The sequence below is a fragment of the Myxine glutinosa genome, chromosome 1, assembly GCF_964187855.1.
Source record: "Myxine glutinosa chromosome 1, kmMyxGlut1.1, whole genome shotgun sequence".
NCBI lineage: Eukaryota > Metazoa > Chordata > Myxini > Myxiniformes > Myxinidae > Myxine > Myxine glutinosa.
In genome coordinates, this window is record NC_136261.1 from 419,712,801 (window position 1) to 419,856,979 (window position 144,179).

Genomic DNA, 144,179 nt, shown 5'->3' on the forward strand with positions numbered 1-144,179 from the left:
GTCATCGGCTTTTTTTTCATGCTTTTCATCACCCTTTCAACACGTTGGGAGTCTGTAAAGCGTGTAACATGGCTGATGGAATCCTCCGTGAAGTGGTATTGCTGGCGACAGCGCTGTGTTGGAATCTGCACTGAATCCTGCCGAGTGTTGAGCAACGTAATCTCTCGCAATTTTTGGTTGAGGACCATCCAAAGACTTCCATTTGTTGACATATTCTAAGAAACGGGACCATGTTTTGTCTGAAAATTGGACAATTTTGCACTTTTTGGATGGGAAGATGCACATAAAACACTCTTTTTCTTGAGTATTTTCGTCACTCGAAGACAACACGTCCTCATCACTGGAGGCCGCCATGTTGTCTCAAGGCGTGACCGCACCGTTCCGGTACGGCGGTTGTCATTGGCCAATTGCCGATGATATATTGAACACGTCTTCTGATTGGTTATTTTCTGGGATTTTCCATTCAAGGATACGCGCACATTTTAAACATGTAAATAATTAATTAAAATCTAAATTACTCATTGACGTACCAAAATCGTTTGTGTGAAAAGTGACAATGTTTCCTATAATATTCTCTATAAATTCATACCAAAATCGTGTCCATCCGTTTTGTAGGTCATGCAAGAAAGCAATATATTACTACGGCTGTTTGCCAACTATAGTTTACTCTGGGTTTATTTTTGTCTCTGCATATAAAAACTCATTCATTCTATGCTGATTGAGAAGAAAACTTACAAAATGGGACAGCGGTGAACAAACTGGATGTAAAAGCCCACATTTTTGGATAATAATTGATTGGATTGGCAATGGAAATAACTAAAAAAATTCCAGAGTGAAGAAAATAACATGTATAATTTTTCTGTGATTAACATAAGCATTGTATCCATGGCAGATCATTGATGAAATGGAGAACTTCTTGGAATGGCTCAAATTCCAAGGCCTGAGAGCAGAAACAGCCCAAGCAGTGATCGATAAGCTTGGAATTGAGAATCAGAAGGTTTTTCGGGCTTGTACCGAGTCGGATGTATTGCGGACCGAGCTCCTCTCTCTCTCCAAAGAGAAATTACAATTTTCATTGTATGCTGACTTCTCTAAATTTATGAATTCTTTTTCGAAGCCGCAAGATGTCCAGATTGCAGGTTCTTCTCTTTTGGGAAGTATTTTCGTCAACTTGGAGAATGTTATTCCGGAACTTTCCAGTTCATGTGAAAAGATTTTCAGATCCCAAAATGTGCAGCTGGAAAATGTTCCTGGTTTATCTGAATTCGGGTTCAGTGATTTCTGCAATCTCCGCTCTCAGGATGATTGATCAAGAGTATTCCGAAACTGTATTTATCGTTCGGTGTGTGAAGTTATAGTGTCCCCCTTGGAAGTTTCTCGGTGTTTATCTTTCATCAATTAATCGTTTGTTTGCCGCGTCACGAGCAAGGCCTTGCAGCCTCAGGCTTCCCCCGTCGAAGGTTGTTCCTTCCTTCGCTGTTTTGCTAGCTTTTTTGATTTCCCTTTCTCCACCAAGCTTCACCAAGCATCTACTATTTGTCTAACGTTGTAACCCCCACCCCCCCCCCCAAAACAAACAAAAAAACAAACAAAAAAACTTTTATTTCCCTTTCTCCTCGTGTGCTTTTGCCTCTGCCCACGTGCGCTGTCTCGCCCCGCCCCCATTTTCTGCTTGCCTTCCACCTTTTGCCCTGTTCAAGTGACCCGTGGTCATCGCTCTAGGCTTCCTCTCCCCATTGGTATTTTTGTGAATATAAGATTGTTCTTCACAGTTCTGTTTAAATATGTTTCAACTATCCCCTTCAGTGTTTTATTCAGTGGTTTATTACAACACGCTGTTTTTCTTCTTATTTAAAAGGCTCCTTTCAATTTCCTCTTCAACTCATTCCATTTCAAAAAAATATTCAATCTCTTATGATTCCAAATCACTCCATGATCTAAATTCGCATTCATTCCATCCCTCCTCCATCGTTCTTAAACGAATCGCTAACTTGAAAATCACAACAAACCCAATTTGTTATATATGTTCATCTTTCATTAATCATCCACTTTCTAAACTCCCCCCTTGCCCCTCCCCTTCAAATCTCCCCCCCAACCATCCCTCCCAAATTCTCCCTCCTCCCACCTCCTTCTCAAAGCTGCCTCCTCCCCACTTCCTCTCCCTCCTATGTCATACCTCCACCTCCCCCAACCTTTTACTTTCCTCTGCCCCCCCCCCTCAAAGAAACTCTCACTGTGCCTCATTCCATCACCATCAAACCTTTCGTCCTCCTCATCCTTCCCTTTCTTGTAACTCTTCTGTAATCTCTGAAACACTATCAACTGCTCTTCCTGCATCCCCCTCTCACCCTTCATCTGACCCTACCCCTCCCCTCCCCTGTCCTGCACCCGATGCTCCCCCTCTCTCCTCACTAACGGTATGGACCTCAAACATCCGGGGCCTTCGCTCAAACCTGATTGATCTCTCCATTCAGGTTGCTTCTGAAAATCCAGACTTGATCTGCTTAACAGAAACTTTCCTCCTTCAAGATGTCTCTGATTCCTTAATATCTCTTCCTGGTTACTCCCTCCTCCGGTACGATAGGCCTGATCCTCGTCCTGGTGGTGGGGTGGCTATCTTTATCAAAAACTCTCTTCCTCACTCTCCCTGCACTGCCCTCTCTCCACCCCACCCACAGGAGTACCTCTGGCTCTGGCTTCCTCTCCGCTCCCACCTTTTGTTCATATGTGTTCTGTACCGTCCTCCAAACAGTGATGACTCCATTTACATTTCTCTGTCGGACAACATGGACCAACTTCTATCAACTCATCCAAACTCTCTCTTCCTCAGATGTGGCGACTTCAACTGTCATCATGCCAGCTGGCTGGGTGTGGGTTCATCTCTCACCAGCCATGGCACCTCAGCAAAGGACTTCTGCGACTCATTGGGACTGACACAATCTGTCAATTTCCCGACCCGGATCTCAGTCAATGGAGTATCTTCTCTTCTGGACTTGGTTATGACTAACTTCCCTGCAAATGTCTGCTCCTCTTCTTCTGCTCCAATCGGTTCTTCTGATCATGTGCTTCTTAAAGTGGACATCTCACTGGCCATTCTCATAGAGCCTCCTCAGCGCCGGCGAGTCTGGCATTTCACTCAGGCCGACTGGACTGGTCTCCCATCTCTAATGCCTCTGACATCAATTCTTCCTGGGAATTCTTCCAAAGCAAACTGCTCTCTCTCATGCACAGATTTATCCCATCTCATCTTCAGTTGTCTTACCCTTCCTCCCATCCATGGTACATTGAATCTTGTGGTGAGGCAATTGCCCTGAAACAACTTGCCTTTGCGTCTTGGAAGGCAAATCCAACTGAAGGCAATCTCAGTTCCTTCCACCAAGCTCAAAACAAGTGTGTTTCTACCCTCAGGAGTGCCAGGAGCACTATCTCTCCACACTCAAGCTTGAACTCTCAAACCTGTCCCCTTCCTCCAAATCCTGGTTGTGTCTGGTCAAATCCGTTTCTGGTGTTTGTTCCCCCTCCATCCCCTCCCTTACCTCAAATGGCTACACAGTTGACACCGCACGTGACAAAGCCGAATGCCTCAACTCTGTGTTTGCCTCAAAATCTTGTGTCCCAAACCCATCTCTCTCTGTTCCCACCTTTCCCAGTCGAACCCAACTGCTCCTGGACTCTGTGTCCTTCTCTCCTGACAAGGTGGAGAAGTTTTTATCAAACCTCGACTCTGATTCTGCAACTGGACCAGATGGCATCAGCCCTCGGGTCCTAAAATCATGCTCTGCCGCTCTATCTCACCCTCTCTCTGTTCTTTTCACCCTCTCTTTTGCTCAAGGTCATCTACCAGCATCTTGGAAATCAGCAAACATTACAGCTTTACACAAAAAAGGTGCAAAAACAGATCCTTGCAACTACAGACCAATCAGCCTGCTCCCATTTATCAGCAAAGTCATGGAATCCATCATTGCTTCAGATATCAAATCCTTCCTCTTCTCCAATGGCTTGATCTCTGATCATCAATTTGGATTCAGACCAGGTCATTCCACTCTGGATATGTTGCTTCTGCTGTCTCAACAATGGATGGAGGTCCTCAATGCCAAACAGGAAATCAGAGCTGTCTCACTTGACATATCACGTGCCTTCGATACGGTCTGGCACCCAACTCTGCTCACCAAACTCACCTCCTATGGTATTCAGGGAAATCTCCACTCATGGCTTGCGGATTTCCTCTCTGGCCGTAGGCAACATGTGGCCCTGAATGGATTTCTCTCATCTTCCCTGCCTGTTCTGGCTGGAGTTCCCCAAGGTAGTGTTCTGGGCCCTGTGCTATTTCTGGTCTTCATCAATGACCTCTCCGACTCTCTGGAAAATCCTCTCTATCTTTTTGCTGATGACTCCACTATCTGCCACTCCATTCCTCATCCCTCAGATCGGCAGTCTGCAGCCTCCTCACTCTCTGCAGACCTGGACAAAATCACAGACTAGTCAAACAAGTGGAACATGTCTTTCAATCCTGACAAATCTCACACTCTTGCAATGTCTCTCCGAAAGGACCGACTGGACAACCCTCCCATCTACTTTCTCAACAATCCTCTCCAAGAAGTTCTGTCGCTCAAGCTTTTGGGTCTCGCTATCTGCCATGATCTTTCTTGGGAAAACCACATTTCCAAGCTGGCCTCCAAAGCCAGTCGCCGACTGGGCATCCTCCGTCGTGCGAAGTCCTTCCTTGGCCCACCTGAGCTCCTCACCACATACATGGCTTTCATCCGCAGCTCAATGGAATACTGTTCCCACCTCTGGGCTGGTGCTCCTGCCTCACACCTTGCTCAGCTTCACGCTGTTGAGGCCAAAGCTTTCAGAATCATTGGAGCTCCTGCGATGTAGTCACCTCCGAGGGCCTTTCACTCCCTCACCGCAGGCAGGTTTGGTGGTCTTTCTGTCTTCTACCGACTCCTCTCCGGCCTTGCTCCCCCAGCTCTCTCTGTGCTCTGTCCCCCCAATATTCCTTCAGGTCGCACAAGATCTGCCTGCAACCCTCTTATGGTTAAACTGCCAAAGTCTAGGCTCTGTGCTCACCTTCACTCTTTCATTCCCCTTTTCTCCCGCCTCTGGAACAAACTCCCCCACTCCCTCCAATCCCACTCCTCCCTCCAGGTCTTTAAAACAGCTGTTCACCACCATCTCTTATCTTCCCCCATCGAAAACCTTGATCTTTTCTACCCCCGGTAATTCACCCCAGAGTCCTTGCAGTGTTCATATGTTTTATTCCTCTCCCACCTCCCCCCAAGTCCTCCCGATGTCCCTGCTCTCAAATGTTGTGTTTGTGTCCTTCCCCCTCTCTCCCCATCTTGTCTGCCGCTCCTCTTGTTTTTTGTGTTTTGTGTGTCGGTTTGTCTTTTTGTGTGATTAATGTTAGCTCTTTCACGAGCCTCGATCTTGTATACAACAAAAAAAAAAAAGAAAAAAAAAAGAGTCATGTCTGGTATGTGAGTTTTTTTTAATGCAACATAGCATGATAACAAATATCTTGATCGTCTGCCATTGTTTTTTTTTGTATTCTTTTAACTTGTGTAATCTGTTTTGGTGCAGTTTTGTAATTGTCTAATATTAATGGATTTTTGATGTAGGGTACAAGGTACATTTTAGCTCACCTGGAACATATTTCCGGGGAGCTTATGGGATGGCACGTCGTCAGTCTGTCCATAAACACATGCAACTTCTCTGAAACTGCTGATGCGATTGTGACCAAACTTGGCTAAGATTATATTTTGTGTGTTGGAACTCAAGTTTGTTCAGGGCATTGAAAAAATAATCGAGGTCTCAGGGGGTCTACCAGGGGGCAAAGTTGGTCCAGGTTTGACCCACCCAAACCCCCAAATTAGAACTACACAAACGATTTCGATGAAACTTGACCACAACCTTCATCACCCGTGATGCACCAAAGGTTTTTCAGGCATTTGAAAAATCCGTGTCTATTTCCCCTATTTTTTTTCTTTTTTGGAAATTGCATTAAATTCCAGAGATTTTCCATGTTTAACGGTGCATTTAAGTTATCTGCATGCAGGAAGTAAATTGTTACCTCTCTTTAGCCATGGAAGGCTTGTCCTTGTTATTCCATGCTTTTTGAAAAATATGAAGACGCTTCATCGTGAATGAATGAATGAATGATCGTTTTAAGGCCATTTTTCCCCGCTAGAGCGGGGGTTAGCCTTGCGGGCCCCATGACAATCATGGTTCCCTGTTTGAGGCAATGTTTTATGGCCGGATGCCCTTCCTGACGCCAACCCTTGGTCACGCTCTTACGATGCACAGGGATACGGTGTACACACCGTGATCATTCATCCCAGCAAGCTGGTACTCAATTTGCCGACGTCGGAAGGATGACAGGCTGAGTCAACCCCCCTGGCGTTAATTCAGCGATCGACCGGGATTCGAACCCAGGATCCTAGGATCCCAAGCCGGCACACTGACCGCTAAGCCAACACCAGGCTAAGGTCGTATTGTAATCAGCTCTGTCCATCCGTATGTCTGTCAGTCATTCTGTCTCCTGAAAGGTTGTCAAAATTCACATACTTGGTTGTTATGATCACCACCTGGCAATAAGGTGCAAGAGTATTGAGTATTATTTTGACCACGCAACCTGGGTACATCACCAAAAATAGGTCAATACCCCTGGCACTCACCTTGTGGAATAAACAGTATATTACACTGACAAAAGGTATTTTAAACCAGTTTCAAAGCTTGCGAGAGGAGAGACAGGGCAGCATGAAGAATCATACTGACATAATCATATGACTTCAAACAAACGAACAAAAAAAGACCTATTTTGGGGGGCCACCTCCCCCTCCCCCACCCCATGTACATCCTCAGACCCCAATTCTTCTAATGCCTCAAATAAACATTGGAACATCATAGGTGATTAAGGTTGTGGTGAAGTTTTATTGTAATTGTGCATGTAGTTTCGGAGAAAAGAGCAAATACCTACTTTGGGTGTGGGCGGCAACATGCCAACGGTACCTTGCACCCCGATTTTTTTTTTATGCCAGCAACAAATGTTGGGACATCACAGGTGATCGGAACGTTGTGGTCAAGTTTCATCGGAATTGCATGTGCAGTTTCTTCCAAGAAAGCATGTACCTATTGTGGGGGCAACCCCCCGCACTCCGTAGATCCCCTCATGGGCCGGTATTTTTAACTCACCTGGAACGAAGTTCAGTGGAGCTTATGCGATGGAGCGTTGTCAGTCCATCAGTCCGTAAACACTTGAAATATCTTTTCCGAAACCACTGTGGGATTGCGACCAAATTTGGCACAACTGATATTTGTTGTGTTGTGACTAATGTTTGTTCACGGCATTTAAAAAAATCTGGATCTAAGGGGGGTTTACCCGGGGTCAAAGTGGATCCAGGTTTAACCCCCAAAATAGGAATACGCTTTTTCCTGTGAAACGACACACACTATCCTGGACCCACTTTGACCACACATAGACCCCCTTTGACTTCGATTTTCATCGTGCCGTAAATAAACTTCGGTACATCATGGGTGTGATTAAGGTTGTGGTCAAGCTTCATTGAAATAGTATCTGTAGCTTCAGAGGAAAAAGCAAATTACTATTTTGGGGGATCAAACCTGGATCCACTTTGACCCCTGGAAGACCTTAGACCTTGATTTATTTTTAATGTGGTGAACAAACTTTAGTCACAATGCAACACATATCATTTGGGCCAAATTTGCTCGCAATCCCATTAGTGGTTTCAGAGAAGAAGTTTCATGTGTTTACGGACTGGCTGCCTGACTGCCTGACGGATGGACGACGCGCCATTTCATAAGCTCCCGTGAACTTGGTTCAGGACATTCATAACTTAATTGTATAAGCTCCCCTGAAAACACACACACACACACACACACACACACACACACACACACACACCATCACCTGGTGTTGGCCAAATGGTTAGGGCGGAAGGCTTGGGATCCTAATGTCCTGAGTTTGAATCCCCTTGAATTAACGCCAGGTGGGGTTGACTCAGCCTGTCATCCTTCCGAGGTCGGCAAAATGAGTACCAGATAACTGGTTATAGAGAGGCATTGCATCAGCGGCAGATGCACCCACTGAAAATGATGCAACCAGCAGCAGGGTGGCTGTACACCGAACCACCACCACCACCATCACATTAGAATTCAATGATTATCGGATCCGAATCCACATTTAGATCTTCACCAAAATCGAATCAATTATTCCTTGTTGCACACACCTGTCCACCAAGTTTCGTCCAAATCCGTTCTTATCTTTTTGAGACATCGTGCTATGTATCGTTTTTGGTCGCATCTCCCGATGGTAAAGAATCACTTTTAAAATTCTACTAGCCGGATCCGAATCCGGATCTTCACCAAAATCTTATTATTTCGTCCTTGTCACATAAACTACCTCTGCCAAATATCGTCCAAATCCGTCAATAAGTTTTTGAGATATCTTGTTCACAGACAGACAAACAAACAAACAGACAGACAAAGGCACAGGGGTGAAAACATAACCTCCATTCACCTTCGGTGGCAGAGGTAAATATTGTTGCACGTGCACACATAATCCGCCCGTCCAGATCGCAATTTGTGAAGGGAGATAAACAGCCAATTAGTTGTCCGTGTCGAAACATCTGATTAGCCTGTGACACACCGCACATATCTCAAACATCCAATTTAAATGATGCAATTGCATAGAATCGCAGTGTCACAGAGAATTATTGTTAAAGGCGATTCAGCACATTGCTTCTCATCGTAGGTTGATCCACGTGATCTTGCATAAGATTCAACAGCGATCAAAATGATTCCTTTGAGAGTCTAACGCTGGACAAATTTAATATTGCCATATTTCTTCAGAGAATTGCATCTATCCTCGAAGATTCACAATGCATGTCGGTGAACTGCCCTATTACTATCCTCTTCTTCCTCCTCTTGAACTTATTCAAGCACTCCTAACGCATCTACAATCACGTGAAAAAGTAAGTACACCCCATGTAAAGTTTTGACTTTTTCCACATATTTCAACATACAGCTATTTGATCTTCATTTCAACAATATTGACAGATAAAGGTGATATAATATAACAAATGTCATTAAACATTTACATTTTGTAGTCCATTGAATAATTTAAATAAACATGAATGCAAATTTCGCATGTGGAAATTTGCATTCATGTTTATTTAAATTATTCAATGGACTACAAAATGTAAATGTTTAATGACATTTGTTATATTATATCACCTTTATCTGTCAATATTGTTGAAATGAAGATCAAATAGCTGTATGTTGAAATATGTGGAAAAAGTCAAAACTTTACATGGGGTGTACTTACTTTTTCACGTGATTGTGAAATGCGAAATTGCGAAAGTAAGTACACCCCTACATTTATCACTACTTCTAATACCTAAAATTAGAATCAGGTGCACCAGCTCAGGTGCAAATGATTAGAACATCGTTGGAAAAGTTCTTAGAGGAACCTGTCTTATTTAAACCTCAGACATTTCGTTTGGTTTGCTCTTTGTTGTTGAAGTGTGCGGCGTCACCACGCCTAGATCAAACGAGCTCTCTGAGGCCTTCAGAAAGACGGTTATAGATGCCTCCGAGTTTGGGAAGGGATTTTAAAAGATCTCCAAACAATTTGAAATCAATGATTCGACTGTCCGGAAGATCATCTACAAGTGGAGAAGATTCCAAACAACTGCCAACTTGTTCAGGCCAGGCCGCCCCAGCAAGTTCAGCACGAGAGCAGACCGTAAGATGCTGAAAGAGGTCTCAAATAACCCCAGAATGTCATCACGGGACCTACAGGTAGCTCTTGCCACTGTTGATGTCAAAGTGCATGAGTCTACGGTTAGAAAGAGGCTGCACAAATTTGATCTACATTGGAGGTGTGCTTGGAGGAAACCTTTGCTGGCCAGAAAGAACATCAGGGCAAGACTAAAGTTTGCCAATGAATGCCGAGGCAAAGACCAGCACTTCTGGAACAATATGCTCTGGACAGATGAGTCAAAGGCAGAGCTATTTTGCCACAGTACCAGAAGACATGTTTGGTGAAAACCAAAGACAGCATTTGACTACAAGAACCTGATACCAACTGCAAAGCATGGTGGTGGAAATATATGGTTTGGGGCAGCTTTGCTGCATCAGGACCTGGGCAGCTCTCCATCATACAATCCACGATGAATTCTTAATTGTACCAGAGGGTGCTTGAGGATAATGTGAGGCCATCTGTCAGAAAGTTGAAGCTTAACCGAAGGTGGATCTTGCAACATGACAATGACCCTAAACATACCAGTAAATCCACCAAGGAATGGCTGAAAATAAAGAAATGGAGGGTTCTGGAATGGCCAAGTCAAAGCCCGGATCTAAATCCCATTGAGATGTTGTGGGGGGGGTTTGAAACGAGCTGTGCATGCAAGAAACCCCCTCAAACATCGCACAGCTGAAAGAATTCTGCATGGAGGAGTGGGCAAAATTTTCTCCCAGTCGATGTCAGAGACTAGTAGACAGTTAGAAGAAACGCCAACTTGAGGTTGTTTCTGCCAAAGGGGGCAATACCACCTATTTGAGCCAAGGTTGTACTTACTTTTTCCACATGCGAAATTTGCATTTATGTTTATTTACATTATACAATGGACAACAAAATGTAAATGTTTCATGATATTTGTTATATTATATCACCTTAATCTGTCAATATTGTTGAAATGAAGATCAAATAGCTGTATTTTGAAATACTAGGGCATGCCCGTACTATATATATATATCTAAAATTATATCTTCCCCCCCCCCTCTATTTACATGAAATGGTTTGGTCCATTCACAAAGCCAAAGCGAACGGCTTGCGAGTACGGTGACAATCCCCCCCCCCCTCTATTTACATGAAATGGTTTGGTCCAAAGCGAACGGCTTGCGAGTACGGTGACAATCCCCCCCCCTCTATTTACATGAAATGGTTTGGTCCAAAGCGAACGGCTTGCGAGTACGGTGACAATCCCCCCCCCCCCCCTCTATTTACATGAAATGGTTTGGTCCAAAGCGAACGGCTTGCGGAGTTTGGTAAAGAAATCGCCATAGCGTGCACAAACGCGCAGGAAAGCGAAAGAATCGCAAATTAGTTTTAATTAGTTTTAAAACATAGTTTAACGCCAACATAGCGGCAACATAGTTTGCCAACGTGAAATAAATGAATACGCTCTCAAATGTGCCGTCCGAGGCAGAGTCTGTTTGCCACGTTCGGCACACGTGATAACTCGCTGCTCTCTGATTGGTTGAATCGTTTTTTGGACATAGCTCGGTAACTACTTGTCCGATTAATATGAAACCTTGAAAAGGCACATCCTCGGGTCCCCAGCAATATACCTGGCAAGTTTCAAGTATATCGGACCCGTGGTTGTCGAGAAACAGTGGTCACAGACACACAGACATACATACAGACATACAGAGATTACTGGAATTATAGATAGATGTTGAAAAAGTCATAACTTTACATGGGGTGTACTTAATTTTTCACATGACTGTACATGCATAGCATTATCTCGACATTTGGAAATGTATCCGCAACTTTCTTGTCCATCAACAGTTTGTAAAGGAAATGTTCTCTCCCTATGTTATCATCTTCGTATTCCAGTAAATGAGTGAAGAAGGCTGAAAACTGCACAAGTTCAACACCAAGTGCTTGTTCTAGATCATCCTTGTACTCGGCAACCAATTTTGCTGCAGCTGCTTCGATTTCATCGCAGTGCAGTGATTCCAGTTTATGCAAGAAACCGAAAAGAGAACAGGTGTTTTCATAGTCTTCCAATCGTTCCTCCAATGAACTCAGAAACTGATCAATTACTGGAAGAAAATTCTGAACTCGAAATTTTCAGACAGTGGGAGTGCAGCTTCTTCTGATCGTCCATATGTGGAGGCCCCCTGGTTGTGGAGGCCCCTGGGCAACTGCCCAGCTTGCCCATTCATAAATCCGGCCCAGTCTCAATCTCTTTGCTGATGACTCCACTCTCTGACGCTCCATATCTCAACCCTGAGATCACCAGGTGGCATCCTCTTCACTCCCTACGGACTTGGACAAAATCACAAACTGGTCAAACAAGTGGAACATGTCTTTTAATTCTGACAAATCTCTCGCTCTCACAAAGTCTCTCCAAAAAGACCATCTGGAAAACCCTCCCATTTACTTTCTCAACAATCCTCTCGAAGAAGATCTGTCACTCAAGCTTTTGGGTCTCACAATCTGCCATGATCTTTCCTGGGGAAACCACTTTTCTAAGATGGCCTCCAAAGACTGTCGCCGACTGGGCATCCTCCATCGTGTGACGTCCTTCCTTGGCACCTTTGATCTCCTCACCACAAACAAAGCTTTCATCCACAGCTTGATGGAGTACTCTTCTCCCTTCTTGGTTGGTGCTCCTTTCCTAACACCTAGCTCAGTTTCACGCTGTCGAAACTAGAGCTTTCAGAATCATTGGAATCTCCCGCGATGAAGCTGATTCTGATGGCCTTTCACTTGCTCACCACAGACTGGTGGTCTTTCTGTTGGTGGTCTTTCTGTCTTCTGCCGTCTCCTATCTGGCCTAGGTCCCCCAGCACTGTCTGTGCTCTGTCCCCCAAATATTCCTTCAGGACGCACAAGGTCTGCCTGTATTCCTCTCCTGGTAAATCTGCCAAAATCAAGACTCTCTGCTCACCTTCACTCTTTCGTTCCTCTTTTCCCCCACGTCTGAAACAAACTCCCACACTCTCTTCAATCCCACTCCTCCCTCCAGGTCTTTAAACAGGGAGTACAATGACCTGTGGATGAGCAAAAAGAACTGAAGAAGCAAATCAGAAGTAATACAGGATCTAAGGGCAGCTCGAGAAATGCCCTTAGATTCTGTATTTGGACTTGAACAGCAGGAAGGATGTAAAAAGAGAAATGTTGGCGAGTAAGAAAATAATTTAAAATGGGACATAATGGCCAGACACAGAAGATAAAATAAATGGGACGAAGGATTAGAGACGAAAGAACGGAAAATGAAAGAAATATTGGAAGACACTAAAGTCATCTCAAGCACAAGAAGACAAGCGAGAGGGCAAAGAATGTTGAGGAGGAGATCATGGAATATGTAGAAACAATGTGTGAAGATCGGTATAACACATGACAGGTGCAGGTGGAGAGGATATGAGCGATCAAAGCGGACCACGACGAGGTGAAGCTGTGTGAACTGGAGCAAATTCATGGTGTGAAAGGGTGTGTGCCGTGCTTGGGTGGAATAAAGAAGCCGGGGTTCCTTGGAGTGCCGAGCCTGAGAGTAATGGAGTGTGTGCCGTGAGCGTGCAGAGTGGAGTGCATGAACGAGCGAGGGTACGGGTCATGCATCGATTCAGACGGGCGTAACCGTTAGCTTGACTGAGGGGAGGGGTGAGGTCACCGAGCGGGAAATATTTTAAATGTTAATATCTTCTCATCCTGTGCGTCGGAGATTAAAAAGAACAGGTTTGTAATCCGTACCTGTCCAAGGGAGGGTACATTTCAAGGCACTCCCTGTCACTGTGTGTTAACAGTTCGTGTTGGGCAAAATGCCCGTATGCAGATGATTGAAAAAAAAATTCCCAAGAAATGGTGTGTGGCTGAGTGTGCGCGGCACAAATGCTGCATCCGGCACAATTGGCAAATTCAGCTGCGGGATCTCCGTGGAAAGGCTCATATCTAAAGTTGTGTGTGAACTGTCATGGAGAGACCCATGTGTGCGAATGGAGTGAGATTGACTGTGGAGTGGATCGTGTGAATAAATGGTGTGCATGAGACGGCTGGTGTGTGTAAGTTGTGTACGCTGGGCCAGGAGGCGATTTGGGGATGTACCACGTTGTGGTGAAGTGGTGTGGTTGTGGTGAAGGTTACGGGGCTGTGCATATGTGCGTGACGTCTGTGGGGGTTCCGCAGCGCGAGCAGTGGATGTGGAGAACACGTCCGGGTTCCCGTGGGGAATCCGCCGAATGTGAGTGCGAACATTTAAATTCATTGGCAGGTTCCAGACATGCCGCAGAACTTTCCCACAGAGGGGGAATTACATAGGATAGAATATTTAGTGCGGAAGCGGATTTAAAGCTGGAACTCCAGAGCAATCGCTGCTGTTTGAACGTGTTGGGCACCCGAGGAGAAGCTGCCTACCTGTTCATGCCATGGAAGGATCACCTGCCGAGATAAATAGTCTTCCCAGGTTTGGCGGTCTCAATCGGTGTCAGTCGTTACTTAACATCCCGTTCGGCCGCGAAGCTAGTTCAGTGGTCGGGGAGAGTCCGAGAAATTCCAGAAAATGTTTTAAATAATTTTTCAATCTTTATTTCATGGAAATTGAATTAAATACTGAAACACTGTTGAATACAAATCGCCGCCTTGTTATTTCCACTAACCTTCAGGTTAGCATGCTTAAATAGTGCTTAACATCCGGAATTTATATTTTTTACAATATTTAACTTCATGATTAATTCACCTGGAACGATTTTCCGGGGAGCTTATGTGATGGTGCGTCATCAGTCCGTCCATCCGTCCATTTTTCCTTAAACACTTGCAACTTTTTCTCCTCAACCGCTGATTGAATTGTGACGAAACTTGGCACAAATTATATTTGTTGCGTTGTCATAAAGGTGGGCACGATTCGGAAAATTTTAAGTCTGCTTACCGCTTATCCGCTCCGCCAGCCCGTGTAGTCCGATTCGCTTATCCGCTTCAGCGGCCGAAAATCTTAGTCCGCTTACCGGTTATCCGCTTATCCGCTTCGATTCGATTTTTTTAAAGCGCTTCGACGTTTTTAAAGCGATTTTTGACGTTTCTAAAGGGAATTTAATGCTTTTTATGCCTAAATAGCCATTTCTAACTACTACAAAGACAAACAAAGCTTTTAAGATCAAAAATATACATTTTTATTTAAATAAAATTTATTCAAAATTTATTGAAATAAAGTTTTCCACTCGACTCTACTCTACTCTACAGTTAATTTAAATATAATTTTAATATATGCAAGTTACATTAAAGAAAAATCAATTTGCCCGTCCTTTCTTTGACAAGAGAGTCTACTAGTCAACAGACTAGCAGTCTGTTGACTAGTCCTCGTCTTCCTCCTCCACCTCGTGGGCCTTCTTGAGGATTTGGAGGTTGCCCTTTATGAAGACTTGGTGTACGTGGCCTTTGAGCACTTGGTGCACGTGGCCTTGCTGTCCACGACCTTGAAGAAGGGGGCGATGTGCCTCCACTTCTGGCTGAGGCTGGAATTGTCTGTGTCCATTGTCACGTTGATCTCAGCCGACTCGATTGAGTCCAGCGACATCCTGCTCTCGCTGCGCGCGAGCTGAGGGGTCAGGGCACAGATCTCCTGACTGTCCTCCACATCCCCCATCATGTTGACCACCGGGTTGTGGATGTCGCTGTGCTGGGACTGCTGGTTTGTGTCGCTCGTGTGCCTGTCCCTGGCACTGCCGCTGGCTGGAGAGTCAGAAATCTCTCCATCTTGACGTTATTGCCGCTCTAGCGTCCAATAAAATATTCAGTTTTCACTTATTATTCACTTAAATAAATATTCACAATTCTAGAGTAACGGCTCAGGCTAACAGCTGATTTGGCGAATCGCGATGCGCTTTAATTTTTCGGTAGTCTGCTTACGCTTATCCGCTTCGGTTTCCGGGGGTTGTTCCGATTCGCTTATCCGCTTCGAAAACGTTAGTCCACTGCAGCGGATAAGCGGATAAGCGGACTTTCGAAGCGGACCGCCCACATTTGCGTTGGCACTAAAGTTTTTCACGGCATTAAAAAATTGGGTCTTCCGGGAGTCAAAGTGGATCCACGTTTAACGCCCCCAAAATAGGAATTAGCTTTTGACTCTGAAATTACACACATGATTTTGATGAAACTCGACCACAACCATCATCACCTTTGATGCACCAATGTTTGTTCATGGCACGGAGAAAATAGAAGTCTAAGGGGCTCAATGGGAGGGGGAGGGGGGGGGCAAGTGTGTCCAGGTTTGACCCCTCAAAATAGATCTATGCTTTATTCTCTGAAACTACACACACAATTTTGATGACACTTCACCACAACCTTCACCACCCGTGCTGTAGCAAAGTTTGTTCATGGCCTTAAAAAAATCTGCCCCTTTGGGGTTGTGCAGGGGCAGGTTGTGCAGGGCAGGGTCTGCCCTCCAAAATAGGTATTTGCTTTCTTCTCAGAAACTACACATCCAATTCCAATAAAACTTGACCACAACATTCTGTTCATCACCCATGATGTACCAACGTTTTTTCCCAGCATTTACAAAAACGGGGTCTGAGTAGTCTATGGGGGTTGGGGGTGGGGGGGGGGGGGGGGTGGATGGAGGTTCATTTTTCCTTTGTTTGTTTAAAGTCTTATGATGACGTTTGTATGATTGTACATGCTGCCCTGTCCTCCAGCATCCATTCAAATTGGTTAAAAATGCCCTGATATGGTTTAAAATACCTTTAGTCAGTGTAGTATACTGCTTTATTCCACCAGATGAGCGCCCGGGGGTATTGCCCCTCTGTTTATATTTAAATGGAAGTATACATTTCATGACATAACATGTTCTATGATCTCTCAAGATGGATCTCAGTCTCATTTCCCTCCAAACCACTGACGCTGATTTGTACACAGGTGATGTCTATCCTTTAAATGTGGAAGGCAGACAACACAACAATGATTCATCTGTCACAGAAGATTCAAAATGTGCTTCGACGAAGAAAGTTTCAGATGATATTGACATGACAAACGGAAGTGCTGCCTGTTTTGCAACTGGTGAGTGGAAACGTAAAAAATTAACTTTGCAGAAGAGATCTTTTGTGTTGAGAAAATATTAATTTTTTGGAAAAGTGTTAAATATTTAGCATTTTGATTTTGACAAAAAAAAAAGAAAAGTGTTGTGTTCTTTCTTTCTGTAGAACAATCCAGAAGTCATAAGGGACAAATAAGGTCCAGGTGCAACTTGACACTGAAGAAGAAGCCTTTTTTTGAAGAAAAAATCACGAAATCAAGACTCACTTCCTATAAAATACAAGTGCATGTCTGGGCCTCACAACACTAAGATTAATATTAAATTGAACAAACACAAAAAGGTTGTAGAAAGGGGATTACGTTATAAGTGTAATGTGTGCAGAATAGATTTTGCTTTAACGAATAACATCAAAATACACATGAGGATTCATACAGGAAAACACCCCCACAAGTGCTCTGTCTGTGATAAAGGTTTCTCTCGAAAAGGCCATTTGAAATCACATATGAGGATCCACACAGGAGAGCAACCTTACAAATGCTCGATATGTGATAAAGGTTTCTCTCGAAACAGCCATTTGAAATTACATATAAGGATCCATACAGGAGAGCGACTTTACAAATGCTCGATATGTGATAAAGGTTTCTCTCGAAAAGGCAGTTTGAAATCACATATGAGGATCCACACAGGAGAGCAACCTTACAAATGCTCGATATGTGATAAAGGTTTCTCTCGAAAAGGCCATTTTAAATCATATATGAGGATCCACACAGGAGGTCAACCTTACAAATGCTCGATATGTGATAAAGGTTTCTCTCATAGCAGCAGTTTGAAATTACATATGAGGATCCATTCAGGAGAGCAACCTTACAAATGCTCGATATGTGATAAAGGTTTCTCTCAAAACAGCCATTTGATATTGGATCCATACAGGAGAGCGACCTTACAAATGCTCGATATGTGATAAAGGTTTCTCTCAAAACAGCCATTTGAAATTACATATGAGGATCCATACAGGAGAGCGACCTTACAAATGCTCGATATGTGATAAAGGTTTCTCTCAAAACAGCAATTTTAAATTACATATGAGGATCCATACAGGAGAGCTGAAATCTGTAATACCAGGATATGAAAAATGAGATGAAGAGGATTTGGAAATTGAAGAAATTTGAAATTGTACCAGTGATAGTCAGAGCAACAGGGAATCTGTATGATCAAGAAAATCCCAAAGAAGTACTTATAAAGCATTCCGGGGAATATCATGACAAATAATCTACAGGTGGAAGCTGTCAGAGGTTCAGTGAGGATTCTGAAACAAGCCCTTGGACCAACGCTTTGAGAACGAAGTTTCACAAACTGGTTAATCAAAAAGAATCCTTTACCGAAAAAGGAGGTGGGGATTTTGAGTTCTGGGAGAACTTCCTTCCACCTTCTAAATAAAACCGGTCTGTGGAGATAAAAAACCAACGAGAGCATCCGTACAAATAGACCATGGGCCGAGTCCACTAATTCTGCTTGGTTTTCGAATTCCGTGGTCTACGATAAGAAGTATCTGCATATGTGCTTGATATGTTTAATAAGTGTATATGAACCATTAATGAAATGTTCCCATGTTCAAAATTTGCAGATTAATGAGCAACGGCCAAAAACAGAGGAAGTTAAACTCCCTTGGTGAGGACTTCCTTTTCCCTAGCAACGGTTGCATAGATGCTTCTAAATCGAGATTTTGAGCATTGCAATCCTCTGATCATGCAAATGCATGATTTTGCAAATCATCTGATGTTATCAGATGTTATTTTGTGGATTATTTCATGTACATAATTCCTATTGGTGTCCGTTGCTATGGTAAAAATATCCCTAGCAACCAATATTTCACAAACTGCTTATATGCATCAATTGATTCACTAAAAGTATAAATCTGCCCTGTAAATTAGACTAGCCAGGCTCGAAACATACTGCTATACTTTGGGGACTCGTTATCCCACCCCACATCCCTATATTTGTAACTTGGAATACAAAAAGAGGCATTAATGAAACAAATATTTCAAAAAAACGAAATAATTATCGCACATATACTTTAATGGGTATTTATATTTGTGTAGCATCCCCATACTACCTTTGTCTATTTTTGTCCTCTTGAGATATACAGACACACAGACACACATAAACACACACATACTTTTACACACATGACATGTGCACATCCATATCATTGTTTTTTATATTCCAAATGATCCTCATTCACTCTTCTTTCTTGTAAATATTTCCTGTTTCCTTCCCCTTTCTCTCCATTTAACACACACACACACACACACAGACATGCGCACACACACACACACACACACACACACACACACACACACACACACACACACACAAACACATATGCACACCCATGCATACACACACATGCACTCATTTTAAAAGTCACATTTTTCACAATCCTAATTCACCCCTCCCCCCCCCCCCCCCTCCTCTCTCTCTCATTCTCTCTCAAGCTGTGTGCATCCCTATCTGAAACGGCACTAATTAATGGCAAAAGCCACTCAAACAAACCATTTATGTTCAGTTTATAAACGGCTCGTGTGTTTCACATATTCTCTTTGACATGCATATGATGTTGCGTATAACAAGTCTTGATGTAAACAAGTTTGTATAAGGACATCATCGTTTGAATCATTACACAAACATGCACCTCCTCCAATTCCTCTGACTATCGGCAAGTTAGTGCACATTAAGTACTGCACATATAATTTGGTTCAATAATAAATGGGAAAGGATAGATATTGTACTTGGCATGCATATTCATTGTAATTTTTCATATAAAAATCCGTCCCTACAGGACAAAAGTTCACATTCTTAAACGACAATCATTTTGCTTTACCCTGCAGTATAAACTGTTCTCGGCGAAAAGAAAACACAGGTATAATCTTTTAACTTTGGAATGAAATGCAGAATTTCTCAGTATTAATACATTCATCTGAAATAATAAATTTTGTATTAATTAATCTTTCCTTTTCAAATGGAAATGACCCCATTCTATAGAAAGTGGCAAGACCTTTGTTGTTAAATGAAGAGAAAAGAACAAAAACGCAGAGATTTTTGTTGATACAATAACATAATGCATTCCTGTCAATCATATTTGTGCATTCAGTAGCAAAACATCAAAATAAATCAATGACTTATAGACTCAAGTTATAAAAACCCACAGAGTATAAGGAAATAATTAAGGATCTTCATCTGATTCCAGAGTGTCAATTTCTTCCTCAATCTGGATCATGTCAGGAACAGATACCTGAATTGCACAGACTTTAGATGAACACAAATCAGTACAGGGAAGCTTGTTGAGCAAACACGAGCACCGCCCTCGAGTACATTGTGTCTTCTTTCAAGAGCAATGGGCAAGTTCCATTACACTTGATGGTGCTGGGGGAAGACCCATCCAGTCTATGGTGAGCAAACATCATCAATATCCCAACCATTGTTCTTTGGTGATGATATTTCTGGTTTGCTGATAAGGCACATTTTGTGAATGGCTGCTTGGGAGTTTGCTCGCAATATGTGCTTGTGCATGAAATCTCTGTTTGGAGGCAAGCTTTTCTCACCACAGCTCCCAGTCTTGAACATTCTGCATCTTGCTTCATTTGCCTCGCGGCAGCCCTTCTGCCCATAGAGTTCACAGGTGTATGCTTCGATGTCTTCATGCAAGGATGGTGGTACGGTGAACGCCATGCCAAGCTTTTCAAATATGGATCAGTGGTCTTTACTTGATGTCAAGGTATTGGCAGATTTTGGTTTACTATTACCATACAAAGCACTCACTGTGTCACATCCAGTAAAACAATGAAATGCTATTAACGCAGAACAAACTTCTTTCCTGAAATTGTCAATTATGTGACAGACAACAATTGTGCGTGTATTACTTCCTCTGCCTGTGTGGAAGTAGACCTCTGCATCTATGTCCTTGCAAAATGCCACACATAGTACCAAGACATCGGTGTCTGGACTGATGATGATGATGTTGTGATCACTGTTATTACAGCGTATGAAGAGTGAAGTAGAAGTCTCGTATCGGCTTCTTGTGTTGAGAACAGACTTGGGATTTGCAAAACGTCCTCATCATTGCCATGCTTTCCAATAGAATGACACTCAATGCAATGTCCAACAATAATTGTGATGTCATCAATCAGCTTCCCAGTCTTGCACCACTGTTTGAACAGAAACTGGAGCAGATTTTCCTTGTTGTCCCCACAAGATCGAAACCTGGACCATTGTTTTGGAGTCCTCTGATCAGGAGAAAATATTTCACTGATCTGGGTCCCTCCCTCTGCTCGTCTTCCTCTTTCAGCATTCTTTATGCTGCCAGACATGTATCTGTCCGGAACAAAGTGCACAACCTTGGACTTGTTCGTCTTTGTCTGTTTCACAAGGACTTTCAACATTTCATCAGCAAACTGTCCAAATGTTGGCTGTGGTTTGACGACTCTGATGAGTGCCATCGAATCCCATACCCACATTGAGCCAAATGGGATCTCCTCAACTGATCCCTCCAGGAAGTGCATGAGTTTGTCTTTGTTGGTATTCACAGGAGAGCCGTCATGGTTTGCCAGTGGTGCAGGAAATGGACCCAATGAATGAACCAGCATCTCTTTGATGTCAACCTTTCTCACTGAACCAACAACAATCAGCCTGCGGACAGATCCTGGTCAGCTATCAAGGCGATTTATTTACCCTTCACTTTTGTTGTGGTGGACTTATCTGTATCCTTGAAAGTCTTCAGCTTCATCTTCGTCATGGTGTCATGAAAACCAATATCATTTGATTGAAGTCTCTTCTGGCAGAATGTTGTGAAGGCAACTTCACCTTTTCGTGAGTCTCATGAAGGTCTGCAGCGACAGGTCTGATGCAAGCTGACCTGATGTTATGTAAAACAGCTTGTCTCATTCTCGTGAAGGATCAAAAGGGTTGACCATATTTTGAATTGTATCCATGATGTTCTGTATGTCCTTCTCATCACGCTCTTTTCGTATTCTGTCTAAGTCAACACGGGCCCGACATGAAGTGTCACGACCAACCATCTCCTGACAATTTCTCCAAATGGCAGTTCTTTCATATTTTAATAATGTCCATCTGTGCACTGAACCCTTCTTGAGTGTGAATCCAGTCACTCCTCCTTTTGTCTTGGAGTCTCGGTTTGCAGTTTGCTCAATTATTTGGTCACAACCAATTTGAGCAAACCCGTGCTTCTGTTGTCTTAGTGCAACAAAATTCCCAGCTTGAAAATCTGCATAGATGTCAGGGTGACTCTGTCTCAAGCAGCACATCTGAAACCCATATGATGTCAGATACCTTGCATTATTGATTCTGTCATATGAAAAGAACTAAGGTGGAATGGAACGGATGCTCGACAGGTGAAGGTTCGAACTGGCTTGCCTTGTAGCCCTGATGAATAGAAGCAAGTCATCAACCATTGGAATATATATGCTCCAGAAGTGGAACGTCTCAATATTCAGGTTGTCCATGATGAAATTCTCATAGCCACCGACAAGCTCCTGAAATTTCTTTGAGTTGACACGGTCGTCACAGTCTTCAGCTGGGAATGCCTTCTGCAGGTGAATTGCAAGCTGGGAAGCGAAATTTCTCTCCTCTCCTGATACAGTTTCCAAGTATGACTGCCATCGGAGTCGTTGCAGTGCTTCACAAAGTAATTTGTGAGATCTTATGCCCCTGTTCTAATGATGGCCACTTATTACTCCCCCGACAGACCCAGTAGCAATCACTTCAGACTCGATGATAATGTCCTGGACGCCAGCATCAGAATATCGCTTTCCAATACTCATTAGGCACAACATCATCTTCAATGACTCATTAGGCACAACACTGGCAGCAGCATCCATGTTGATGTCTGCTGTTGTGGGTGGCCAGATCAGCTGAGGATTGGCACAATTTCCATCGGATATTTTGAGCCTTTGAATAAATGGCCTGGTCCATGACTACAACAATCTTACTGAGTCCCAACCCATCTGCGATGGCAAGGCTGCGGCACAGGATTGTGTACCCTGTGTTTAACTGAGTTAGACTGAGGACTGGCATCTATGACAGGTAAGTAGCCAATATTTGTTTGTGTTGGAATAGCACCTCTTTTAAACAATGCGTTGAAACCAGTCCATCCAGGTAAGACACGTTCATTAGGGTCTGCCATCTTTGTGAGAAAGTATGCGCTATCAATTTTCCATGCAGTTTATTGGACATGGATATGGTTCTCCAAGTCCAGTTGGACATTCTCAGCATATTTCCGGGGCGCTTTCCTTTGCCCTCCACAATAGAATTCCATGTTGGTTTATGGTGGCTGCAGGGATCCTTTCGTCATTCTCTGTGCAGATATTGCTTCATCAAGTGAGTCATCAGTGGATACCTGCCTTTGAATTATTATACCATTGGTATTGTGGGTGGTTCCTCTGCCAGATATTTTCATCGCCGAAGTCGTTGTTATCCCATACAATCATTGTATGGATATTTGGCTGGATATTTGGAGGTATGAAATGCTCTCCTCGCTGAATCTGAAGTTGGGCCAGGGCTGTATCGTGTTCAAGGACCTGGGAATTGGAAGTACAATGTCCCAGGCCATTCAACAGCCCGATAAGCTGAGCAGATCAAGTTATGTGTCCAACTGATATAGCCAACGCAGTGCTTTGGCATGAGCCTCCTTCCATTGAATGCAATGTTCATTATATCCTGGCAAGTGAAAACAATCTTCTTGCTTCTATCTTCACAAACGTTTACACGTGCAATATATTGAGGAAGTTCATCGGATGCTCCTGTTGACTATGCCATGAAGTTCAATGACTCATTAGGCACAAGACTTGCAGCAGCATCCATGTTGATGTCTGCTGCTGTGGGTGTCCAGATCAGCTGAGGATTGGCACTAGTTGCAATGATCCTCCTCTTCAGTGATTGTGCAGCATGGTAAATAACTCTATAGTTATGCCCTGCATTCATATGAGATGTGGTTTCATCTTGGTTTGTGTCCGAGTCATCTGTCTCATCCGTGCTTACATCAGAAGAGAGTGGGAGAGCAAACTCCTCTACCACCTCGTCTGTGGACAAATCTTCCACAAAAATCTAACTAAATCACTTTAGTTGTGTGAGATTATCTCAAAAACATCAAATCGGTACGTCTTCTGAAGTATCTTCTTCAGATAAAAGGATTTGTTTCCAATATGTAACTCTTCTCCCTCACATACATATTTCTTAAATGAAGATAGTAATTTCTTATCTCCGAAAAAGAAATTAGATTGTCTGCACATTCGTGCACACTGTGCATGCAATGCAGCATGCCATGTTGCGATGTTCCAACAACGTGCTCATGCACACTCTGTACGATTACTGTGATTGGCTAATTTTGTGGAGCCTCTGTTACAACCATAATGATTGGTCGAGTAAGGCTTACAATGACGTCATTATTTCAGAAAAATCATCTGCTGTGAAGGTAATTTTATCATCCTTATTATCAAACTTGTGAAAAAATGTGCAGGTTTTTAAAATGGGAACATTATTAAGTGTTCTAAGAAATCTTCCAGCTGATCAAAAAAGTTAAAATACAGTATTTCTCTGATGCAGACCATGAAAAGTAAGAATTTGAGGGCTCGGCCCATGGGCTAAAATGTTCTATTTGTGAGGAGGATTTTATGAGGATCAAACGGAGCTTGAACTTCCATCGTGCAACCCACGCTGGAGTGCTCGCATAAAAAGTGCTCTGACTTTGGGAAAGGTTTTGCTGATAAAGGTTTGTTAAATTCACATAGCATTACCCATACTGGGTTGTTTGTGCCACCCTTGCAAGCGATCATCAGCAGTCGGCAAGGTATTCAGTGAACCAGTAAGGAGAAAGCTATCGTGAAAGCGTACAGCGCTTTTGGGCATCTACCTTGTCAGCACAACTTCTCAGAGTACCATCTGCAACCCCTGACAACCAGCCGTTACCCCAAACCCCTTGATGAAAGCCATACATTTGGCTGTCACCAGAATGTCCACAACAATGACTGCAAACTAGTGACCTAAGGCAACAAAAATCCCAAAATTCTAAGCCCATGTGCGTCCTCAAACTAAGTCTAAAGAAAAAGATAGCTTTAAAAAAATGTAAAATTTATCAATTTGGTTCTCTATATTTTATTATAATAGAGCAAAGGTATATGGTTATGTCGTTATGTCGTTTTGTTTATATGCAACCAAAACGTCTTCTTATTCTTCAAATAAAATTAACACCTTCGGAATTAACCCTCTTAATTACATTTTGACTAATTACGTTTAGTTTAGATATGTATTAACAATAGCAATTATAGAATTTGAATGTGATTATTGTTGCATGTGTATCTTCTTTTATTAAAATAGTAATATTATAATAATAGTTATTTTCGTTGTAGAGCAAACGTATTTGGTTATGTTTGTATTCGACCATAACGTATTCTTCTTCTTCAAATACAATTAACACCCAAAATACAGTCCGTGAACTCTTAATTACGTTTAGACTGCCGAGACCCCTCAGACCCCTGACTTCCCATAAATACCACCAAGACCCCTGAAGACCCAAAATGCCCTGAAGACCCAAAACACCCCAAAGACCCAAAATACACATGAAGGCCCTGAGGCTCAAAAATACCCAAAAGACCCCGAAGACCCAAAATACCCAAAATGCCCTGAAGAATCAAAAGACTCCAAAGACCCAAAAATACCCCAAAATACCCTTAAAGACCCAGAGGAACCATAAGGCCCAAAAGCCCCTGACGACAGTGAAGACCCCAAATACCCCGAAGTCCCAAAACACACCAAAGACCCAACATACCCGTAAAGGCCCAGAGGATCCAAAAGACCCTGAAGATACAAATGGCCCTGAAGACCCAAAAGACACCGAAATGGTCAAAGATGCCTATCCCTCTGAAAAGACATGTGGTGAGGCGCGCGGAATGTGCCAAGTCACGCTAGTTCTCCTAATGGAGAATTGTTTAAAAATGTATGCCAAACACTCAAATGGAAACAGAACTTAATCTCTCAATCTGATATTGGATCTCATCGTGCTTCTTTCAGGGTCTTCGTTAGGTTGCCAGCTTGTAATTATTGTCTCTGTTGTTGCCATGTATCCAGCCAAATTCCATTTAAGTTTTTTTTATTGTGACCAGTGTTTAGGAATTTGGTTTTCCATCTGATTTAGTTGTTTTTTACTTGTCCCTTTTTGGTTTTGCTCAGATGGCATCTTTCCATGGCAGTTTGAACCTTAATTTTTACTCAATCTTTGCTGTAGTCCATGTTTCATTGCTTTGTGTGATATGGGGAGAACACCCTTGTTGTAAAATTGTTTATCAGAAGAGGACTTCTGCCTATGTTTTTCATGAAACTTGAATTTGTGATGCGTTTTGCAATAAAGAGAGGTCCTCAAAGCACAAATGCAGTGTCTGTTTTAGTGTGAAAATGTAAATCACATTATGATCAATTATTAGTCAGTGAAGAGTTTGGAGTTGTCCATATCTCCAGAAGTAATCCCGATCAAACCGAGAGTTGTTCACCAAACTAGTTGAAAGCCAAGCACAGCATTTACCATCATGGCATGACTGCACTTCATGCCATCACTGATTGCTTCCAAGCACCTTGGTGACATAGGGACCAATGTGGAAGGCCATACAGCTGGTTGCTCCCACATTTTTGTCAACATCAATAGTAATGCATCGTTTATGGATGGAATACCTTCAAACACAGACATCCAAAAAAGTGAAGAGTGAACGAACCCCTCCTCCCTTCCCCACCCCACCCCCCCCCCCAAAAAGGTTGACATTCAATTCGATGTGACCAGGACATAATGAAGTCAAAAAAATTATTGGAACTTGCAATTCCAAAACATTCTTGCAATTCCAAAAACAGATCCTTGCAACTCCAGACCAATCATCCTGCTCCCAATCAACCGCAAGGTCATTCAATCCATCATGACTTCTGACATTCAATCCTTCCTCTTCTCCAATGGCTTGATCTTCGATAATTATCAGTATGGATTCAGACCAGTCCACTCTAATCTCTACATGCTGCTTTGGCAGTCTCGGCAATGGATGGATGTCCTCAACACCAGACAGGAAATCAGAGCCGTCTCCTTTGACATATCTCGTGCCTTTGATAAGTTCTGGCACCCCACCTTGCTCACCAAACTCGCCTCTTCTGGTATCCATGGAAATCTCCACGCATGGCTCACAGATTTTCTCCTTTCGTATTTAACGTGAGGCTCAAAATGGAATTCTCTCATGTCGTCTTCCTGACCAGGCTGGAGTTCCTCACGGCAGTGTTCTGGTCCCTGTGCTTTTTCTCATCTTCATTAATGATCTTTCTGACCCTGTGAAATCTTTATATTTTTGCTGATGGTTAAATCATCCATCACCCTCTGCCGTTCCGTCTCTCATCCCTCAGATCGACAGTTCCGGGCAAAAAGCAGCCTCTTACCTCTCTGTAGACTTGGATAAAACCCTCCTATCTCGTTTCCCAACAATCCTCTTCAAGCCTTTTGGTCTCGCTATCTGCCGTGCTCTTTCCTGGGAAAACCACATTTGCAAGCTGGCCTCCAAAGCCAGTGGCCAACTGGGCATCCTCCATCTTGCAAAGTCCTTCCTTGGCAATGCTGGGCTGTTCACCACCGACAAAGCTTTCTTCTGCACATTGATGGAGTATTGGAGCATCCCCTCTGGGCTGGTGCTCCTGCCTCATACATAGTGCGGCTTCACGCTGTAGAAACCAAGGTTTTTAGGATTGTTGGTACCTCCCACGATGAAGCTAATTTTGAGGGCCTTTCACTCTGTCACCACAGGCAGGTTGGCGGTCATTCTTTCTTCTATCAAGTCCTCTCCGGCCTTGTTCCCCAGGCTCTCTCTGTGCTCTGTCTCCCAAATAATCCTGCACGACGCACAAGGTCTACCAGTAAACCTCTTCTGGTGAAACTGCCACAATGAAGACTCTTTGCTGACTTTCACTCTTTAATTCCTCTTTTTCCGCCTCCAGAACGAACTTCCGCAGTTTCTTCAATCCCACTCCTCCCTCCAGGTTTTTAAAACAGGTGGTCACCACCATCTCATATTTCCCCTGTCCAAAACCTTGATCTTTTGTACCCCCTTTAATCCACCTTAAATTCACCTCCTTCAAATTCCGATTTCTTTCCTGATTAAAACTACCCTGTCATGTCCATTTTCTTTATCCCACATACCCCACCAAGCCCTCTCTCTTTAACAGATTTCCCGATGGCCCTGTTCCCAGCTGTTGTTGTACTGCCCTCTCTCTCCCCATGTTGTCCCACCTGCCCCCCTAATTATGTTTTTTTTTTTTTTGTATACTGAATCGAGGCTCGTGAAAGAGCTGAAAGCATGTTCCATGTGTTAGCTCTCATAGGAGCCGAGACGAAGTTTACAAAAAAAAGGTTTCACTGTCTCCCCTTCTGACCAGCACTGTTCTTGGTCAGTTTCTCACAATGTGGGTGTTTTGACTGCAAGTGGATGAGAACGAACATAAGGGATATTTGTTGTTCTCCCAGGAAGGCTTTGAGTAGGGCGACGGCCTGCACACATGGAAACTGGTCCCTCCTCTGGATTCTCCAAAGTCTGGTTGAGTGTATATATTTGTGATAGGTTCCGTTCCGGAAACAAATAAACGAATGACTCCAGTGGTGCTACTATATCGGCAGACTTGGCCTTGTACTGAACCATCAACTCTGAAATTACGCTGAGGACAATTGTTGGGTCTGTCACCTGTCCCTTACTGACCAAAACACACTAAAATACGCTTCTCTGCCACCTTTTTAAAGCTTGAACTCTGCTTCAATGCATCCTTCAAATGGAATGGGGCTTCCATTTGCAGCCTTTAATCACAATCCATCCTGTAGGATTTCTTCCACTGGTCTTGCAACGGTGTCTGGCAAGTTATCTTGTAGCCAGTCTCTGCTTGCTTGGCTTATTTGGGAACCAGTATCCGAAAAGGCCTGAACCTCAATGCCATTCAGTTTACAGTGTGTTGTGGATTCACCGTAGTCGTCCACTGACGAACATCGACATTATTTAATCCAAACAATGGACGAGTTGGTTAAATCATGCATCAGTTCAACATTTAAAGTGAATAATTGTCGAAATAAAAACGGGACTGCGGGTACTGAAGCTTCCTGGTTCAGGAGCAACAATCACTCAAACCACAACGACCTCAGACCTTGAATTTTTTCTGTGGTGAAAAAACTTTGGTGCATCATGGGCGATGAAGGTTGTCGTCAAGTTTCATCGAAATTGTGTGTGTAGTTTCGGAGAAGAAAGTACATACCTCCCCACCCCCCAAGAGGCGCCCCCAATGAGCGCAGATTTTGATGCGGTCAATCAATCCACCTTGATAAGGTATCAGGTATGCAGCTTGTGGTCAGGTTGGTCAAAATCGCGTGTTTGGTTCAAGTAATAATGACTGAAGTGTTTGTGGAGTCACTCACTTACTTACTCACTCACTGACTCACTAAATGACTCACACTCACTCCCTCACTCTCATATGCACACTCACTGAATGACACACACTCAATGACACACTCATTCACTCACTGAATGACTCAATGACTAACACACTCCCTGACACAGCAGTGGCGAATTAACGCACGTGCCCAGGCCCCCAAATCCCATGACGTCATGCAACCAATGCAGCCCAACATCAAGAGAGATGAGAGATCACGAGAGATCATCGATGGTGGTTCATAATCTTTCGAGATGAGACCGAGGGTGGGTCTCACTTTGCTGACAAAACAATCACCTTGTGAGTGGTGATAAACACAGCACAAAGGGAGTGCTCCATCTCGAGGAAAGAAAGCACTGTCACGTGATGAATTGATGAAAAAACGTTTTCCTGATGTTTTCCTGGACAGGACTATTACAAAATTAGGGGATGAGGTTCGTATTAGTAGAAAAAGCAGGTCAAATAAAATAATAACTCAGTTTAATGTAAACAAATGCAACAATAACCACAATCAAAATTGTATAATTGCTAATGTTAATACAGATCGATATTGTTTATCAAATCCACACTATAATATATTGCACGATCGCAAAACACCCCTCATTTGTAAATGGACCAACCCGTGATCATGGCGGAACGTTGTGGTTTTTAACATCAGAACACCTGGCCCAAGGTGAAACAAAACTACTCCGGAGATGTTGAAAAGCGAAACAGCTCAACTCGAACGGCATTCGGAGGAGAGCATACCTGCACCAGGTGAACACTTTGTTTTGTTAGGTCGGGCACTGAAAGGTCGGATCTGGATTCGACTTGAACCAAAATCTAATCGCTTGTTCTTGTCGCTTAGCAACTCATACACCAAATTTCATCCGAATCTCTCCACAACTTTTTGAGATATTCTGTTCACAAACAGACCGAGAAACGGGTGAAAACATAACCTGCATCCACCTTCGGCTGCGGAGGTAACAAAAGGTGTAAAACTGTAACTGGTTGAATATCACCTGCAATTTTCTTTGTTCATTCCACAAACGACAGAATCACAAAAGGGTCTTCGGGCTGTCGAGCTTGTGTGTTCAGTTACCAAGCAGCTTGCTATCGCTTGCCAGGCCAGCCGTTCCTTACCAACGGTTTTGATGAAGTTCTTGCTTGTGTGCTTAAAACACTTGGCGAGCACTCAACAACAAACCTTTTGTTCTTCCATGAGCCTCGTCTATGTAAACAAAAACAAACAAAACAAGACACAGTCTAACAGCGGCGTATCCGGACTTGTTTGATACTTTAGTTGAAGAGGATAGTCTGACCTGGGTGGAGATACCAGTTAGCAATTTTTTGAAGTACTCCAAGTCTCCAAGCTGTCTGTCACCATGGAAACGAAGAGATTGCATTGAGATCCTGGTTTATTCTATATGTTGGTGAGTTAGCCAACACCATCAAAGTGACCTCAGCACCATCCCGACACACATCACTGTGTGTGTTACATAATGTGGTACAGCAGCCGGAGTGCAAATCCTGCCACTAACCTCCTTGAGAGAGGACCAGGTGAGTTGGTATTCATTTTGCCGACCTCGGAAGGATGACAGATGAGTCAACTCACCTGGTGTTCATTCATTGGCTGATCGGGATTCAAACTCAGGAGCCGAGGATCCCAAGATCTCCAGCATAACCGTTAAATCAACACCAGTTTTAGGGTGGAAGGAGACAGTCATAAGAAATGCTTCAATGTTTGAAGATCCCTCAATCAAAGTTTTAACGATACTGACGTGACGCGGGCGCCTCACCACACGTGGGTTCAGAGGGATCGGTGTAAATAACATCGAATAATTATGTTTGCTGTTACTGGTTGTTAAATATAACTTCATTATATGATATATTTTAACTTTATTTGTACTGCAACTGGTAATGTTAAATTTAATTAACCGTTATCTTGATTAATTTATGACGCATTTCCGGTCACACAGGACAGTGTTCTTGGCGAGGACCGCATCACAACTCACAAGTTTGTGTCCATACGTGATCAGGAAATAGTGCTGTGTATTACCATTGATTTACATCGATGTACTTTAGTTTGAACACTTTGTTACCACAAGAAGTGATTGTCAAGCCCGGAGTCATGCATTAGAATACTTTGTAATGTACGTGTGTGATTATTTAGACCATGTTCGAAAATAGGTCGAACGGCTTTTATTAATTCGCCAAACGTGTTTGAACGGAAAAGAAGCCGCCGAATCGAAGCAACGAAACTCGTCTTTGGAGCCCAGAATAAAGAGGTAACAAGGTATTCCTTCGTTATAATTCAGTGTATAAATATGTCGGACATCTATGGAGCAAAGTATTTTGTGGTTTCAAGAGGTTTTTTTTTTCTATCGAGCTTTTGTATTATTTTGTTTCAATCTCTCCTCAGCCTCATGTTTCTGGGCCCAAACCACGTGGTTTTGAGTTCATGTGTCATGCTCTTTGTCTCTGTCAATTGGAAAGTTTTACTATCGAGGTGCACATCACATAATGTGACATTGTTCTAACTTTTCGTATTTTGTTTGCATTGTAATCGTTTATATGGTGTCGATAGGAATTCGTAACTTCCTCATGGTGTGTGTGATCGTTTTATTGTTGGAAGAATAAAGTTCAAGACAAGACACCCGTATTGAGATCTTTACTCGTGATTGTGCTGAGACATCTGCAGGATATTGGAGGGTCGATAACTACACTGTCCGCAAAGTTTCACTTAATATCATAAATTTCCATGGACGGATCCACACCATGGATGACTCCGGGGCTCTCCCTCATTTACCGAGGAATTTGACATGAAACCCGTACCTCGTCAAAGTGCGATCCTCTCAACACCTCGTCCTGACGCTCTCAACACCTCGTCCCGACCCTCTCAACACATTGCCCCGACCCTCTCAATACCTCGTCCAGAGCCTCTCAACACCTCGTCCCGACCCTCTCAACACCTCGTCCCGACCCTCTCGACACCTCGTCCCGACCCTCTCGACACCTCGTCCCGACCCTCTCGACACCTCGTCCCGACCCTCTCGACACCTCGTCCCGACCCTCTCGACACCTCGTCCCGACCCTCTCGACACCTCGTCCCGACCCTCTCCACACCTCGTCCCGACCCTCTCAACACCTCGTCCCGACCCTCTCAACACCTCGTCCCCACCCTCTCAACACATCATCCCGACCCTCTCAACACCTCGTCCCGACCCTCTCAACACCTCGTCCCTACCCTCTCAACACCTCGTCCCTACCCTCTCAACACCTCATCCCGACCCTCTCAACACATTGCCCCGACCCTCTCAATACCTCGTCTCGACACCTCGTCCCGACCCTCTCGACACCTCGTCCCGACCCTCTCGACACCTCGTCCCGACCCTCTCGACACCTCGTCCCGACCCTCTCGACACCTCGTCCCGACCCTCTCGACACCTCGTCCCGACCCTCTCGACACCTCGTCCCGACCCTCTCGACACCTCGTCCCGACCCTCTCGACACCTCGTCCCGACCCTCTCGACACCTCGTCCCGAATCTCTCGACACCTCGTCCCGACCCTCTCGACACCTCGTCCCGACCCTCTCGACACCTCGTCCCGACCCTCTCGACACCTCGTCCCGACCCTCTCGACACCTCGTCCCGACCCTCTCGACACCTCGTCCCAACCCTCTCGACACCTCGTCCCCACCCTCTCGACACCTCGTCCCGACCCTCTCGACACCTCGACCCACCCTCTCGACACATCTTCCCGACCCTCTCGACACCTCGTCCCGACCCTCTCAACACCTCGTCCCGACCCTCTCAACACCTCGTCCCGACCCTCTCAACACCTCGTCCCGACCCTCTCAACTCCTCGTCCCGACCCTCTCAACTCCTCGTCCCGACCCTCTCAACTCCTCGTCCCGACCCTCTCAACTCCTCGTCCCGACCCTCTCAACACCTCGTCCCGACACTCTCAACACCTCGTCCCGACCCTCTCAACACCTCGTCCCGACCCTCTCAACACCTCGTCCCGACCCTCAACACCTCGACCCGATCCTCTCAACACCTCGACCCGATCCTCTCAACACCTCGTCCCGACCCTCTCAACACCTCGTCCCGACCCTCTCAACACCTCGTCCCGACCCTCTCAACACCTCGTCCCGACTCTCTCGACACCTCGTTCCGACCCTCTCAACACCTCGTTCTGACCCTCTCAACACCTCGTCCCGACCTTCTCAACACCTCGTCCCGACCCTGTCAACACCTCGTCCCGACCCTGTCAACACCTCGTCCCGACCCTGTCAACACCTCGTCCCGACCCTGTCAACACCTCGTCCCGACCCTGTCAACACCTCGTCCCGACCCTCTCAACACCTCGTCCCGACCCTCTCAACACCTCGTCCCGACCCTCTCAACACCTCGTCCCGACCCTCTCAACACCTCGTCCCGACCCTCTCAACACCTCGTCCCGACCCTCTCAACTCCTCGTCCCGACCCTCTCAACTCCTCGTCCCGACCCTCTCAACTCCTCGTCCCGACCCTCTCAACTCCTCGTCCCGACCCTCTCAATACCTCGTCCACAACCTCTCAATACCTCGTCCACAACCTCTCAATACCTCGTCCCGACCCTCTCAACACCTCGTCCCGACCCTCTCAACACCTCGTCCCGACCCTCAACACCTCGACCCGATCCTCTCAACACCTCGTCCCGACCCTCTCAACACCTCGTCCCGACCCTCCCAACACCTCGTCCCGACCCTCAACACCTCGCCCGAACCTCTCAACACCGCGTCCACAACCTCTAAACACCTCGTCCACAACCTCTAAACACCTCGTCCCGACCCTCTCAACACCTCATTCCGACCCTCACAACACCTCGTTCCGACCCTCTCAACACCTCGTCCCGACCCTGTCAACACCTCGTCCCGACCCTGTCAACACCTCGTCCCGACCCTGTCAACACCTCGTCCCGACCCTGTCAACACCTCGTCCCGACCCTCTCAACACCTCGTCCCGACCCTCTCAACACCTCGTCCCGACCCTCTCAACACCTCGTCCCGACCCTCTCAACACCTCGTCTCGACCCTCTCAACACCTCGTCCCGATCCTCAACACCTCGTCCCGACCCTCTCAACACCTCGTCCCGACCCTCTCAACTCCTCGTCCCGACCCTCTCAACTCCTCGTCCCGACCCTCTCAACTCCTCGTCCCGACCCTGTCAACACCTCGTCCCGACCCTGTCAACACCTCCTCCCGACCCTCTCAACACCTCGTCCCGACCCTCTCAACACCTCGCCCCGACCCTCTCAACACCTCGTCCCGACCCTCTCGACACCTCGACCCACCCTCTCGACACCTCGTCCCGACCCTCTCGACACCTCGTCCTGACCCTCTCGACACCTCATCCCCACCCTCTCGACACCTCGTCCCGACCCTCTCGACACCTCGTCCCGATCCTCTCGACACCTCGTCCCGATCCTCTCGACACCTCATCCTGACACCTCGTCCCGAGCCTCTCGACACCTCATCCCGACCCTCTCCACACCTTGTCCCGACCCTCTCAACACCTCGTCCCGACCCTCTCAACACCTCGTCCCGACCCTCTCAACACCTCGTCCCGACCCTCTCAACACCTCACCCCACCCTCTCAACACCTCTTCCCGACCCTCTCAACACCTCGTCCCGACCCTCTCAACACCTCACCCCGACCCTCTCAACACCTCGTCCCGACCCTCTCAACACCTCGTCCCTACCCTCTCAACACCTCGACCCGACCCTCTCCACCTCGTCCCGACCCTCTCAACACCTCGTCCCGACCCTCTCAACACTTCGTCAAGACCCTCTCAACATTTCGTCCAGACCCTCTCAACACCCCGTCCTGACCCTCTCAACACCTCGTCCCGACCCTCTCAACACCTCGTCCCCACCCTCTCAACACCTCGTCCCGACCCTCTCAACACCTCGTCCCGACCCTCTCAACACCTCGACCCGACCCTCTCAACACCTCGTCCCGACCCTCTCAACACCTCGTCCTGACCCTCTCAACACCTCGACCCGACCCTCTCCACCTCGTCCCGACCCTCTCCACCTTGTCCCGATCCTCTCAACACCTCTTCCCCACCCTCTCAACAATTCATCACCACCCTCTCCACACCTCGTCCACAACCTCTCGATACCTCGTCCCGACCCTCTCAACACCTCGTCATGACCCTCTCAACACCTCGTCACGTCCAGACCCTCTCAATGCCTCGTCCCGACCCTCTCGACGACTCTTCCCGACCCTCTCAACTCCTCGTCCCGACACTCTCAATGCCTCGTCCCGATCTCTCAATGCCTCGTCCCCAGCCTCTCCACACCTCTTCCCCACCCTCTCAACACTTTGTCCCCACCCTCACTACACCTCGTCCACCACCTCTCAATACCTCGTCCACAACCTCTCAATACCTCGTCCACAACCTCTCAATACCTCATCCCCAACCTCTCAATACCTCATCCAGACCCTCTCAACACCCCGTCCCGACCCTCTAAACACCTCGTCCCGACCCTCTCAACACCTTGTTCCGACCCTCTCAACACCTCGTCCCGACCCTCCCAACACCTCGTCCCGACCCTCAACACCTCGCCCGAACCTCTCAACACCGCGCACACAATCTCTAAACACCTCGTCCACAACCTCTAAACACCTCATCCCGACCCTCTCAACACCTCGTTCCGACCCTCTCAACACCTCGTTCTGACCCTCTCAACACCTCGTCCCGACCTTCTCAACACCTCGTCCCGACCCTGTCAACACCTCGTCCCGACCCTGTCAACACCTCGTCCCGACCCTGTCAACACCTCGTCCCGACCCTGTCAACACCTCGTCCCGACCCTGTCAACACCTCGTCCCGACCCTGTCAACACCTCGTCCCGACCCTCTCAACACCTCGTCCCGACCCTCTCAACACCTCGTCCCGACCCTCTCAACACCTCGTCCCGACCCTCTCAACACCTCGTCCCGATCCTCTCAACACCTCGTCCCGACCCTCTCAACACCTCGTCCCGACCCTCTCAACTCCTCGTCCCGACCCTCTCAACTCCTCGTCCCGACCCTCTCAACTCCTCGTCCCGACCCTCTCAACACCTCGTCCCGATCCTCTCAACACCTCGTCCCGACCCTCTCAACACCTCGTCCCGACCCTCTCAACACCTCGACCCGATCCTCTCAACACCTCGTCCCGACCCTCTCAACACCTCGTCCTGACCCTCTCAACACCTCGTCCCGACCCTCTCAACACCTCGTCCCGACTCTCTCAACACCTCGTCCCGACCCTCTCAACACCTCGTCCCGACCCTCTCAACACCTCATCCCGACCCTCTCAACACCTCGTTCCGACCCTCTCAACACCTCGTCCCGACCCTCTCAACACCTCGTCCCGACCCTCTCAACACCTCGTCCCGACCCTCTCAACACCTCGTCCCGACCCTCTCAACACCTCGTCCCGACCCTCTCAACACCTCGTCCCGACCCCCTCAACACCTCGTCCCGACCCCCTCAACACCTCGTCCCGACCCCCTCAACACCTCGTCCCGACCCTCTCAACTCCTCGTCCCGACCCTCTCAATGCCTCGTCCCGATCTCTCAATGCCTCGTCCCCAGCCTCTCCACACCTCTTCCCCAACCTCTCAACACTTTGTCCCCACCCTCACTACACCTCGTCCACAACCTCTCAATACCTCGTCCACAACCTCTCAATACCTCGTCCACAACCTCTCAATACCTCATCCCCAACCTCTCAATACCTCATCCAGACCCTCTCAACACCCCGTCCCGACCCTCTAAACACCTCGTCCCGACCCTCTCAACACCTTGTTCCGACCCTCTCAACACCTCGTCCCGACCCTCCCAACACCTCGTCCCGACCCTCAACACCTCGCCCGAACCTCTCAACACCGCGTCCACAACCTCTAAACACCTCGTCCACAACCTCTAAACACCTCATCCCGACCCTCTCAACACCTCGTTCCGACCCTCTCAACACCTCGTTCCGACCCTCTCAACACCTCGTCCCGACCCTCTCAACACCTCGTCCCGACCCTGTCAACACCTCGTCCCGACCCTGTCAACACCTCGTCCCGACACTCTCAACACCTCGTCCCGACCCTCTCAACACCTCGTCCCGACCCTCTCAACACCTCGTCCCGACCCTCTCAACACCTCGTCCCGACCCTCAACACCTCGACCCGATCCTCTCAGCACCTCGTCCCGACCCTCTCAACACCTCGTCCCGACCCTCTCAACACCTCGTCCCGACCCTCTCAACACCTCGTCCCGACTCTCTCAACACCTCGTCCCGACCCTCTCAACCCCTCTTCCCGACCCTCTCTACACCTCGTCCCGACCCTCTCAACACCTCGTCCCGACCCTCTCAACACCTCGTCCCGACCCTCTCAACACCTCGTCCCGACCCTCTCAACACCTCGTCCCGACCCTCTCAACACCTCGTCCCGACCCTCTCAACACCTCGTCCCGACCCTCTCAACACCTCGTCCCGACCCTCTCAACACCTCGTCCCGACCCTCTCAACACCTCGTCCCGACCCCCTCAACACCTCGTCCCGACCCTCTCAACACCTCGACCCGACCCTTTCAACACCTCATCCCACTGAGCGCCGATTTGCATTCAATTCATAGATCACCAGATCTCAACTTTTTAGCGCCCAAAATGTCGTGCGAATTCATCATCCTCGGGTAGTTTGGTTGCATCATCACCGCTCGGGTAGTTTGGTTGCATCATCACCGCTCCGGTAGTTGGTTGTATCATCACTGCTCGGGTCACGAGTTCTGATTTAAAAAACAGCAACGTTCCGCTGCACTCACGGGTTATTCCATTAACTAATGAACCATCTTCTGTCATTGTTACTCCCGCCAGGGAGTAATGTATTCCATCGTGTGTGTGTGTGTGTGTGTGTGTGTGTGTGTGTGTGTGTGTGTGTGTGTGTTCGTGTGTGTGTGTGTGTGTGTGTTCGTGTGTGTGTTCGTGTGTGTGTTCGTGTGTGTGTTCGTGTGTGTGTTAGTGTGTTTGTTAGTGTGTTTGTTAGTGTGTTTGTTAGTGTGTTTGTTAGTGTGTTTGTTCGTGTGTTTGCTCGTGTGTTTGTGAACAAGATATCTGGAAAAGTTCTGAACAGATTTGGATGAAAGTTGGTGGGATGATTGCCCTTGCAATAAGGAAGAATTGATTAGTTTTTTGTGAAGCTTAGGATAATATTATTCCGGATCCAGGAATTTTTTGAAGGATTTTTTACCATTGGAAGATAGGGCTCTTAAAAAAAAAAAATTATCTCATATATATATATATATATTCTATATTTAACATTGTGATATGAAAATGGTTTTCATTTTTGTTGTAAATGTAGTTTAAACTCGTGGATGTGTGTTAGAGCGGTGTATTTCTTTTAGCAGCGTCGTCTTCAATGTTCATTTTTTTTTTCTAATAGACATATTCTGTCATTTTAAAACCACCAAAGTGTGTATAGTCCAACAGCTAAGCTAAATATAGCACAACAATTGTGCATTTTGTGATACAAGCACCAAATTTGGCACACTAGTAGACTATCATATTATGAAAAGATCTGGATATTGGGCCATCTCAGATTCAGAGATTTGATTTTTGCAAGATTTGCAGATTTTGCAAGCTGAGATTGCAACGCCAGGGACGGCCGACTCCTTCCTCCGAGCTGCCCACGTCACCCGCACAAGAAGAGCTCATCAAATCACTGCAGCGGCACTGCACATCCTGCAACACCGTGCGTATGAACGCCACTGTATGACATATGCTGATGATGCAGAAGACCTGCCTGAGTTCGAAGACTGGTGTCACCAGAGAGGAGAAGACATTCCCAACTTTCAGTACTGGGCAATTGTGCTGGAACTAGAGATGTTGGTACTGGTCTACGTGCGTTCTCTTTGGCAGGCTTCATTCACGACGTACCTTGATGCCCTGACGGAACTGGTCCCATGGTTCCATGCCTTAGAAGTAGTGTAATAATGTTGCTTCTGGGACACCTCCGTTTAACATGGGAAATCCCTATCTAATGTCATTTACCCCCTTGTCTTTTTCAAAAATCATAAACACCTCTATTTCTCCCACCCTCATCTTTATGAACCTTTTGTCTGTAGTACCTATCCTTAATGTTGTTCATTAGACCACTCAAACACTACAAATATTTGTTTTCTCTTATAGACCTATCATCCTTCTTCTACATATCATCTGGCAGATTAATCTTTGACCCATTCACTTCCATATTAATTCTTTCCCTCCCTCATTGACCCTAAACACCTATATTTCTCTCACCCTTTTCTTTACGAACCTTCTAACCTTTTGACATGCTATCCTTATTCATTAGACCACTTAAACACCTGTGATCCTTCTGACCTTATGGACCTTTTAACCTTTTACTCTTAATATCATCTGGTGAATATAACCCACTCAAACAACGACCCTACAAATATTTGTTTATGCGTGGGAAATAATTTAATTCTCCTACAACTCTCCTCACCGTCTCATCCAACTCACCGGTATTTAAATTAATTCTCTTATTTGTTTTGTGAACTTTTTTACCAGTTGCCTTTTCAATTATACTTATTTGATATTTTTTACATTCATTTTGTTTTCCATTTATATACCACTCGAACCTTTTCTAATTAATAGCTCACTGTTGAGAAATGACGTTGTTTCACTTGGATAACTTCCAAGGAATTCTCTTTGTCTTGTTTCCTGTTTTTCACAAACACACGCCCTCAGTTTCCAAAAGCTGACAAGCACTTCAGTTCCCCGAAATACATTTTGTTCATTATAAAAAGAGAGGTCTCCGAATGGGACATTTAAACATTGTGAACGAAGATGAGCTTGTCTTATTCCAGTCTTTCCTCTGATGAAGAATACTCGCCAGGACATTGGTAAGTTCATTTGGTATTAAACACTGTTAATGAGAGCTTTGTATGTGATTAATTATACAACTAATAATTTATTTTTCCTATTCATTGCAGCAATTCAAATATTGTAAATATCCTGGCAGAATTTCAAGTTGTTTCTCAAGAGTTCCACAACGAACTGAATACGGGTTTGAATAACCTACCTCCGAGATGGTGGGCTCAGAATGAATTCAATGTTTCACCGTTCTTAGAAAATTCACGTGAAAGGTATGATAGAAAATAAAAAACGAGAGGTGTGTGCATGTGTGTGTGCATGTGTGTGTGTGTATGTGTATGTGTGTGCATGTGTGTCTGTGATTAAAATAGAGAGATCGAATTGTGAGGAACAGAAATGAAAAAATGAGATTGTGTGTGTGTGTGTGTGTGTGTATGTGTGTGTGTGTGTATGTGTGTGTTCTTGTGTGTATGTATCTATGCATGTGTGTGTGTGTGTATGTGTGTGTGTATGTATCTGTGAATGTGTGTGTGTGTGCGTGTGTGTGATGTTTTGTCAAGCTTACTTCAGCATAGTAATTTCTCCTTATTTTGTTTGCAGCCTCGAAGACCAAAGCTTGGAGTGGGACGATTTTGGACTCCATAGGAATGGTTATTTCCTGTCATCCTGTGATATCCTTAATTTTCATCTCGACGATCTGGACGCTAAGCTGGATTTTTTCGAGGTAAGCATGTGTGTACGTGTGTGTGGTTCACCGTTTATAATAGGTACACCATATCCCTGCGCATCGTAAGAGGTGATTCAGGGTTGGTGTCAGGAAGGGCATCCGACCCTATATTAATAATAATAATAATAATACATTTATTTTGTATAGCGCTTTTCAAGACGCTTTGACATGGAACATAAATATGAAATAAATATCTCTCCCCTCTTGTCTTTAATAGAAAGAGATTCAAAACCTGAAGACATCTGCTGAACCAACCTTTGACTTGTGCTGGGAAGAAATTGATGACTTATGCTGGGGAGAAGTTGAATGTATACCTCAAGAAAAATGTTTTAATAATATAAAGATTTTAATGTTTTCAATATTTATATATATTTGTTTTGTTTACAATTATTTAATTCTTAATTACAAAAAGAGAATAAAGGAGGGAACGGGGAGGTGCACCCCTGCCAAAGACCCTTCACCCCCCTCATCCCACCCCTCCCCTCCCCTTGTGTGTGTGGGGAAGGTGGGGGTGGGATGAGGGGGGTGAAGGGTCAAGGGTGGGGGTGCACGGAGGGTGGGGGATGATGGGTGTGGTCTGTGTGGGCGGGGTCTGTGTGGGCGGGGTCTGTGTGGGCGGGGTCTGTGTGGGCGGGGTCTGTGTGGGCGGGGTCGGTGTGGGCGTGGCTTATGATTTTTTATTTATTTAATTTTTTTTTATTATTACCACGAATTAAATTAGCTAATATGGGTGGGGTGAATAGAAATGTTGTTTAATGAATTATTAGCTTTGTTTTTTGTAATTCTTGCGAGTAAAATGAACCCAAGATTTCTTCTCGATTTATATCATTTAATTTGTAAGTCCAAGGGTTTGTAGCCATTACATCAACGATTATAAATAATTCATTAGTCCATTTTTGTGTATAACCTTTCTCAAAATGGCTTTTCCATTTGTATATCCTTACAATATCACCAACTTTAAACTTGGGCTTTCTCAAATTAATCTCCTTTTCATATTCTAATTTTGTAAATGTTTCTGATGGTTTTGATTGTGTTGATGAATGAACTGTATTATTGTAATTATCTACAATATCCTGAATTAAATACACCCATTTTTGAGAACCGAGTTGTGTGAATTTTTTATATAATTTCTCTTTTAAAGTACGATTAAAACGCTCAATAACAACTGCCTTTCCTTCATTAAAGGTGCTGTATAATTTAATACCCTTCCCCTTAAGAAATTTCATGAATATTTTGTTATAGAACTCTGTTCCCTCATCAGTCCATAACTTCTTTGGTTTCCTTTTATCCCGATCAAATATTAGCTTAAAGGCTAACATTAAAGTATCACCCCTTTTATTTTTTAAAGGGACAACCCAGGCAAATCTACTCCTCAAATCAATAACGGTTAAAGCATACCTGTATCCCCTGTCATTATTCAATTCAATTAAATCAGCGGACCATATGTGGTCGGTGTATTTAGAATAAACCTTCCTTCTTTTAAACTTTGTGATTATAGGTTTGTGTAATTCTTCAGCCAAAAGCTCCTCAGTCTTGATGGCATCATTAGAGCCTAATAGTTTTTTGAGGAATAACCAAGACCAAGTTTCAATTTAGCATTTATCAAATTTCTCACAATAAACCTATCAACTTTCTCTCTCAACGTTGGATTTTGTATCAAAGACAAATTATACAACATTTCGCTGTCGGCTTTATGTTTTTCAGTCAACGTAGTGGTTTTCCCATAAGCAATATCATGCTTCATACACACTTCGTCAACCCTATTTGTAGGTTTAGACCAAGGTTTAGGATTGTCAGCCTCATCTAATCTTTTATCCAAGTTTGTTCCTGGACCACAGAAAGAATACCCTGGAAGGTGTAATTCCCCTGGAATTCCAGTTGTTGTAAATTTACTTCCTGACAGAAACTTTTGTATGTCTCCTCCTCTTTTAGGAGAGATGAATTGGCACTTTTTAGAGCCACATACTTGACATATTCCTTTTTGATAAACTCTATTATTTTTAGCTTTAACATAAGAGATATTTTTAGATTTAGTTTTCTTTTTACATTTGAGACAATAACTCATATTTATTTATCAGAAAAATTCCGACAGAGTATCAAAACCTTTTTGGTTTTCAACATATACATTTCAATCTTTATTTTTAAAACATAAAGAATCCTAAGGAATGCCTTCACTCTCTCCTCCATTTATTTACAAATAAAAACTAACTAAAGTCAATGACACCAACATCATCAATCACATAATCTTTTCCTTCTTCTTCTTCTTCTTCTTCACCACTTTCTCGTTTAAATCTCTGAAATTGAAGACATTGATGTTCTTATTTTTGAAACCATTATCTTCATAAGAGTTGTTAATTCTTTAATTTCCTCTTCGGTGCGTTGAGATTGATTTATTTGCTTTAATACACTCAATCTTTTATGAATCTCAGTGATTTCCATCTTTTTATATTTTTCCTCCCTCTCTCTTTGCTCCCTCTCCTCCTCCTCCATTTTCTCCCTCTCCTCCTTCTCCTTTTTCTCCCTTTTCTCCCTTTCCTCCTTCTCCCTTTTCTCCCTTTCCTCCTTCTCCTTTTTCTCCCTTTCCTCCTTCTCCTTTTTCTCCCTCTCCTCCTTCTCCTTTTTCTCCCTCTCCTCCTTCTCCTCCTTTTTCTCCCTCTCCTCCTTCTCCTCCCTCTCCCTTTCCTCCTTCTCCTTTTTCTCTCTTTCCTCCTTCTCTTCTTCAACTCCTTCCTCATCCCTTGCTACCCTTGAGTTTGAACCCCAAAGAATATTATACATATACTCATCTGGATTTTGAGATATTCTTGTATCTATAATTATTTTTCTCATAATAGGATACCAATAAGATTTGTTGACGATTTCTAAAAGAGTTTTATATTTCATAACTTTGAGAAGTTCATTTTTATTTAATATTTTAAACAAGTCTCTATTTGTGGGTTTAACAATATCAGTATAAGGCCAGTTTTTTATGACAAAATTCCCATGTATATGCTCCAAATCATAAGGTATGTAATACCGAGCACCCTTTTCTTGTAGGTATCCTTGAATACAAAAATTATAATTCTCTTGTAGTCTTCTTCCTGCCATTTATGTATCAGAAATATATGTGAGATTAATATTATGACAGGTAATACCACCCCATCTTCCCACTACCAAATCGGTTTGTATTCCTCGGCTTTCTATCCTTATCTCATTACCTTCCTTCTTTGTCATGCGAACCATCGCTATACTATCATATATTTTTATTTTCTTAAAATCACGTATTTGTTGTTTACTAATTGTACTTCCACATAAATCCTTATCTTCACCAAGTGGATAATATTCTTCTTTACGAGACTGATTTAAATCATGTAGGTCTTCTATGTTTATTGAAAAAGACCAATTATACCCTAAATCAGGCATATCATACCCCCATTTATTAATTCGCATATTAACTAAATGTCCTTCTTTATAAAATTTAATTGTAAGCAGGTAGTTAAATTCAATGAGGAAAGGTGTATGGTCAGTATAACCAGGTGTTGTGGTTGTAAATTTTACTTGTTTCACAAAACGTGCTGTTTTCTTTAAAGATATATATTGTGATAAATCACTGAATCTAATCAAGTCATTCGCATCTGTAGGGTTTGGATAATTGATTAATTTATAAGTATTCTTCATATTAATATTTTTACTTACACTATATTTTTGTCGTTCAGCCTGTGCCTTTGTATAATAATTTGATAAATCAATATCCTGAGAGGATTTTCCAAAGATAGAACCATCTTTTCCAACATAGGTCATTTATATTAGATAAAAAATGATATCATAAAAATTTTCATTATTGTTGAGTTGAAATAATACATATAAACATAATTGGCCACAACATTTAGAATTAATTTCTTGAACTTGGAATGTTTGATAAACACCATTCTGTAAGAATTGTATTACTTCAACAGGTGGTGGCATACCATAACTATCAAAATAATATTTATCCTGACTATTATGAATACAAACCCAATGAGAACCATTCTGTGTGTCTAAATTCATAATAATATTCTTTGTATTCTTATTTATATGTGTTAATTCATCTCTCATACAAATAACCACATTATCAATTTTTAGTGTTTTACAATACTTAGCTAGTTCTATATTTGACGTTGTATTCTTTCCAAATTGTTTAAACCATTTATCCATTTATTTATGAGAAAGATACAATCCATTACCCCGTTTAGTTAGTTTAACACCCGCTTGAGCGATAGAGGAAAGCATATCTCCAACCAACAATCTAGCTTTATCAGGTAGACTTTCAAGTTTTTGAGCAAAATCTACAATTACACCACTTCCACTAATTTGTTTCTCCAACTCCTTGTTATGTCTTTCCAATTCTTTTTGAGCTTTTAGTTGTGCCTTCCTTTCGTTAGCAGTTTTTACCGCTGCTGAAATACCACCAGTCAATGCTCCCGCCGCACTTAAACCAGCAAATAAAGGAATTAGAAACGGGAGAAATCCTCCTCTTGACTCGTCTATTGAATATTTCTTTAACATAGGTTTCGTCATTTTAATTTTAAGTGATCCAACATCATTTAGTGTTTTTACTTGTGTGTGTGTGAGTAAAACATCAATTCTTACAGCTCCTTTTCTTTGAATTGTATTAACATTAATAATACAAGGCTTTTGATTTTGAATACAAGATGTTAATTTATTAAGATTGATTTGATTAACATATACCCCAACCATTTATTTATGAGAAAAAACCTATGTGATATTAATCATAACACCATTATCTGTATTAATCTGTAATTCTGTTTCCTCCAAAAGCAAACAATATGCATTAACCTCTTCACTCTCCCCTCTTTCAATGTATAGAGAAGTATCCACTCGATTAGACTTTATAGTTTCCTTTTGAGAACTCAGGTCAATTGCGTAGATTGTATAAAGTTTTTGAAACGCAACCATATCCAAAATAGGATCATTATTACCATTACTTTCACACACCTTTTGGTAGGACTTGTAGGCTTCCGCATAATCATTTTTTTCCCAATCAATTTCCAATCTATCTCGCGGATAAAATGTGCCATCAAGAGAAACCCGAAGTTGTTTCACCTTTGCATTATCACTCAGGGCATTATTCTTATTAGTACCGTCCTCTCCATCTGGTTTTTTAAAAATGAGCCAGAGGTATCGTGGCTTTCCTTGAAGAACACCTAAATTCCAAGTGTAGGTAGTGTGTTCCAGTTTAACGTGTTGACATCTTCTTTTAAGGTATGATACATTTAGCGGTTTCTTTGAGTTAAGTCTTCTATTTAACATCTCTTCCGTTTTAAGATTAGGAGTATATTCACTGATATACCAACACAAATCATTAATAACAAATTTATTATTTTCTCCAAAAGCATTTTCATCCCCAAAAAGCAACCTATTTACATTATCATTCCTTTGTAGTTGAAATCTAATTTTAAGCCCATACAAAACTTTATCATAATCGCAAAATCCAAATATACCTTTAAGAGGTACTGCTACGGTAAAACTATTCACTGCTTTTGTTTCATCATTATACATTGACTTCCTTTGACTATAACCAGGGTCTGCGTTTGTACCCGTTGACATATCAGGAATAAAACCTTCAACAGCTCCCTTACCCATTCTATCACTAAACGAATATAGTGTAAATTTCATCATTTCAGATGTAGCAGAGACATAATCAACCGCTTCAACCTCTTGTGTTCCAATATACAGGCGGACACTATCAAACATTTTCCAGAAGAAATCATTTACGAGTGTAGCATTAGTATTATTCGCAGCCTTAGTGAATTTAAATTTACACAGCAAGAAACTATCAGCTATATTCAAGTAAGTTTGTTGATTATTTATTTCAAAACTTTTTGTTCCGTTTGAATTCCAGTCTGTTCCTGTTATAGCATTTACCTTAAAATAGTCTTCCTTTTTAGTAGAGTTTGAAATGATAATCGTATCATCCAAATCATAGATACTATCAATCGCTTCCATACTTGTATTTATATAGCATTAAAATCGTTGAAACCCTGACCCAAGTATTTTAATGATTTTTTGTCGTTCTTGTGAAGATAGTTGAGTTTTACCTTTTTTAATTTCTTTGATTGCTTGTAATTTATGAGACTCCTTTTGAGCATCTTTTATACTCTTTATAGCACCCGCAACGGAGCCCACGGCAGAAGCAGTTGAACCAATTAGGTCTTTATGTTTAAGGATGGTTGAACCAATACCCATTAGAGTATCAATTATCCCATCTCCTTTATTTCTAAATTGATGTCCCACACCCCGTTGTCGCTTTGGTTTATAGTATCCTCTCCCAAGAAACATACCTTCACCCTTATAGTATGGTGAAAGGAACATCCCATCCCCTGTAATTATTTTATATTTTCCCAACTCGTGTTTTCTCACAATAACCATTATTTATTTATTGAAAAACTTCACGTAGGTGAATTCTGATGGATATAATTTCATCATTAAAGGATATCATACGATTATCTTGGTCGGTTATCCTAAAATTTACTCTGTATATGGTTTTTCCTGACACAGGTAAATAGACAAGATTTTTTGGTTCCATATTAAATTTATAACCAATCGGGGTTGAGTATGCGCTGAATGAAAATATTGTATTTGTTCTTATTCCATCGTTATAAGCACCATCAATCAAATCACAATGAATTAATACTGAATTTATACCGGAGGATATTTGAATGACATTATCACTGTAAGACGTCCCGTTAGTTTCAATCTTTTTAGAAGAGAACCCCAATAGCTCTCTGAACGAATTTTCAATCGTGAAATCAACTTTATAATTATTTTTAAGTTTAATAGTTGATTTTGAAGTGTGTTTTTGAATATCTATTACAATATTTTTTGGTTCATCACCTTTTTCTTTCATAAGGCGAGAGACTTCTGAAGATATTTGAGAAATCTCGTAAGCTCCAGGTGAAACGGTTATAGTTTTATATCCACTTCCTGGATTATAACTAAACTTGTTGTTTTTCTCTGTGATATTAAAAAGGGTATTGTAAGTTTCCATTGACAACAAAGATGCCTCATATGAGGTAAGGGGGTCAAGTTGTAGTGGGTAAGGGAATGAAGCTGTGTAATCGCTCGTTGTGAAATTAAAACTAAGAATTGTGCTTCTCATCTTATTTAATATCTAATAAAATATCTTTGTATTGACATTTATTAATTATTTTCATGTTCATCAACTGATCTAAAATGGCTGAGGATTCATTAAAACAATTGTTGTTTCCAGCCTTCTTACTACCTAACAACAATAATAGCCTATTAACTAATTGTGATGGGTCATTTGGAAGAAAACTAACACCCGAACCAAGCTTACTTAAAGCATCAATAATATGTTTCTCCTTCTCATTCTTCTTACTTTTACCAGCAACAGAAACTCCATAATCAAGTGCATTTAGCAACTCAATATATACCCTATCTTCCTCTCTTTCCATATCAAGTGGTTCCTCAAAATATTTTGAACCGCTGAATCCGGGGTTTGTTAGAAGAAACATTAATCTTGGAGTTAATTTAACATTTGGTTGAGTAGAACTCAAGAACATCAATTCATCATTAAATATCAATACCTTTTCTTCCACAAGATGAAACACTGCTGGTTCTTCTGTTGGAATGAGACCTGCTCTGGTTTTTGAACCCGCCGAATATTCATTGTTTTGAAGAGCTTCCACAACATAATTAGGGGGTTGATTTACCTCCTCAAGTTTCCGAAATAATCCCTCGTCATCATATTCTAATTCACCAAGTTCTTGTTTTGTTATCTGACTAAAATCTTTGAGCATTTGAAGTTTTTTCGGAGTAAATTCTACCGTGGGAACTGTAGGGTGTTGAGTTTTCAAAAGTGGTTTAAAGAATTTCTCTTGTTTTCTTTCAAAGGCTTCTTCACCAGTTAGTTTCTGTCTCCGTTTCTTCTTTATCTCTTCCTGTTGTTTAACAACTTTTGAAACTAATTGTTGATGTTCCTTAAACTTTCTTTCTCTTTCTTCAGTATTCATTTTCTGTATTTATTTATTGAAAAATATCATTTAGTATCTCATCTTGTTTCACAACAATATATTTATATTTTCCAATCGTGTGTTTCATATAATTTTCAAATTCTTTTTTACTACATAACGTAGAGCAATTATCTCTCCAAAAATTATTTACATCTATTGAATTTAACTTAAATAAAATAAAAGTATTGGCATTGTTTCTTATTGAGCGTCGAGGGAGTTGAAAATATGATTGACTAAGATATATACAATTACAAGAAGAATGTCTCCCTCTTGTATAGTAGCTATCCATTACTGTTTGGTTTCTCTCATTAACACAATCATCAAAGATGACAAGGTTCTTTTTTGATTTATCTAAATCTTGAGGTGAAGGTATATCATCCGTATTATCACTGAGAATACAAGTTATGGGTTTCGATTTTGATTTCTGTGTATCACAAAATAATTGTATTATATCATCAATATTATAATCATTTAGTTTGTTTTGAAGTTTAAATAAACCGATAATGTCTTCCTTTTTAAGACCCGCATTAAAACCCTGTGAGAGTAGTTGATACTCGGGTTGAAAACTTGACTTTGTAAAAATTATTAAATTATCATAATCTAAAAAATTAGAACCAAGGAGCATCTTTAAAAGTAAACAGGTTTTTCCACATCCGCTTGAACCAACTATTAGACATCTCAATGAATTTGGAATGTTTTTATGGTTATTAAATTTTATCTTATTTTCCCAAACGGGTAAAAAATCATTCATTTATATATTTGGAAAACAAGTTATCCAACTTTTTTTGAGCTATTTGAGAAACTCTATATTTTATCCTGAGTTCGGGTTTAATTTCAAAATAATCCATTATTTTATTTATATAGTATCTTGTATTAACATTTCCATTAAAATTATTTTGAATAATAAATATCATTAAACCCTTATACATTTCCTCAATACAATTAGTCTCTTCCCTTGAAAGAAATGGTGTATTATCATCACAATACTTAACATTCATCTCTCTTATTAATCTTGTAAAGTAATTCATTTTTGGTTCTAATTTAAAAGAGTTATATATTTTTTTATATTTCTTATTATCATTAATTAAAATTAAATCACAGAAAATACATTGTTTATATGAATCCTCATCATTAAGCCCCACTCTATCACAAGCCGGACAATTCTCTAATTTATCATATGGAGAGTCTGGAAATTCTAAATATCCTTCAGAACTTATCATATTTATGTGGTAAATTTTTACTTAAACTAAACGCAAGTTTATTCATTAATAAATACAATGTTTCAAAGCACAAAAGACAAATTTCAATCAATCTCTACTTCGGTGGAAGATATAGAAAAATATGTCAAAGATGTTAAATTGAACAAAGATAAATATGGAAATTTTTGGGTAAAACCAGTTATGGAAAATAACATGAGCCCCTCTATTTCATTTAAAGGAAGAGCTCTAACTATACCTGGAAAGACATCCATTAAAGTAAATCTAACAAAAGTTTCTCCTCTACTCCTGGCAATTTATTCAAAGCTTGAAAAAGTGATTGACCACGATACTTTGAAAAAGAATGATAAGACCATTAATAATTCTAGAGGAGACATTTGTATTTTCTTTAATAATCCAAAGGGTGTAGATCTAAGTAAAATGAATGATGTTAATATTTCTGGTGAAATGTCATTTCGTTCTATGATAGTTAGAGATTATTTAAAGATAACTTTTGATATAAAAATTGTAGAGATTGAATCTGTTAATGAAAGAAAGTATATAGATATTGATGGGAATATTTTTCTTGCTAATTAAATATGAGTCAATACAGCAGTGAAGATTTTACTATTTCATTGAACTCAGACGATAGTGATGATAGTATTTCATTGAACTTGGACGATGGTGATGATAGTATTTCATTGAACACAGATGATAGTTATGATACTAATAGTTTGTGCTCAAATGATAGTTATGAGAGTAGCTTTATTGATGACTCTGAGTATGATTCTGAGTATTCATGTGATAGTTATGACTTAGATGATTCTGAGTGAAAAAGTGTTTTAGTTTAAGCACAGCGATATATATAAAACGGAGCTGTAAAGCTCAAAAGTGTTTTATTTTAAGCACAGTGATATATATAAAACACCACGTTTTCTCACGCTATAAATATGGTTTATTGTGATACTTGCGAGAAGGAAGTAAAATATTATAAACAACATATTCTCACCGCAAAACATACATACAACATTTTAAACAAACTTTCCCCTCTTCCACCTGAAACAAAACACTGTTCTACATGTAATAAAAATATCCTCAAGAAAGGCTTCAAAATACATCTTAAAACAAATCTACATTTATCAAATTTTATCACAACTAAAAACTCTGATGGAGCATTCAAAGGACATATTAAAATAAGAGTCTTTAACTTCAAACCTCCTGAACCAGAGTCTATAGTTGATGCTGTAGAAATAGTTAAACCTGCTGTTCAAACGTTGATTGAAAAAACACTAAAGGAAATGAAACCACTTAAATTTTATATGGGAGTAAAATTAGAAATGACAAAGGATGAAGGAGTTATAGATGCACCATACATGAGAACTGAGCCACACTTTATATCTTCATATCAAGATTTTAAAACATCAGGAGTCTATGATGAACTTATTAAACAAGAGCAAGATGTGGATAATTCAATCGTAGGAAGTGGATTCAATATAGGAAAAATTATTTACATAGACATTCATATTCTTAAATCAGATCCTCTAAAAGCTTCTTCTTACATTGATTTACCCAGTGTTATCAAAAATAGAAAAGCAGTTATCAATATCAAAAATAAAGACAATAAATGTTTTCTCTGGTCTATTTTAGCACACTTACATCCTCCACATTTTCATGATGAAAGAGTATCTCATTATAAAAAATATGAGAATACATTAAATACGAAAGATCTAAAGTTTCCGATGACTTTAAATGATATTCCTAAATTTGAAAAGATGAATAATTTATCAGTTAATGTTTATGGTCTAACAGAAACAAACAACATTCAGGTTTTAAAGCTTTCTGACAATTGTAAACAAACTCATATTAATCTTCTATATTTTAATTCAGACGAAAATTCACATTATACATACATCAAAGATATTGCTAAATTAATAAAACCACAAGTCTGTAAGAGAACAAATAAAATATATATTTGTTTGCGTTGTCTTAACTTCTTCAATTCACAAGAAAGATTAGATAAACATTCAAATTATTGTGGCGAACATAAATCAACGGTAATCAATATGCCTAAAGAAGGCTCAAAGATCACATTCAAAGATGAAAATAAAAAGATCAAACATCCATTTGTTATATATGCTGATTTTGAAAGTATTTTAGAAAAAATTGATACTGCTTCTCAAGATCCAAAAGAATCATACACAAATAAATATCAAAAACATACTCCTTGTGGTTTTTGTTATTATATCAAATCATCCGTTGGTGATAAATATAACAAGTTAGAGATGTATAGAGGCTCAAATACCCCAGAGGAGTTTGTGAAACGACTAGAAAAAGACTGTGTTCGATTAACCAAGATAATGAGAGAAACCAATAAACCAATGTCCTTAACAAGTAAAGAAAAAAGGGAATTTATAAAAAACAATGTCTGTCATATTTGTGAGGAGAAAATTGGTAAAGGTCTAAAGGTTAGAGACCATTGTCATCTCACTGGTAAATATAGAGGTCCGGCTCATCAAAGTTGTAATATTAATTATCAACTCCCCTCTTTCATTCCTGTCTTTCTTCATAACAACGCTCATTATGATACACATCTATTTATCAAGGAACTCTCAAAGACTTCTGGAAGTATCTCAGCAATTCCAAACACGGATCAGAAATACATTTCATTCACAAAAACAATTCACACATCTCCTATTACTCATATCAGATTTCTTGATACATTTAAATTCATGGCAAGTCCATTGGTTAACTTGGTTCAAAATCTAAAAGAGTTTCCATGTCTTTCAGAGTATTTTTTAGATAAAGATTTTCTAACACAAAAGGGAATTTACCCCTATGACTATATGGACTCATTTGAGAGATTCAATGAAACACAACTTCCTTCAAAAGAAAATTTCTATAACAAATTAAATAATAGTCATATATCTGATAAAGATTATGTACACGCACAAAATGTTTGGGAAAAATATAACATCAAGAATCTTGGCGAGTATCACGATTTGTATCTCAAAACTGATGTGCTTTTATTGGCCGATGTATTTGAAGCCTTTAGATCTGTTTGTCGCACTGGATATGGATTGGATCCTGCTCACTACTACACAGCACCTGGATTGGCCTGGAGTGCGATGTTGAAAATGACAAAACAAGATTTGGATTTGATAACCGATGTTGATATGCTTTTGATGATTGAAAAGGCAAAAAGAGGTGGAATTTCACAAGTCTGCTCGAGTAGATACGCAAAAGCAAATAACAAATATCTTCCAAATTATGATCCAACGAAAGAGAGTTCTTACTTGATGTACTATGACGCGAACAACCTGTATGGCTGGGCAATGTCTCAGGCTCTTCCTTATGGAAAACTTAGATGGGTAAAGGAAAAAGACTACAAAAACGTTTTACAAGATGTATGTATCTCTACACAAAAAGAATTGGATGAAGAAAAAGTTGGTTATTATTTTGAAATTGATTTAAAATATCCAGAGGAACTCCATAACCTACACAAAGATCTCCCATTTGCTTGTGAGAAAGCAAGTCCAAAGAAAGAATGGTTGAGTGATTATCAACGATCGTTTGATATAGGTGAATCAACAGAAAAATTACTTACTACATTATATAACAAGAAAAATTATGTTCTACACCAAAGAAATTTGCGACAATATTTATCAAAAGGTCTAAGAGTAGAGAAGATCCATAGGGTTCTAAAGTTCAATCAAAGTCATTGGTTAAAGGGGTACATTGATTTTAATACACAAAGAAGAACAGAGTCAAAAACAGATTTTGAGAAAGACTTTTATAAATTGATGAATAATGCGGTCTTTGGTAAGACTATGGAGAATGTGAGGAAAAGACAAAATATCAGACTATCAACATCTTGGGAACAAGCATCAAAATTAATTAATAGACCGAGTTTTACTCGAGCTGAGGTCTTTACTGAGAACTTTTGTGCGATCCATTTGATTAAAGAGAGTATTGAAATGAACAAACCTATTTATATTGGAACAACAATTCTTGATTTATCAAAGTCATTAATGTATGATTACTTTTATAATAACTTGAGGAAGAAATATCAAAATGATGTTAATCTACTTTATATGGATACAGATAGTTTTATTTTGAAAATTAATACCAACGATGTTTATTCAGACATGAAAAGAGACATTAATATCTATGACACGAGTAATTACAGTCCAGAGAGTGAGTTGTTCTCTTCTAAAAATAAAAAGGTGATTGGAAAGTTCAAGGATGAATTAGGAGGAAATGTTATGAGTGAATTTGTGGGATTGAGGTCAAAGGCTTATGCTTATAAATACATTGTGAATAACGTTGAAAAGACTGATAAGAAGTTAAAAGGTGTAAAGAAAAATGTTATTAAAGAAACAATAAACTTTAAGGATTATTATAACTGTTTAACAACAAAGAAAGAAGAGTTTAGAAAGATTAATGGAATAAGAAGTTATAAACATCAATTATATTCAGAAGAGATAAATAAGAAAGCATTGGGGGCTTTTGATGATAAGAGGTTTATTTTAGAAAATGGAATTGATAGTCTCCCTTATGGTTATATAAGTATATAAGTGATAAGATATATATATATAAGTGATAAGATATATATAAGTGATAAGATATATATAAGTGATAAGTTAAAAAGGGGGGGGTGGGGTTGGGGATTTTAACGGGCTACCGCCGCCTTTTTTACTATTATATAAATGATAGAACCAAGTATCAACCAGACTAAAGAGTGGAGGTGTAATCAACCTTGGTATATAAATGGAAAACATAATGAATGTGAAAAATATCAAATAGGTATAATTGAAAAGGCAACTGGTAAAAAAGTTCACAAAACAAATAAGAGAATTAATTTAAATACCGGTGAATTGGGTAAAAAAGATGGAAATATTTTTGAGTGGACGGAAAACTTTGATGGTTGTCAGGAAAATATATACTTTAATTTAAAAATGGTATGTGGCACTGGAGGCGCTCAAGCAAGAACATTGAGGGAGGTTTACCATTTTATCTTAGCTCAGTTAAAATATCTTAATAAAGAACCAAACTCAAACATATTTTTTGTTAATATATTAGATGGTGAAGAGAGTTGTAGGAGAATTAAATTATTTCCCACGCATAAACAAATATTTGTAGGGTCGTTGTTTGAGTGGGTTATATTCACCAGATGATATTAAGAGTAAAAGGTTAAAAGGTCCATAAGGTCAGAAGGATCACAGGTGTTTAAGTGGTCTAATGAATAAGGATAGCATGTCAAAAGGTTAGAAGGTTCGTAAAGAAAAGGGTGAGAGAAATATAGGTGTTTAGGGTCAATGAGGGAGGGAAAGAATTAATATGGAAGTGAATGGGTCAAAGATTAATCTGCCAGATGATATGTAGAAGAAGGATGATAGGTCTATAAGAGAAAACAAATATTTGTAGTGTTTGAGTGGTCTAATGAACAACATTAAGGATAGGTACTACAGACAAAAGGTTCATAAAGATGAGGGTGGGAGAAATAGAGGTGTTTATGATTTTTGAAAAAGACAAGGGGGTAAATGACATTAGATAGGGATTTCCCATGTTAAACGGAGGTGTCCCAGAAGCAACATTATTACACTACTCTTAGACCACACACACTATGCCAGGTGGGTCCCTGTTCACCTGAGGGACACGGTTGCACTCCCAATGAAGCACCCAGATGTAACCAGAGAATTCAGGGCTGGCAACTTCACTGTACAGAAGACGAAGAAGGTGTTCTCTTCGATCCCAATCAAATCGAAATCTTGCAAAAATCAAATCTCTGAATCTGAGATGGCCCAATATCCAGATCTTTTCATAATATGATAGTCTACTAGTGTACCAAATTTGGTGCTTGTATCACAAAATGCACAACAGGTTTGCTATGCTGCTACACTATCAGCATGTCTCCTTGGTCGCAAAATGTTTTCACACCTTCCAGCTTCATGCTGTCTCCAAGATCCAACTCAACATTTCCTCCATCTGCAACTCTGTGCACACCTTACACTTGAATGTCACTGCCACACTGGTTATTGACCCTCTCAGACCACTACATTTTTGTTGAACCCACTCAGCGCACATTGTACATCGAATGGAGCTCACTCTGCCACCCTTCCTGCACACAGCACACGGCCACTTCCCAGTTCTTTCCACCTCACCACATGCTTTTTTCACCTGCCATCACCTTCGTTTTTCCGATATTCACCTTCAGACCTTTTGTCTCCATACATTCCTTCCACTTGTTCATCTTCTCCTTCAGTCCATCGATAGTTTCCACAATCAACACCAGATCATCTGCATACAACAACTCCCACAGTAAACTTTCCCTTACATTCCGAGCCAGCACCTCCATCACAGTGACAAATAGTAGTGGACATAGTACCGACCACTAATGCACTCCCACCTTCACCTCAAACTCACCACTGTTCCCTTCCTTTGTCCTTACAGCTGTGCACACTCTTTCGTACATTGCCATCACTACTCTGATCAACCATTCCTCCACTCCTAACTTCCTCAATGCCCATGGCACTACTTTGCGTGGAACTCTATCGAATGCTTTGTCCAGATCAACAAAACAAAGAAACAACTTCTTCCTCTTCTCCATGTACTTCTCCTTCAACTGCGTTGCAATAAAAAGCATGTATGTCATTCCTCTTCCTGGCATAAATTCAAACTGCATTTTGTCAATCCACACTTTCCTCCTATCCAACACCCTTTCCAATACCTTAATTCCATGCTCCAATAACTTTATCGCTCCATACAAGCCACAGTCCAGAGGGTCATCTTTCCCCTTGTATAGAGGGACGACGGTACTCGGTTCCCAATCCACTAGAATCCGGCCATCTTTCACCACCAGATTACAGATCTCTGTCATTCTCTTCACACCCCAACTTCATGCTGCCTTCAACATATCTCCCACAACTCCCGTCGGCCCTCTTGCTTTTCTACTCTTCATTGCTAAATTACTACTTAGTGACAGGACCAGGAGCCGCAGCCTCGTAAAGAAAAGAAGAGTTAATACTGTGGTCAGGCAAGGCTCTTTCATTCAGAGAGTAGTTAATGCATGGAATTGTCTCCCAGAAAGGCAATGGCAACATAACCAATAGATAAGTTTAAATTAGGATTAGATAGGTACCTGGAAGCATTGGAGATAGAAGAGTGTCGGGATATTGGCAAGACGTTTATGACTTGAGCATGGATTGGGCAATTGTGTGCATTTCAGTGAAGTGGAGTGTCGTGTCTGTGGGGGGTTTCATCAAGGGGTGGTGTGTCGTTGATGTTGTGTGTTTTTCATCCAAGAACAGCCATCGCCCAAACCCGCTCCCACACCCATAAAAAAGAAACCCACAAAAAATTGCTTTTTTCTCTTTTCTTTGAATTATTAAAACTAGCAATGGTACCTGCCCGATGGGTGGGGCTTCAATTAGGAAGCCCAAATGAAAAGGCAAAATATCAGAAATTGAAGGCTTTTTTATTTTAAACGATTCACCTCCGCTTCCGGTCCGGTCTGGAGAGGACGCTGGCGTTACTTGTTCGCCACTTCTCTGACTGGGCCATTGTACATAGTTTGCTTTTCTGGTGGTCATGGCGGATTTTTGACCATTGGGTCTGCCCTCTGCTCGGGCCCGGCTCTGCTCCTGGCTTCGCCTGCCCGGCTCCTCCACTGATTCCTCAGGCCCGCTCCTGTTGTTTGTGGCTGTTGTTTGTGGCGGTGGCTGTTTGCCGCTGTGGTCTTGATTAGCGGCTGCGGTCATTTGCCGCTGCGTTTGCCGCTTTGCCTCCTCGACCTTGACTAGGTACTCGTCCCTTCGCTCCTGCCTGGCATGGCTCTGAGGTACTCCGCCACAAGGCTTCTTCTGCTCAATACTCACTCCACCCCATCATGCATCTCTGCAATCAAGTACCACGGACTCCTGCGACGACGCAGATACATTCATAGAGGCTCCGGTCGTAAGTTTGATTACTTACAAACAGGTCACTCCATTCCCGTACTCTGGTCGGCTCAGTGCACTCCCACTCATCATCCCAGCGCACCTGGTCACAGCAACGCACACGATCGCACCTCCTGTCTGCAAACCCTGGCTAAATCACCTGAGTTCATCCCCACCGTACAAAACAACATCAAGCTCACCCTGTTCAATACCCGGTCCCTCAACAAGAAAAGCCTCATCCTGAACGACTACATTCTGGATAATAAACTGGGCTTTCCCTGTCTCACTGAAACCTGGCAACAACCTCTGGACTACTTCTCGCTCAACCTCACTACACCCAATGGATATTCTTACATCAATAAACCACGCTCGGAGGGCCGAGGTGGTGGAATTGCCATAATTCACCGACAAGACATCAAGATCAGCCTCATCTCCATCTCATCTGCTCCATCATTTGAACACCTGGCTTTTAAACTCTCTGGTCACACACAGTCAGTGATGGCTGTCGTCTACCACCCTCCCAAACCACACCCATCATTCCTGTCTGACTTCTCCTACTTTCTGACCCAGCTCTGTTCCCTCTCCGCCTCAATCCTCCTCCTCGGTGATTTCAATATCCACATGGACTCCACTGACTCCACAATAACCACTGACTTCACTGATTTACTCACCTGCTTGAACCTCACTCAACATGTCAACTTTCCTACCCATAACCATGGTCACCTTCTGGACCTTGTCTGCTCTACTGGATTAATTTTGCACCATCTCTCTGGCTCCGACCTCACCCTCTCTGACCACTTAGCCATCACTATGACCATCAACATCCCCACCCCAGCACCAAGGCATTATCACACTATCAACTTCCGTCAGCCAAACGCTCTTTCACCTACCTCATTCTCATCCACCCTCTCTGAAAAAATGTCCACTTCTCCCTTCGTTGACCTCCACACCGCTTCTGACCTCACTGACTACTACAACCACACTCTCTCCTCCTGCCTTGACCAGCTTACGCCGATAAAAACCAAAACAGTTTCTTTCACCCATTCTGCTCCCTGGTTTACCCCTGAACTCCACCTGATGAAAACTCGTGCTCGCCAACTTGAAAGACTCCGCAATAAAACAGGTCTCACAATTCACTCCCAAGCCTACAAGGACCACCTACAACACTACAAAGATGCCCTCTCCCACGCCCGCTCTGCCTACTACTCTCAAATTATCCACTCTGGCTCCGGAAACCCAAAAGCATTCTTCTCTTCAATAAACAAACTCCTTCGCCCCCCTGAACACCACCACCCAGTCATTCACAGGAGACAACTGCACTCCTTCCTTTCATTCTTCCAATGCAAAATTGACAACATCTACATCAGCTTAACCACCACCGCACCCGCTCCCACTCAAACCACCTGCCCCCCCCCCTTAACCTGCCAACCCCTGTCTCAGTTCTCCCCAGTCTCCCCTACTGACCTCTCTGAACTCCTCATAGGAATGAAAACTGCCACCTGTACTCTTGACTCCATCCCCTCCAGCTTTCTCAAGGCCTCCTTTCCTGCTCTCTCTCCACTTATCACTGCAACAATAAACTCCTCCCTGTCTACAGGCATCGTCCCACCATCCCTCAAAATTGCTCCTGTTACCCCCATTCTGAAAAAACCGGGACTCAACCCTGACACCCTAAATAACTTCAGACCCAACTCCAACCTACGCTATCTGTCAAAAGTTTTGGAACGTGCTGTAGCCACTCAATTCAAACATCACCTCTCTGCCAATAACTTGTATGAAACATTCAAATCTGGATTCCGCTCCACCCACAGTACTGAAACTGCTCTCCTCAAAATCACCAACGACCTTCTCCTCTCCTCGGACGCTGGCAACCTCAACATTCTCATCCTCCTCGACCTCAGCGCCGCCTTTGACACCATCAATCACACCATCCTCCTCACCCGACTTGAAACCACCTTTAACATTACCGGCACTGCCCTCTCTTGGATCAAATCATACCTCTCTGACAGACGCCAGTTCATCTCCATCAATAACTGCAAATCCCCCCACTGCTCCCCTCCCCCAAGGTGTCCCCCAAGGTTCAGTTATTGGCCCCCTCCTCTTCATCCTGTACCTGTCCCCCCTTGGTCATTTAATCCGCCATCATGGTCTCCAATTCCACTGCTTCGCCGATGACATCCAGCTTTTCATCTCCACCAAGTCCATCTCCACCGCCACCCACTCTATCCTGACAAACTGCATCACTGAAATAAAATCCTGGCTTCAAATCAACTTCCTCAAACTTAACTATGTGTTACGTGGTCCCCTCGGTGAATACCTGGTCTCAGTGACCCCCGGACCGTGAGAGGAACTTCGCCAGAAAGCTGTATTATATATGCGCTTTCGCCACGCAAGCCATATGAATTTCACCCAAGAGACAACTGACGTTCAAGGATATATTTCAATGGTAATGATACCAAACAATTTCAATGACACAACCATCAACAATATTTCAAGGACACAACCACGGAGATTTTCCCCGAGCAATCAACAATACATAATAATCACCAATTCCCAATTCACAATCAATTCCCTATGATTAAGATGGCCATCTTATACATGTGTGTCCCGGTGAGTACTCACACCCCCTTTCGGTCTCTGCTCCTCACAATGTCTCTGGGCCCCTCCTGACCAAGATACTGCTACTGGTCGGCGTCTCCGCACTCGGGCGGTTGAACGAACCCCGGGTGGACGTTTCTCCACCGGGCAGGTATCGTACCAGGCACCGTGGCTGCAGCCCCTCGTGGCCACGCGGACCGGGTACGGTAGAGCAAGCCAAACCCCACACCGCTTGCAAGGCGCGTTAGGCCCCAACGTGCGACCCGCACGCGTCTGTTTGGACGGTGCCACGAACGATTCCAGACGCGGGGTCGATGCACGGCCCCACGTCAACTTGACGTCTCCACTGGGCAGGTACACGTCCCGGGAATTCCTCTCGCCGGACAGGTTTCGGAACGCCGCTGTTTTCCACGCAGCGCAAGGTCGATTCCACCTTTTGTCGGAGCGGGGCGATGAAGAAGAATACCCGTCCTTTTTCCTCGTGTCTTTTCCTCTTCCGTTTCCGGTCACTTCCGTTTCCGGCCACTCCCTCAGAAGGGCTCCTGACCCTCCAACCACAACAACTACACAACAACTTAATATACTACACTGTATGGATAAGCAAAGACCTGAATGGTAATTCACATACATTCACATAAATATGTAACACTCCCCCCCTACAAGAAAGAAAGTTTGAACCCAGCGAAAACTTTCTTTGCCGGCCAATTTGGGAGAAACAAACCAGATAACTCAACCCCTCCAGATTACTCCCTCTGGACTAAGTACCAACAACGACATTGTCCCTGCAAAATCAAACTCCATCTCATGACCCTCTGACTTTGACCGTCAGTTTCTTGGGAATGAAGGTTAAGGGGTTGATCAAAGATCCAAAGTTAGGCAACTCGATAGCACTTTTTCCGGGAGGCCAAGCCGAGTATTCACTACATGGATGCCTTTAGGAACGCGGAGTTCACGGTTGGTCCGTGCAGGAAAGTTCTCTACATGGGCGCCTTGAGGAACGTGGAGTTCACGGTTAGTCCGTGCATGAAAGTTCACTACATGGACGCCTTTAGGAACGGCGTTCACGGTTAATTCGTGTAGGAATCTTGGCTCGGCGGCTCCGCCGCCTTCAGTGCTTCAACTTCTCAGAACTTCCCTAATAATTATGGTGGGACCACTTGTCCCTGTAGTCCCATGAATAGCGGTCTCCTTCTCGGCCACTACTTTGACAATCCTTCCTTCGGGAGCTGCTGTAACTCAGGGAGCCTCCATAATAATATTGATTGCGGCCACCACCAAAACTACCGCCCAGTTGTCCTCTCCTGTAGACCTCTCGACGCCTACGAAATGCCTTCCCTACTGTTATGGTCCGACCCTCCAAATCCTTGCCATTCCAATTCTTCTCTGCCTCTCTGGCGTCTTTTGTGCTGGCAAACGTGACAAAGCCGAACCCTCTTGACTGTTGCGTTTCCCCGTCTCTTACCAACCGCACTTCCACCAGCGGCCCATATCTGTTGAAGACAGAGGTCAGAACTTCTTCCTCTGTTTTGAAGTTCAGTCCCCCTACAAATAACTTGGCACTTTTGTCGCCATCCCGAGTTGGTGTAGTGTTATTTTCCCTGCTGGGCTCTTTACCAACCCTCTGGTTACCATAAACTTGACCCCCGGCCAAATCATTCCCGATAACCACAGATACACCCTCTACAGGAAGCGTGGCTTGTAAACCGACGGTGACCGGTCCTGACACCAAATCGGACTCCAACTGGATGACCTGAAGGGGAGCACTAACACCGCCACCGATCCCCTGTAAACGCACACTATCCCCCGTTGCCGTCTCCTCGGACCATGGCAAAATGCCTTCAAGCATTAAAGATTGATGGGCCCCTGTGTCCCTCAATATCCTAACCGGTCTCCGGTTAGTCGAGGCTCCATCCAGTGACACAAACCCCTCTGAAATAAATGGTTGGTAACCCTTTTGATGGCGATTTCTTACGCTAGCCATCGCATTCGGAGTTGTAATAGTCGGACTCCGCTCTGGGTTGTCCCTTTTCATGAGGTAACAACTGGACATCAAGTGTCCAGGTTTCTTGCAAAACGCGCAAGTAGGTCCGGAGGAAAAACTCGGGGTCTGCCTCGGGCCCCCCGAACTATAAGTTTGTCTTGGGCCCGCATCCCTCTGATTTCGAACCGGTGGGGTATCATAGTTGTCCCCATAATCATCTCGAGGCCGCCGCCATGTATGGTCGTTCTCCGCACCTGCTGTTCCCCACCTCCCCTGCGGAGATCTAGGCGAGGAGTTAGGTTCGTGGACCCCTATTCGGTGGGTTAAGGCATAATCATCTGCCATGGTGGCTGCGTCCCACAACTTTGGTACCTTCTTTTCCTGCAGGTACACTTTGATGTCCTCGTGGACACACTGCTGGAATTCCTCCACCAGGATCAAGTCCCGCAATGTCTCGAAGTCTTTCCCGACTCCTTTTGACTCACACCACCGATCAAACATGTTTTCTTTCACTCTGGCAAACTCCACATGGGTCTCACTCTCCCTCTTCCTGGCATTCCTGAATTTTTGCCTGTAAGCTTCCGGAACCAACTCATAGGCCTTGAGGATGTGCTTCTTCAGTACCTCATAATCTGCACATTGGTCCATTGGTAGCGCCGAATAAATTTCCTGAGCTTTCCCCACCAGCACACTTTGCACGAGTATGGTCCATGCCTCCTCCGGCCAGTTTAATTGTCGAGCCACTTTCTCAAAGTGTGGAAAAAATTTCGCGACTTCTTTTTCACTGAACGGTGGAACCAGCCTCACATGTCTGCCCACCTCCCAGGTTTTCTGGTTAGGTGTCGACCCCGTCAGCAAGAGTGGTGCCTCTCCCCGTTCTCTCATTAACTCCAGCTCCAGGTTTCGGAACGCCGCTGTTTTCCACGCAGCGCAAGGTCGATTCCACCTTTTGTCGGAGCGGGGCGATGAAGAAGAATACCCGTCCTTTTTCCTCGTGTCTTTTCCTCTTCCGTTTCCGGTCACTTCCGTTTCCGGCCACTCCCTCAGAAGGGCTCCTGACCCTCCAACCACAACAACTACACAACAACTTAATATACTACACTGTATGGATAAGCAAAGACCTGAATGGTAATTCACATACATTCACATAAATATGTAACATATGATAAATCTGAAATAATCATCATTGGCCCAAAAACGCTCACCAAATCCACCCATAACTTTGCCCTCAACATCGATGGTTTCCCATTATCCACCTCCCCTCACATCCGGAATCTTGGCATCATCTTTGACCAAACCCTCTCCTTCGACAAATACACTAAACAGATCACAAAGACAGCCCTCTTTCACCTGAAAAACATCACCCGTCTCCTTCCATCCCTCTCCTGCATGGCTGCAGAAACCCTCATCCACGCCTTCATCACCTCCCGTCTGGACTACTGCAACAGCCTCCTCCTGCAACACCCTCAATAATCACCAATAAACTCCAATACATTCAGAACTCCGCTGCCCGTCTACTCACCCATTCCCGGACCCGTGACCACATCACCCCCATCCTTTACAAGCTTCACTGGCTCCCCATCCCCCAGAGAATCCAGTACAAAATCCTCCTCTTGACCTACAAAGCCCTCCATAACCTGGCCCCATCCTACCTGGCTGACCTCCTCTCCAGACACACTCCCAACCGCAACCTCCGTTCTGCTGGTGCCAACCTCCTGAGCCCCCCCCCCCAATCCGGACGAAATTCAGATCCTGGGGGGACAGGGCCTTCTCCATCGCTGCTCCCACCCTCTGGAACTCACTACCTCACACCATCAGAGACTCCTCCTCACTCACCACATTCAAAACATCACTCAAGACCCACCTGTTCAACACTGCATTCAACATTTAACCAACAGCATTTAACCCCTGACTATCTCTTCTCCTTCTCCTTCCTTTTGCTTTGATTATTTACCTGTTGATTTTTGTCTTTTTGCACTTGTTTTTTTGTACTCTGTCAAAGCGTCTTTGGGCTTCTTGAAAAGCGCTATATAAAATAAATGTATTATTATTATTATTATTATATAAACATCTGTTGAATCATATCACACACAAATCATCAAATATAAAAGGTATCTGACGCCCATTTTGAAAAAAGATTGAATTCTGCAAAACGGAAGCGGCCGCTATACAACTTTCTCAGTCGCACGTTTATGTGTGAAGAATGCGCACTGAATCTAACACGGAAGCAGCCGCTACACCTGCATCTCAGTCGCTTTGCACACGCTGCCGTGTTACTTCGGAGCTGCACTTTTATATAGGAAGAGTTCGTCAGGAGTCGATCTACTCTCTTCTGGTATGTAGACTTTGAACAAAAGCCACATCACTGTTCATATTGGTAAATATTATTCCATCGTGTTTGGAAAAATTGGAAAACTTGGGAAAATTGTAAATGACAATATAGCCTATTTTATTCCAGGGGGTCCTCCGATTACCCACCCAAAATATTGTTGCGTTCGGTTGAGCCTTTTTGCGCTACCTTCGAACGGACATCTGGTGAATTGTATATTTAAATAAATGTATTTCCCCATTTGTATTTGATATGCTTGGGATATCGCTGGTCGTGCCAAATCGTCTTATCCACATTTCTCTCATTCCCCAAATGAAATTGCATCGTTTTGGTGGATGAAATTTGCCTGGTGTTGACGTGGCACATCATAATGGGACGAATGGTCTCCTCTAGTTTACTCTGGGTTAATTTTTTTCTCTGTATATAAAAACACATTCATTAGATGCTGATTGATAAGAAATCTTTCGAAATGGGACACAGCGGGTGAACAAACTGCAGGCAAAAGCCCGCATTTATTGGATAATAATGGATTGGATTGTCAATGGAAATAACTCACAAAACATTCCAAACAGAGTGAAGAAAATTACATGTATAACCTTTCTGTGATTAACATAAGATTTGTATCCCTGGCAGGTCATCGGCACAATGGAGATCTTCTTGGAATGGCTCATGTCCCAAGGCCTAAGAGCAGAAACAGCCCAAGCAGTGATCGATAAGCTTGGAATTGAGCATCAGAAGGTTATTCGAGTTTGTACTGAGTCGGGTCCATTGCGGACTGAGCTCCTCTCTCTTGCCAAAGACAAATTACAATTTGCGATGTATGCTGACTTCTCCAAATTTATGAATTCTATTTCAAAGCCGCAGGATATCCAAATTGCGGGGTCTTCTCTGTTGGGAAGTATTTTCATCAACTTGGAGAATGTTATTCGGGAACTTTCCAGTTTCTGTGAAAAGATTTTCAAATCCCAAAATGTGCAGCTGGAAAATGTTCATGGTTTCTCTGGAATCAGGTTCAGTGACGTCAGCAGCCTCAGCTCTCAGGATGATGGGTCAAGAGCCATGTCTGGTATGTGACTTTTTTAATACAACATCACACGTCAACAAATATCTTGATCTTCTACCATTGTTTTTTTGTATTCTTTTAACTTGTGTAATCTGAAAATATACTGAAAGTTCCCGGTGTGTACCCTGGTTTAGAATAGGTACACCGTATCCCTGCGTCTCGTAAGAGGTGATTAAGAGGGTTGGCGTCAGGAAGGGCATCCCGCCATAGAAACATTGCCTCAAAAAAGAGAACCATGACAATTACAAGGACATCTGGGCAGGGTACAGCCCGAAGTGGAGATCGTTTTCTGAGGTTTGGGACATGGAATGTAGGGACAATGACAGGTAGATCAGGAGAAGTGGTGGAAGTATTGGTCAGAAGAAGAGTGGACATATGTTGTGTGCAAGAGACGAGTTGGAAGGGAAGTGGTGTGAGAATTGTGAAGGGTAGGCAGGGACAGAAATACAAGTTTGTGTGGCAAGGGTGCCCGGAGGGTGTGAATGGTGTTGGTTTCCTGTTTTCTGAAGAGTTTGTAGACAGTGTGGTGAGTGTGACGAGAGTGAGTGATAGGTTGATGATGGTGAAAATGATGATTGGAAAGCTCTTGGTGAACATCATCTCGGGATATGCGCCGCAGGTTGGTCGGAGCTATGAAGAGAAGGACAAGTTCAGGTGTGCGATAGAGAAGCTGATGGAAAACATGAAAGATGAGGAAGTTGTTGTGGTCAGAGGAGACATAAATGGACATGTGGGAAGGAGTATGGATGGTTTTAATGGAGTTCATGGGGGTTACGGATATGGTGTGAGAAAAGGAGAAGGTGAAAGAATTTTGGAGTTTGCTGATGGAGCTGATTTGTTGGTTTGTAATACTCAGTTCCAGAAAGAGGATAATGAGCTTGTTACATACACGTCAGGTGGGTCGACGACAACCGATGACTACCTGATGGTGCGGAGGCGAGATACGTGGCACTACCGGGACACAAAGATGATCCCGGGGGTGGAGGCTGTTTCACAGCACCACATGGTTGTCTGCGACATAAGGGTGAAATGTGCGAGGAGAGCTCAGCAGGTGAAGTACCAACTGAGAATGAAGGTGTGGATGTTGAAAGAGGTGACAGTAAGGGAGGCATTAAAAAAGAGGCTTAGTAGGGTAGTGGGTGACGTGATTGAGCTTGAAAGTGGTTGGTTGTCAATGAGACCCTCTGAAGAGGGTCAGAGAGTGGTATTGTGAGGCAGTTGCAGGAGAAGTACATGGAGAAGAGGAGGAGGTTGTTTCTTGGGTTTGTTGATCTGAAGAAAGCATTCGACAGGGTTCCACCGAAGTATTGCCATGGGCATTGAGGAAGTTAGGAATGGAGGAATGGTTGATCAGAGTGAATGTTGATAGTCTGTTGGGAGCTGTTGGTGAGGTATGTGGATGGACAAAAGGATCACCGAGGCACTTGGAAACATGGTGGTGGGATGATGAAGTTGGAAAGAGGATTGACGAGAAGAGGAAGAAGTTCAAGGAGTGGCAGAAGGCGAAGGGTAAGGGAGCAGAAAAGGCAGACCATTAAAGTTATAAGGCAGGCAGGAAGGCTGCAAAGAAGGAGGTAGCAAAGGCACAGGAGGCATGCAGGAAAATGTTCGGAGAACGCTTGGATTCGGAAGAGGGTCAGAGAGTGGTATTCAGGATTGCAAAGCAGATGGCGAAAGAGAGGTGTGATGTGATGGGGGTGAGTTGCTTGAAGGATGAAGTGGGACAAATCGTTGTGGACCCAGATGGAATTAAAGGAAGATGGAAGAGATATATGGAAATGCTGTTGAATGCAGAGAATGAATGGGATGGCAACATAGAGAGTAACCCAGTTTTAGGACCGGCAGAGAAGATAACTGAGAAGGAAGTCGAGGAAGCGATAAAAGCAATGAAGAGTAGAAAAGCGGGAGGGCCGACGGGAGTTGTGGGAGATATGTTGATGGCAGCAGGAAGTTGGGGTGTGAAGAGAATGACGGAAATCTGTAATCTTGTGGGGAAAGAAGGCCGCATTCCAGTGGATTGGGAAATGAGTACCCTCTTCCCTCTATACAAGGGGAAAGGTGACCCTCTGTAGTGTGTCTCGTACCGAGCGATAAAGTTATTGGAGCATGGAATGAAGGTATTGGAAAGGGTGTTGGAGAGGAGGATAAGGAAGAAAGTGAAGACTGACGAAATGCAGTTTGGATTTATGCCAGTGATACATATTTATGTGAATGTATGTGAATTACCATCCAGGTCTTTGCTTATCCATGTGTAGTAGATTAAGGGTTGTTGTGGTTGGAGGGTCAGGAGCCCTTCTGAAAAGAGGCCGGAAACGGAAGAGGAAAAGACACGAGGAAGAAAAGCGACGAGGATTCTTCTTCCTCGCCCCGCTCCGACGAAAGGTGGGATTGATATTGAGCCGTGTGGAAAAGCGGCGTTCCCGAGCCCGTCTGGCGAGAGGAGTTACCGGGACGGATACCTGCCCGGTGGACGTCAAACTGTCGTGTGGCCGTGCACCGACCCAGCGTCTGGCACCGTTCGCGACACCATCTAAAAAGATGCGTACGGGTCGCACGTTGGGGCCTAACATGCTTTGCAAGCAGCGTGGGGCTTTTGGCTTGCTTTACCGTACCCGCTTCGCGTGGCCACGAGGGGCTGCAGCCGTGGTGCCTGGTACGATACCTGCCCGGTGGAAACAGGTCCACCCGGGGTTCGTTCAACCGCCCGAGTGCGGCGACGCCAACCATCATCTTGGTCAGGAGGGGCCCAGAGACATTGTGCGGGACCGAGACCAAAAGGGGGTCGTGAGTACCAACGGGGACACACATATATAAGATGGCCATCTTAATCATATAGGGAATTGATTGTGGATTGGGAATTGTTGATGGTTGTTTGTTGTTGATTGCTCGGGGAATATATCCGTGATTGTATCATTGAAATTGTATGATATCCTTACCCTGGAAATATATCATTGAACATCAGTTTCTCTTGGGTGGCATTCATAGGGATTGCGTTGCGAAAGCGCATATATAATACTACTTTCTGGCGAAGTTCCTCTCACGGTCTGGGGGTCACCGAGACCAAAAGTCACCGAGGGGACCACGTAACAGAATTGGGGGCTCGTCCAAATTACGATTTGCGGATTCGCAATTGGGTCTACGTCCGGGATCTAAAATTGTATAAAATAATAAAATAATATTTTTATTAATTAAAATTTATTAATTAAGTATTAATTGGAAAATTTTTGGGGAAATTGGGGTAAAGTCTTGGGTGAAGGTTAACAGGTGTTAACGATAGGCACCATGGCGTTTGTGGCACAGAACTTGCGGTAACACCGAGTGAGGCACAGTTCTGAGCGTTACTAAAGTCGGACCTCTTGAAATTGGCCAAACATTTTAACTTGGAGGTCCGAACTAATTTGAGGAAGGCAGAGTTGCAGGCCACGGTGATACAATCTATGGTGGGATTAGGAACATGGGACGAGTTAGCCTGGGAGTGGCTACCCGAAGAACCAGAAGACGTTGAGCTCCGGAAACTGGAGTTGCAATTACGGAGCCAGGAACGGATCAAAGAAGAAGAAAGGAAAGCAGAAAAGGAAAGATCAGAAGAGGAAAGGAAAGCAGAAGCGAGGAGAGAAGAGAAACAAGCAGAGGAAAGGAGAGTGGAACGAGAACTCCAGGAAAGGTTAAAAGAAGAAGAAAGGAAAGCAGAAGCGAGGAGAGAAGAGAAACAAGCAGAGGAAAGGAGAGTGGAACGAGAACTCCAGGAAAGGTTAAAAGAAGAAGAAAGGAAAGCAGAAGAGAGGAGAGAAGAGAAACAAGCAGAGGAGAGGAGAGCTGCAAGGGAACTCGAAGCAGAGGAGAGAAAAGCAGAAAGGGAATTAAAGGAACGTGACATGGAGCTTCGGCAGGAAATTAAATTCAAGGAGCTGGAGTTAATGAGAGAACGGGGAGAGGCACCACCCTTGCTGACGGGGTCGACACCTAACCAGAAAACCTGGGATGTGGGCAGACATGTGAGGCTGGTTCCACCGTTCAGTGAAAAGGAAGTCGCGAAATTTTTTCCACACTTTGAGAAAGTGGCTCGACAATTAAACTGGCCGGAGGAGGCCTGGACCATACTAGTGCAAAGTGTGCTGGTGGGAAAAGCTCAAGAGATTTATTCGGCGCTACCAATGGGCCAATGTGCAGATTATGAGGTACTGAAGAAGCACATCCTCAAAGCCTATGAGTTGGTTCTGGAAGCTTACAGGCAAAAATTCAGGAATGCCAGGAAGAGGGAGAGTGAGACCCATGTGGAGTTTGCCAGAGTGAAAGAAAACATGTTTGATCGGTGGTGTGAGTCAAAAGGAGTCGGGAAAGACTTCGAAACATTGCGTGACTTGATCCTGGTGGAGGAATTCCAGCAGTGTGTCCACGAGGACATCAAAGTGTACCTGCAGGAAAAGAAAGTACCAAAGTTGTGGGACGCAGCCACCATGGCAGATGATTATGCCTTAACCCACCGAATAGGGGTCCGCAAACCTAACTCCTTGCCTAGACTTCAGCAGGGGAGTTATGGAACACCCGGTGCGGAGAACGACCTTACATGGCGGCGGCCTCGAGATGATTATGGGGACAACTATGATACCCCAACTGTTAGAAATCAGAGGGCTACGGGCCCAAGACAAACGTATTTTTCGGGGGGCTCAAGGCCGACCCCGAGATTCTCCCCCGGGCCTACTTGTGCTTTTTGCCATAAAACTGGACACTTGATGTCCCAATGTTACCTCCGGAAAAGGGAGAACCCGGAATGGAATCAGTCTAGTGTGACTCCGAATGCACTGGCAAGTGTGAGAAATCATTCTTGGAGAGCAGAGCTGGGGGAAGATTCCCCTGTCAAAGGTACGGCGTCCCGGGAGAACCTTGTTCAGGAGGGCTACAAACATTTCATTTCAGAGGGGTTCGTGTCGCTGGATGGCGACCCGAGTAACCAGAAGCCAGTTAGGGTATTGAGGGACACAGGAGCCCACCAATCGTTGATGCTGGAGGGCATTTTGCCATTGTCGGAGAAGACGGCAACTGGGGTTAGTGTGCTTTTACAGGGGGTCGGGGGCTATGTTAAAGCTCCGCTTCATGTCATCCAGTTGAGTTCTGAGTTGGTATCAGGGCCAGTCACCGTAGGCTTACAAGCCACCCTTCCTGTGGAGGGAATGTCTTTTATTATCGGGAATGATTTGGCCGGGGGGCGAGTTTCGGGTAATCCAATAATGGTGGACAAGCCCAGTAAGAAAAATAACACCACTCGGTTAGAGATGGAGATTCCGGGTATCTTTCCATCCTGTGCAGTGACTCGGGCTATGGGTAGAAAGCACGCGGAAGAGAAGGAGGAAGGAAGAGAGGGGGAGTTGGAACCCTTAGAGGTACGGGAAGACAACTCGGAAAAGGGAAATAACCAGGGGAGGGATTCCCAGGAATTTCGAGAAATGGTAGCGTCTGGAACGAAAGGGGATGTGGAGTGTCCGTCGGAGACCGCGGGGAACGAAGTGGAGCAAACCGCGCTGGTCCGAAGGAGACTAGTGGAAGAACAACACGAAGACTCGGAGATCCAGAGGTTAATTGAGAAAGCCGTTACGGAAGAAGAGGCTACGAAGATACCTGTGGGGTATTTCATGAAGGGGGAAACCCTAATGAGGAAATGGATGCCACCGGAGGTGCCCGCAGACGATGAGTGGAAAGTTCACTATCAGATTGTGGTGCCACCGCTGTACCGGAAGGAGATCTTGAGGTTGGTACATGAGACCCCTTCCCTTGGGCCGGGCACCTGGGAGTGAACAAGACCTGTGACAGGATATTGGTACATTTTTTCTGGCCGGGATTGCGACGGGATGTGGCGGAGTTCTGCAAGTCCTGCCATTCTTGTCAGCTGGTGGGAAAGCCGAATCAAAAAATCCCACCCGCCCCGTTAAAGCCAATTCCAGCTTTTGAAGAGCCATTCAGCCGAGTCATTGTGGACTGTGTGGGCCCTTTACCCAAAACCAAAGCTGGACATCAATACTTATTGACCATCATGTGCGCATCCACCAGGTTCCCCGAGGCAGTGCCTCTGAGGAAAATAATGGCGGCAGTTATTGCAAAGGCCTTGATTAAATTTTTCACTTGGGTTGGTCTACCTAAGGTCATCCAATCGGATCAGGGTTCCAATTTCATGTCCACACTGTTCCAGCAAGTGGTACATCTGTTGGGGGTGGAACAAGTAAGTTCCAGCGCCTACCATCCCGAGAGCCAAGGGGCCCTGGAAAGGTTTCACCAGACTTTAAAGAATATGATCCGAACGTATTGTTTTGAATGTGCCAAGGATTGGGATGAAGGGATACCCCTATTGTTGATTGCGGCGAGGGAGTCCGTGCAGGATTCCTTGGGATTCAGTCCGTTTGAACTGGTGTTTGGACACGCAGTGCGGGGACCGTTGAAATTGGTGAAAGAACAGTGGTTACTACAGGAGTCCCGGACACCGATGGTGGAGTATGTGTCCACAGTGAAACACCGATTGGCAAAGGCGTGTGATGTGGCACGACGGAACTTGAGAATGGCCCAGGGGAAAATGAAGGAGAGACATGACAAGACCTCGCAGATAAGGAATTTCAGTCCTCAGGACCGGGTGTTAGTATTGCTGCCCGTTCCAGATCAGCCCCTCCAGGCTAGATATTTTGGTCCTTATGCAGTGGAGGAGAGGGTGAATGAGACAGACTACGTGGTGACCACTCCCGACCGATGGAAAAAGCGACAGTTGTGTCATGTCAACCGACTGAATAAATATCATGAGAGGGATCCGGTGGAAGACGTAGTTCCTGTCTCACCTGTCGTACCGGTGAAAATGGACGGAAACGCCGGTGTGAAGTTTGATAACTTGGATGACCAGGCCTGCCCCAAATTGACGAACACCGAAGTGTTGTCATTTGGATGAGAAGTTAGGTCATTTAACAAGGGAACAGCAAGGACAACTGTCCAGCCTAATGTTCGAATTTAAACATTTGTTCACAGATGTACCTGGTCGTACGGACTTAGTATATCATGATATCGAGGTGGGGGAGGCCACTCCAGTGAAAAAACACCCCTATCGGATGAACCCGGTGAAGATGGAGTATCTTCGGAAGGAGATGCAATATATGTTGAACAATGACATCATCGAACCAAGCAACAGTGAATGGAGCTCCCCATGTGTGTTGGTTCCGAAACCCGATGGCAGCTTCCGGTGTTGTACAGATTTAAAACGGGGAATGCAGTGACCAAGACCGACTCCTATCCGCTCCCGAGGATTGACGACTGTATTGATCGAATAGGCCCAGCTAAATTTGTTACCAAATTTGACTTGCTGAAAGGGTATTGGCAGATCCCTCTTACCGATAGATCCAAAGAAATCTCAGCTTTGGTCACTCCGAATGGGTTATATCAGTACAAGGTCCTCCCTTTTGGGTTGAAGAACGGGCCGGCTACATTTCAACGACTGATTAATAGGCTCATTGCAGACCTGGAGGGGGTGGAGGCATATCTGGATGATGTAATCATCCACACCATGACCATGGAAGACCACATTAAGCAAATCCATGCATTTTTTCAGACGATGTCCGAGGCAGGTCTGACCATCAACTTAGCCAAGAGTGAGTTTGTAAGAGCACAGGTAGTGTTCCTCGGCCATGTAGTAGGGCAGGGTCAAGTACAACCAGTGACCACCAAGGTAGAAGCTATCGATCGCTTCCAAGTCCCAAAGGGGAAGAAAGAGCTGATGAGATTCTTAGGTATGGCGGGGTGGTACCGGCGGTTCTGTAAGAATTTTTCGGATGTGGTAGCCCCTTTAACGAGTTTGTTGAGAAAGGAGACCCCATTCGTTTGGGATGGCAAATGTCAGGCGGCCTTTGCCCATGTCAAAGCGATACTAATGAGCTCTCCGGTCCTAACCGCTCCGGACTTTCAAGCACCTTTCAAGTTGGCCGTAGATGCAAGCGATGTGGGGGCTGGAGCGGTCTTGTTACAGGAAGATGAGGATGGGGTGGACCACCCCGTGTGCTACTACTCCAAAAAGTTCAATAAACATCAGGCAAATTATGCCACCGTGGAGAAAGAGACCCTGGCTCTCCTGCTAGGGCTTCAACATTATGAGGTGTATTTAGGAAGCACGTCCTTTCCCATAAAGGTCTTTACGGATCACAACCCCTTAACCTTCATTCAAAGAATGAAAAATAAAAATCAGAGGTTGATGAGATGGAGTTTGGCTTTGCAGGGGTTCAACTTGGAAATTGAACATGTACGGGGCCGGGACAATGTCGTGGCGGACGCTTTGTCCAGAGTGAGTTAATCTGGGGGGATTGTGGTGAAATTTTGGTTGCTTTATTTTTAAGTGATAACTGTGCCTGGGGGGGGGGGGGGGGGACTGATAATGTGGGGGGGGGGGGGGAGTTGAGTTATCTGGTTTGTTTCTCCAAATTGGCCGGCAAAGAAAGTTTTCGCTGGGTTCAAACTTTCTTTCTTGAAGGGGGGGAGTGTTACATATTTATGTGAATGTATGTGAATTACCATCCAGGTCTTTGCCTATCCATGTGTAGTAGATTAAGGGTTGTTGTGGTTGGAGGGTCAGGAGCCCTTCTGAAAAGAGGCCGGAAACGGAAGAGGAAAAGACACGAGGAAGAAAAGCGACGAGGATTCTTCTTCCTTGCCCCGCTCCGACGAAAGGTGGGATTGATATTGAGCCGTGTGGAAAAGCGGCGTTCCCGAGCCCGTCTGGCGAGAGGAGTTACCGGGACGGATACCTGCCCGGTGGACGTCAAACTGTCGTGTGGCCATGCACCGACCCAGCGTCTGGCACCGTTCGCGACACCGTCTAAAAAGACGCGTACAGGTCGCACGTTGGGGCCTAACACGCTTTGCAAGCGGCGTGGGGCTTTTGGCTTGCTTTACCGTACCCGCTTCGCGTGGCCACGAGGGGCTGCAGCCGTGGTGCCTGGTACGATACCTGCCCGGTGGAAACACGTCCACCCGGGGTTCGTTCAACCACCCGAGTGCGGCGACGCCGACCATCATCTTGGTCAGGAGGGGCCCAGAGACATTGTGCGGGACCGAGACCAAAAGGGGGTCGTGAGTACCAACGGGGACACACATATATAAGATGGCCATCTTAATCATATAGGGAATTGATTGGGGATTGGGAATTGTTGATGGTTGTTTGTTGTTGATTGCTCGGGGAATATATCCGTGATTGTATCATTGAAATTGTATGATATCCTTACCCTGGAAATATATCATTGAACATCAGTTTCTCTTGGGTGGCATTCATAGGGATTGCGTTGCGAAAGCGCATATATAATACTACTTTCTGGCGAAGTTCCTCTCACGGTCCGGGGGTCACCGAGACCAGGTAGTCACCGAGGGGACCACGTAACACCAGGAAGAGGGACGCAGACGTGCTTTTTATTGTGAGGCAGTTGCAGGAGAAGTACATGGAGAAGAGGAAGAGGTTGTTTCTTGGGTTTGTTGATCTGAAGAAAGCATTCGACAGGGTTCCACCGAAGTATTGACATGGGCATTGAGGAAGTTAGGAGTGGAGGAATGGTTGATCAGAGTGAATGGTTGGAATGGTTGATCAGTGTATGGAGGAATGGTTGATCAGATCAGACCACAAGGCCCACAAAACGTGCAGAAATTTACAAGAATAACATCGTAATTTTGCGTTATTTCTCTCGTTCACAAATTATGTACACAATTTTAGCCTGCCCATTGAACATTAAATTTTAAATCCCTATCCCTTCCACCTGTTCACATAATTTTAACCACCTGTCATGCAATGATCATAGATATGTAAATAATGTAGAATATGTATAAATTGAACAAAAGGTCAACATGCAATCGCACAGAAAGGCTTGTATCCTTAATATTGATCAAACACACAATGTTCCAAATCATCACTCAGAACGTCAGCTGGATCAAAAATACTTGCCCATTTCTGTAACTGAAATCGCACATGCACCCTTTTGTGTGTTTTATGACAAAATATATCTTTTCAAATATACAGTGCATTCAGAAAGTATTCAGACCCCTTCACTTTTTTCACATTTTGTTATGTTGCAGCCTTATGCTGAAATCGTTTAAATTCATTTTTTCCCTCATCAATCTTCAATCAGTACCCCATAATGACAAAGAGAAAACAGGATTTTAGAAAGTTTTGCAAATTTATTGAAAAGAAAAAACTGAAATATCACATTGACAGAAGTTTTCATACTTTTTGCTATGACACTTGAAATTTAGCTCAGGTGCCTCCCATTTCTCTTTATCATCTTTGGGATGTTTCTACACCTTGATTGGAGTCCACCTGTGGTAAATTCAATTGTTTGGACATGATTTGGAAAGGCACATACCTGTCTATATAAGGTCTCACAGCTGACGATGCATATCAGAGCAAAAACGAAGCCATGAGGTCGAAGGAACTGCCTACAGAGCTCAGAGACAGGATTGTGTCGAGGCACAGATCTGGGGGAAGCCGACAAAAATATTTCTGCTGCATTGAAGGTTCCCAAGAGCATAGTGGCCTCCATAATTCTTAAATGGAAGAAATTTGGAACAACCAGGACTCTTCCTAGAGCTGTCCGCCCGGCCAAACTGAGCAATCGGGGGAGAAGGGCCTTGTTCAGAAAGTTGACCAAGAACCCGATCGTCACTCTGGCTGAGCTACAGAGATCCTGTGTGGAAATGGGAGAAACTTCCAGAAGGACAACCATCACTGCAACACTCCACCGATCTGGTCTTTATGGCAGAGTGGCCATTCATAATATAAATTTAGAAATACCGAATGAGTTTTGCAAGCACTTGAGGTTATAATTTCAAACCTGCATGCTCTCCGTAATTCATTCATCTTTAACATTATTGTTTCACAGGATTTTAGCATAACTATCCTGATAATTCAGTAGATGTCTATAATTTTAATTATTGCCTTTGAAAAAGAATTCCGGGGAACTCCTGACAGTTTTTTTTTTAAACTCAAAATGCCAGAGATAGCTCCCCTACTGAAGCAAACGTGTATGCAATAAGGAAGTCCCTATCCAATTTACCAATGCATCAATCCACAGGCACCTATCCCCGAATGTTTTTCTATATGGCTCTTTAAAAAAAAAACAAGATTGCATACAATCTTTTGATACTTCCATACACAATTTTCAAGACTTTAAAAACCAGTCATAAGATTAACTTGCATGCGAAGCAAGTGGTTAGACAGAAAGGTGCATGTGGATCCCATCCCCACAGGTCACGTACACATTATTTCACCTTAATTGTAAGCAAACATTTAAAATGCAGAGCATTGTGAAGATGGAGATTCGTTTTTATCAAACACAATGGAAGTTGTAAACCAGTTAAGTATTTTACCTTGAAAACAATATTTTTCTATAACTTACTTATTGAACTCAGTAAAAAACATTTTAGATATCTATTTGAGTATATTTTAAAGACATAACGTAATGAGATTTACAGAATCATTATTCGACATTGTACAGAATAAATTTATCATTTGGGAAGACCTAATCCAACACCATATTTCAAAGCACCATATCTAACTATATCACCCTTAGCCATAAAAAAATAATTACAGTACCTTTATTAAAACTACACCAAAATGATTTACCATTCTGTGGTTTTACACTTTCCCTATCAAATAAATTTGGTCAGGGTGCCAGCGATAATTCGCCGAAGCTCCCTCATTTTTCAGCAAACACCGTAAAATAATTATTTTGCTTTTTCATTTCCCGACAGTTCTGAATGGAATTTATATGCAAACACTCTCTATTTTACCACTAAAGATGTTGTAAAAAAAAAAAAAAGTGTATAAAAAATGTATAAACTTATATGTATCACGGTAAATAGTTTAAATTTCTCGCTGTTGTGATGGCGACATCAAAAAGCCATTCTACACAATGCCAGAGATAACTCGCCTACTGAAGACAAATTTTAACTACTTGATGGAAATCATTAAAAAGAACTTGTTCACGAGGTGAGTAGGACCTAAACACACGATTTTGACCAGGTGGTGACTGGAAAAAATGACTCGGTTCACAGATAAATTTTACACTTCCACAATATCATAGGAGGAGAGTTTGGTGAGCAGAGCAGGGTGGCAGACCGTATCGAAGCCACGAGACATGTCAAGGAAGACTGCTCTAATTTTCTGTTTGACATTGAGGACCTCCATCCATTGTTGAGACAGCACAAGCAGCATGTAGAGAGTAGAGTGAACTGGTCTGAATCCAAATTGATGATCAGAGATCAAGCCATTGGAGAAGAGGAAGGATTTGATATCTGAAGCAATGATGGATTCCATGACTGCTGATAATTGGGAGCAGGCTGATTGGTCTGTAGTTGCAAGGATCTGTTTTTGCACCTTTTTTGTGAAAAGCGGTAATGTTGGCTGAATTCCAAGCTGATGGCAGGTGACCTTGAGCAAAAGAGACGGTGAAAATAACAGAGAGAGGGTGTGAAAGAGTGGAAGAACAGGATTTTAGCACCCGTGGGCTGATGCCGTCTGGTCCAGTTGCAGAATCAGAGTCGAGGATTGGCCAAAATTTCTTCACCTTGTCATGAGAGAAGGACACAGAGTCCAAGAGCAGCTGGAAATGACTGGGTATGGTGGGTACAGAGAGAGATGGGTTTGGGACACAAGATTTTGAGGCAAACATCGAGTTGAGGCGTTTAGCTTTTTCACGTGTGGAGTCAGCTGTATAGCCGTTTGAGGTAAGGGAGGGGATGGAGGTGGAACAAACACCAGAAACAGATTTGACAAGACGCCACCAGTATTTGGAAGAAGTCTGTGTTTCCACTGAGCTGGAAGGAAGCTTTTGTAGTCCCTGTCTTTAAAGGCCCCGGTGAGTAATCAGATCCTTCTAGCTCTTGGCCTGTTAGCCTGCTACCCATTATCAGCAAAGCATTATCCTTGATATCTATTATGAATACGGTGTACGGCTCTTTCCCCTTAGCAAGAGGTGGTTAGTCCCTTGTCTTGTTAAGCTGACCGTCTCTGCTCCTGGCACTTGTAACGCTATCCCGTGGGATGGAGCGGATCAGGGTTATATGTCCAGGGTTTATCCCGAATACCTTTATCCGTACCTCCGCAGAACAGGGAGGCAAGCACCACTCAAACCCCGGTTTGAGATGGTCTAGTTGCCGAGCTGTTTTTAGCAACCCGAAGTTCGAGTCGTTAGCATTCACTAAACCAGATCCTGAACGTTCGCCAAAATCGCGCTATGGGTTTTCAATGAGGGAAAAGACAACAACGACGGATGTTAAGGAAAGAAAGGCAAAGGTAGGAAATACAAATATGATTTATTTACTATTTACACAATTGAAAGAAACCAAGGATGAGGAAAGATAATAAATAAAATACAGAAGAGGCAAGGTGACAGAGTGAAAATTCTAGCTTATCTGTTACGGTCTTAATTAATACCCAGGGACAGAACAAACAAAGACAGACTCACACGAATGGGGAATTGAGGCAGGAATGACTGGAAGGAGGAATGGGAAGGCCCAGGCCACTGTAGGCGTTGAGGTCCGGCTCCAGGAGTCGACTCGCGTTCTTGGCGGGAAAACCTTGGTGTGCAGCGGGCGCGTATCATTCACCGCGAGCGGATGGGCGCTTCGTTCTGGACTCCGGGCTCCTCAGCTCCACTTCAACGGCATTCAACGCCACACTCCTCGTCCTCCTCGTAAGCAACTCTCCAACGCAACTCTCCTTCTTCAGCCACTCTCCACTCTTCAGCAACAACTCCTGTCCTGACGCATGCGCATGCGTTTTATAGCGCCGTTCGCCACCAACCCGCGCCACACCCGTGCTGGTCTCTCACCAGTCCCGATTGGCCGTGGGGTGATCGCTGGCTCCACCTTCCGATGACGATCGGCGGCCAACGCCCTGGATGTGGCGGCTCCTCCCCCTTCTTCTCCGAGCCCACCTCGTGGCTAATGGAGTCGTGGTGAAAACCACCAAGCAGCTGCGGCGAAAACCGCAAGCCCAAAGACGGCTGGCAGTGTGGTTGGCAAAGGGGGAATGCAATGGAGGTTACGAATGGGGAAATTGAAAGGGGATTCTACCTTGTTCCAAATCGATGCAATGCAGTGTCAATTAGTTGAAAACAGAGCCTTAACCTAATACACAGAATAAGGAAATAACTACCAACAAAGGAAATCTATGATTGGCTACGTGTATGTTTATGAAATAACTACGGGGACGACCTTTAACTTTTATACACAGAATGGAGGCAGGAGGGTGATCTTTACACACAATTACAAATCCACAACACTGCACCCTCCTCCTCTTAGGCACGTGCCGGGCCTATTAAACTTTTACCTTTAGTGTGGCACGTAGGTGTAGTTCCCTCTACATTTAACCTGACCTGAGTGTGACAGTTTTAAAACACAAATAAGTATGTCCCCCTGCTGCATTGCACCCTACCTAACAGTTTCACACCCACAGCTAACCGAATTGAGGAATTGTCTTCAAACTAAACATTTACGGTGGGGAGCATTATTTACAATGACGTTATTTGTATTTACAAAACTAACCCAGGACCTGTGATTGTTCTTTTGGGGTGGAGGGGGGGGAATGTGCTGCATCGATGCACCAGAAAGCACCAAAACCGCATCAAAACACCATAAAGCACCACAAAGCACCCTTTGGTGCACAGTCATCATTGTTCATAATAGAAATAACCAAACAAACCCTGCTGGTGTCTTGTTCTTCGGCTCCCTCTGCTGGCCATTATTAATCTTCCAGTTGTTGTCTTTCTACTTTGCTGGCGGCCTATTTGAACATTAAAAAAATGCACAGAACGTGTCCATTGTTTTTTATTATTATTATTATTTAGGGCCCACAGGGGGCCGACTATTTGTGGTTCACCTGTGTGGCATCGGTGCCATGCCACCGAAGTCCACCAGCAAGATCCTGGGCCACCGTGGCCGGTTCCAGCAGAGGGGCCATGCCCCAACCCGTGGGGTCCATGAGTGGTGCTCAGCCACAGACATGTGGTCCATAAGGTGGTGCATCGATGCAGACAGCTGTGGTTGTGAGAGTTCCAGGCACACCATGGCGGACTCCCGCATGCTCCCCTCCGTGCCCAGAGAGCACAGTCCTCGGGTGGAAAACAGGGGAACGGAAGACAGGTAGGGAGGGGTAAGGTCACAAGGGTACACATCAAACAAGGCAATGCAGGACGAGGTGCGTACGGAGAGCGAAGTGATAAAGCTAGTCCCTACCGTACGCCCCCCACATGTGACCTACACTACCCCCCCCTTGCCCCTTCCCATATTTACAACAATCTACACATTACCAATTTGTCGCTACCGTCACGTCTTCCCCATATTTCCCCTATACCAAATTCGTCTTCAATCCCAATTTCTAATCCAAAATTTGCCATCACCCAATTCATCATCAATCCTCACAAGGAGGGAGAGATGGAACAACCAGCACAATGTCACACCCATGTCATCATGCGTCTCACATTCCAAACATCTGCACAGAAAATAATAAAAACATGGCATGGTGTGGAGTGGCGTCACCTCAGGTGAGTGGATGCAGATGGTGTGAGGAGATCTCAATCCTAACTACCTTCTAAATAACATTAACACACTTTACATTACCCGGGGTCTTTCCCTGCCAATCCATTGGCCATCTTACAATCTATGTGGTTTTAAGAACCAAATTCCCATTGAGCAAACTGTGGTGCTTCATCAATTTGGGGTCTCACTCCCCCGATTCAACTCCCTGTGCCTTTGCACAATTTCAGGACTGGGTCATGTGGCTCTCTCAGCAGGTCTACCCAACTGCACACCTCCACCACTGTAGTTGCTTCCGAGCTTACCTGCTCCTTACCCTACCTATCTAACTGGGGAAGGCCCTCTCTGGCACTCTCCCCACTCGGAGCCGTCTGGCACTAGGCTACCCGGGTCCGTCCTCCGGATCCTCGGGCCCCATCCACAGCAACTACCGGCTCCCAGAACCCACCTGCGGCCTCACCTGGCCGACATCCTCAGTGGTGGAGTGCCCAACCAACTACACACACTAACAGGGCACACGCCCAGCCATTTCCACGACAACAATGCACCCATCTAACCACCATTCTTCCATCACGCACCACAGATGCCAATATCCAACCACAATTTACCTACTCCCTCTACCTATCTCTTAAACTACCCTCCCTGCGTATTCATGATAGGGGTCCACTCTTCCCCCATTCACACCTCCGCACCATCCACTCCACTCCACAGTTTCCACCATACTCACTCCACGACCATCCATTCCAATACTCCATATATTCCATACTACTCAATCTCCATACACCTGTCCAGTTGCACACCTGTGCAATCACACCTGTTCCTCACTCACTTCTCACAATACACTTCTACGCGCAATACTCTTTTACACACACACGGCATCATCTGACCTAACTACTCCCCTCTGAAATTCGCGCTTCCCCGTCGCCCCTTTAACTATTGCGCTCCCTCGTTGTTATCACCCACACTAACCTACCTGCGTCCCCACTACCTGTCCAATGGGCACTACTTAAATCTAGTTACCTATGGTCACCTCTAGGTCCCTACACATTATCCAATCCCTCACTCATCGGGCATGTACCACTATCACCCCCCATTCCTCTAACACTACGAGCCCCCGTCGCAAGAGGTACTGGGTCCTGCCTCGGCATCTAGAGCCGAGGCGATCCACGAGGGCGCCTGTTCGCCAGCATAAGGTCTTATCCGGTCGGCATGGATGATCCGAGGGGGGGCCCGTGGCCCCATTTTGATCTTAATGACCACGTCACAGATTTGCGACAGGACGACTCTCGGGCCTTGCCAGGGGGAGGTGAGTTTTGGGCACCTACCCTTCCGCCTCCGGGGATTAAAGAACCAAGTCTTCATCCCCGGAGTGTACTGACTCACCTGGCTCCGGTCGTCGTACCTGTCCTTCATCTTGGCCCCCGCCAGATGGAGCTGGCGGCGGGCGAAGGCATGGACCCGCTCCATGCCTTCTTCCAAGTGACGTGCGTAACCCTCCCTTGGCAGAATATCTGTGGTTTCTGGCATGGGACCGCATAGCAAGTCGGCGGGAGCCCACAACTCCCGCCCATACATAAGCAACGCTGGACTACATGCGGTGGCCCCATGCTGGCTGGTTCGGTAAGCCATCAACAAGTATGGGAGATGTTCGTCCCAGTCATCAGGACGGGTGGCGGTGAACAAGGCCAGTTGTTGGACCAATGTTCTGTTGAATCTTTCCACCATCCCGTCAGATTGTGGCCGTAAGGGCGTGGTCCATGTTTTCCGAATTGACAAGAGTCTGCACACATCTTTTAGCAATTGGCTTTAAAAATTTCGTCCCTGATTAGTGTGCAGCTCCTGTGGAATCCCGTGCCGACATACAAAACCTTCTACGAAGGCCTGTGCCACAACCCCGGCTTCTTGATTGGGGAGGGCGTAGGCCTCCGGCCACTTGGTGAAATAGTCCATTACAACGAGGATGTACTTATTACCTTGGCGGGTGCAGGGCAGCGGTCCTACAATATCCATAGCCACCCACTCAAGGGGCCCCCACCTGGTGTAATTGAAGGGGGGCCCTCATCCTCCGTGCTGGTCCCTTTTTGGCAGAACAGGCGTCGCATCTCCGACACCAGTCCTGTATGTCGCACCCCATATTTACCCAATAGAACCTCCGACGGACCCGAGATATTGTCTTTGTCCTGCCCAAATGGCCGCCGGAGCGGGTACCATGCACCTGTTGTAATATGACGTTCTTAAATTTGTCAGGGACTATCACCAGCCAAGAAGTTCTATCAGAGGGAACCTCCACCCACTTGCGAGATAAGATGTTGTCTTTCAATTCCAGGGTCTGCCACTGAGCCCAATACGCCTTTGTCTGTGCCCCGAGGGGGGTAACCTCCTCCCCCTTTGGTCTTTGCCCCAATTTGACCCATTTGAACACCGGCCCCAGAACGGGATCCTCCTGCTGGGCCGTGCTCCATGCCAAAGTTCCAAATTCCTCATCTGCAGTTAGTGGCTAAATTGGCCCTCTCACCCGGGTTGCCCGGACAACGGGAATCGGGGCAGAATCGCCCAATTGCTCCCTGTCCTCGTGTCTCACACAAAATTTTCAAGTTTTCCCCCAGACAAGGACGCCGAGAGAGTGCGTCCGCATTACCATGGGCCTTCCCGGCCCTATGGGTCACATCAAAATCGTACTGCTGCAACTTTTCCAACCACTTTGCAATTTGGCCCTCCGGTTCCTTGAACCGAAGGAGCCATTGCAAGGAGGAATGGTCAGTCCGAACCGAAAATTTCCGCCCGTACAGGTACGGGTGGAAATGGTTCATGGCAGCCAGCATAGCCAATAATTCCTTGCGGGTTATGCAATAATTTCGTTCGGGCCTACATAAGGCCCGACAATAATAACCAATCACTCTCTCCACGCCCTCCTGTGTCTGAGACAAAACTGCGCCCAATCCTTCCTGGCTCGCATCCGTGTCCAGGGTAAATGTCCCATCGCTAGTGGGGTAAGCTAGAAGGGGTGTGGATGTCAAACACCCCTTCAATTTTAGGAAGGCCTCTTGTCACTCCCTAGTCCAATTAAATTGCGTCCCCTTCTCCGTAAGCCGGTGGAGGGGACGGGCCAACTCCACAAATTTCGCCATAAAAACGCTGGTAGTAGGAGCAGAGTCCCAAAAATCCCCGCACCTCTTTGATGGTACGTGGTGCGGGCCACTCCTCTACTGCTGTAATTTTGTCTGGGTCCGTTTTTACCCCCTCGTGGCCGATCACGTGACCTAGATAGGCCACTTCTCCTGCAAACAAGGTGCACTTACTCGGGTTCAGCTTCAACCCTGCCTGTCTGAGGCACCCGAACACCTGGTTCAAATTAGCTAACGCCTGGGGGAAGGTCTTGGCATGCACTAGGACGTCATCCAGGTATACCAGGCATGATTGCCATGGCATGCCGCCTAGTACATGCTTCATTAATCTCTCAAAGGTGGCGGGGGCGTTACACAAACCAAACGGCATCACAGTGAACTGATACAGCCCATTACCTGTGGATAATGCCGTTTTCTCCTTCCCTGTCCGATCCATCTCCACCTGCCAATACCCACTCTTGAGGTCTAAGGTTGAAAACCAATTTGAGCCCGCAACGGCATCGAGGGTGTCGTCAATTCTTGGCAGGGGATATGAGTCCTTGAGTGTCACGTTGTTTAGCTGGCGATAGTCCACACAGAACCGCGTGGTCCCGTCTTTCTTTTTAACCAGCACAACAGGTGACATCCAGGGACTTCCCGAGGGCTCGATCACACCTGCATCGAGCAGCTTTTCAACCTGCTCGTCAGCTTCTGCCCTCTTGCTCCAAGGGAGCCTTCGGGCGGGCTGACGAATAGGCCGGGCCTCACCGGTGTGGATCTGATGTTTCACCAGGCCCGTACGTCCAATACCCTCGGTGGACAAGGAGAAGAGATCCAAATGGGATCCAATCAGTTTGTGTAAGGCCTCCCTCTGGGTACCTCCCAACTCCAGGCTACTATGATTTACCATCTCGCAAATGGGATCAGGCCAATTCCTACTACTTATTGAAGGCTCCCCCTGGGGCTGGCTCGGCTGGACGTTCTCACCCCTCACTGACGCGACTTCTCTAACTGGGGTGCAGCCAGCTACCTTCGTGCCCCTCACTATAGTGCGTGGTTCTGTGCTAATATTAATTACTCGGATGGCCACCACAGGCCCGTCCGTTTTTACAAGGGTGTGGCCCACGATTAAACCAGGTATGGATCGTGCTGCCACCGGTTCGACCAGGCCGCAGGACTCTTGCCATGTCGGGTGAGATGACCATCGGGCCGGCACTATGGCCTCGGCCCCCGGAGGGATGGTCACGGCCTCAGGAGCCTCCAGCTCCACCCTCTCGGCCGTGCTCACCCCCTCCAATGGTAGCTCCTCCACTCCCACTTGCAGGATCCCCCGGCTCAAGTCGATTTTACAACCGCTGGCAGTCAACAAATCCAACCCCTATTAAGCATGGGTTGCACACCTCCGCCACCCAAACCTCTATCTCCTTCTTTACCGATCCCAACTTGAGGGTCACAAAACCACGCCCTACGATCGGAGCCGTTGCCCCGGTAGCCAACTGCAAACTATGATTTTCCAGACGCTGGATTTTACCCCAGCCGTCTGCACTCGAATTAAGGATCACGGGGCTGATGATCGTGGCGCTGGCTCCCGTGTCCACCACGGCATCTACCCCCATGCCGGCAATTTTGCATCTAATTGTTAAACTACCAGTTCCATTATGGCCACAATGAATGACGTGTCGCATCAATGAGGGCTCCTCTCCATCCCCTACTGCCGAACACCGCCCTGCATGCCCGGCACGTTCTAGTTTCCCGGGCTCTGGCAGAGGGGTGTCTGAGGTCGGCTAGGCCGATCTATACTGGGCGGAGTTGAGGGCATCGGCTGGCGGGGACCGTCCCGGCGCGGAGCTCGACACTCCCACGCACGGTGACCCAGCTGCGCACAATTATAACACCTCACCTGGTAAGGTGCTTGCCTCCGGTATTCCGAATTCCCCCACCCGAATGTCCGAATTGGTGTACTTTGCCGGGGATTACCGGGTGCCACCGCTGGGGCCGCCTGCCATGGTCCAGGTCCCGCCAGGCGCCGATCCACCAGCCTCCGGACCATTCTCTGCAGGTCAGGGCCCCCTTTGGGGGCGGGCCCCCAAGGGGGCCGCCACCCATCACAGGCCCTACCTGACGCACCGCCACTGCGTGGCGCTCGCCTCCCCGAGCCAAGGGCCTCACTGCTTCCCAAAGGGCTGCAGCGTCGGCCGCCTGACTCATGGTTTGCGGGCGCCACATGGCGAGCTGTTGTCGGAGCTCCAGATCCGGAAGGGCCTGGATAAAGTGATCCAGCACCAGGCTTTCCTGGGAACTCGCTGCCATGTCCCCATGTGCGATCCCAACTGCGCGGCGAATGTCCTGGGCAAGTTCCCCGATGGTCTCCTGGGGCTTGCGTTTTCGCTGCGCAAGCTGAGCTTTAATAAGCTCGCTTTGCTGTTCAATGCCAAATCTGTTAATTAAGGCCGCATGGAGAGCTGACAGGGTGAGAGCACCCGGACGTAAAGCTGTCAGCACCTCCGCCGCTGCACCGCGCAGTGCCCCCACAAGGTGTACTCCACCTTCGTCCGGATTCCAACCGTTGCCTCTGCACACGTATTCAAACTCCTCCAGGTATGCCCTCAGATCACTCTTGCCATCATACGGCGTGAGTGGAACCTTGTGGGTGCCCGAAGGCCGGACCCCGCGCGTCACTCCTTGCAGGATCAACGCGGGACCAACCCGTTCGGGCTCCCACAGTACGCTATTCCCGGGGGGCTCCCGCGCATCCCCCGTCCCTCAAAACACTACCTCCCCTGGTGTCGATGCCTGGGCCGCCCTTCCGCAACCCGCTACCCACTCCATACCCACACACCCTTGCTCACCACCACTCCTCTCACTCCCCATAGCCAGACCTCCTTGCACACCTCCCCTATCCATACACTCCGGACCAGTCATACACCTCACCATTGGTCCCTCACGAACACCCGGGTCTACACCACCCCCCAAGCCGACTGAATCTCCCCTCACACCATATACATTTCCGAGTATATCGCCACTCACCTCAGCTCCTCTTCTCCGTTCCTCCTCCGCCACCTGCAAACTCTTTATTTGGTTCACAAGCACACCATCATGATTTGAGCACAGACCTTGTACATATTCCATTACTTCCTCCTTTATCTCTTTCTTAGTTTCCCTCCGTCTCTTCTTAACTTCACTTACCCCCTCTTCCACATCCTCTAACTTTTCCTTTACCTCCTTCATTTCCCGGTGCGCCCCCTCGATCTCTTCCTCTAATGCCACCTTGATTGTCTCCATGTGCGTCCTCACCTCCCATTCTTTCGTCTCCATTGCCTCTGTCACCTCGTCCAACCTCGTTGTCAGTCCCTCATGTACCGTCTGACACTCCCTCCTTATGACGGCTACGTCCCTCTTTATGTCCTTTTGCGTCGCTTTCAACCCCTCGATCACAGCCGTATTCTTCTTTACCTGTTCTTTTAACTCCCCTTGTCCCACTGTCAGCTGTTCCACTCCTTGCGTTAATTCCTCAATGCTCCCTTGTAATTTTGCCGTCCCCTTTCTCACCTCTTTCTGCATATGCTCCTCACCTCGCTTTACCTCCTCGCGTACCACCGAGATATCCTCGCCCACACCTCGTCTGATCTCCTTCCCCATTTCTCCCATCTCTTTGGTAGATGTCGCCCTCATCTGTTCCAATTCATCTCTCTGGGCATCCAATTTAGCTTCTACCCCGATTTTCACCTCCTCTATCTGCTCTCCCATCTGCTTAATTTCCCGGGCGGATTGCTCCCCTATTTCCCGCAATTTGCCTTCCATGGTGTTTTCTAGCCCCGTTAACCCCGTCTTCACCTCTTTTATCCCTTTGTCTAACCCCTCAAATTTATTTCCCATATTACTTAACCCATCTCTCAATTGCTCACTGGTACCCCATGCTTCGTCCCTCATTGCCCCCATTTGGCCTCCCATTGCCCCCAATTGCTCACTGGTCCTTTTCATCACTTGTTCCATTTCCCTCCTGGATTTTTCAGCCATTTTTTCCATATACCTCATCATCTGCTCCGCGAAGAGGTTCAATTTTTCCGGTGCTATGAGCTCGCCTGCCGCAGCGCCGACATTTTGTGCCTCCTCAACCACGTGCGCGAGAGCGCCATCTTCTGCACCTGATCCCCCCGCAACCACATTGCCATTGTTCTCCTTCTCCATTTCCCCCAAATCCTCCCCGGGGTCCTGAGTTACCACTAACCCTTCTTCTAACTCACCCACCGGCATCCGCTCGTCTTGACCATCCATGGCACGACTTAGATTTAGATTTTAAAACTAAATTTTGGCCGCTCGAAATTTTTGAGCGCGCGATTCGCGCTTCAGGTCCGAATCCGACACTCCTGGCACCAATTTGTTATGGATATGGAGTATGTCTCTTTCCCCTTAGCAAGAGGTGGTTAGTCCCTTGTCTTGTTAAGCTGACCGTCTCCGCTCCTGGCACTTGTAACGCTATCCCGCGGGATGCAGCGGATCAGGGTTATGGGTCCAGGGTTTATCCCGAATACCTTTATCCATACCTCCGCAGAACAGGTAGGCAAGCACCACTCGAACCCCGGTTTGAGATGGTCTAGTTGCCGAGCGGTTTTTAACAACCCGAAGTTCGAGTCATTAGCATTCACTAAACCCGATCCTGAACGTTGCCCAAAATCGCGCCACCGGTTTTCAATGAGGGAAAAGACAACAACGACGGATGTAAAGGAAAGAAAGGCAAAGGTAGGAAATACAAATATGATTTATTTACTATTTACACAATTGAAAGAAACCAAGGAGGAGGAAAGATAATAAAAGAAAATACAGAAGAGGCAAGGCGACACAGTGAAAATTCTAGCTTATCTATTACGGTCTTAATTAATACCCAGGGACAGAACAAACAAAGACAGACTCACACGAATGGGGAATGGAGGCAGGAATGACTGGAAGGAGGAATGGGAAGGCCCAGGCCACTGTAGGCGTCGAGGTCCGGCTCCAGGAGTCAACTCGCATTCTTGGCGGGAAAACCTTGGTGTGCAGCGGGCGCATGTCGTTCACCGCGAGCGGATGGGCGCTTCGTTCTGGACTCGGGGCTCCTCAGCTCCACTTCAATGCCACTTAACGCCACACTCCTCGTCCTCCTCTTAAGCAACTCTCCATCACAACTCTCCTTCTTCAGCCACTCTCCACTCTTCAGCAACAACTCATGTCCTGACGCATGCGCACGTGTTTTATAGCGCCCCTCACCACCAACCCGCGCCACGCCCGTGCTGTTCTCTCACCAGTCCCGATTGGCTGTGGGGGGGATCGCTGGCTCCACCTTCCGATGACGATCAGCGGCCAACGCCCTGGATGCGGCGGCTCCTCCCCCTTCTTCTCCGAGCCCACCTCGTGGCTAATGGAGTCACGGTGAAAACCACCAAGCATCTGCGGTGAAAACCGCAAGCAGCTGCGGCGAAAAACCGCAAGCAGCTGCGGCTAAAACCGCAAGCCCAAAGACGGCTGGCAGTGCGGTTGGCAAAAGGGGAATGCAATGGAGGTTATGAATGGGGAAATTGAAAGGGGATTCTACCTTGTTCCAATTCGATGCAATGCAGTGTCAACTAGTTGAAAACAGAGCCTTACCCAAAGACACAGAATAAGGAAATAACTACCAACAAAGGAAATCTATGATTGGCGACGTGTATGTTTATGAAATAATTACGGGGATGACCTTTAACCTTTATACACAGAATGGAGGCAGGAGGGTGATCTTTACACACAATTACAAATCCACAACACTGCACCCTGCTCCTCCCGTAAAATTTCCGTAACAGGTATGGGTGGAAATGGTTCATGGCAGCCAGCATAGCCAATAATTCCTTGCAGGTTACGCAATAATTTCGTTCGGGCCTACTTAAGGCCCGACTATAATAACCAATCACTCTCTCCATGCCCTCCTGTGTCTGAGACAAAACTGCGCCCAATCCTTCCTGGCTCGCATCTGTGTCCAGGGTAAATGTCCCGTCGCTAGTGGGGTAAGCTAGAAGGGGTGCAGATGTCAAACACCCCTTCAATTTTAGGAAGGCCTCTTGGCACTCCCTAGTCCAATTAAATCGCGTCCCCTTCTCTGTAAGCCGGTGGAGGGGACGGGCCAACTCCGCAAATTTCACCACAAAACGCCGGTAGTAGGAGCAGAGTCCCAAAAATCCCCGCACCTCTTTGATGGTACGTGGTGCGGGCCACTCCTCTACCGCTGTAATTTTGTCTGCGTCCATTTTTACACCCTCGCAGCCGATCATGTGACCGAGATAGTCCACTTCGGCAAACAAGGTGCACTTACTCGGGTTCAGCTTCAACCCTGCCTGTCTGAGGCACCCGAACACCTGGTCCAAATTAGCTAACGCCTGGGGGAAGGTCTTGGCATGCACTAGGACGTCATCCAGGTATACCAGGCATGATTGCCATGGCATGCCGCCTCGTACATGCTCCATTAATCTCTCAAAGGTGGCGGGGGCGTTACACAAACCAAACGGCATCACAGTGAACTGATACAGCCCCTTACCTGTGGAAAATGCCGTTTTCTCCTTCCCAGCATAGCCAATAATTCCTTGCGGGTTACGCAATAATTTCGTTCGGGCCTACTTAAGGCCCGACTATAATAACCAATCACTCTCTCCACGCCCTCCTGTGTCTGAGACAAAACTGCGCCCAATCCTTCCTGGCTCGCATCCGTGTCCAGGGTAAATGTCCCGTCGCTATTGGGGTAAGCTAGAAGGGGTGTGGATGTCAAACACACCTTCAATTTGAACCTTGATGTCTTTAGGCGTTCAGCTTTTTCACGTGTGGAGTCAGCTGTGTAGCCGTTTGAGGTAAGGGAGGGGATGGATGGGGAACAAACACCAGAAACAGATTTGACAAGACGCTACCAGGATTTGGAAGAAGTCTGTGTTTCCACTGAGCTGGAAGCAAGCTTTTGTAGTCCCCATCTTTAAAGGCCCCGGTGAGTAATCAGATCCTTCTAGCTCTTGGCCTGTTAGCCTGCTACCCATTATCAGAAAAGTATTATCCTTGATATCCTTGATACAATTCTTGATAAAACATCTTTGATAAACCAATTCATGATATTATCCTTGATATATTATCCTTGAATTACTCTTGATAAAACAACAATTCATGACTCATCTAGAAACCCACAACCTTCTAACTGAAGTTCAGTATGGCTTTAGATCGTCATGGTCTACTGCTGATGTGCTATCCCTAATCACTGAACATGTGAATGGGGTTTTGGATCATTGTGGAAAAGCCAGGGTTGTTGCTCTCGATGTCTCAAAGGCTGAAATCATATGGAATTTCTGGAGAATTGCTTGAGACAATCTCTGACTTCCTTGCAAATCATCAAATCTCTGTGGTACATCAGGGACATTAATCCCCTGTGCATTATATGAATGTTAGTGTTCCTCAGGGATGCTGATGTTAGCGGAAGTGGATTGTGGGAGAGATGGCCCAGACACCATCTTCATGGTGTTGGAGATATGCTGGTGGATCTGTCCCTCAAATAAACGGTCTTGTTCATGACGATCAGTGCCATTGTTTAGCATTTTTTGAGCGACACAACATTTGCTAAGGAAATTGGCAGAATTTCTGATTTCCTCACCGGCGCCTTTTTTGGCTTTACCAGGCAAACCGTTCCTTCCATGGCCTATGTGGTTGTCATCCTTTCATACCTACCTGCTTGCAATGAATCTGAAAAATGCGGAGGATTCACTGAGATGGCCTTTGCTGATACACTGCCTGGGCATGGACGGTCAACGCATTTTCTTGATGCTGGGTCCTGCACCCACCTGTGCAGCAGCCAATGCCATGCTTACTGCGCATTTCGGAGCCACTCGGAGTACCCTCAATCAATTGTTCAAATTCCGACAAGGCCAGAGGCCCAGTGAGTCAATTCTCCAATACATTTATACATTGAGAGAATTAGCACTTACTTATAAATTTTGTGCACTTCACGATGAGATGATTAGAGATCAACTGACCGAGAAAACATTGAGTGTACAAGTGAGGGAGATAGTCAGGTCAAAATACAGTTTAACCCCCAAAAAATTGCTACAAAAGGTTTCTCAACTGATTCTGGTAGGGTTTAGCGTACGTTATAACATACTAAAAGTTTACCAAAGTAGGACCCCCGGAAAAGTGTTTTTTTCAAGATGGCGTCCAAGATGGCCACCGAAACCTCTTAATGATCATAACTATGTAACTATCAACTCAAATTTGATGATCTTGGTGTCTATCCCTAGGTTTTTGGGGGCAAGGAACACATTAAGACCATTACAAATGAAAGTGGGCCATTATATGTAACACAAAAATCCAATATGGCGTCAATAATGGCCGCCAACACCTCCAAATGACCGCAAGTCCATAACTATTGACTCAAATTTAATGAACTTGATGTCTATCCGCAGGTTTTTGGGGGCAAGGAACACATTAAGACAACTTTGGATATTACTGAGCTGTTGAATCATTATGAAATTGAACTCATGACCTTCAGCTGTCACCTAATGAACAAACACCTTTGTCCATAGAATAAGTTTCAGAGCGTTCAGTTTTGAGTGTCATCCTCCTCCTCAGTATCGACCTCTTGAGTGTTGTTTGGATTGTCACAGTTTTCAGTTTGGCAAGGGCCACATGCAGCAGTGCAGCGGAGTCCATAGCGTCTGCAGCTGCATCGAGAGGATTTGCATCCCCCCAAACAGTTGCAATGGATAATTTTCAAGAGTTCGTCAGGCGCAGCATTGTTTTGGGTCATAATTGGAATTAACTGATCATTTTCCTGTTTCCATCCCCATTCAGTTGGGTTCATTTCATTTGCCATCCCCATCCATACCATAATTTGAAAGTACACACGTTGGCTATGGAATATTGTTGCAGGTGATGTTGGGGGGAGCCATTCAGAAGTGACAAATGCTTGAGCAGTTGCCACTTTTTTGGTGAAAATGATATGGTGCAGTGATGATAGCATATCATTAGACTTGCCACCAAAGAGATCAACCATCAGGTCTTTGCCAAGATCTGATATGTCCTCTTGAGATTTGTTTTGAAGGATGAATGCACTAGCACAGGACTTCATGACAGGATCAGATTTCACTAATTTCCGGAAGGCTGACTTTTTTTGCGATGCCGAAAATCCTTGAAGTAGAATCACATCCTGAGTAGGCATGTACAAAGAGCAACTCATTGCACACATCGTCTCCTAAAGTTTCTTTCAACAGGTTAATGTTATACACTCTGTGTTCTTTTGACTGCTTGTTTGCATCAGAACGGAAGTAGATGATCTCATTGTCTGTTCTGGAGTAATGAAGGAGCAAGATCAGCAAATCTGTATCCTCACCGACCAACGTTGTGGTGCAATGACGGGATCGTTCAACAGTTGCCTTAACGATATCGACGTCTGCATCCCCTGGTGACTGAATGACATGGCATCCCCTTTTAGTTAGTGCTGTGCTGATGAGAGCAATCATGTCTGCCTTGTTTTTGTCACGAGACAAAAAGTCGTCCTTTTTGCCTGAAAACTCTGTTTCTGCAGTGAAACTAACAATAGGGTGCAGGTTTTTTCCTCGTCTCTGATGTGTGTTGTCTTTTATGGAGGGACCTTCACCATAGCCATCGAACACCACTGTCGCTTGTCCGTAATGTCTCACAGTGAAGTCTGCATAAGACTCAGCTATTGCATTATATGAGTCGCCTTTGTTCCACGGTAAACGATGGAGCAAAGAGCCACCATCAAGCACGTAACAATCTGTTTTGGGAATAGAGTTCATCACAGCCTCACTTGATAAGTCCGCAGCATGGTCTCGAATTGCCTGAGCAAGCTGAGGTTTGTCTGCTTTTCGAAGAATGTTCCTGGTCTCAAAGAGGGCTGGAGGGTAGGGGCTTAGTTCATACGTCAAAACCTCTTCAAGGGAAAGATCTCCTGACCTTGACACCAGAAGGAAACGCTGGAACAGAAGGGCAGGATCAATGGTACGATCAGGAGCAATCTTCACAGCAGAGATATTCCCAAGGGTTTTGGCTCTGTCTTTCCACTTGAATTTGTAAGTAAATGCCGACTTTCCGCTTATATCTTCAATGATCTTGTTTCCAACCGATTCAAAGTCATGTACATTCACATCTGGCCCAGCCACTATCCCGTTGACAATGTTTCTCAGAGTAGGATCAGATGTGAAGGGTGAGCAGGCTGCAAGCTTTATCCGAATTTTCTCGAGATCAGATGCATCTCTTTTGATGCGCGCCTCAGTTGAGTCTTTGTGTTGCGGACTTGTAGTATAGGTTAGGTTTGTGAAATCCTGCATCGCAATGTTGTACTCGGATGTTACAGGTGCAGATAAGGTCCAAAGGTTTCGCATGTCCTCGGTCATCCCACTGCCGCGAGTTAGACCACCAGTGCTCTTCAGAGACCTCATCAACGTTTGTTCGATGACAAGATCACTACTATGACAGCTCGTGGGCAATGACAGCTCATGGGCGAACTGCCTGAATTATGGCATGACCAACTGCTGCAACCTTGCGTCTTGTGTCTTTCCCAATGAACAATGTTTCCAGTGCTGTCCGCAGACTAGTCGGAATGAACGATAGGGCTGAATCAAGTTTTAAATCATCACTACTTGGATACTGATTCGTCACGGTAGAAACCTGAGATTTTATATCACTTCTGATTAACCTAGCAGCAGTTTCAATAATAGCGCGTTTTTGGGACTCTTCATCGCCTTCCTGACACGTTTGCTTGTAGTATGATCTCAGAATCTGCGACGTTTGTTCTCTCATCGTAACAATATCGTCCAAGCCTTCTCTTTCACCAAAAAAAATTGAGTCCTTAAAGCGTTCTTTAAGATGCTTTTTCAAACTGTAATTGTCATACGGTTCCGAATCAGGATTACAAAGATACCCTTTCATTATGAGGCTCAAAGATGTAACAGTTAGTTGTTCCTCACTGTTCAGTTCTAGGTAAGCACACATTTTCTGAAATGCTTCATACTTATCTTCATCTTTAGGACGACCACACTTTCTGCGCTTGGCTTCGGGGGCTTTCTGGAACTCTAAAGGCACAGACTTGAAGGACCGGAAATTTCCACTACACGAATGATGATAAAGTCCGTCTGCTGCATGTAAATCTCGTAAATAGTATTCAATCCGACCCTTTACAGTATGTCCCCAATCATCTGAACGGGATTCACAGACCTCCACAATTGTCTCCACAAATTTGTCAGTCCGTACCCAGCTAAAGTGTCCCTTGTCCAAATCAATTGTACATCCACAGAATACGCAATCCTTTTCACTGTCAAAACCTCCACTTGATTGTCTTGTGGTTCTCTTTGGTGGCACAGAACCACTACTTTTCTTTGCAACATGGCTTTTAATGTTTTTATCATTTATGTACTGTTGACGACAGCTTTTATGCACTTTAATAATAATAATAATAATTCATTTATTTTGTATAGCGCTTTTCCAGAAGCCCAAAGGCGCTTTGACAGAGTGGCAAACATAATGCATAACAATACATGAAAACAACAATTGCAAAAAGACAAGAATCAATAGGGAAATATATAAAGCAAAAGGAGGGAGAAGGAGAAGAGATAGTCAGGGGTTAAATGCTGTGGGTTGAATGTTGAATGCAGTGTTGAACAGGTGGGTCTTTAGTGATGTTTTGAATGTGGTGAGTGAGGAGGAGTCTCTGATGGTGTGAGGTAGTGAATTCCAGAGGGTGGGAGCAGCGATGGAGAAGGCCCTGTCCCCCCAGGATCTGAATTTGGTCCGGATGGAGGGGGTCAGGAGGTTGGTACCAGCAAAGCGGAGGTTGCGGGTGGGAGTGTGTCTGGAGAGGAGGTCAGCCAGGTAGGATGGGGCCAGGTTATGGAGGGCTTTGTATGTCAAGAGGAGGATTTTGTACTGGATTCTCTGGGGGATGGGGAGCCAGTGAAGCTTGTAAAGGACGGGGGTGATGTGGTCACAGGTCCGGGAATGGGTGAGTAGACGGGCAGCGGAGTTCTGAATGTATTGGAGTTTATTGGTGATTTTTGAGGGTGAACCATAGAGGAGGCTATTGCAGTAGTCCAGACGGGAGGTGATGAAGGCGTGGATGAGGGTTTCTGCAGCCGTGGAGGAGAGGGATGAGCGGAGACGGGCAATGTTTTTCAGGTGAAAGAAGGCTGACTTTGTGATCTGTTTAGTGTATTTGTCGAAGGAAAGGGTTTGGTCAAAGATGACGCCAAGATTCCGGATGTGAGGGGAGGTGGATACTGGGATACCGTCGATGTTGAGGGCAAAGTTATGGGTGGATTTTGTGAGCGTTTTTGGGCCAATGATGATTATTTCAGATTTATCACAGTTAAGCTTGAGGAAGTTGATTTGAAGCCAGGATTTTATTTCAGTGATGCAGTTTGTCAGGATAGAGTGGGTGTCGTTGGAGACGGACTTGGTGGAGATGAAAAGCTGGATGTCATCGGCGAAGCAGTGGAATTGGAGACCATGACGGCGGATTAAGTGACCGAGGGGGGACAGGTAAAGGATGAAGAGGAGGGGGCCAAGAACTAAACCTTGGGGGACACCTTGGGGGAGGGGAGCAGTGGGGGATTTGCAGTTATTGATGGAGATGAACTGGAATCTGTCAGAGAGGTATGATTTAATCCAAGAGAGGGCAGTGCCGGTAACGTTAAAGGTGGATTCAAGTCGGGTGAGGAGGATAGTGTGATCGATGGTGTTAAAGGCAGCGCTGAGGTCGAGGAGGACGAGAATGTTGAGGTTGCCAGCGTCAGAGGAGAGGAGAAGGTCGTTGGTGATTTTGAGGAGAGCAGTTTCAGTACTGTGGTTGGAGCGGAATCCGGATTGGAATGTTTCATACAGGTTATTGGCAGAGAGATGATGTTTGAGGTGAGTGGCTACAGCGCGTTCCAAAACTTTTGACAGAAATGGTAGGTTGGAGATGGGTCTGAAGTTGTTTAGGGTGTCAGGGTTTAGACCAGGTTTTTTTTAGAATGGGGGTAACAGCAGCAATTTTGAGGGAAGGTGGGACGATGCCTGTAGACAGGGAGGAGTTTACAGTTACAGATCCTGTAGAAGATCTTCAGGTCACTTTAGTACTGGCTTCAACTACAAGATCGTCCTTCCGCTTTACACTGGCTTCATTTATTCCCTTCGCCCCCTTCCACTGAATTGCAACCCAGTTATCACTGGAATCCTCGATCTCCTCCTTGCAGATTGGACAAAAAGCTTGACTGGCTGTGCTTGCACTCATTGTTGAATCATGTCTGAAAAAGAGAAAGATGAGAATTAGTTATTCAGTTAGATCCAATTCGACACATTCTTCAGGTCAATATATGGAAAATGCCCCCTCAACCTGTTAGATAATGGCCGACTTTCATTTTTAATGGTCTTAATGTGTTCCTTGCCCCCAAAAACCTAGGGATAGACACCAAGATCATCAAATTTGAGTTGATAGTAACATAGTTATGATAATTAAGGGGTTTCGGCGGCCATCTTGGACGCCATCTTGAAAAAAACACTTTTCCGGGGGTCCTCCTTTGGTAAACTTTTAGTATGTTATAAGGTACACTAAACCCTACCAGAATCAGTTGAGAAACCTTTTGTAGCAATTTTTTGGGGGTTGAGGGGGTGTTTTCCATATATCGACCTTACTAAGAGACTTTTACTCGAATCTGATGACCTAACCTTGACTCAACCAATAAAGATAGCCAGTCAAGTGGAAGCAGCTTACCACAGTGCACAAAAACTTATCAGAACACTCTCACCTGCCACAGCTACAGACCGCAGTTCAGGGAATTCGGCAAACTCTCACACCAGATGCCACTGAGCTCACAGAACAACATACGCAGCAGCACCCCACACGTTCTACACTGCATTTCTGAAACTGTGGGTCCACTAGGCACGAGTCCAGGGCTGCTAATTGCCCTGCCCGGGGCCAACGGTGCAGAAATTGTGGAAAATTTAACCACTTTGCCAGGTGAAGTCACTCCACCTCAACACAAGCAACCGTTCAACCACAGACCTCGTATACTGCACCAGCCAAAATCTATTCTGTCCTATCAAAATCATCAAATTTTAAAACGTGTTGTCTTTCTCAATGACGTGCACACCTCTGCTCCCGGACACAGGTGCCAAGGTGTCTCTCCTGAATTTGAAAATGTACAGACGATGTTTTTCTGACATGACCCTGTGACGGTCCTCTCCCACCCTCACTGGTTAGACATGCCAAAATTGGCGTAATGGGCACATTACAGCTGTCAGTCCGTCATGGTGTCCAGTCTCTTTTGGTTCACGAGTTATCAAGTGACCACTATATTCGTCATGTGTGTGCATCTGTCTGTGTGTGTGTCTGTGTGTGTATCTGTCTGTCGGGTAGCCTAGCTACCCAATGATATCATCCGATCTTGATGAAACTTGGGTGGGAGGTTGATATCATGATCGAGTTGTGTCCTGCTGAGAGGGCGTATTGCGCCGATTTTGGGTAAAGCCACGCCCGAAAAAGATGTCTTTTTAGGGGTAATCGATTTCAAGCTACATCTTCTCCGAGGGGTTTGGTGGAATCTGACAAGGGTTTCGCTATTTGGTTCGGCCAATGTCATGTGTCTCGCCCCATGGAGCTCGATTTTTCATTTTTATTTTTATCTTTTTTTTTTCATTAATATTATTTTATTTTTTTCATTTTATTTTTCACCGAATTTTCGGTATTGTGTAGCTGACGAACCTCATGACTGTTTAAGCATTATTTTCTATCTCATTTTAAGGTCAGTATCCTTCATTTTGACATTTCCGGGCCTGGCCTGTCTGGGCCTGTTTCGGTTATAGTCCATCCTTTGTCATTGAATGCCGCTCGCTTGTGGACCATCGTCGTCTCCTGACTTGTCTAAGTTTACATTCTACATTACAAAAAACGGTGATAATTGAATGGGCCTCGACCTGTTTACTTATTGTGGGTCTTCCTTGATGGATTATAGTGGCACGGCCATATTGCAAGTGTCCTCCCCCCTGGCGGCAACAATGACCTGCACGCTTTGATGGCTTAGGCATCCTCTCTGCATTTGTTCCCCAACCCAAAGTAAATTCTGCTGTGGCTCCGGTTATTCAGCCACTATGCCGCATTCCCCTTGCCTTGTGGGACCAGGTCACTACTAAATTGAATGTCCTCTTGGAGACTGGCATAATGGAGCCTATCAATGCATCCCCCTGGATTTCCAACCTCGTTATGGAAAATAAAAAGTCCAGGGGACATAGAGTTTGTGTAGACTTGCGTGTGGTGAACATAGCAATTATTCAAAACAAATATCTGCTTCCAACAGCTGAAGACCTGTTTCTACGGCTCTGCGGTCTTTTGGAAGTTGGACTTACGCCAAGGTTATCGCCAAGTTCCCCTTGCTTCAGACAGGAGGGAACTTCCGGCTTTTGTGACTCATTCCGGAGTTTTTTTGTTTCACCCGTATGCCGTTTGGCTTATGCTACACACCCAGATGTTTTCAAAAGATTATGTCATCCATCTTCGCTGGCATCCCGGGCATGTCCATGTACTTAAATGACAAAGTGGTACATGGTCCCACCACCTCAATACATGATGAACGCTTGGTCCAAGTGCTCCAGAAACTTGCTCAGCACAACTTGACACTGAATGGCAACAAATGTGTTTTTGCGGGACCGAAATAGAGTTTGTGGGATTTAAGCTGTCACCTCACGGCATTTCCCCTCTCCAGTCCAATGTGGAAGTGATTCACCGCATCCCTGAGCCTCAGTCTGTTTCTCAGCTGGCCTCCTTTCTGGACATGGCGGCCTACGACATGCGGTTCTTGTCACAGTACTCAGCCATCACTGCACCATTATGTCAGCTTCTTCGGAAGGAAGCCTCCTGGAATTGGACCCCATCCTGTGAAGCAGCCATATACAGGTTGAAAGCTCAGCTCACCACAGCCCCTCTTCTTGCTCATTTTGACATCAACAGTGCCACATTGGTCACCTGTGATGCTTCGGCCATGGCGTTGGGGGCTATTTTGTCCCAGGTGCAGGGTGGCGTGGAGAAACCCATCGCTTTTGCATCCCTTGCCTCGAGTCCCATGGAGCAAAAATATTCCATGGGAGAGAAAGAAAGGCATTTGCCTGCGTATTGGCATGCAAATGCTGGCATCTGTACCTGTATGGTCAGCCCTTTACACTCTGAACAGATCACCAGGCACTCACGGCTTTGATGTCTACCTCAGGCACAGGACACAAGCCACTCTGATTGTACTGGTGGTCGGACCGACTCCAGCAGTACAATTTCCAGCTTCAGTCCACACCTGGACGTCACAATACCGTGGCGGACCACTTATCCAGATCAGTTATGGATGTGAAGCAGAAGACAAAGAGCAGGATCTAATACAACTGATGCATGGACCCCGACATGATGTGGTATCCCTTCCGGAGCTCGAGCGGGCATCTAAGGAGGACTCTCTTCTCGATACCCTGCATTCCTATATTACAGAGGGAAGGCTGGCCAGAGTAGCAGACGAACTGATACCGTTTTCTCCGGTGAAAGACGAGCTATCCTGTTGGAACGATTTTTGTGTGGCGCCAAGTATGCTGCGAGCACAAGTGTTGAGTGTGGCTCAGGAGAGTCACTTGGGCATGGTTAAGGTAAAGCAACGTTGCCGTGACCTGGTGTGGTGGCCCAGCATCGACCATGACATTGAAACATTGGTAAAGGATGGTACGGCTTGTTTCGTCTTTGGCAAAGCTGGCAGCCCATATCGCCTCCATTGCAGCCAGTTCCCTGGCTGTCTAACCGCAGGGAACGCCAACAACTAGACATTTGTGGAGAAATTTGTGGTGTCCCTCACCATCAACGCTATCTGGTGGTCGCATACAATTTACATTCCAAGTGGCTTGAGGTTGTTCCTGTGGGATCAGTTACATCCCAGAACATTATCCACATCCGGGACACACTGATAGCTCGTTGTGGGGTGCCACAGGTCATTACCACAGATAATGGCCCACGGTTCATTTCAGTTGAGTTCACCACGTATCTTTGCGTCAATGGAATTATACATATCCGCATGGCCGTGTACCACCCACAGGCCAATGGAGGGGTGGAAAGGTTTAAACAAACCCTCAAGAATAGAATTCGAGCACACCTAGCTCAAGGTTGTGCATTTAAATCAGCCCTACGAAAGACCCTCATGCACTACAGGGCAATTAAGCACACCACCACAGGTGCCCCACCAGCAACGTTAATGACATAATGTGAGCTATTGCTGTTGATGCACAGGCTTTGACCCACGGTGTCTTGCTTCCCATCACCTACTGCCAGCATTGCCGTACAGCTGAGCCAGCAGCACATGAAGCAACACTTTGACAGAGTGCACAGATCAAGGCTACGTGCGATGCAGGTTCATGATTGGGTCAGAGTTAAATATCCTCATCGGAAAAACAACATGTAATCATTTTGGTCCTCCACACCTCGTGTGAGCCGACAGCTTGGACCAGTGAATTTCCAGCTTCAGGATGGGTCTCGGTGGCACGCCAGCAGACGAGGGAAAGTGGCTGCCCCCTGTGACCCAGCCTTCCAGCCAGGTGGGAGTTGGTATGTGCCCCACCAATATAGGTGATACGACTGATACAGAAGAAGGGCTTGAACCTGTGGGGGCACTGCAACGACCTCAGAAAGCCCGTCAGCACCCCAGTCGTTTTCAGGATTTTGTGACCTCATTCCATACCTGCACTTTGTGGGAGAGGGGAGAAAATGTTGTGTTCTTTCTTACGTGCTTGATTATTTTCGAGTTTGCGGTTGTTGTTGTTGTTGTTGGTCAATTTCCAGATGGTTAGGCATTGCTGGGAAGGGATGATGATTTAAGTGGAACGGGATTGTGGGAGAGATGGCCGGGACGCCATCTTGACGGTGTCGGAGATATGCTGGTGGAGCCGTGCCTCGAATGAATGCTCTTGTTCATAATGATCAGTGCCATTGTTTAGCATTTATTGAGTGACACAGCATGACCCATGTGTGTGAATGGAGTGAGATTGACTGGTGTGGATCATGTGAATAAATGGTGTGTGCGAAATTGTGAGATGGCCAGTGTGTGTAAATTGTGTGCGCTCGTTTCCGAAGCAGCTTGTAAGCATGCATGGTTTGGGGATGTACGACGGTGCGAGAGTAGGTGTGGTGAAAGATACATGGCTGCGTGTATACGTGTGACGTCTGTGGAGGTTCCGTCGCATGAGAAGTGGATGTGGAGAACACTTCGGAAATCTGCCGAATGTCAATGCCAAAAAATAAATTAATTGGCAGGCTATTGGATGTGCTGCCAAACTTTCCCCACAGAGGGAGGCTTACAAGGGATAGAATATTGAGTGTGGAAGTGGCTGAAAAGCTGGGACGCCAGAGAAATCGCTGCTGTTTGAACGTGCTGGTCACCCGAGGAGAGGCTGCCTGCCTATTCATGCCATGAAAGGATCGCCTGCCGAGATCAATTGTGTTGCCAGGTTTGGCGGTCTCAATCTGTGTCAGTCGTTGCTTAACATCCCATGAGGCCGCGAAGCTATCCACAGTACGGCGGCTTTCCAGATCCAGAGGTCGGAGAGAGTCTGAGAAGTCCCACTTGTGAAGCACACCAAACCCCATGTCTGCAACAATATTTTCACTTTGCCTACATTGCAGTCAAACAAAATTGAAAATCATTCCAAACCGGAAAAGGACTGTTTATAATGACATCATAAAGGATACAAAGTACAAGCACAAATAACCAATGTAATGTGTTAGATAGAGTGATGCAATAGACACTGTGCATCGCAAGTATATTCCAGAATATTTTTTAAATGAATTTTACAATCTTCATTTTATTTATATTGAATTAAATACTTGAACACTGTCGAACACAAATCGTCATCTTGTTACTTCCACGATGCTCCAATTTAGTTGATACTTGGACATGTTAAATAGGGGAGTGAACAAGGGTGATGTGTAAGACTGCTTCAATGCCGCTTAATATCCGGAATTTTTCTTCTTAACAATCTTTAATTTCATTATTATATTCAAATTTAAGTGGACAATCCATGACGTAACATGTTATATGAGCTCTCCAGAAGTCCTCAATCTAATTTCTCTGCAAAAGACTGACGCTGATTTGTACACAGGTGATGTCTATCCTGTAAATATGGAAGGCAGACAACACAACAACGATTCATCTGTAACAGAAGATTCAAAATGTTCTTCTGCAAAGGAAGGTTCCGATGATATTCACATGACAAATGGAAGTGCTTCGTATTTTGCAACTGGTGAGTGAAAATGTAAAACATTAACATATATATTTTATAATTAACATATACAAAATATATAATTTTTGGAAAAGAGTTAAATATTTTGTTTTTGACCAAAAAAAAGGGAAATATGTTCTTTGTTTCTGCAGAACAATCCAGAAGGAATATGGGACCAATGAGGTCCAGTTGCAGCTTGGCAGTGAAGAAGAAGCCTTTGCTGAAGAAGCAATCACGAGATCAAGACTCACTTCGTATAAAATGCAAGTGCATGTCTCGTCCTCGCAACACCAAGATTAACATTAAATTAAACAAACACAAAAAGGCTCTGGAAAGGCGAAAACGTTACAAGTGTAATGTGTGCAGAATCGATTATGCTTCAACTAGTAACATCAAAATGCACACGAGGATCCACATTGGAAAACGCCCCCACAAGTGCTCTGCCTGTGATAAAGGTTTCTCTGGAAAAGGTCATTTGAAAGAACATATGAGGATCCACACAGGAGAGCAACCTTACAAATGCTCGATATGTGATAAAGGTTTCTCTCGAAACAGCCATTTGAAATTACATATAAGGATCCATACAGGAGAGCGACTTTACAAATGCTCGATATGTGACAAAGGTTTCTCTCAAAAACACGATTTGAAATTACATATGAGGATCCATACAGGAGAGCACCCTCACAAATGCTCGATATGCAATAAAAGTTTCTCTCATAACAGCTATTTGAAATTACATGTGAGGATCCATACAGGAGAACGACCACACAAATGCTCGATATGTGATAAAGGTTTTTCTCGAAAATACCATTTGAAATTACATATGAGGATCCATACAGGAGAGCGCCCTCACAAATGCTCGATATGTGACAAAGGTTTCTCTCGAAAAGGCAGTTTTAAATTACATATGAGGATCCATACAGGAGAGCAACCTCACAAATGCTCGATATGTGATAAAGGTTTCTCTCAAAACAGCAATTTGAAATTACATGTGAGGATCCATACAGGAGAGCGACTTTACAAATGCTCGATATGTGATAAAGGTTTCTCTCGAAAAGACAGTTTGAAATCACATATGAGGATCCATACAGGAGAGCAACCTCACAAATGCTCAATATGTGATAAAGGTTTCTCTTATAGCAACAGTTTGAAATTACATATGAGGATCCATAAAGGAGAGCAACCTCACAAATGCTCAATATGTGATAAAGGTTTCTCTTGGAGCAACAGTTTGAAATTACATATGAGGTTCCATACAGGAGAGCAAACTCACAAATGCTCAATATGTGATAAAGGTTTCTCTTGTAGCAACAGTTTGAAATTACATATGAGGATCCATACAGGAGAGAAACCTCACAAATGCTCAATATGTGATAAAGGTTTCTCTTGTAGCAACAGTTTGAAATTACATATGAGGATCCATACAGGAGAGCGACCGCACAAATGCTCGATATGTGATAAAGGTTTCTCTCGAAGAGGTAATTTGAAAGAACATATGAGGATCCATACGGGAGAGCGACCTTATAAATGCTCGATATGTGATAAAGGTTTCTCTAGAAAATACAATTTACAATCACATATGACGATCCATACAGGAGAGCAACCTCACAAATGCTCGATATGTGATAAAGGTTTCTCTCGAAAATACAGTTTCCAATCACATATGATGATCCATACAGTAGAGCAACCTCACAAATGCTCAATATGTGACAAAGGTTTCTCTCATAACAGCAATTTGAAATCACATCTGAGGGTCCACACAGGAGAGCGACCCCACAAATGCATGATATGTGATAAAGGTTTCTCTCAAAAAGTCAGTTTGAGATCACATGTGAAGATCCATACAGGAGAGTTGAAATCTGAAATACCAGGATATGGAAAATGAGGTAAAGAGGATTTTTAAAAAATGACAGCTTAAAAAAATATTAAATTTATTAATCTGGGTCTTCATATTCCTATAACAGAGAATTATTGAAAAATTGATGCCATAACCCCAAATGGTAACAGAACTTAATCTCTCAATCTGATTTTGGATCTCATTGTGCTTCTTTCAGGGTTTTCCTTTGGTTGCCAGTTTGTAATTCCTGTTTCTGCACTTGCCACGTATCCAGCCAAGTTCCATTTGAGGTTTTTGATTGTGACGAGTGTTTAGGAATTTAGTTTTCTGTCTGATTTGGTTGGTTTTCTTGACCCTTTTTGGTTATGCCCAGATGGCATCTTTCCATGGCAGTTTGGACATCAATTGTTGCTCTATCTTTGCTGTAGTCCATGTTTGATTGACATGTGTGATGTGGGGAGAACACTCTTGTTGTAAAATTGTTAATCAGAAGAAGTCTCCTGCCTATGTTTTTCATGAAGCTTAAATTTGTGAAGGGTTTCACAATAAAGAGAGGTCCCAAAAGCACAAATGCACTGTCTGTGTTATTGGGAATTCTAGGGAAGATACCTCTCAATGAAGGGGGTTCGTAGATGTCTGACCTGAAGAGAGAAATTAACTTTGGAGTGTGTCTTGGCAGAAACAAGAATTCAATGTAAATATTCAGTGAGCATATGTCGAAAATGGTGGAGCTGGTAACCTCAGCAACATCATTCCATTTCATCAGTGAAGATTTCCAATCCGTGCTTGTTGTACCTCCGAAGTACTGCTTGAGGGGTGTATGAGGTATAATGGTTTGAAAGGGGTTAAAAGAGTGAAGGTGAAGTCAAGAAATTACCTCGGGTTCGTAAATAGATTAACTCGGGAGTGCACCACGGAAATAGTGGGCCAAATGATGTCCCCATGACTGTTTAAAACCCCTATTCAGGTGCACTGTTGTAAAAAGTCTCATTGTGGAAGGTTTTGTTGTGATTAACCTTGGGAGCTCAAAGCAGTAAGGTCACTAATAAACAGAAAAACTCACCTTATTGTGAGTGAGGTCGATGTTGGAGGTGTACCCGTTGGCATGTGGTGTCTTGTAGATGGTGGCACGTGGGTTTGTGGCGTGCATTGTATATGAGGATCTACCCTCGTTCATGATGTATTTTGTGTGTATATTTGAAGGTGAATGTTTTGTAAAGTTAGCTAAGTGGTCACATTTTTTTCTACAAACAACCTTTTTTTAACCTTGAGAGTGATGTTGTTAGATGAGCACCCAAATTACTTTTAAATCGATGTATTGGTTGTGTTTGTACTATTTTGGTTTTTGAATGATCAGCCCAATTGAGAGGTCACGAGACTCCTTCAGCAATTATGTTAAAGGGTTGAATGAAGAGTTCTTTTTCACATCTGGGTTTCCTGTGTCTAGCGGATGAGAGATTAGAATTAAATCGAGATGACATATATCTATCTGCACACCAAAAGCTTAATTAAAACAATATCTGACATGTACATTGTTTTCAAGTGACTTTATTCCACACCATAATTGAAGTAAAACTCATGTTATCAACATCACAATATCTGCCGTGTAAATTATCTTAAAATAACTTTATTTCATATACGTTACTGGTAGCTACAATAATTTTACATAAGCTCAAGCATATTTTTTGTTGGTGTTGAGATTGTTTCTTTGTAGACTATGTTGGTAGTGATTCAACCTTCTTGGGGCAAAATATAGAAATCTCTTGGTGATCTTACTCTAGAACATGCAACATACACCTGACCATGTGATAAGCAGGATAACTTCAGATGGAGGCCTGCAACTGTAAGGGTCTGTCCTTGTGCTTTATTTATAGGGATTGAAAAACAAACTGTTCTTGGAAATTGCAATCTCTCAAACAGAAATGGATAATCTGATGGGATCATTGGAATTCTTGGTATGAATACTTCTTCACCCTTATATTTCCCTGTTGTTATTGTGGCCTTTAAGACATATGGCAGCATCTTCTTTATTAACAATCTTGTCCCATTGCATAATCTTGGTGCATCGAGATTTTTCAATGGAATGATTGGAATACCAACTTTCAAGAATAAAATATGGGTGGCATTCCTGGTGGTAAGGAGGAGGATACAGTGGAGTAGGATACGCAGAGGAGGACAAGGAAGGAGGTGAAGATCGAAGAAATGCAGTTTGGATTCATGCCAGGAAGAGGAACGACAGACGCGCTCTTTATTGTGAGGCAGTTGCAGGAGAAGTACATGGAGAAGAGGAAGAAGTTGTTTCTTGGGTTTGCTGATCTGGAGAAAGCATTCGATCGGGTTCCATGCGAAGTATTGACATGGGCATTGAGGAAGTTAGGAATGGAGGAATGGTTGATCAAAGTAGTGATGGCAATGTACAAAAGAGCGTGCAAGCTGTAAGGATGAAGGACGGGAACAGTGGTGAGTTTGAGGTGAAGGTGGGAGTGCATCAGGGGTCGGTACTAAGTCCACTACTATTTGTAGCTGTGATGGAGGTGCTAGCTCAGAACGTAAAGGAGGAATTGCTGTGGGAGTTGTTGTATGCAGATGATCTGGTGTTGATTGCGGAAAGTATGGATGGACTGAAGGGAAAGATGAACAAGTGGAAGGAATGTATGGAGACAAAAGATCTGAACGTGAATATTGGAAAGACAAAGGTGATGGCAAGTGGTAAAGCATGTGGTGTGGTGGAAAGAACTGGGAAGTGGCCATGTGCTGTGTGCAGGAAGGGTGTCGGAGTGAATTCCATTCAATGTACAATGTGCGCTGAGTGGGTTCATCAAAAATGCAGTGGTCTGAGAGGGTCATTAACCAGTGTGGCAGCCATATTCAAATGTAAGGTGTGCACAGAGGGAGCTGCAGATGGAGGAAATGTTGAGTTGGATCTTGGAGACAGCGTGAAGTTGGAAGGTGTGAAAACATTTCGCTACCTCGGAGACATGCTGAATGCAGAAGGTGGATCAGACTCGGCAACAGTTGCGAGTGTGAGATGTGCATGGAAGAAGTTTCGGGAACTGAGTGGCATGCTGATGAGTAGGGGAGTGTTGTTGAAGCTGAAGAGAAAGTTGTATGCTGCATGTGTGAGAAGTGTTATGATTTATGGGAGCGAGACATGGGTAATGAACGGAGAGCCCAACGAAGGCTGGAAAGGGTGGAAATGCGAATGGTTCGGTGGATGTGCGGAGTATCGTTCAGAGAGAGGAAGACAAATGATGAATTGTGAAAGATGATGGGAATAGAGCCTGTGATTGATGCTGTGAAGAGGAACAGGTTGAGATGGTTTGGTCATGTGTTGAGGAAGGATGAAAGTGACTGGTTGAGAAGAGTGATGGAAGTGAATGTAGAAGGAAGTAGAGGACAGGGAAAACCGAGAAAGACTTGGCTAAAGATGGTGGAAGAAGAAATGCGGGCAAGGGGGTGAGCAAGGAGGAGATCGCGAGATCTTGGAGACGGCGGCAGGGATTTTCGAAGCTCCACACGGTCTCCACGTTTTTCGAAGTTAAGTCTGTTCACAATTGTATTTTGTCGAAACTGTATTTATCTTTCGGTGTGTGAAGTTATTGTGTGCAACTTTGGTTGTTTCTCGGTGTTTATCTTTCATAAATTGATCGTCTGTTTGCCGTGTCGTGTCTTGAGGCCTTGTACAGTGTGCACTGTACAACCTTGAGGCTTTGTTTTTCTCTCAGCGGTCCGTCTTTTGTGATCCAATAACTTTCGTTCTCTGTATTCCCAGACTTTTCACCCATAGCCTACTTCCTTGTGTAAATCTCAACTCAAAAAAAAACAAAAAAAAAAACATTTTCCTTCTCTGTTATCATTCGTTTATTCATTCTTATTCGTTCGTTCGTTCTTCGACCACGTGTTTCTCCCCCATTTCCCCAGATAGTTTTCACTCATTAACCTTCAATGTTTACACTTTCCCCTCAAGTTATGTATTCCGTCATATTTTATAACACCTTTTTCTTCTTCTTCTTTAAAAGGCTGCTTTCGACTTGCTCACCAAATCAATTCATCCCAAAAAAAATATCCATCTCCTATAGTGCCTTTTTTCTACATTCCCTAAACTCTCCTGCACTCCATCCTCCATCCAGCGTCCTTAAACGTATTTTTAACTCGAAGGTCACAAGCAACTCATTTTGCAATAAATGTTCGTTTCCCATAAATCGTACACTTTCAAAAATCCAATCTCACCCCTCCCCTCCAAATCTTCCCCATCACCCCTCCCCTCCAAATCTTCCCCATCACCCATCCCTTTCAAATCTCCCCCCTTGCCCCCTCCCTCCTAAACGACCCCCTCACCCCTCCCCGCCAAGACGCCCCCTCGCCCCTCCCCTCCTAGACTCCTGCCTCACCCCTCCCCTCCAAATCTCCCCCATATCCCATCCCTTTCAAATCCCTCCCCTTGCCCCTTCCCTCCCAAACTTCCCCCTCACCCCTCCCCTTCAAATCTCCCCACCCTCATTGCTTCTCAATTTCCCCCCTCTCACTCCCCCTCCTCAAAGCGTCCTCCCCGCTTCTTCCCCCTTCAAACTCTCACCTCCATCTCCCCCAACCTTCTGCCTCGCTCTTCCCCCTCCTCAAATAACACCTCATTGTGGCTCACCCAATCACCATCAAACCTTTTGTCCGCCCCATCCTTCCCTTTCTCCGAGCTATTCTGAAATCTCTGACACACCTTCAACAGCTCTCCCTACCTCTTCCACCTCTTCCACATCTTACCCTACCCCTCCTCCCCCCTGTTCTGTATCTGATGCTCCCCCTTCCTCTTCATTAACGGTATGGACCTCAAACATCCGGGGCCTTCGTTCAAACTTAACTGATCTCTCCATACAGGTTGCTTCTGTCAAACCAGACGTGATCTGCTTAACAGAAACTTTCCTCCTTTATGATGTCTCTGATTCCATAGTATCTCTCCCGGGCTACTCCCTCCTCCGGTATGATAGACCTGAGCCTCGTCCTGGAGGCGGGGTTGCTATCTTTATCAAAAACTCTCTTCCTCACTCGCCCTGCACTGCACTCTCTCCACCTCACCCCCAGGAATACCTCTGGCTACGGCTTCCCCTTCGCTCCCACCTCTTGTTCATATGTGTGTTGTACCGTCCACCAAACAGTGATGACTCCATCTACATCTCGCTGTCTGATGATATGGACCAACTTCTATCTACTCATCCCAACTCTCTCTTCCTCATATGTGGTGATTTCAACTGTCATCATGCCAGTTGGCTGGGTGTGGGTACCTTTCTCACCAGCCATGGCTCCTCAGCAAAGGACTTCTGCGACTCACTGGGACTGACACAATCTGTCAATTTCCCGACCCGGATCTCAGTCAACGGAACATCTTCTCTTCTGGACTTGGTTATGACTAACTTCCCTGAAAATGTCTGCTGCTCTTCTTCTGCTCCGATCGGATCATCTGATCATGTCCTTGTTAAAGTGGACATCTCTCTGACCATCCTCAGGAAGCCTGCTCAGCGTCGACGAGTCTGGCATTTCACTCAGGCCAACTGGCACGGTCTTCAAGCAGCCATCAATCATCTGGACTGGTCTCCCATTTCTACCACCTCTGACATCAACTCATCCTGGGAATTCTTCCAAAGTAAATTGCTCTCTCTCATGCACAGATTTATCCCATCTCGTCTTCAGTTGTCTTACCCTTCCTCCCGTCCATGGTACACGGAATCTTGTGGTGAGGCTGTTGCCCAGAAACAACTTGCCTTCGTATCCTGGAAAGCAAATCCAACGGAAGGAAATCTCATTTCCTTTCACAAAGCCCGAAACAAGTGTGTGTCCACCCTCAGGAGAGCCAGGAAACAATATCTCTCCGTTCTCAAGACCGAACTCTCTTATCTGTCTCCCTCTTCCAAATCCTGGTGGCGTCTGGTCAAATCCGTTTCTGGTGTTTGTTCCCCCTCCATCCCCTCCCTTACCTCAAACGGCTACACAGCTGACTCCGCACGTGAAAAAGCTGAATGCCTCAACTCTGTGTTTGCCTCTAAATCTTGTGTCCCAAACCCATCCCTCTCTGTACCCACCATACCCAGTCGTACCCTGCTGCTCCTGGACTCCGTGTCCTTTCCTCCTGACAAGGTGGAAAAGTTTCTGTCAACCCTCGACTCTGATTCTGCAACTGGACCCGACGGCATCAGCCCACGGGTCCTAAAATCCTGCTCTGCTGCTCTATCTCACCCTCTCTCTGTTCTCTTCACCCTCTCTTTTGCTCAAGGTCAACTGCCATCTGCTTGGAAATCAGCCAACATCACTGCTTTGCACAAAAAAGGTGCAAAAACAGATCCTAGCAACTACAGACCAATCAGCCTTCTCCCAATTATCAGCAAAGTCATGGAATCCATCATTGCTTCGGATATGAAATCTTTCCTCTTCTCCAATGGCTTGATCTCTGATCATCAATTTGGTTTCAGACCAGGTCACTCTACTCTGGACATGCTGCTTCTGCTGTCTCAACAATGGATGGAGGTCCTCAATGCCAAGCAGGAAATTAGAGCTGTCTCCCTCGACATATCACGTGCCTTCGACATGGTCTGGCACCCCGCTCTGCTCACCAAACTCTCCTCCTTTGGTATCCATGGAAATCTCCACGCATGGCTGGCGGACTTCCTCTCTAGTCGTCGTCAACGTGTGGCCCTGAATGGGTTTCTCTCATCTCCTCTTCCTGTTCAGGCTGGAGTTCCCCAAGGCAGTGTTCTGGGCCCCGTGCTTTTTCTGGTCTTCATCAATGATCTCTCTGACTCTCTCGAAAATCCTCTCTATCTCTTTGCTGATGACTCCACTCTCTGCCGCTCCATTCCTCTTCCCTCAGATCGGCAGTCTGCTGCCTCCTCACTCTCTGAAGACCTGGACAAAATCACAGACTGGTCAAACAAGTGGAACATGTCTTTCAATCCTGACAAATCTCACACTCTTACTATGTCTCTCCGAAAAGATCGACTGGACAACCCTCCCATCTACTTTCTCAACAATCCTCTCCAAGAAGTTCTGTCGCTCAAGATTTTGGGTCTCACTATCTGCCATGATCTTTCTTGGGAAAACCACATTTCCAAGCTGGCCTCCAAAGCCAGTCACCGACTGGGCATCCTCCGTCGTGCGAAGTCCTTCCTCGGCACACCTGAGCTCCTCACCACATACAAGGCTTTCATCCGCAGCTCAATGGAATACTGTTCTCCCCTATGGGCCGGTGCTCCTGCCTCACACCTAGCTCGGCTTCACGCTGTTGAAACCAAAGCTTTCAGAATTATTGGAATCTCCCGCGATGAAGCTATCTCTGAGGGCCTTTCACTCACTCACCGCAGGCAGGTAGGTGGTCTTTCTGTCTTCTACCGACTCCTCTCCGGCCTTGCACCCCCAGCTCTCTCTGTGCTCTGTCCCCCAAATATTCCTACAGGTCGCACAAGATCTGCCAGCAACCCTCTGATGGTTAAACTGCCGAAATCTCGGCTCTCTGCTCACCTTCACTCTTTCATTCCTCTTTTCTCCCGCCTCTGGAACAAACTCCCTCACTCCCTTCAATCCCACTCCTCCCTCCAGGTCTTTAAAACAGCTGTTCACCACCATCTCTTATCTTCCCCCATCCAAAACCTTGATCTTTTCTACCCCCGCTAATTCACCCCAGATCCACCTTGTTTGAAATTCCAACTTCTTTCCTGGAAGTCCTGGCAGTGTCCATATGTTTTATACCTCTCCCACCGCCCCCTTCCCACGCTCCCCCCCCCCCCTAAAGCCCTCGCCCTCTCTCAGATCTCTCGATGTCTCCATATCTCTCGGTCCCTGCTCTCAAATGTTGTGTTTGTGTCCTTCCCCCTCTCTCCCCATCTTGTCTACCGCTCCCTATGTTATATGTTTTATGTGTCGGTTTGTCTTTCTGTGTGATTAATGTTCGCTCTTTCACGAGCCTCGACCTTGTATACAAAAAAAAAAAAAAAAAAAAAAAAAAAAAAAAAGAAAAAAAAAAGAGATGCAGAAAATAGGGCAAAATGGAGAAGATTGTCATGGGGACCGCAAGGCTAACCCCCGCTCTAGCAGGGAAAATGGCCTTAAAATGCATGTTGTTGTTGTTGTTGTTGTATTCCTTGTGGTGTCAAATACTTTATAAACTCCACAGGATATTGTGTGGCATCATCATCATTTGGTAGTGTCAAGTGATTTATGTGACACTTCTTTTCCTGGAATTTATTTTATCAATTGTCTATTGATCTTTTCTACATCAGAATTCTTGGGACCGAAGATTACCCTTACACTAAGCCAATCAGTCTTGTAATATTGCTTTATAGTTGGGAAGACATTACTGTTAGGTTCTTCTTCATCTTTTTCAATAATTCCACATTCATTTGGGATTGTAATTTGATTGGAATTAGGAGCGAATGGAATATTGCCATCTCCAATATCAAGGAGTAATTTGGCAAAATTGCCAACTCCCTCATCCTCTTAAAGATGAACTCTCATATTCACTGTCAATGTAAATGAAACAACTTTACCCCAACGAGGAGATGCCTTCAGACTTGCTTGATTTTCATCTGCTTCAGTTCCCCTTGGTATAACGGGGCGAATTTGTCAGAAAACCCCAGAAAGAATCAGTGGAGTTCCTCCCATAACATGACTACTTTCCTTTAAGTATTGGAGTGTATTATCTCATGCCTCAAGACTTTTTTTTGTGTGTGACATAGTGCAGTCATCCCAGATGATAACATTGGATCTCTCAAGACATTGCCCTTTGCAGAGCCTTTGTCAATATTGCACGTTGGTGTCTCCTCATTTTGAGTGTTAAGTGATAGTTTGAATGTGGAATGAGCTGTCCTACCACCAGGAAAGAGGAGATGCAATTCCTGAAGATGCAACTGCCAGTGCAATATGCCCCTGTGATCTTACCTTTGCTTGGATTAACGTTAAAATGAAAGTTTTACCTGTACCACCAGGTGCATCTGTGAAAAACAGTCGTCCTTCATTACCATCAATAACCTCCATGATTTTCCTATTCATGGCTGCTTGTCTATGCAAATGCTTTCTTTCATTCTCCTGAACAAGCTGTGCAAGTTCTTCTTTGTCATAATGTATCTCCTTTAACAGTTCTCTCGTTAATTCACATGTTGTTCTATTAGGTCTTTGAAGTCCATAATGATTCAGATCATGTCCTCTGAAATCCATAACTTTGTCTTCAATCATGAGAGCTTCATTGAAAATTTCATTGCGATAAGTCATTTCTAAATCATGAAATTTTCTTTGAATTCTGTGTAAGATATCCTCAGACAGGCTCTCTTTATGATAATTCCGTAGTTGTTGGGGTTCAGTTAGGGCACACTGTGTTATGAGAATGGCAAATAAATGTCGCAGCGGTCCAGGAGAGCGACTAATCGCAGCTTCTTCTGGAGTTTGTTTCCGGTGTAGGTCATCTTCCAGTAAGCCATGTAATAAAAAGGCCTCCTTGAAGGTTCCACAAATCCTATCCTCGTGTGTCTTCAAATCCTCAAAGACTTTGGACCATGAAGAGTATGAAGTAGCAGCCTCACAAAGAAGACTTCACCCATATTTGGATGTGTTGTGTGCACCCTTCCAAGGGCATCTTTAGACTTTACCCCTGGATAACCTTCTACAGGATTGACTTGAACTCTCCTTTCCTCTTTCTGCCACCAGCAGCCCAGGTGAAATATTTTGGAACCTCATTGTAAATGAGTGTCTGAGCAAAATTATCTTCTCTCCAAAGCAGGAAATAAGCTGTAAGAGTTATAATGTGGGCCTCTTGGGCTTTTTGTGCTGCAGTGCTTGAGTTATAATAAATCCTCTGACCATTTTCTAGATGAACATGAAGTTTCTGAACGGTTGGATGATGCTCATGAATGGGTAAGCCAAAGATTCTCCAGAGTGCTTCATTGGTGCTTACATATCGAGCATTCTGATATGCATCGGTCTCAGCATAGTGGTCTTGTCCATCTCTGCCTAATGAAAATACAGCCATATCTTGACCTTTATTTACATATTTACAAACATTCTTAATCGATTTAACAGAATTGTAAAATTCTACATTGATGTGGGCATTGCACATTCTGGAGAGATATGGATTGTTTGGTATGATCCACCAATTGTCTACAACATGTTTAGCCATTAGCACCTCAATGCCACCAACAGCAACTTTCTCCTCCAGTACAAAGGATATCCATCTCTATCCGATTGGGTTTCCAAGCGAAAATCTTTGAGGTAGTACTTGGTGCATTTCCAGCTCTCATGCAAGGTGACTTTCTATTAAAATGTCCACATGTTCCATGAACCATTTTGGTCAATATCATTTTATGGAGTAATGGATCTTCATCTTTACTGGGGAAATCGGCACAAATTACAGCATCAATTTCATTGTGCATTATTTTCTCCTGTAGCCAAATCGATATATGGGCATGTGGCAATCCTCTCTTTTGCCATTCAAATGTCATGTGGCATTTTACTTTTCCAAATACGTGTTTTTTCTTGAGCAAATCTATAAAAAGCAATGATTTCTGGTCTAAACTCTTGCTATTACATCATGAAGCTCATCTGGCTTTGCATTTACCATGAGTGCTCTTTTAATCTCTGACCACTGAGAATTGCAAGTGTATGTAATGAATAAATCTGGTTTTCCATAATTCCTCACCGAACATATTGCATCTTGTATTTTTTCATTCATGTACCTTGGTCCACCAATAAAGTTAGAGGGAAGAATTACTAATTTTCCTATTGTTGTTGGATCTTTGTCATTTCTAAATGCGTCACTTAGATTTTGGTAATCAGTTGCTCGTACCTGAGCTTGATGGGTCCGAAAAAATTATAATCTTTCCGATTCAATTTTAACCCAAATATCAACTGCAAATTGATAGAAAAGCGACGTGGATCGTAGTATTGTGTTGAAATCATGTTCTCTTCCCATTAATCTCTATGAATAAAAATTCATAGCCAAAACCTTCTATGAAGTTTGAGTTCCAGTTTGTGGATTTACCTGGAAATACTGAAAGTGGTAGCCATCCTCCCCATTCCAAAACAGCAAAGGATATTGAAGTGAGTCAAAGGCTCTATGTGTTTCGTTGATTCTTTTCAGTCGGCTGTCTCTTTGCTCGATGACAATATCTCTTGTGCGATGCTCCTGACCAACCAGTAATATCGCTACTCATCTGTAAGACGAGCATTGCTTCTCCTTTCACGTTCTCCAGCTGGGGTTTTATCAGCATGGATCATTATTTTAGTGATCTGAACTCATCTTTTCCATTGCAGACTTTATACTGGATACATAAGGATTATACTGGTGAAGCATATCCTGAAGAGCATGAACAATGTTTGAATCAAGATTAGGAATTTGTAAATTTGTTGTTTGTTTGGCCTCTTCTTCTTCATTACCCATGAAATAAGTTTGCAGAAATTTAATAGGTTCATCTCGTAATGGTAAAAGAGAACCAATTTTATGATGAATCTGGCCTTGAATTCTGAAAGTGGGCATGCAGTCACGTGAAAAAGTAAGTACACCCCATGTAAAGTTTTGACTTTTTCAACATATTTCAACATACAGCTATTTGATCTTCATTTCAACAATATTGAAAGATAAAGGTGATAGAATATAACAAATATCATGAAACATTTACATTTTGTAATCCATTGTATGATTTAAATAAACATGAATGCAAATTTCACATGTGGAAAAAGTAAGTACACCCTTGGCTCTAATAGGTGGTATTGGCCCCTTTGGCAGAAACAACCTCAAGTAGGCGTTTCTTATAACTGTCGACCTGTCTCTGACATCGACTGGGAGAAATTTGTGCCCACTCCTCCATGCAGAATTATTTCAGCTGTGCGATGTTTGAGGGGTTTCTTGCATGCACAGCTCGTTTCAAATCCCCCCACAACATCTCGATGGGATTGAGATCCGGGCTTTGACTTGGCCATTCCAGAACCCTCCATTTCTTTCTTTTCAGCCATTCCTTGGTGGATTTACTGGTATGTTTACGGTCCTTGTCATGTTGCAAGGTCCACCATCGGTTGAGCTTCAACTTTCCTACAGATGGCCTCACATTATCCTCAAGCACCCTCTGGTACAATGAAGAATTCATACTTGATTCTATGATTGTGAGCTGCCCAGGCCCTGATGCAGCAAAGCAGCCCCAAACCATAATATTTCCACAACCATGTTTTACAGTTGGTATCAGGTTATTGTGGTCAAATGCTGTCTTTGGTTTTTGCCAAACATGTCTTCTGGTACTGTGGCCAAATAGCTCTAGCTTTGACTCATCTGTCGAGAGCACATTGTTCCAGAAGTGCTGGTCTTTTCCTCGGTGTTCATTGGCAAACTTTAGTCTTGCCCTGATGTTCTTTCTCGACAGCAAAGGTTTCCTCCTGGCACACCTCCCATGTAGATCAAATTTGTGCAGCCTCTTTCTAATGGTAGATGCGTGCACTTTGACATCAACAGTGGCAAGAGCTACCTGTAGGTCCCGTGATGACATTCTGGGGGTTCTTAGAGACTTCTTTCAGCATCTTGCGGTCTGCTCTCAGGCTGAACTTGCTGGAGCAGCCTGGCCTGAACAAGTTGGCAGTTGTTTGTAATCTTCTCCACGTGTTGATGATCCTCCGGACAGTCGAATGATTGATTTCAAATTGTTTGGAGATATTTTTAAATCCCTTCCCAGACTCGTAGGCATCTATAACCTTCTTTCTGAAGGCCTCAGAGAGCTCTTTTGATCAAGGCATGGTGACACCGCACTCTTCAACAACAAAGAGCAAACCAAACTAAATGTCTGAGGTTTAAATAAGACAGGTTCCTCCAAGATCCTCTCTAACGATGTTCTAATCATTTGCCCCTGAACTGGTGCACCTGATTCTAATTTTAGATATTTGAAGTAGTGATAAATGTAGGGGTGTGCTTACTTTTTCCACATGAAAAATTTTCATTTATGTTTATTTAAATTATACAATGGACTACCAAATGTAAATGTTTCATGATATTTGTTATGTTATATCACCTTTATCTATCAATATTGTTGAAATGAAGGTCAAATAGCTGTGTGTTGAAATATGTTGAAAAAGTCAAAACTTTACATGGGGTGGACTTACTTTTTCACGTGATTGTATAACCATCCTCTCTGATTTGATTTGTTTCAAAAGATGTCATATGAAAACAGCTGTTGTACTTTCTCATGTTTTTGAAGAATATTTTAGAATCTGGAGTTTTTCCCATTAGAAGAGCATTTAGTGGTTCCAGCGGCTCCCTCAAAAGTGGTAATTTAACTTTACCATTTGAGCAACATATGGAAGGTGGCTCTCTTTTCCATTTTTGTCCTGGGTCGCACCGCGGAGCGAAAGGGGGACTATGGTTTTGCCATCCGTCCGTCCGTGTGTGCGTGCGTACGTGCATGTGTGCATGTGTAAGCGAAGGATGGCATTCGAATTTGGTGTGTGGGTGCAACCCACGTAAAAATCCAAGATGGCCGCCGACATGTATGTCTGATGCCATGTATGTCTGAACCTTGTGAGCAGAATATCTTGAAAAATAAGCGAAGTACCAACTTCTAATCTGGTGTGTGGGTGTATCTCGGCATAAGGAAGACCGCTATTGAAAATTGTGTCCCCACATCAAAATCCAAGATGGCCACCGCCATGTATGTCTGAACCTTGAGCGGAATATCTTGAAAAATAAGCGAACTACCAACTTCTCATCTGGTGTGTGGGTGTATCTAGGCATAATGAAGAACGCCGTTGAAAATTGGGTCACCACGTCAAAATCCAAGATGGCCACCACCATATATATGTCTGAACATTGTGAGCGGAATATCTTGAAAAATAAGCGAAGTACCAACTTCTAATCTGGCGTGTGGGTGTATCTCGGCATGAGGAAGAACGCTATTTAAAAATGGGTCACCACGTCAAAAGCCAAGATGGCCGCCACCATATATATATATATATATATATATATGTCTGAAACTTGTGAGCGAAATATCTTGAAAAATAAACGAACTACTAACTTATAATCTAGTGTGTAGGTGTATCTACGCATAAAGAAGAACGCTATTGGAAATTGGGTCGCCACGTCAAAATCCAAGATGGCCACCACCATATATATGTCTGAACATTGTGAGCGGAATATCTTGAAAAATAAGCAAAGTACCAACTTCTAATCTGGCGTGTGGGTGTATCTCGGCATAAGGAAGAACGCTATTTAAGAATGGGTCACCACGTCAAAAGCCAAGATGGCCGCCACCATATATATATATATATGTCTGAACCTTGTGAGCGAAATATCTTGAAAAATAAACGATCTACTAACTTATAATCTAGTGTGTGGGTGTATCTACGCATAAAGAAGAACGCTATTGAAAATTGGGTCGCCACGTCAAAATCCAAGATGGCCGCCTCCATGTATGTCTGAACCTTGTGAGCGAAATATATCATATCATATAGCATGTTTTCTGCGTCTTCCACCTTGTCAACTCACATCACTTCCCCGACGGGGGACCTAGGCGTAACACTTGTTTAACTTAACTGGACTACCGTCCAGTTGAGTTAATCACATACTGAACCCTCCGGCGTCCCTCGTCTGTCGTCGTCGTCGTCGTCTGTCGTCTGTTAACTTTTTGACGTTAACACTCCAGCGTCCACAAATATCAACCGATTCTGATCAAACTTGACATGCAGCATCCTTACCACAAGGACCAGGTTGGTATTACACTCCAGCGTCCACAAATATTAACAGATTTTGATCAAACTTGGCAGTTGTTTGTTTAATGTTTAACACTTACCACACAAGGTAGGTTGCTATCGCATGTCAACCCGATCTGTCACAAAATGGCTGCCATATGCCGGCATATTTTTTTCAGCTCTGAAGAAAAGCACAATAATTTACGATGCTGAAACTGAGAAATAAGTGAACACAACATTTAAGGAAGTGAAATATATATAGAAACTAGCTTGGCTCGGCTCGCGCGTCGTTACTGAGGAACGGGCTTATTTTAGCTGAGGCTAATGACTGTACCTGAGTTGCTGTGTTGTCATGATTTACACCAATCATAATACAAACAATTACTTTGTACAAATGTATTTGTTGTGTTTGTGATATTACATTTTTATAGCCAATTTAGGTTTAAGATTTAGGTTGAATGTTTTTTTTCAAGAAAGAACCCCTCAGCACACAAATAGGGGTGGGGTATTGCAGACTGGAAGTTTGGGACGATTACACCTCACCACCACGTAATTCAAAACACTTCACCACCAAGTAATTCAAAACACCTCACCACCAAGTAATTTAAAACACCCACAGCCATAAAACACGTTATGAAAACACCTCTCCACCACAAAATTAAAAACACCTCACCACCACGAAATTGAAAACACCTCACAGCCATCAAACACGTAATAAAAACACCTCACAGCCATAAAACATGTAATAGAAACACCTCACAGCCATAAAACATGTAATAAAAACACCTCACAGCCATAAAACACATAATAGAAACACCTCACAGCCATCTAACACATAATAAAAATACCTCACCACCACGAAATTAAAAACACCTCACAGTCATAAAACACGTAATAAAAACGCACCACCACAAAATTAAAAACACCTCACAGCCATAAAACACGTAATAAAAACACCTCACAGCCATAAAACACGTAATAAAAACACCTCACCACCACGAAATTAAAAACACCTCACAGCCATAAAACACGTAATAACAACACCACCACCACGAAATTAAAAACACCTCACAGCCATAAAACACTAATAAAAACACCTCACAGCCATAAAACACGTAATAAAAACACTTCACAGCCATAAAACACGTAATAAAAACACCTCACCACCACAAAATTAAAAACACCTCACAGCCATAAAACACATAATAAAAACACCTCACAGCCACGAAATTAAAAACACCTCACCACCACGTCATTTAAAAACACCTCACCACCACGTAATTCAAAACACCTCATCACCAACTAATTCAAAACGCCTCACCACCACGTAATTAAAAACACCTCACCACCACATAATTATAAATACCTCACCACCACGTAATTCAAAACACCTCACCACCATGTGATTTAAAAACACCTCACCACCATGTGATTTAAATACACCTCACCACCACGTCATTTAAAAACACCTCAACACCACATAATTCAAAATACCTCACCACCACGTGATTCAAAACCACCACGTGATTCAAAACCACCACGTGATTCAAAACCACCACAACGTTATTAAAAACACTTCACAACCACAGAAACAAAAGTTTGAGGGAGTCATTAGGTGACAACACAGACACTGCCCAGATGTGTAGATATATCGATAAATGACTGTACCCGAGTTGCCGTTTTGTCATTGTTTAAACCAATCATAATTCAAACAATTATTTTGCACAAATGTATTTGTAATATACGTGATATCACATTTGATAAACAATTGAAGTTGAAAAAAAAAATCCCCAAAAATTTCCCCCCCAAAAAAGAAAATTGGAATTTTTTTCAAAAAAAATACCCTAAGGACATACCGACGGGAGAGATATGTGCATAACAGAAGTTTGGTACGATTTCACAAAAGTTTGAGAAAGTAGTTCAGTGACGAGACAACACAACACAAGACAACACAGGACAGGACAGATGCTGCACAGATATATACGTATATAGATTGACAAAAATCTTTTTAACTCAACTAGTTCAGTTGAGTTCTGCTTCCCTGGAAGCTCTAGTTTGCATTGCAATACTCACATATTTCTGATCTTCTCTCAACATAATAATCTGGGTTTGATTCATAGTCAATGTTGGGATCATAGTTGAAAGCATTTCGGAATAATGTTGGTCTCCTACTTGCTACAGCTGTTCTCCGAACAATTCGTTGTTCTTGTTCAAATAGTCGCCATCTTATTCTCCCCTCCTCGTCTTTTCTTGCCCTTATTGCAGATTGTCACTGTTGTTGCTGTGTTAGCCTTTTTGCTGTCGCCTCTTAATCTTCTCTTGCCCTTATTGCAGCTTGTCGCTGTTGTTGCTGTGTTAGCCTTTTTGTTGTAACCTCTTAATCTTCTCTTGCTCTTGTTGTAGCTTGTCGCTGTTATTGCTGTGTTCGCCTTTTTGTTGTAGCCTCTTAATCTTATCTTGCCCTTATTGCAGCTTGTCGCTGTTGTTGCTGTGTTAGCCTTTTTGTTGTAGCCTTTTAATCTCCTCTTGCCCTTATTGCAGCTTGTTGCTTTTGTTGCTGTGTTAGCCTTTTTGTTGTAGCCTCTTAATCTTCTCTTGCCCTTATTGCAGCTTGTCTCTGTTGTTGCTGTGTTAGCCTTTTTGTTGTAGCCTCTTAATCTTCTATTGCCCTTATTGCAGCTTGTCGCTGTTGTTGCTGTGTTAGCCTTTTTGTTGTAACCTCTTAATCTTCTCTTGCTCTTGTTGTAGCTTGTCGCTGTTATTGCTGTGTTCGCCTTTTTGTTGTAGCCTCTTCATCTTCTCTTGCTTTTATTGCAGCTTGTCGCTGTTGTTGCTTTGTTAGCTTTCTTGTTGTAGCCTCTTAATCTTCTCTTGCTCTTGTTGCAGCTTGTCGCTGTTGATGCTGTGTTAGCATTTTTGTTGTAGCCTCTTCAGCTTATCTTGCCCTTGTTGCAGCTTGTTGCTGTTGTTGCTGTTTTAGCCTTTTTGTTGTAGCGTCTTCATCTTCTCTTGCCCTTATTGCAGCTTGTCAATGTTGTTGCTGTGTTAGCCTTTTTGTTGTAGCCTCTTAATATTCTCTTGCCCTTATTGCAGCTTGTTGCTGTTGTTGCGGATATGGCATTTGGCCTCAATATCCGCTTGTAAATACTCCCCTATTTCCCCAATACTCCCCAACTATCCCCAATCCCCCATTCCCTAGTCCCATTGCCTGTAAATAACACTCTGTAGAACCGACCTTCCCCTTTTTCCCCCATTAAATGTCGTGCCCAGGTCCACCGCATCTCACGTAGACAACTTTCGGACATCTTGCTAGTTATTCTTAGTCCATGTCAGTTAAGGACTCGTTTCCATTAATTCTGACTCTTCGTTGCACCAGAATGTGATCGTATGGCACCAGTAGTGAGTTTAGGACCTCCCCTTACCTCCTCCCATCTTCCCCATGAAACAACAACTACAACAACAACAACAACTACAACAACAAGTACAACAACAGAGGGGCGCGGCGCGGCATGCGGGGAGTGTGCGTCCTCACTCCGGCTCGGTTAGCCGCCATTACCCATGCGCTCCGACGGGGTTACCACGAAGGGGCTCCCTGTCAGCCCCTCGTCAAGGGCGGAGCCGGTAACCCCCCCGCACGCACCCAATGAGAAGCAACGGGCCGATTCCATCTGGGGCGGAGCTAACGAGCCGAGGGCGTGTCACTCCCCGCCGGATATACGCAGCGACTTACCGGACGTGACGTGAGATGCGCCTGAACTACGGAGAGCAGAGGACGCCACCCTCAGCGCGACGAGACCTCCCGTATCTTTGGACTGGACCGGGTCGATTCTGCCTTGAGCCAAGAGTGCACCTTGAGCCATCGACTACCCGCTTTCCTTGCCATCAATCCCCGTGTGAGTCAGTTTTGTCCTGTTTATCTGTGGTCTGTCGGGAATAAGATAAGTGTGTCTAAGTGCCTATCTTTCTATGCTGTCCCTCTCATTCCTGTAATCTAACCTTCCGCCCTAATATAACCTCCTCCGGAGGTCTTGAGAACTGAACCCTTGGTGTCGTGTTATTTTAATCCCAGCCGTTGTGTCCTTTTCCATCATTGATTTAGCATAGCGCGACTTAGTCAACGTTCGAGTATAATTGGGTAAACGTGCAGGCGCGGTCATACCAAACCGCTCGGTGAACCAACATCCACCACCGCGTCTGTAACAATTGGTAGTCAGGAGTGGGGATTTGGAACCCTGGACCAAATTTTGGACACCAATTGTGTTAGTACAGTAACAATTGGTGTCGGGAGTGGGATTCGAGGCCCGACCAAATTAAAAAAAAAAAAACGAATAGAGGAAAAAAAAAATTTGGTCAAAATTTGGAGCGGCCGAAATTTATTTTGTTTTACGGAAATAAAAACCCGAATTTTGAAAGTCGCGCTATGGCGGATCAAGACAGCTGGGTTCCGGTAGAGGAGAGTGAGGCAGGGTCGGTCCAGGACCAAATTGAGGGACGCGAGGAGAGCGAAGCAGCGAGGGTAGTAGACGCGCAAAATGGCGCCTCGCTGGTCACCGCGCCCGCGACCGTGACAGCGCCCCTGGTGGATTTGAACCTTTTCCTCCTGCAAATGAGGGCCCTTATGGAACAAATGGGTGAGCGATTGGGAAACCAAATTGAAGAAATAACGAACGGAGTGAAGGCCGATATGGAGAGAATGGAGCAGAGGGACAGAGACCGCAAGTTGGGCGAAAGGGTCCCAGGGGTGCACGAGGAGGTAACGCGAGTCGAAAAGCGCTGGTTGAGCGAAGCGGAGGAAAGCACGGGTACAATTACGGGGGTAGAAATCGCGACCCGGGGCTTGGAAAAGCCGGCGACCGATGAGGTAGAGGGAATTTTATTAAAGCCAACGGTCGTCGAGGTGAGTACAGAAAAAGCGGAAGTGGGCATTGAAATTGAAGAGATGACGGAGGTAGCCCGGGAATTGCAGGGAGAAATGGAATATGTGCAAAGTCCCTGCTCACATCACGATGCTGTGCTTAACCCGAATGGAAGTTTGCAGGTTTTGGTGCAGGGAGGAAGAAGAACCCCGAAGGTGAGACGTGCTGTTGTGTATTGTGCGGGGAGATTTTGTAAGAGGATGTTTAGCGACAAAAGAATTTTCACGCGCTTGGGATCGAGGAAGCATCCGGGCGTTGGTGAAGGGTCCTGTGTGAGTGGAAATGGCACGCGTGGGAGGAAAAAGTGTGCGTCGGCGAGTGGGTGTGTTATAAAGTGTGGGAGTGAAACCGAGTGCGAGCGAGAATGCACGTCGGGATGTACGGGGTGTGACACAGGGAGTGAGAGCAATACGGAGTGCACGCCCATGGTGAGTGTTACGGAGGACGTAACGGAGGAGAGGTGTGGACCGAAGTGTGCGCGAGAGGTGTGGTGTGTAACAGAGAGAGCGTTGGTGGAATGTACGGACGGCGTTGGAACGCCAGGTTTTGTGAGGGTGAAAGGGGTAGCGTATGCTTGTGAGCATGCAAGTAAAGCATCAACGGTAACCGGGGTAGTGGTTAGGGCGACGGATAGCCGATGCGAGCACTCGGGGCGTGGGGTGCTTTGTTGGGTGCGAGGCCCGGCGCGGATCGATGCTGCGTCGCTTCTCTTTGAAGCGTCGTTGCCGATTCGGGCTTGGCCCCGCCCCGCACGGTCGAGTCCGGGCTTTGTCGGGCGAGGCGACCGGTCCGGTTCAAGGGCGAGTGGGAGGAGGCGGAACGGTGCCCCCTCGTGGGGACGGGGTTCCGACCGGGGGAGATTGAGCCATCGGGCCCGGGACCGCAAGGTGCCGCGCCGAGATGGTGCGTGGAATCTCGGTCCAGCCAAACCACCTCCCTTGAACCGAAAGCTGGACGGATTCAACCTGCAGGCAACCAAACCACCCGAATTCATTGCTCGGCTTTACGAAGCCGAGTTTAATGATGTCATGACGCACCGAGGCTAGGATATAGCGGACTGTGATGATGGTGATCGTGATAGTGATAGTGTTTTGGACCCAAAATTAGAGAAAAACAAAATTAGATGATTGGCAAGGGATTGGCAGTAATGATTGGCAGATGATGGGTAGTGATTGGCAAAATTTTTGATTTGTTGAAATTTGATGTGCAAAATTGGTAGTGAGCGATGGGCCCGGTGGGTAAGGCTGGCATCCCTGCCGCCCTTCCCATAGGGGGGCAAAGGAGCAATAGCTTATGGGGTGTATGGCAGTGAAAACTAGCCCGGGTGGGTTAGGTTATATTGGTAGGGATCTAGCGAAGATGACATTAGGTAACGGTAAGTTTAGTTAGTGACTGATACCTGTAGTGGGGACGCAGGTAGATTAGAGTGGATGATAATGACGTGGGAGCGCAATAGTTTAAAGGGACGACTGGGAAGCGCAAGTTTCAGAAGGGAGTAGTTAGCTGAGATGATGCCGTGTGTGTGAGGATTGAACAGGTGAGAATGGAACAGGTGTGATTGCACAGGTGTGCAACTGGACAGGTGTGTGGAGCAGTGTATGAGTAGTGAGTGTGTGGATCAGCGCGAATGCGCTTGGGGAGAGAAGGGTGCAGGTGGCACCAGGTGTGAGAGCACAGGTGTGCAAGTACAGGTGTGTGGAGAGAGTTGGAGTAAGTGGTACGGAGTGGTGTGCATGGTGCGAAGGTGTGGATGGGGGAAGAGTGGACCCCTTTCACGAGTACCCGGGGCGGGTAGTGTAAGTGTTAGGTAGAGGGTATAGGTAAATTGTGGTTGGATATTGGCATTTGTGGTGCGGTTGCAGAATGGTGTTGTGAATGGGTGCATTAGTGTTGTGGAAATGGCTGGGCGTGTAGCCTGTTAGTGTGTGTAGTTGGTTGGGCACTCCACCACTGTGAGGATGTCGGCCAGGTGAGGCCGCAGGTGGGCTCTGGGAGCCGGTAGAGTTGTTGTGGATGGGGCCCGAGGATCCGGAGGACGGACCCGGGTAGCCCAGTGCCAGAGAGGGCACCGAGTGGGGAGAGCGCCAGAGGGCCTGCCCCAGTTAGTTAGGTTAGGGTGAGGAGCTAGGTAAGCTCGGGTGGCAACTGCAGTGGTGGAGGTGTGCAGGTGGGTAGACCTGATGGGAGAGCTACACGTCGCGGCCCAGAAATTGTGCGAGGGCACCGGGAGATGAATCGGGGGTGTGAGACCCCAAATTGAGAAGCACCACAGTTTGGTCAATGGGAATTGGTTTTTAGAACCCATAGTGTAAGTGGCCAATGGATTGGCAGGGAGAGACCCCGGGTAGTGTAAAGTGTGTTAAAGTCATTTAGAGGATAGTTAGGATGAAGGATCTCCTCGCACCATCTGCATCCACTCACCTGAGGTGACAGGTACTCCGCACCATGCCATGTTTTGTTATTTTTACTGTGCAAATGTTTGGATGGTGAGACGCATCATGACGTGGGTGTGACATTGTGCTTTGATGTTCCATCTCTGCCTCCTTATGAGGATTGATGATGAATTTGGTGATGGCAAATTTTGCAGCAGAGGGATTGTGGAGACGAATTTGGTATAGGGGAAATATGGGGAAGACGTGACAGTAGTGACGAATTTGTAAATGTGTAAATTTTTGTACATATGGGGTAAGGGTAGGGTAGGTGACAGGGGGGTGACGTACGGTAGGGACGAGCTTTCTCACTTCGCCCTCCATACGCATTTCGCCTTGCATTGCCTTATTGATGTGTACCCTTGTGACCTTACCCCTCGCTCAATTGTCTTTCCCCTTTTGTCTCCCACATGACCTGTGCGCCGTTGGGCGCCGAGGGGAGCGTGCGTGGGTCGGCCATTGTGCACCCGAAATTCCCAGAACCAGCTGTCTGCATCGATGCACCACATTATGGACCACATGCCTGTGGCCGAGCACCACTTATGGACCCCTGGGGTTGGGGCATGGCCCCTCTGCTGGAACCGGCCATGAGGGCCCGAAATCTTGCTGGCGGACCTTGGCCACAGGGCACCGATGCCCCACAGCTGAACCACACATAGTCGGCCCTGTGGGCCATAAATAAATAAAAATGGACACTTTGATGTATGTATAATGTGAATTTTCATCTCAAATAAAATATAGAAGATTAGTATGAGTTTGTTTAAAATTGTCAGAAAGCTTTAAAACCTGAATGATGTTTGTTTCTGTTAGACCATAAACATTAACTGATAAATTATTCAACTTTTCAAATTTAGGAATATCATTTAAAGTCATCGGAAACTTTAGATCTTTCGTATTTAATGTATTCTCATATTTTTTATAATGAGATACTCTTTCATCATGAAAATGTGGAGGATGTAAGTGTGTTAGAATAGACCAGAGAAAACATTTATTGTCTTTATTTTTGATATTGATAACTGCTTTTCTATTTTTGATAACACTGGGTAAATCAATGTAAGAAGAAGCTTTTAGAGGATCTGATTTAAGAATATGAATGTCTATGTAAATAATTTTTCCTATATTGAATCCACTTCCTACGATTGAATTATCCACATCTTGCTCTTGTTTAATAAGTTCATCATAGACTCCTGATGTTTTAAAATCTTGATATGAAGATATAAAGTGTGGCTCAGTTCTCATGTATGGTGTATCTATAACTCCTTCGTCCTTTGTCATTTCTAATTTTACTCCCATATAAAATTTAAGTGGTTTCATTTCTTTTAGTGTTTTTTCAATCAACGTTTGAACAGCAGGTTTAACTATTTATACAGCATCAACTATAGACTCTGGTTCAGGAGGTTTGAAGTTAAAGACTCTTATTTTAATATGTCCTTTGAATGCACCATCAGAGTTTTTAGTTGTGATAAAATTTGATAAATGTTGATTTGTTTTAAGATGTATTACGAAGCCTTTCTTGAGGATATTTTTATTACAGGCAGAACAGTGTTTTGTTTCCTTCTGAATAGGAGATAGTAGGTGAAGTAGATTAAATGTGTGTTTGTTAGTTTTAAGGTGTCTTTTGTATTGTTTATAATCTTGCTCACAAACATCGCAATACGTTGCTTTGATCATATTTATATAGCAAAATTATACTTAAAGTAAAACACCTTTTGAGACGCTTTTTTAAAGATGAAACTGTGCTTAAAGTAAAACACTTATAGAAGTAAGTGCCTTTTTACAGGCTTTTTATATATGAAACTATACTTAAACTAAAACACTTTTTCACTCAGAATCATCTGAGTCATAACTATCACATGAATACTCAGAATCATACTCAGAGTCATCAATAAAGCTACTCTCATAACTATCATTTGAGCACAAACTATTAGCATCATAACTTTCACCTGAGTTCAATAAAATACTATCATGACCATCGTCCGAGTTCAATGAAATACTATCATTACTGTCGTCCGAGTTCAATAAAATAGTAAAATCTTCACTGCTGTAATGACTCATATTTAATTAGCAGGAAAAATATTCCCATCAATATCTATATACTTTCTTTCATTAACAGATTCAATCTCTACATTTTTAATATCAAAAGTTAACTTTAAATAATCTCTAACTATCATAGAACGAAATGACATTTCACCAGAAATATTAACATCATTCATTTTACTTAGATCTACACCCTTTGGATTATTAAAGTAAATACAAATTTCTCCACGAGTATTGTTGATGGTCTTATCATTCTTTTTCAAAGTATCGCGATCGATCACTTTTTCAAGCTTTTTTTTTTTTTTTTTTTTTTTGTATACAAGATCAAGGCTCGTGAAAGAGCTAACATTAATCACACAAAAAGACAAACCGACACACAAAACACAAAAAACAAGGGGAGCGGTAGACAAGATGGGGAGAGAGGCGGAAGGACACAAAAGAGAGGGGGAAGGACACAAACACAACATTTGAGAGCAGGGACATCGGGAGGACTTGGGGGGAGGTGGGAGAGGATTAAAACATATGAACACTGCAAGGACTCTGGGGTAAATTACCGGGGGTAGAAAAGATCAAGGTTTTCGATGGGGGAAGATAAGAGATGGTGGTGAACAGCTGTTTTAAAGACCTGGAGGGAGGAGTGGGATTGAAGGGAGTGGGGGAGTTTGTTCCAGAGGCGGGAGAAAAGGGGAATGAAAGAGTGAAGGTGAGCAGAGAGCCTAGACTTTGGCAGTTTAACCAGAAGAGGGTTGCAGGCAGATCTTGTGCGACCTGAAGGAATATTGGGGGGACAGAGCACAGAGAGAGCTGGGGGAGCAAGGCCGGAGAGAAGGCCGGAGCTTTGAATAAATTGCCAGGAGTAGAGGAGAAACTTTTGTTAGATTTACTTTAATGGATGTCTTTCCAGGTATAGTTAGAGCTCTTCCTTTAAATGAAATAGAGGGGCTCATGTTGTTTTCCATAACTGGTTTTCCACAAAAATTTCCATATTTATCTTTGTTCAATTTAACATCTTTGATATATTTTTCTATATCTTTCACCGAAATAGAGATTGATTGAAATTTGTCTTTTGTGCTTTGAAACATTGTATTTATTAGCTAATAAACTTGCGTTTAGTTTAAGTAAAAATTTACCATATAAATATGATAAGTTCTGAAGGATATTTAGAATTTCCAGACTCTCCATATGATAAATTAGAGAATTGTTCGGCTTGTGATAGAATAGGGCTTAATAATGAGGGTTCATATAAACAATGTATTTTCTGTGATTTAATTTTAATTAATGATAATAAAAAATATAAAAATATATATAACTCTTTTAAATTAGAACCAAAAATGAATTACTTTACAAGATTAATAAGAGAGATGAATGTTAAGTATGGTGATGATAATACACCATTTCTTTCAAGGGAAGAGACTATTTGTATTGAGGAAATGTAAAAGGGTTTAATGATATTTATTATTCAAAATAATTTTAATGGAAATGTAAATACAAGATACTATATAAATAAAATATTGAATTATTTTGAAATTAAACCCGAACTCAGGATAAAATATAGAGTTTCTAAAATAGCTCAAAAAAAGTTAGATGACTTGTTTTCCAAATATATAAATGAATGATTTTTTACCTGTTTGGGAAAATAAGATAAAATTTAATAACCATAAAAACATTCCAAATTCATTGAGATGTCTAATAGTTGGTTCAAGCAGATGTGGAAAAACCTGTTTACTTTTAAAGATGCTCCTTGGTCCTAATTTTTTAGATTATGATAATTTAATAATTTTTACAAAGTCTAGTTTTCAACCCGAGTATCAACTACTCTCACAGGGTTTTAATGCAGGTCTTAAAAAGGAAGACATCATCAGTTTATTTAAACTTCAAAACAAACTAAATGATTATAATATTGAAGATATAATACAATTATTTTCTGATACACAGAAATTAAAATCGAAACCAAAACCCATAACTTGTATTCTCAGTGATAATACGGATGATATACCTTCACCTCAAGATTTAGATAAATAAAAAAAGAACCTCATCATCTTTGATGATTGTGTTAATGAGAGAAACCAAACAGTAATGGACAGATACTATACAAGAGGGAGACATTCTTCTTGTAATTGTATTTATCTTAGTCAGTCATATTTTCAACTCCCTCGGCGCTCAATAAGAAACAATGCCAATACTTTTATTTTATTAAAGTTAAATTCAATAGATGTAAATAATTTTTGGAGAGATAATTGCTCTACGTTATGTAGTAAAAAAGAATTTGAAAATTATATGAAACACACGATTGGAAAATATAAATATATTGTTGTGAAACAAGATGAGATACTAACTGATATTTCACACACATAAATGACAACTATTATTATTAATCTTGTGGGTAAATCTGCTTCAGGAAAGAACTTTCATAAATCTAAACTCTTGAATAGTAAAATGAAAAGATTGTAAGTTTTTTTTTAAAACACCCTATGATTCGTTTTGTAAGTACTATAACCAGAGCAATGCGACCAGGAGAAGTAGAAGGGAAAGATTATTACTACATTTCAATGGAGAAACATGCGATTGAGGAACGAAGGTCAAATATTTGAGGAGGTCTCTCTTGGTTCTACAAAATATTCACATTGTAAGAGTGAGTTAAATAAAGTAAAATCTAACGGTGTTGGGATTTTAGAAACGAATCCTGAAGGAATGAGACAAATTATTAAACATTTGCGTAGTGATGGAGTTAAGATTTTATCATTCGGTTTTGATATCAATGAGGAGACTCAACGCAAACGTATGAAAAGCAGAGATACAAGTATTAGTGAAGAAGAAATAACAACTCGTATTAATACCAATAAAGAATTTGATGAAATATTTAAAGAAAAGGCTTTATTTCAACACATTTACTATAATGACAAAGAAAAGGAAAATTTTCCCATTGACCTTTACAATTCATTAAATGATATTTTTCAATAAATAAATACAGAAGATGAATACCGAAGAAAGAGCAAGAAAGTTTAAAGAACATCAAGAGTTGGTTTCAAAAGTTGTGAAGCAACAGGAAGAGATAAAGAAGAAACGGAGACAGAAACTAACTGGTGAAGAAGCCTTTGAAAGAAAACAAGAGACATTTTTTAAACCACTTTTGAAAACTCAACACTCACCTACAGTTCCCACAGTAGAATTTACTCCAAAAAAACTTCAAATGCTCAAAGATTTTAGTCAAATGACGGCGCAAGAACTTGGAGAATTAGAATATGATGATGAAGGATTATTTCGGAAACTTGAGGAGGTAAATCAACCACCTAATTATGTTGTGGAAGCTCTTCAAAACAATGAATATTCGGTGGGTTCAAAAACCAGAGCAGGTCTCATTCCAACAGAAGAACCAGCACAGTTCCATCTTGTGAAAGAAAAGTTATTGATATTTAATGATAAATTGGTGTTCTTAAGTTCTGCTCAACGAAATGTTGAATTAACTCCAAGATTAATGTTTCTTCTAACAAACTCCGGGTTCAGCGGTTCAAAATATTTTGATGAACCACTTGATATGGAAAATGCGGAAGATAGGGTATATATTGATTTACTAAACTCACTTGATTATGGAGTTTCCGCTGCCGGTAAAAGTAAGAAGAATGAGAAGGAGAAACATATTATTGATGCTTTAAGTAAGCTTGGTTCGGGTGTTAGCTTTCTTCCAAATGACCCATCACAATTAATTAATAGGTTATTATTGTTGTTAGGTAGTAAGAAGGCTGGAAACAACAATTGTTTTAATGAAGCATCCGCCATTTTAGATTAGTTGATGAATATGAAAATAATTAATAAATGTCAATACAAAGATATTTTATTAGATATTAAATAAGATGAGAAGCACAATTCTTAGTTTTAATTTCACAACGAGTGATTACACAGCTTCATTCCCTTACCCACTACAACTTGACCCCACAAAAGAATATGAGGCTTCTTTGTTGTCAATGGAGATGTATAATACCTTGTTTAATATCACAGAGAAAAACAACAAGTTTAGTTATAATCCAGGAAGTGGATATAAAACTATAACCGTTTCACCCGGAGCTTACGAGATTTCTCAAATATCTTCTGAAGTCTCTCGCCTTATGAAAGAAAAAGGTGATGAACCAAAAAATATGGTAATAGATATTCAAAAACACACTTCAAAATCAACGATTAAACTTAAAAATAATTATAAAGTTGATTTCACGATTAAAAATTCGTTTAGAGAGCTATTGGGTTTCTCTTCAAAAAAGATTGAAACTAACGGGACGTCTTACAGTGATAATGTCATTCAAATATCCTCCGGTATAAATTCAGTATTAATTCATTGTGATTTGATTGACGGTGCTTATAACGATGGAATAAGAACAAATACAATATTTTCATTCAGTGTATACTCAACCCCGATTGGTTATAAATTCAATATGGAACCAAGAAATCTTGTCTATTTACCTGCGTCAGGAAAAACCATATACAGAGTAAATTTTAGGATAACCGATCAAGATAATCGTATGATCTCCTTTAATGAAGAAATTATATCCATCAGAATTCACCTACGTGAAGTTTTTCAATGAATAAATAAATGGTTATTGTGAGAAAACACGAGTTGGGAAAATATAAAGTAATTACAGGGGATGGGATGTTCCTTTCACCATACTATAAGGGTGAAGGTATGTTTCTTGGGAGAGGATACTATAAACCAAAGAGACAACGGGGTGTAGGTCAAAAATTTAGAAATAAAGGAGATGGGATAATTGATACTCCAATGGGTATTGGTTCAACCATTCTTAAACATAAAGACCTAATTGTTTCAACTGCTTCTGCCGTGGGCTCAGTTGCGGGTGCTATAAAGAGTATAAAAGATGCTCAAAAGGAGTCTCATAAATTACAAGCAATCAAAGAAAAAAAAAAGGTAAAACTCAACTATCTTCACAAGAACGACAAAAAATCATTAAAATACTTGGGTCAGGGTTTCAACGATTTTAATACTATATAAATACAAGTATAGAAGCGATTGATAGTATCTATGATTTGGATGATACAATTATCATTTCAAACTCCACGAAAAGGGAAGACTATTTTAAGGTAAATGCTATAACAGGAACAGACTGGAATTCAAACGGAACAAAAAGTTTTGAAATAAATAATCAACAAACTTACTTGAATATAGCTGATAGTTTCTTGCTGTGTAAATTTAAATTCACTAAGGCTGCGAATAATACTAATGCTACACTCCTAAATAATTTCTTTTGGAAAATGTTTTTTTTTTTTTTTTTTTTTTTGTTGTTGTATACAAGATCGAGGCTCGTGAAAGAGCGAACATTAATCACACAGAAAGACAAACAGACACACAAAACAAATAACATCGGGAGCGGTAGACAAGATGGGGAGAGAGGGGGAAGGACACAAACACAACATTTGGGAGCAGGGACGGAGAGACATGGAGACATCGAGAGAACTGTGGGAGGGAGAGGGCTTTGGGGGGAAGGCATGGCAAGGGGGGGGGGGGGGGTGGGAGAGGTATAAAACATATGGACACTGCCAAGACTTCCAGGAAAGAAGTTGGAATTTCAAACAAGGTGGATCTGAGGTGAATTAGTGGGGGTAGAAAATATCAAGGTTTTGGATGGGGGAAGATAAGAGATGGTGGTGAACAGCTGTTTTGAAGACCTGGAGGGAGGAGTGTGATTGAAGTGAGTGTGGGAGTTTGTTCCAGAGGCGGGAGAAAAGAGGAATGAAAGAGTGAAGGTGAGCAGAGAGCCGAGATTTCGGCAGTTTAACCATCAGAGGGTGGCTGGCAGATCTTGTGCGACCTGTAGGAATATTTGGGGGACAGAGCACAGAGAGAGCTGGGGGAGCAAGGCCGGAGAGGAGTCGGTAGAAGACAGAAAGACCACCTACCTGCCTGCGGTGAGTGAGTGAAAGGCCCTCAGAGATAGCTTCATCGCGGGAGATTCCAATGATTCTGAAAGCTTTGGATTCAACAGCGTGAAGCTGAGCCAGGTGTGAGGCAGGAGCACCAGCCCATAGGGGAGAACAGTATTCCATTGAGCTGCGGATGAAAGCCTTGTATGTGGTGAGGAGCTCAGGTGTGCCTAGGAAGGACTTCGCACGATGGAGGATGCCCAGTCGGCGACTGGCTTTGGAGGCCAGCTTGGAAATGTGGTTTTCCCAAGAAAGATCATGGCAGATGGTGAGACCCAAAAGCTTGAGCGACAGAACTTCTTGGAGAGGATTGTTGAGAAAGTAGATGGGAGGGTTGTCCAGTCGATCTTTTCGGAGAGACATAGTAAGAGTGTGAGATTTGTCAGGATTGAAAGACATGTTCCACATGTTTGACCAGTCTGTGATTTTGTCCAGGTCTTCAGAGAGTGAGGAGGCTGCAGGTTTGATAGTGTTCGCCTGTATATTGGAACACAAGAGGTTGAAGTGGTTGATTATGTCTCTGCTACATCTGAAATGATGAAATTTACACAATATTCGTTTGGTGATAGAATGGGTAAGGGAGCTGTTGAAGGTTTTATTCCTGATATGTCAACGGGAACAAATGCTGACCCTGGTTATCGTCAAAGGAAGGCAATGGAAATGATGAAACAAAAGCAGAGAATAGTTTTACCGTAGCAGTACCTCTTAAAGGTATATTTGGATTTTGTGATTATGATAAAGTTTTGTATGGGCTTAAAATTAGATTTCAACTACAAAGGAATGATAATGTAAATAGACTGCTTTTTGGGGCTCAAAATGCTTTTGGTGATAATAATAAATTTGTTATTAATGATTTGTGTTGGTATATTAGTGAATATACTCCTAATCTTAAAACGGAAGAGATGTTAAATAGAAGACTTAACTCAAAGAAACCACTAAATGTGTCATACCTTAAAAGAAGATGTCAACACGTTAAACTGGAACACACTACCTACACTTGGAATTTAGGTGTTCTTCAAGGAAAGCCACAATACCTATGGCTCATTTTTAAGAAACCAGATGGAGATGAAGGTACTGATAAGAATAATGCGCTGAGTGATAATGCTAAGGTGAAACAACTTCGGGTTTCTCTTGATGGCACATTTTATCCGCGAGATAGATTGGAAATTGATTGGGAAAAAAATGATTATGCGGAAGCCGACAAGTCTTACCAAAAGGTGTGTGAAAGCAACGGTAATAATGACCCTATTTTGGATATGGTTGCGTTTCAAAAACTTTATATGATCTACGCAATTGACCTGAGTTCTCAAAAAGAAACTATAAAGTCTAATAGAGTGGATACTTCTCTATACATTGAAAGAGGGGAGAGTGAAGAGGTTAATGCATATTGTTTGCTTTTGGAAGAAACAGAATTACAGATTAATACAGATAATGGTGTTATGATTAATATCACATAGATTTTTTCTCATAAATAAATGGTAGGGGTATATGTTAATCAAATCAATCTTAATAAATTAACATCTTGTATTCAAAATCAAAAGCCTTGTATTATTAATGTTAATACAATTCAAAGAAAAGGAGCTGTAAGAATTGATGTTTTACTCACACACACACAAGTAAAAACACTAAATGATACTAGTTCACTTAAAATTAAAATGACGAAACCTATGTTAAAGAAATATTCAACAGACGAGTCAAGAGGAGGATTTCTCCCGTTTCTAATTCCTTTATTTGCTGGTTTAAGTGCAGCGGGAGCATTGACTGGTGGTATTTCAGCAGCGGTAAAAACTGCTAACGAAGGGAAGGCACAACTAAAAGCTCAAAAAGAATTGGAAAGACATAACAAGGAGTTGGAGAAACAAATTAGTGGAAGTGGTGTAATTGTAGATTTTGCTCAAAAACTTGAAAGTCTACCTGATAAAGCTAGATTGTTGGTTGGAGATATGCTTTACTCTATCGCTCAAGCGGTTGTTAAACTAACTAAACGGGGTAATGGATTGTATCTTTCTCATAAATAAATGGATAAATGGTTTAAACAATGTGGAAAGAATACAACGTCAAATATAGAACTAGCTAAGTATTGTAAAACACTAAAAATTGATAATGTGGTTATTTGTATGAGAAATGAATTAATACATATAAATAAGAATACAAAGAATATTATTATGAATTTAGACACACAGAATGGTTCTCATTGGGTTTGTATTCATAATAGTCAGGATAAATATTATTTTTATATTTATGGTATGCCACCACCTGTTGAAGTAATACAATTCTTACAGAATGGTGTTTATCAAACATTTCAAGTTCAAGAAATTAATTCTAAATGTTGTGGTCAATTGTTTATATGTATTATTTCAACTCAACAATAATGAAAATTTTTATGATATCATTTTTAATCTAATATAAATGACTTATGTTGGAAAAGATGGTTCTATCTTTGGAAAATCCTCTCAGGATATTGATTTATCAAATTATTATACAAAGGCACTGGCTGAACGACAAAAATATAGTATAAGTAAAAATATTAATATGAAGAATACTTATAAATTAATCAATTATCCAAACCCTACAGATGCGAATGACTTAATTAGATTTAGTGATTTATCACAATATATATATTTAAAGAAAACAGCACGTTTTGTTAAACAAGTAAAATTTACAACCACAACACCTGGTTATACTGACCATACACCTTTCCTCATTGAATTTAACTACCTGCTTACAATTGAATTTTATAATGAAGGACATATAGTTAATATGCGAATTAATAAATGGGGGTATGATATGCCTGATTTAGGGTATAATTGGTCTTTTTCAATAAACATAGAAGACCTACATGATTTTAATCAGTCTCGTAAAGAAGAATATTATCCACTTGGTGAGGATAAGGATTTATGTGGAAGTACAATTAATAAACAACAAATACATGGTTTTAAGAAAAGGAAAATATTTGATAGTATAGCGATGGTTAGCATGACAAAGAAGGAAGGTCATGAGATAAGGATAGAAAGCTGAGGAATACAAACCGATTTGGTAGTGGGAAGATGGGGTGGTATTACCTGTCATAATATTAATCTCACATATATTTCTGATACATAAATGGCAGGAAGAAGACTATAAGAGAATTATAATTTTTGTATTCAAGGATACCTACAAGAAAAGGGTGGGATGTGATGGGAATTTACATGGGAATTTTGTCATAAAAAACTGGCCTTATACTGATATTGCTAAACCCACAAATAGAGACTTGTTTAAATATTAAATAAAAATGAACTTCTCAAAGTTATGAAATATAAAACTTTTAGAAATCATCAACAAATCTTATTGGTATCCTATTATGAGAAAAATAATTATAGATACAAGAATATCTCAAAATCCAGATGAGTATATGTATAATATTCTTTGGGGCTCAAACTCAAGGGTAGCAAGGGATGAGGAAGGAGTTGAAGAAGAGAAGGAGGAAAGAGAGAAAAAGGAGAAGGAGTAAAGGGAGAAAAAGGAGGAGGAAAGGGAGAAAAAGGAGAAGGAGGAGAGGGAGAAAAAGGAGAAAAAGGAGAAGGAAGAGAGGGAGAAAAAGGAGAAGGAGGAGAGGGAGAAAAAGGAGAAGGAGGAAAGGGAGAAAAAGGAGAAGGTGGAAAGGGAGAAAAAGGAGAAGGAGGAAAGGGAGAAAAAGGAGAAGGAAGAGAGGGAGAAAAGGGAGAAAAAGGAGAAGGAGGAGAGGGAGAAAAAGGAGAAGGAGGAGAGGGAGGAAAGGGAGCAAAGAGAGAGGGAGGAAAAATATAAAAAGATGGAAATCAGTGAGATTCGTAAAAGATTGAGTGTATTACAGCAAATAAATCAATCTCAACGCACCGAAGAGGAAAATAAAGAATTAACGACTCTTACTAAGATAATGATTTTAAAAATGGTTGAGATGATTTCAGCGAGTAGATTTACATGAAGAAAACAAAGATTATGTGCTTGATGATGCTATTGAATTTAGTTGGTTTTTATTTGTAAATAAATGGAGGAGAGAGTGAAGGCATTCCTAAGGATTCTTTATGTTTTAAAAATTAAGATAGAAATGTAGATGTTGAAAACCAAAAAGGTTTTGATACTCTGTTGGACTTTTTCTGATAAATAAATATGAGTTATTGTCTCAAATGTAAAAATAAAACTAAATTTAAAAATATCTCTTATGTTAAAGCTAAAAATAATAGAGTTTATCAAAAAGGAATATGTCAAGTGTGTGGCGCTAAAAAGTGCCAATTCATCTCTCCTAAAAGAGGAGGAGACATACAAAGGTTTCTGTCAGGAAGTAAATTTACAACAACTGGAATTCCTGGGGAACTACATCTACCTGGATATTCTTTCTGTGGTCCAGGAACAAACTTGGATAAAAGATTAGATGAGGCTGACAATCCTAAACCTTGGTCTAAACCTATAAATAGGGTTGATGAAGTGTGTATGAAACATGATATTGCTTATGGGAATACCACTACATTGGATGAAAAACATGAAGCAGAGAGAGAAATGTTGTATAATTTGTCTTTGATACAAAATCCTACGTTGAGAGAGAAAGTTGATAGGTTTATTGTAAAAAAAATGATAAGTGCTAAATTGAAACTTGGTCTTGGTTATTCCTCAAAAAACTATTAGGCTCTAATGATGTCATCAAGACCGAGGTGCTTTGGCTGAAGAATTACACAAACCTATAATCACCAAGTTTAAAAGAAGGAAGGTTTATTCCAAAGACACTGACCACATATGGTCTGCTGATTTAATCGAACTAAATAATGATAAGGGATACAGGTATGCTTTAACCGTTATTGATTTGAGGAGTAGTTTTGATTGGGTTGTTCCCTTAAAAAATAAAAAGGGTGATACTTTAATGTTAGCCTTCCAACAAATATTTAATAAAAGTCATAGAAAACCAAAGAAGTTATGGACTGACGAGGGAACAGAGTTCTATAACAAAATATTTATGAAATTTCTAAAGGGGGAGGGTATTAAATTATACAGCACCTTTAATGAAGGAAAAGCAGTTGTTATTGAGCGTTTTAATCGCACTTTAAAAGAGAAATTATATAAAAAATTCACACAGCTCGGTTCTCAACAATGGGTGTATTTAATCCAGAATATTGTCGATAATTACAACAATACAGTTCATTCATCAACAAAATCAAAACCATCAGAAACATTTACAAAATTAGAATATGAAAAGCAGATTAATTTGAGAAAGCCCAAGTTCAAAGTTGGTGATATTGTAAGAACATACAAATGGAAAAGCCATTTTGAAAAAGGTTATACACAAAAATGGACTCGTGAATTATTTAAAATCATTGATGTAATGGATACAGTCCCTTGGACCTACAAATCATTTGATATGAATGGGGAAGAAATATTAGGGGCATTTTATTCACAAGAATTACAAAAAACAAAGCTAATAATTCATTAAACAACATTTCTATTCACCCCACCCAGATTAGCTAATTTAATTAGTGGTAATAATAAAAAAATTAAATAAATAAAAATCATAAGCCACACCCACACAGACCACGCCCACACAGACCACGCCCACACAGACCACGCCCACACATACCCCGCCCACACAGACCCCGCCCTCACAGACCACACCCATCATCCCCCACCCCCAGTGCGTCCCCCACCCTTGATCCCCCCTCATCCCACCCCCACCTTCCCCACACACACAAGGGGAGGGGAGGGGTGGGATGAGGGGGGTCAAGGGAGGGGGACGCACCTTCTCGTCCCTTTTCGTTTATTCTCTTTTTGTAATTAAGAATTAAATAATTGTAAACAAAACAAATATATATAAATATTGAAAACATTAAAATCTTCATATTATTAAAACATTTTTCTTGAGGTATACATTCAACTTCTCCCCAGCACAAGTCATCAATTTCTTCCCAGCACAAGTCAAAGGTTGGTTCAGCAGATGTCTCAGGTTTTGAATCTCTTTCTATTAAAGACAAGAGGGGAGAGATATTTATTTCATATTTACATTCCATGTCAAAGCGTCTTGAAAAGCACTTTCAAAGGCACTTTCAAAGCACAAGTCAAAGGTTGGTTCAGCAGATGTCTCAGGTTTTGAATCTCTTTCTATTAAAGACAAGAGGGGAGAGATATTTATTTCATATTTACGTTCCATGTCAAAGCGTCTTGAAAAGCACTATAGAAAATAAATGTATTATTAGGTTTACTCTCCATGAAATGGAGAGTAACCTATTATTACTGCTAGAGTTTTTCTTATTATTATTATTCTTCCGCCCTATTTTGCACCTCCGAAAACTTCATAATTAATGTTCTCAGCAACCGCTGGTCGGATTGACAGGAAATTTTCATCAAATGATCCTCTCGGCTCCTAGAATTTTTTCATGCTAATTATGACGTCATAGGTCACGTGGTGTAGGCGCCATCTTGTAAAACAAATTCAACTTTTCCCCTCTGTATCTCCACAACGGCTCAATGGAAAAATTTGAGGAATGGCTCATTCTAAAGAACTATTTAATGGGAACAAAAGACATGTGTATCGAGTATATTAAAAATGCTAACGTTAAGAGGTAAGAATTCGTCAAACAAAAAATTTTCTCCCCCGAAAATGGGATTTTTTTCCCAGATGCTTAGTTAAAAAAAACTCAGAATGCGAAAATTTTCGAAGTCATACGTCACATGGTTCGGCCGCCATCTTGTTTTCCGTGAAAAAACACAAAAAACCCTTTTTCTCCGCAACGGCTGAACGGATCGAGCCCAAACTTGGCATGCGTATTCGCATACCCATGACGAATAAAAAAGTCAGCGAGCATGACGTCATCCGACACGTGGTTTCAGAGTTATGACGTTTTAAAGCTCAAACTAGAAATGGAATCACCTCCATAATTTGTGGAGATATCGAGTGGAAACTTTACACAAATGTTCCACATGGGGGGATGTTTCATCGTTACTTGAGATGTTTTGATAAGTCACATGGTTTGGCCGCAATAAATAATGGAAGTTAAATTTTAAAAAGCTTGTAACTCTTGAACCACTGCATGGATCGACCTGAATTTTTAATGCAAGGTAGCTCTCATTGGGTGGAACAAGTGTGCAAAATCTCAAGATGATTGGATGTACGGTCGCGAAGCTAAAGTCTTTATTGTTGAAAGAAGAAGAAACACACCATTTTGTCCTCCCAGGCCACATCTCCCAGTGCTTTTGCCATTTTCAGGTTTAATTTCCTTTAAAAAACATTTTCTCTGCAAAAATAGGGCCGATTGAGATAAAATTTTCACCATAGGAGGGAATCGGTCAGTAGAATATTGTAATGGTAATTATGACGTCGCAGGTCACGTGGTTCGGCCGCCATCTTGTTTTTCGTGAAATCACGAAAACCCCTTTTTCTCTGCAACGGCTGAACAGATCGAGGCCAAACTTTGCAAGCAGAATCGCATGCCCCTGACGAACAAAAAAGTCAGCGAGGGCCACATCATCCGACACATGGTTTCAGAGTTATGACGTTTTTAAGCATGAACCTTTAAAACCTAGCTCCTCCCTCATTTTTTATCCAATCGAGGAGAAAATTCACAGGTCTGTTCAGCATGTCAGTCGACTAAAATGTTATTTTAGAATTTGCAATAGGTCACGTGGTTTGGCAGATATCGTTAATTAAACGATTTTTTTTATTTAAATGGATATCTCTTGAATCGCTTTCTTGATCGACGTGAAACTTCATACTCTAGTAGAAGTCATGAAGAGTAACAAGTCTGCAAAATTTCAAGATGATTGGATGTACCGTCTCGAAGCTATAAGTCTTTATTGTTGAAAGAAGAAGAAACACACCATTTTGTCCTTCCAGGCCACGTTTCCCAGTGCTATTGCCATTTTCAGTTTTAATTTCCTTTAAAAAACATTTTCTCTGCAATAATAGGGCCGATTGAGATAAAAATTTTCACCATAGGAGGGACTCGGTCTGTAGAATATTTTAATGGTAATTATGACGTCGCAGGTCACGTGCTTCGGCCGCCATCTTGTTTTTCGTGAAAACACGAAAACACCTTTTTCTCTGCAACGGCTGAACAGATCGAGGCCAAACTTTGCAAGCAGAATTGCATACCCATGCCGAACAAAAAAGTCAGCGAGCACGACATCATCCGACACATGGTTTCAGAGTTATGACGTTTTTAAGCATGAACCTTTAAAACCTAGCTCCTCCCTCATTTTTGATCCAATCGAGGAGAAAATTCACAGGTCTGTTCAGCATGTCAGTCTACTAAAATGTCATTTTAGAATTTGCGATAGGTCACGTGGTTTGGCAGATATCGTTAATTAAACGATTTTTTTTTTTAAAAATGGATATCTCTTGAATCGCTTTATTGATCGACGTGAAACATCATACTGTAGTAGAAGTCATGAAGAGTAACAAGTGTGCAAAATTTCAAGATGATTGGATGTACG

The 144,179-nt window shown here is 43.6% G+C and overlaps 1 protein-coding gene and 1 long non-coding RNA gene across 3 annotated transcripts; both read left to right on the forward strand.

Moving 5' to 3' along the window:
* The first annotated feature begins 12,876 nt into the window (after nucleotides 1–12,876).
* Nucleotides 12,877–106,060, forward strand: LOC144894190 (uncharacterized). The gene is made up of 5 exons (XM_078786285.1): nucleotides 12,877–12,941; nucleotides 17,370–17,668; nucleotides 17,745–17,843; nucleotides 104,379–105,221; nucleotides 105,963–106,060. Exons 1-5 carry the CDS (start codon nucleotides 12,877–12,879, stop codon nucleotides 106,058–106,060), a joined length of 1,404 nt encoding a protein of 467 aa, XP_078642411.1.
* On the forward strand, nucleotides 39,964–41,184 carry LOC144889625 (uncharacterized). 2 transcript variants are annotated; one of them, XR_013621935.1, is made up of 4 exons: nucleotides 39,964–40,190; nucleotides 40,281–40,433; nucleotides 40,762–40,885; nucleotides 41,106–41,184. It is a non-coding gene; the product is annotated as an uncharacterized LOC144889625 (long non-coding RNA). The 2 variants fall into 2 exon arrangements; XR_013621934.1 differs by having other exon boundaries at nucleotides 39,969–40,433.
* Nucleotides 106,061–144,179: the final 38,119 nt, after the last annotated feature.

Excerpts from the sequence above, each read along its gene's own strand:
- LOC144894190 (XM_078786285.1), top strand. The coding sequence starts at position 12,877 with ATGCCCTTAGATTCTGTATTTGGACTTGAACAGCAGGAAGGATGTAAA. Across the intron at positions 17,669-17,744 it reads ATGCTCGATATGTGATAAAG|GTTTCTCTCAAAACAGCCAT; the intron begins GTTTCTCTCAAA and ends TATGTGATAAAG. Across the intron at positions 105,222-105,962 it reads AGGTTTCTCTTGTAGCAACA|GGTTTTCCTTTGGTTGCCAG; the intron begins GTTTGAAATTAC and ends TGCTTCTTTCAG.